The sequence below is a fragment of the Gopherus flavomarginatus genome (assembly GCF_025201925.1).
Source record: "Gopherus flavomarginatus isolate rGopFla2 chromosome 13 unlocalized genomic scaffold, rGopFla2.mat.asm SUPER_13_unloc_3, whole genome shotgun sequence".
In the NCBI taxonomy this organism is placed as follows: domain Eukaryota; kingdom Metazoa; phylum Chordata; order Testudines; family Testudinidae; genus Gopherus; species Gopherus flavomarginatus.
The window spans coordinates 3,216,880-3,343,800 of NW_026114611.1; the positions used below are offsets into that span (position 1 = coordinate 3,216,880).

Sequence of the window (126,921 nt, forward strand, 5' to 3'; positions counted from 1 at the left end):
GCCCACCCCCCTATTCTGACTTCCAACCCCGTACCCTGGGCAGCTGGTTCTGCTTTGCTTATCTTGCATCAGCCTCAAGTCAGCTTCACTGGGTCACCACTTCCACCATGGCCAGACATCAGAGAGAGGAAGTTTCCTCTCAGCTGTAAAAGCAGCAAGGGCTTCATGAGGGGTCAGTGCTGCTGGAGAAATTATTGACACTTTCTCTAGTCTCCTTTTCAGATTATGCCCCATTTTCTCTTTAATTCTCCAATATTAATTTAACAATCTCAGATTTGGGATATTTTCACACCTGTTTGACCTGCAGCAAATTTTCTTCCTTTCTTTGGGAAATTGTCCTGAATCATTCCCCAAAGGAGAAGGGGCTTAATGGGTGCAGTTTGCAGAGCCCTGAGACACAGCTGCCTCTGGGGTGGGCTGGGGTGGCCTGTCTCTGCTGGCGAGGAAGGGGACAGGAGGAAAAAGTCCGCAGTGGAGACTGTCCAGCACAAGGTTACGCAGTCCTGGCTACTGCTACCCCCAACTGCCAGTCACCTACCTGCCCCTGCTTCTGCCTCCTTCCCACTGCCAGGAAGTTTTCCTGCTCCACACTCCCCTCACATACCCTCTTAAAGCACCTCCTCAAAGGGCTCCCTGCTGCCATGTGAATGGTGTGGGTGTGTGTGTGTGTGGGGAATTATTGCTGTCTGTTAATTGAACTTCCACTGTCCAATTACTCTCACTTAATATAAAATATCTTCATATTCGGGTGGTTTTCCCTCATTAGCAAATGTTTCTTTTTAGACCCATTTCTTCCCCAGTTCTCAAAGATAGATATAAAATATCTTGTGTGCCGCGCTGTAGTAGACAGGGTGGTCCCAGGGTACTGGAGGCTTCCCCCTTGGTTTGTATACAAATGTTCGGTGTTATTCTCCAGCCCATTCCTTATGAATACTAACTTGATGTTAACATTTTTGCTGGCAGCTGTGAATTGAGGGGAGCTTTTCACTGATCTGTCTACAGCAACATGCAGATCCCGTTCTTGGGTTGTGTATCTGATAATCTGTTCTGCTGCCGTCGCTAGGTGTAATGCATGTTCAGTAGGGGTTTCTCCCCTCTTCCCTTTTTGTATTTCCTCTCCCTACTAGTGTTGGAGTGTCCTTCTCCTCAGGTTAGTGTATTAATGATCTCATCTTGGGGTCATATGTGTCAATTTGTTGCTGCGTCTTCAGAGAACTTTCCATGATGACTCCAAGATCTCTTTCCTGATTAGTTGTAGCTAAATTAGCCCCCATCATATTGTATGTATAGTTGGGGTTATGTTTTCCCAACGTGACATTTATCTACCTTAAATTTCATTTGCCATTTTGTTGCCCAATCACTTAGTTTTGTGAGATCTTTTTGAAGTTCTTCACAGTTTGCTTTGGTCTTAACTATCTTGAGCAGTTTAGTATTGTCTGTGAACTTTGCCACCTCACTCTTTACCCCTTTCTCCAAATCATTTATGAATAAGTTGAATAGGATTGGTCCTAGGGCTGACCTAGGAAAATGACAGCAGCAAGATGGAGTCTGGAGTCACATGGGCAGGTCACATGTCCATGCATGATTCAATTTGCAGGCCTACGCCATTGTTTACATGTTACTTTGAATGTTCCCAGGAAAGCTCAGATGTGGATTGGCATTTTCCAAAGTCCATTGTCAGTGAAACGTTTCTTGATTGGGCACTTACTGAGAATAGTCCTTTCTCAAGAAGCTGACCAAATGCATCACTGAGGCTACTTGAAATCAAATACATTTGAGATACAAGTACATAGCCCATATTCATAATTTCAAATACAAAAATGGTACACACATACAGCTAGTATAATTATAACCAGCAAATCATAACCTTTGCATAGACACCTCACACTACAACCTTTGCACAATATTTGTTACAAATATATAATAGTGGTGGCAGCAATGATCTATATGGTCCCAGTTGATATTAATAATGTCACAGCCTATAGAGAAGTGAGAGGGAGGCATCTTCTAGCCAGCGTTTTTCCTACATTTCTCCATTGCCGCTCGGGCGGAGGTGAGAATGGAGCAAAACACGCCTGGCTGAAGGTTTTGCGTTCAACTTTGAGGATTAAGCCTGAGCCTCTGGCATGGGTGCTGGGAGATGGATTTCTGAGTTGCATCCAGCACAGTCTTCGGGCCTGAGCTGAAACCACTTGGGCCAAGAGAGATGGGTTTAAGGTAGCCTTTGAGGCTCCCAGCAGGTCTTGAGGAGCAAGGGGTTACCGCCATCCCTGGGGGAGCTCAAACTACCATCCTTTCGATTAACAGCAAAACACAAAGACCCATTGCGCCACAGAGACACATGTCTGCTGTTACCAAGGCTGCTGCCTAGCAGCGTGCGCATCTGCCTGCCAGCGCTAGAGCTCGCAAGGCAAGTGTGGGTGCTGGAGGTAAAGAGCCAGTAGAGTGACACAGCAGCTCTAAAGGGGGGTGAAGGCCAGGAGTGAGGGGTTCAGGGCATGGGAAAGGGCTCTGGGCTGGGGCAGGGGGGTAAGGATGCGGGAGGGGGTGAGACCTCTAACAGGGGATGAAGGGCAGAAATGAGGGGTTCAGGGTACGGGAAGGGGCTCCGGGCTGGGCAGGGGATTGGGGTGCAGGAAGGGGTGAGGGCTCTGGCTGGGGATGTGTGTAACCTTCCCCTTTCCCTAGCTATGTGTCTGAGCCACCAGGGCCAGCACGTACAAGGCCTCGCTGCCGAAGCACTGACAGTGTCCAGTGATGCTACACCTGGCCCTCTACTGACATCTCAGGGGTTTGGCGTCCTCTGGCACTGAGACTCCACAATAATTACAGGGTTATTTCTAATGGGTTAAAGCAGAACTTGTGCTGAGATTAACACATCCCTCCTGGGTCTGGGGGTTTTACAGCATGAACTGGCTCTGTGTGTGGGTACTGTGCATGTGTTTGAGTGATACTAACATGGCTGAAACACACAGCTCCCCATCCTGGGTTTCCATTCCCCCTGATTCCTTCCACGGGGGGCGCTGACCCGGCTCCTCTACGGCCAGATGCCCTGATGGGCAGCGGTCGGGGATGTTGGGAGAGGTTCTGTTTTCTGTGCAGCCCCAAAGTGACTCCCACCAGCCCCCATTGCCTTGTGCTGCAGCTGCCAGACTCTAAAATCGCTTTGGAGGGAAATTCTAACCCCATTCAACCCCGACCTGTTCCTGGGATGTGTCGGTATTGACCCAGGCTGCCGAGCACCATGGAGTGAAGAGACCAATTTTATCAGTAAGTCAGACCCCCGGGCTGCCCACTGCCTGGATCACCTCCCCCCAGGTGACACGAGTTGCCCTCCAGAGCCATTGCTGGCCTAATGGATAAGGCATCTGGTTTCAGATCAGGAGTTGAGAGTTCAAGTTACTTCATGGTTGTGTTGCTGCAGTTTTACCTTCGTGCTGAAAGTCCTGCTCCTGCTCCCTTCAGGGCTGGAACCTCTTCTTGGCAGCTCAGGCCAATGCTCTGGCTTCAGCTAGAGCCCCGGGAAGGAGTTGGGGGTTGGGTGTCACAAAGGCTGGGGCAGGAGCCCCAGGTGCTTCCAGTCTAGCCTTTGCCCTTCCTGACTTGCCAAAGAAAATGGGCGGCTGCCTGGGCTAGTGTGTAGAGCAGTTTCCCTCTTCCAAGCGCACACCTGTCCCTGTGCTTGAGGGGGTTGCTACATAGCGCCTTGGGAGCCTGGGTGTTTCTCTGCTTCTCGCCAGCTGGGGAAAAGCCTCTTGGGGTAAAATCTCCTGCCCCACGGCAAAAGCGAGCACTGTGAGTGGGAACAGACAGAGGCCACACCAGGGGGCTGGCCCTGCTTTCCTATCTTCTTCTGATGTTGGCCACAGAGCATCAGCAGCTGCCCTGCATGCTGGTCTGCGGGTCGCTTTCAGTGGGTGTTTGGCATGGCAGGAAGCAGCCTGGCTGGGGGTCTTTGTGGCTGTCTGCTGGCCATGCATAGGCATGGTCCTCCCCTCCTCTTGCCCCACCTTCAGTTGCTCTGTGGCTTATAAACCTTCCCTTGAAGCTGTCAGCACCAGCCGCCTCTGCTCTAGGTGTCCGGAGGAGGGAAGGTGTGAGGGGCTCCAGGCTGGGCTCCACCTCCCTCCTGCCAAGCCCTGACTATTAATCCCGGCCCTGGCACTCCTTTCTTCAAGCATCGTGTGGGCCAAAGGAAAAGTGTGGCAGTAAGCACAAGGGCCAAACTTGTGGGCATCAGGTGAAGCAGCAAGAATCCCAACCACCAGGTCAAACCACAGGACTACAGGCAGCCACAGCCACTTCTACACCCCAATCCATTGCAGCCATCTCAACTAAAGACCTGGCTCCAGTGGGTGTGAGTCACCCAGCAGGAGGGAAAAGACTCACTCTTAAACAACTGGTGTCATAAACAGATAGTTAAGGGTTAATGGCTCCCTTACCTGTAAAGGGTTAACAAACAGGGACCCGAAACACCTGACCAGAGGACCAATCAGAAGACAAGATACTTTCAAATCTCATGGGAGGGAAGCCTTTGTTTGTGGGTTTGGGGTTTGGCTTTGTTCTCTCTGGGTCCTGGATGGGACTAGGGGTGCAACCAGGTTTCTGCCAATCTCCCTGCTACAGTCTCTTATCTATTCAGAATTGTGAGTAAGAAAAGGCGGTCATAGACTTTTAATTTTTTTTTTCATTTACATATGTGTACTTGCTGGAAGTAGCTTAAATTGTGTTTCTGCTGGAGAAAGTTTCTTTCTATTGTTTATAAGTTGAAAGACCCTGTAACTGTTTACCATCTAAAGCGCAGAAATAAACCTTTTACTTTTTTCTTTCTTTTTTATTAAAAGTTTTGCTTTTAAGACCTGTTTAATTTTTTTCTCCTAGTTAAGGTTCAAGGGAATTGGTGGGGAGAAGGGAAGGATAAATTTTCTCTTTGTGTTATATTCACGCAGCTTGTATTGCCTCTGGGTGAGGGGGAAGGTAACACTCCTCTCGGTGTGGTGATTCAAAAAGTTGAATCAGGCGATCTCCTAAAAGTGTTCCCAGGGCGGGACGGAGCTGGGAGAGAGGGGGGAGGGAATGGCTTATTTCCCTTTGTTGTGAGACTCAAGGAATCTGGGTCTTGGGGTCCCCTGGGAAGGTTTTGGGGGGACCAGAGGGTATCAGGCCCTAAAAATTCCTGATTGGTGGCAGCCTATCAGATCTAAGCTGGTAATTAAGCTTAGGGAAATTCATGCTAGTACCCATATTTTGGACACTAAGGTCCGGAACTGGGAATTATACTTGACAACTAGAAACAGGGAAATTGAGCACTCTGAGCTCCAGGGCTTTACCACAAACCAGCACAAGGTCCCACTGACATTTGAACTCAGACTCTAGGATTCAAAGTCCTGAGTGCTGCCTATTACACCATGGGATCAGCTTGTGCTGCCTTCTCTGGCCATCGGTGACCCTCATGGGGCTGGCTCGTGTAAGGGACTGTTGGCCCTTTACTAAAACTTAGTGGGGTTTTTAGTTGGCTAGTTCCCAGTCCCAATAAAAGGTTGAAGGGTCAATGGGAAATCAGAACCTTGAGACTGACATGCCCCCGGGGCAAAGGTCACGAACTGGTAGGGAACACGTGAGAATTTGTTAATGGAGAAAAATTCCTGGTGAAAATTGGCAAAGCTGTGGAGATTCTGAAAAGTTCCTGTGAATATACACATGAAGATACAAACAGAGAGACAAACACACACAGAGAGAAAAAGAAAATCACACACTGCACAGGCCCACACAGACATAAACACAAACCAAACCCACACAGCACACAGAGCCATATACACATAAGGGAAAGCCACACAAAATATAGAAAGAACAAATCCACACCAAAAAATACAGCAAAAGCCCACAACAAGAAAGCACAAAAACCACATACCAAAAGAATACTAAGCAAAAAAACCAATCTGTATGCAAAAATCATACACACACACACCCAAAACTATGCCAGGCATCCACCAAAATCGCACAGGACCCATGTGCAGATCAGCACGACAGATGAAAACCACATAAACATATAGAAAGCCAGGCAGGGTTGGAGTCTCACAGCGAAGAGGGTGAGCACACAGGTGGTTTGGGGAGCAAAGACTGAGAAGGTGTCAGGGGCAGTACTCTGCGCTCTGCCTGACCCCTCCTGACACAGGTGGCTGGTGGAGAGCAGAGTCTGGGAGATCCGTGGAATCTGCCCTGCTCTCTGTAAAGCAAGGGGACCTCGGTGTCTTCTGAGCTGGAATTGTATTTTCTGCAGGACAAAATGATTGGCAGAAGCCATTTGCTTAAAGAAAACTAGTGCTTTAGGTGAGGTTTAAGCTCACAACTTCAGCATCATTCCCCTCAGCACTGCTACTATAAGTCCTGTCACTAACCCATTGCACCTCTGCTGCCCAACTGAGGGTCTTGTCTCCTTGATTCATGGCTGGATTAGGGGCTGAGGGGGTTGCATTAGGAATGGTCAGAGGCCCCACCTGCTTTCCAACCACCTTGTGATGCCAGCCGCAGAACGAATGCTGGTCTGTGGGTGGCCTTCAGTGGGGGTTTGGCATGGCATGGAGCAGGCTGGCCGGGTGTCTTTGTGGCTGTCTGTTGGCCACGCATAGGCATGGTTATCTCCTCCTCTTGCCCTGCCCTCGGTTGCTCTGTGCCTTATAAACCTTCCCTTGGAGCTGTCAGCCCCAGCCGCCTCTGCTCTAGGTGCCCAGAGCAGGAAAGATGTTGGGCTCCAGCCTGGGACTCTTCCTCCTTCTTGCCTAGCCCTGACTATGAAGACTGGCCCTGGCCCTCCTTCCTTTGAATATCATGTGGGCAAGAGGAAGAGTGTGGCAGCTGCAGGGACCAAAGTTGTGAACATCAAGTGAAGCAGTGAGAAACAACCAGATGGTCAACCGCAGGGCTCTCCAGCCAGAGTGTTAAGTTCAAGGACCCCAACCTATAGCAGCCAGCCCATTGAACCGGCCGGACCAAAGACCTGTCTCCAGTGGGCATCAGTCACCCAGCAGGAGGGAAAAAACTCACTCCAGTTCACCCTGAGAGAGGGGAGCCAAGCACATTGAGCTCCATGGCTTTGCAGGAAACCAGCATTGCTCCAGGAGGTCCTACTGAGATTTAAACCCAGGATCCAAAGTCCTGAGTGCTGCCCATTACACCATGGGACCTGCTGCCATTTCATTTTCTAGACCCCTGTGACTCTCAGCTGGCTGGTTTGTACTCTGCACTTATTGCTTCCCACTAGCAGCTTCCTCTTGCGGGACTCTCTCTCCTCCTCCATCGACTGTGGTCCTGCACTATCAGATCCACAGGTCCTGCCCTGAGTCCCCGCATCCCCCTGCTTTGTCTGCATTCCCTGCAGGCCACAAAAATGTTAGGGGAGCTGCCTCTCCCTTCACTCAGTGCTCCCGCTCATATCGGCCAGCTGCAGCCTCATCTCCTGGAACTCGGCCAGTTGTCATTTGATCCGGTCATATAGTCACATGCTGACTGGCTCCTCAGCATGGATGCTCTTGTGGAAACCCCACAGGTGACGCTGCAGGTCTTGGTACCGTTGGTTTCTTTAATGTTGTGGTGTTTCCCCAGCCGCTGGAACAAAACTGCCAACAAAGCAGGGGGGGGCGGTGGCGGGCTCCAGGATGGAGTTTGGGTGTGGATGGGGTGCGGAATCTGGGCTGGGGCAGGGGGTTGGGGTGCAAGGGGGGCAGTGGCAGGCTCTGGGAGGGATTTTGGGTGCATGAGGTGCAGGTTCTGGGCTGGAGCAGGGGGTTGGGATGTGGCACTTATCTCAGGCAGCTCCTGAAAGTGACCCACACCCCCCTCTGGCACAAATCCTATATGTAGGAGGCTGGGGGAGTCCCCTGGCACCACTGCCCACAGGCACCACCCCTGCAGCTCCCATTGTCGCAGTTCCAATGGCAGAGTTGGCACTTGGGGCAGGGGCAGCATGCAAGAGACACACCCCACAGGGGCCGCAGGGACGTGCCAGATGCTTCTGGTAGTGGTGCGCCATTTGAAGCGAGGGTGGGCAGGAATCTGCTTTAGCCCCACTGTGCTGCCGGTAGTGGTGGCAAGAACCCCCGGGCCCTTTCAAATCACCCGGGGCCAGCTGCTCAGGCTTTCTGATGGGGAAACAAAGGGAAGCCACAAGAGTGGTCATGCACCCCTCATGAGCAGTTCTGGGGAGTCTTTTGGGAGCTCCTGGAGTAGGCAGCAGAGAAGTGCAGCCTCACCACAGAGGCTGTTTCCCTGGAAGGGAGAGGGGGTTGCAGGGTGATATCCCACCTCTGGGCATCCAAGAGCCTCTGCTTCCCCACTGCCATGCTGGAGCCTCCACATTTATTTATTGGCAAATAAAATTTGCATAATTGTAAACTATTGTGCACAGAATTTTTATTGTGCAGAATCTCCTGAGGAGTGAAACCGACTCAGGGAACCTCCTTGAATTGTCACTGCTTGGTTAACCACTCAGCCACCACACCAATGCACAGAGAGAGTGCCAAGCCCTACTGCTATGTGGGGGTGGAGGCTGGGGTCAGGTCATACACATTCAGACTGTACGCTCCCCCAGCTACAAACCCCTGCTGATTTCCCATTTAGGACATTAGCCCTTACTGACAAGGTTTGTCTGTGTTCTCTTTTTATCTCATGCTGTTAGTTAGAAGGATATTATTATTTTTTTTTCAAAAATACACAACTCCCTAAACCTGCTTTTAGCAATCAGAATAATTTAGTGTCACCTTATTTTTGCCTGCCCCAGTACAAAAGAAGAGGCTTTTGTGGTTTTCCTGACTCAGAGGATGAAAACAAACATGTGTCGGTCCCAGGGGTGGCTCTAGGCACCAGCAAAGCAAGCAGGTACTTGGGGCAGCCCATTTGCAGGGGCAGCAGCTAAGAAGGATCCAGCCTGGGAGCAGTGACCTAGAATCCTACTTTCGTCATCTCTGACTCAAAGAATACTTCCAATACACCTCTGAACAACATACTAACCCACAGAATCCTTCCTACCAACGCTATAATAAAAAAGGATTCTGCATGGACTCCTCCTGAGGGTCGAAACAACAGACTGGACTTCTACATAGATTGCTTCCATCAACGTGCACAGGCTGAAATTGTGGGAAAGCAGCATCACTTGCTCTATAAGCTAAGCCGTACTGCACACAATGCCATCCACAGCCTCAAGAACAACTCCAACATCATAATAAAAAAGGCTGACAAAGGAGGTGCTGTCGTCACCATGAATAGGTTGGAATACGAACAAGAGGCTGCTAGGCAGCTCTCTAACTCCACATTCTACAGGCCATTACCCCCTGATCCCACTGATGATTATCAAAAGAAACTACACCATCTGCTCAAAAAACTCCCTGAAAAAGCACAGGAACAGATCTGTACAGACACATGGCTAAAACCCTGACCAGGTGTATTCTATTTGCTACCCAAGATCCATAAACCTGGAAATCCTGGATGCCCCATCATCTCAAGCCTTGGCACCTTAACAGCAGGATTGTCTGGCTATGTGGACTCTCTCCTCAGGCCCTATGCTACCAGCAGTCCCAGCTATCTTCAAGACACCACTGACTTCCTGAGGAAACTACAATCCATCGATGATCTTCCAGAAAACACCATCCTGGCCACTATGGAGGTAGAAGCCCTATACACCAACATTCCACACAAAGATGGACTACAAGCCGTCAGGAACAGTATCCTCGATAATATCACGGCTATCCTGGTGGCTGAACTTTGTGACTTTGTCCTCCCCAAAACTATTTCACATTTGGGGACAATATATACCTTCAAGTCAGCGGCACTGCTATGGGTACCCGCATGGCCCCACAGTACGCCAACATCTTTATGACTGACTTAGAACAATGCTTCCTTAGCTCTCGTTCCCTAACGCCCCTACTCTACTTGCCCTCAAGGAATTGCACCGTGATTTTAACAATTTCCTTCCAACCTCAACCTCAGCCTAGACCAATCCACACAAGCGGTCCATTTCCTAGACACTACTGTGCTAATAAGCGATGGTCACATAAACACCACCCTATAGCGGAAACCCACTGACTGCTATACTTACCTACATGCCTCCAGCTTCCATCCAGGACACACCACATGATCCATTGTCTACGGCCAAGCTCTAAGATACAACCGTATATGCTCCAATCCCTCAGACAGAGAGAAACACCTACAAGATCTCTATCAAGCATTCTTGAAACTACAATACCCACCACTGAAGTGAGAAAACAGATTGAAAGAGACAGAAGAGTACCCAGAAGCCACCTACTACAGGACAGGCCCAACAAAGAAAATAACAGAACACCACCAGTCATCACCTACAGCCCCCAACTAAAACCTCTCCAGCACATCATCAAAGATCTACAACCTATCCTGAAAGATGACCCCTCATGCTCACAGATCTTAGGAGATAGGCCAGTCCTCGCTTATAGACAGCTTCCCAACCTGAAGCAAATACTCACCAGCAACCGCACACCATACACCATACACACTAACCTAGAAACCTATCCTTGCAACAAAGCCCGATGCCAGCTCTATTCACATATCTATACAAGTGACACTATCATAGGATCTAATCACATCAACCACGCCATCAGGGGCTCGTTCACCTGCACATCTACCAACATGATATATGCCATCATGTGCCAGCAATGCCCCTCTGCCATGTACATTGGCCAAACCGGACAGTCTCTACGCAAAAGAATAAATGGACACAAATCTGACATCAGGAATCATAACATTCAAAAACCAGTGGGAGAACACTTCAACCTCTCTAACCACTCAATGATAGACTTGAAGGTGGCAATTTTGCAACAAAAAAACTTCAAAAACAGACTCCAAAGAGAGACTGCTGAACTCGAATTAATATGCAAATTAGATACAATTAACTCAGGCTTAAACAGAGACTGGGAACGGTTGGGTCATTACATTAATTGAATCTATTTCCTTATGTTAAGTTCTCCTCAAACCTTCTATAGGTCATCTTAATTATCACTTCAAAAGGTTTTTTTTTCTCTCCTGCTGACGATAGCTCATCTCAATTGATTAGACTCTTCCTGTTGGTATGCATACTTCCACCTTTTCATGTTCCCTGTATGTATAAATATCTCCTGTCTGTGTGTTCCATTCTGTGCATCCGAAGAAGTGAGCTGTAGCTCATGAAAGCTCATGCTAAAATAAATTTGTTAGGCTCTAAGGTGCCACAAGTACTGCTGTTCTTTGCGGATACAGACTAACACAGCTGCTACTCTGAAGCCTGGGAGCTGAGAACCAACAGGGAGTCTTGGGAACTATAGTTCCTTGGTTAGCTCCCTGCCTATAGAGCCAGCCCTGGAGCCGGGAAAGAACTACATTTCCCAGCATTGCATTGGCTGCTATCAACAGGGAAGGGAGGAGAAGGGAGTATGGTAGGTGAAACCTCATGCTGCAGCTTGCTGTGAATGGAGAGCTCACTGCTAGAGCGGGGTGGCACTGTGAATGGAGAACAAATGTGCCCAATAAGTAGAAGGCTTTGGCCCAGATACCCCCTTCAGAAGACATCCCCAGACTGGCCTAGGGACACTGGTGTGACCTCACCTTGCAGCCCCCAAAGAAGGAATTGGGTGGACTAACTGGACAGTGCCCCTCTCTATCTGAAGCCTAGCAAGGGACGTATGTGGGTCCCACTAGAATTTAAAATGAAAAGTAAGGGAGGGGAGGCTCTACTGGACCTGGGCAGCTTTAGATACAGTACCAGGCACGTAGGAGGATTTCCACTTCTGAGCCATGGAAGCAGAAATTGACTTTTCCTTTCCAGATTGAGCTAATATTCAGAAAGGGAATCTAGCACCTGCCTTCCAGATCTGAACACCTCAAAATTCAGGAGTGCTCAAGCTCAGTTTGGGCAGCTGGTACTTCATTTCTCCCAAAACAAATATACTGATCCACTGTAATTTCCTGTAGAAAAAGTAGGATAAAATTGAGCAAGTAATGCTTCCCAGAGGTTTTTAGGACTGGAATTGCTATTTTCAACAGTCATTGCCTTTTTGTTTGTTTAAAAGGAAGACAGTGATATTGCACTGGCAAATTCCCCATACAAACGAAGAGTGGAAGAAAGAATAATAAAGGCACCTCAACTTTTCTTCATTTATGGAGGACAGTCTTACAATATGCATCCAGATATCTTCCAATCGCACAAGCTGAAAATTGTTCCACTTTACTGCAGCTCTATAACCATGTGGGAACCAATCCTGTCTGTGTTCTGTGCACATCCGAAATTCCTGCTGAATGACCCGCCCTGGGAGCAAGTTAACAGTGACCCAGGGCTGGGGCAGAAGGAGGGTGCAGGTGGGGGGAGGAGCCCAGGGCTGGGGCAGCAGGGGGTGCAGGTGGAGGGGGCAGAGCCCAGGACTGGGGCGGCATTGGGTGTGTGGGTGGGGGAGCACTGGTGGGGGGAGATCCCAGAGCTGGGGCAGCATGGGGTGTATGTGTGCAAGAGCCCAGGGCTGGCTTGGCAGGGGGTGCAGGTGTGGGGAGGAGAGCCCAGTGCTGGGATGGCAGGGGGATGAGGGTCAGGGGTTAGAGCCCAAGGCTGGGGCAGCAGGGGGGTTGAGGGTCAGGGGGTAGAGCCCAGGGGTGGGTCAGCAGAGGGGTGGAGGGAGGCCCAGAGCTGGGGAGGCAGGGGGTGCGGGGTTGGGAGAGTGCCCAGGGCTCGGGCAGCAGGGGGATGGGGGGACAGACAAATTTTTTTTTGCTTGGGGCAGCAAAAAACCTAGAGCCAGTCCTGCCTCCACATACTGTAAGGTAGGTAGGAGCGGATCATTATTATCCCTACTTGAAAGAGGGAGAAGCTAAGGCTGAGAAAGGAGAATTGACTTGTCTTAGGTCACACAGACAGTCAGTGGCAAAGTTGGGAGTAGGACCCAAGAGCGCCAATTTTCAAACTAACCATCGAATATTGAATTTCAGACATTGAATGACCTGAGTAAAGTGCTCTCAGATGAGCTCCAGATCAACAACAGTGCACAGTAATTATTCAGCAAGTATTTGAGGAGAACTGCAATGTTAGAGAGAATCATGAACTGCTCAGAGACCATTAATGCAGAGAAGCAGCAAAATTCATCAAACATATAAGTGGTTATGACTTATTTACTTGGTTTTCAAAGAGAACAACAAGGACCTGAGTCTCCTCCCTGTCAATAAGCCCCTGCTCAGCCAATCAGGGTAGAGACTGAGGATGAGAGGCTGAGGGTTCTCACCAGAGAGCCCAAAGGATGGCCAGGTCACTGGTGGGGATCACTGCCCAAACACTATTTCATCCCCGTATTTTTGGGTGGACCTCCCATAGTGGGAGCTGCCGAGCACTCCCCCGCAACACACACACACACACACACACACACACACACACACACACACACACACACACACACACACACACACGAGACACCAGAAGCAAGAGAAGAAGAGAAAGGAGGGAGAGAGGGATGGAGGAAAAGGTGAAACAAAAAGGACAAACCTTAATGTCCCCTGTGATTCTGAGGGACAAAATCCCAGGTGCAGAATAAAATTCTGCCACCTTAAGCTCGTGTTTTCCATGCCTAGAATTCATCTGTCACCAGATGGATCAGACTGAACAGGTTTCAAACCTCGAGGAGGCTCTTACCTTCTAAACAGGGATGGCTGTTTTCTAGTAAAATCAGGAAAAGGGAAGGAGAAAACTCAAAAGAGATTCCTCCTGGTGCTCACGTACCTGAACCGAAATACTCTCTCAGTCCTCAAAGAGAGACCTGGAGATGGAGACTTGCTGAAGCAAAGCCACAGGGGTCTCTGAGGTTTCCCTGGCCCCTCGCCCCTCTCCTGCCTGGCTGATGTCAGCATCTCTCTATGAGGTCACCACCTCCCTACCACCTTTGACCAATAATCTGAGGTCCTGCAAAAGGCCTTTGTGATGTCACTGCCACACCCCTCCCTTGCTGTGCTAATGTCCTGCCCCTGGCCAGGCACTTTGGAGATTTGAGCTACTCCCTGTGGATCACCAAACTCAAGGAGCAAGCCGGCTAGACAGTAAAACATCAGACGCTGCTCCCAATGCTACACTCAGTTTTTCAGAAATTAGTCGACTTTATGGCCAGAAGAGACCATTAGAGCATCTAATCTGACCCCCTGCATATCACAGGCCTCCTGTATGACACAAGAGCTACTTTTGGGGCAAACACATTTCAGAAAGGCATCTAGTCTTCATTGAATGACATCAGGAGATGGCGAATCCACCACTTTCCTTGGTAGCTTGTTCCTGTGGTGAAACATCCTCGCTGTTGATTATTTGTGCCTTAAGTGTAATATGAATTTGTCTCTTTTCACCTTCCAGCCATCGGGTCTTGTTATGCTTTTCTCTGCTAGATCAAAGAGCCCTTTAATAGCCAATCTTTTCTCTCCATTAAGGCACTTCAATGAAGTCACCTTTCTATCTTCTTTTGATAAGCTAAACAGGTCGAGCTCTTTCAATAGCTCACTAGAAGGCATTTTTCTCCAGCCCTCAGAACATTTGGTGGCTCTTTGCTTCCCCAGCTCCAATTTCACAACATCTTTTTCAAATGAGGACACCAAAACTGGAGGCAGTATTCCAATATCAGTCTCACTGATGTCGTGTCACCTCCTGTGATGTTATTGACATAATGTGTAACTCTGTAGATCACCGTTGCGACCACTGTTCTATATTTGCAGCCAATATTGTAGAAAGGTTGTCATGTAAGGGGTGTATGGAGAGGTTCTGATTGGCTGATTAGAATTATGCTATCTCTATATGTGTATCATTTTTGTAGTTGACGTTATGAATATTGGCTCTATGCTGTGTGTTTTTCAAACTTGTGCTATGCTTCTGGGGAACACCCCAGCCGGACAAGTTGATGTCAGTTCTGCCTAACTTGCTTGATGGCTCATTAAGGACCATGAGCTGTACAACTGACCCATTGAAAGAAGGCAGATATCCCTTGTGACTTAGCAAGATATGCAGGGACTTGCCTCTGGACAGAAATCTAAGGTTTTTCTATGCCACATGCTGGATAGAGTGTCCTTGGGACAAAGAAAGCAAAGATCACATGGCAAGAGATTATAAAAGGCTGATGCTTTGTCTCCAATCGTGCTTCATACCTCTGGAGGGACTTTGCTACAAACTGAAGCTCTCTACAAAGGACTGAATGACCCATCCCAGCTGTGGATGGACTTCAGAGACTTGATTTGAACCTGTAGAGTTTGCAGAGGAAGCTGTGCGGCTCTGTCCACAATGGCTGAGAAACGTCAGGTAATTGTTGCCTTCTGTAACTTCCACGGGAGCCCAGCACAGACAATCTGGAGAATGCGGCGGAAGCTATGCAGCTCTGTTCGCCCCAGAGCCCCACGGGGAGAATCTAGAGAAAGGGGAGTCATTCTTCACCTGCGCTCCCAGAAGAGCTGCTAGGACTCCTTCCTTTTCTACCCTCCGCCTCCCAGCAAGAAATGTTATCAAGGACCAGCGTTAGGGGAACTGGTGCCCTGGGCAAAACATGTACTTAGGCACTTCCCCATCACCCCTGGATGATCCCCCTCCCCCTTTACCGCTAGCTCCTGCACTCCCAACCCTTGTGCCTCCTTCACCCCAACTCCTGCCCCCTCCTGTGCCCTAACCACTACGCTGTGTCCCCTTTGCCCTTAACTCCCACACTCCCCTCCTGTGCCACCAGCCATTGCCCCTCTCCTGCACCCCCTTCACCCCTAAACCTTGCACCCCCTTCTGCACCCACGTGAGGACACCGACCTGTGTGCATGGAGCAGCTGGCATTGCTGCCCGCACCTCCATGGAACTCTGCTCCTCTGGCCACCCCTAGGGGCTGTGGAGGCGAGAAGCGACATCATCCGAGCTCCCTGCATCCAGGTCACATTCCTCAGCCAGGCTGCATAAGGGGAGGGCAGAGAGCAGCGCTTCTGATGCTCCCCTCACAGCACAGCCCAGGTGGGGAAAGTGACCAGGACGTATGGAGCACATAGTGTTGCTCCTCGCTCCCCACAACCCTCTATGGGGCCACAGAGGAGCATTGCAGCAGGGGAGAGCAGGGAGCACCTTCGCACTGGCACATGGTGCCCTTTGACACCCTGGAGCCCTGGGCGGCTGCCAGGGGGCCCCATCCCTAAGGCTGGCCAGGCTCCCCAGCACGAACAGCAGAGAGCACAGGGAGACTGGCCACACACTGAACAGTAGTAGCCTGGGCGGCTCGTAATGGAGGCTCGGGGGGTGGGACTCAGCCTCTAGAAACCTTGCATCGCCAAGGGGGCAGTGGGGCCCATGACTAGGTGCCCTGGCCAAATTGGGCCCCCCTGGAAAAGTCTGCCCCATGTCAGCCCCAGGGCTGGGGGAGCTCCCACTCCCTGCTACGGCCTGGGAGCTGCAGCAGGGGCACAGAGCTTCTCTGGTCTCGGGGCCAAAGTGGTGCAGGAGTAAAGGAGTGACAGGGTGGGGCCAGTGGGGGAAGGGGTGGAACAGAGGTGACATAGTGGATGGGGCCATGAATGGAAGGTGCAGAAGGGGGCAGATCCACAGACAGAAGTGTGGGGGGGCATGGTTCTGGTGCTGGGGCCCCTGCACTTGTTCTCCCTTTGCCTGGGCTTTGTCATCACTAACCCCTGATTAGCGAGTAGGCTTCAGTGCTCCCCAAAATGTGGGGTGTGACTCCTAGGGGGACACAGAGGAACATTCATGGGGGCACCTCAGGGCCCGAGCCAGCCCCCATGAAGGAAGCAGCACTGCGCCCTACTCTGTCCCAGTATTTCCTCAACCCACCCTCAGCCTGGGCCTCTGGCTCGCAGCTCAGCCTTGACCCCCTTCACCCTTGTCTGCACCCCTCTCCACAGCAAGCAACAGCCCCACTCCCAGCCTCGGTTTTCGACTGTGGCTTCTGAGGGGCCACAGACATGGATAAGAGGGCTCAGTGTGTAATGTCTGGGGACCACTGGTTTAGGATGATGTCCTCAATCACTTCTATACAGTCCAATAAAAGCTATTCCTCACCCACCTACCCCTCCATCAGGACCGACTAAGTATGTTCTGCTGCCCTTCACTCATGCAGGAAGGATAATAACATTTCATACCACTCAGTGCTAAAGTGATTTGTAACCTGCAACCAGCCAAAACTGGTCATTTTGGGGAAGCGGCCCCATCATGCTGCATAGCTAGGTAGAGTAGGTGTGTCTATGCAAACAGAATCTGTTCCTGAAGTCTTTCCCACAGCTGCTCACTAGATGTGATGGGGGAGCTCATTCAGCACCTGCTTCTGCTTAGTATTTAAAAACTCCATATTGTCCCTATCACTGCCGGCCTTAGATTTCTCCTACTGTTTTTTTTATAACAGGTCAATTGAGGTGCCTGAGTGGTTAAGGTGATGGATTGCTAATCCATTGCTCTCTGCCTGCATGGGTTCTAATCCCATCCTCCTCAGATGCTTTTAGTCTTCACCCCTCCTTTATAGACAACCATCTCCCCTTTGGTACAATGACAGATCAAACAATAATGCTTCTTGCAAACAAAAACCTCAGAAACTCAGACAACCCTCTCTCCTCCCCCTCCCCAGCTTTAAATAAAATGTCTAAATCTCAGATTTCTCAAAAAAGAAATTCTCTAGTTCTGTATTTATTAGTTTTTATCTCAAAAGGTAGCATCCTCATAATCTCCCCCAAACACCCTGGGACCTCCTCAAATTATAAAAATACCCCATTTCTCAGCAAGGCCATGACAGTGACCCACAGCTAGAATGTCTAGGGCAAGCTGTCCTGAAGAAGGCAACTCAAACATTTTCTCCCTGCTTCCCTTGGCAAAGTCTGACTGGGAAAAGAAAATTCCCCAAACTGAAAATTTTCTGCTGAAAAACCAATACCAGTCTGTTTGAGGACTTTGATTTGAATGTAGTATTGTTATTCTCTTCTGATTTATCTCATTTCAGTCTTTGTCCTCCAGATGTGTTTCCAGCTGTTGAGTTGTGGGGGAGAGAGGCCAATTCATAATGTCTCTACTTCCCTTTCATAGTTTCTTCCAACTTGCTAGAAAGTACCTTTGCTACGACATGAGTCAAGCACTGTCCATTGTCTCTGTGCTATCTCAGAGAAGTCTGCATTTTACACGGTTCCTGGAATAGTCCTTGGGAGTGTGGATACCTTCAATGGGCCAGCAGAGAGTCTGGCTCCTCCATTTTTCACCTGAAAGGCAGGCGGTGGGCATTTCCCAACCTCATAACATATTTCTGTAATGCACACAGAGCAAACTTCATAACTTCTGAAACCAATGTGAGCCCATAGAATGCAAGAAGACATTAATGTTCAACAGATGAACACTTCAAGATTTTTAAAATGATCCCTCACCAGGCAGACTTTGTTCAAAACGTATCATCACTATATGAGGGTGGTGAATATGGGGCTGGCAGGGGGCTGCTTTTAGCACAGCTTGTCATTCCTGGGCTTACATTGCAATGGGAGCGTACCCTTAGAGTCCATCTCTCCCGGGATAAAGATGGCAGGATGGCTGGCCTGGGTCATCTGACTTGGGCTCATTATGCTAAGGCTGAGAGGATAAAAACTGTGGTGCAGATATTTGTGTTCACACTGAAGCCTGGGTTCAGAAACCCTCACCCCTCGTGGGGTCTCAGAGGTTGGGCTCAAGTCCATATGTCTGCACTGTCATTTTATAGTCTTGCAGTCCCAGCCGCATAAGCCTGAGTCAGCTGACCTGGGCTTTGAGAGAACTGCCCTGGGTGTGTTAATCAGAGTGTAGACAAAATGTTAGGGTACGTCTCCAGTGCAATGAAACACCCAGGGTAGGCCTGTGTTGGAGTAATCAGGGTAATGTGGCTTGGGCTGTAAAGTTGCAGTGTACGTGTCTGGGCTCAGGCTCAGTACCCTGCTCTAGGAACCCAGAAGGTTGGGAGGGAGTTTAGCAAGTGGAAATGGTAAAACCGCAGGGAAGTATTACCCTGGAGTCATGGCAGTTCTCCATTGGTCTGTCTGCTTTTGGGGCAGGGATAATAACTCTCAGTGGTGCCTTGTTGAGTGTCTTTTGGGGCACCTGCTCTTGGCTGCTGTCAGAAGGCAAGATTCAGAGCTAGATGGTCCTTTGGTCTAGCCCAGTGTAGTTTTTCTTATGGTTTAAATTACACTCCAGGCACTGATAATAGAGTTACTGAAAGTTTAGGAGTTAGCAGCTGGTAGGTCGTGGATGACCCTCCGCGGCTGGGGCTGGGGCTGGGGCAGGTCTGGGCTCTCACACCAAATGCTCTTTGTGGCTGCCAGAATCTGTGGGCTGCTCATTTAGGTTACACTGAGTGTTAAGTCCTGCTTTGTGCACAGTGTATGAGAATGAAAATCCTAAACCGCCCTTTGAAATAACGAATGCAGCAGGACGTGTTATTGTCCCTGCCCCAAAGCAGACAGACCAATGGAGAAATGCCATTGAGTCATTGCGGTTTTACCTTTTTTGCTTGCTAAACTCCCTTGCAACTTTGAGGGGGCCCAGAGCCCAGTATTGGAAGCACCTGACCTTTCTTTCTTCTCTTGCTCTTTGTCAGCAAGGGGAAGAAAAAGAAGCTCTCCTTCAAGCTGGAGTCAGAAGGGCGACGTCAGGATGACTTCCTGAGTGCTGGCTCCAGTCATTTGCTCTACCAGCTGACCTATCGAAGGGATGCCACCTCTCTCTCCAGGTTCGCCCATTGGTGTGTTCAGAATGGAGAGGGGTAACTAGTGGTGTTCCCCAATGGTCAGTCCTAGGACCAATCTTATGCAATTTATTCATAAATGATCTGGAGAAAGGGGTAAACAGTGAGGTGGCAAAGTTTGCAGATGATACTAAACTGCTCAAGATAGTTAAGACCAAAGCAGACAGTGAAGAACTTCAGAAACGTATCTCAAAACTGTGATTGGGCAACAAAATGGCAAATGAAATTTAATGTGGATAAATGTTAAGTAATGCACACTGGAAAAAATACCCTCAACTATACATACAATATGATGGAGGCTAATTTAGCTACAAATAATCAGGAAAGAGATCTTGGAGTCATCATGGATAGTTCTCTGAAGACTACCATGCAGAGTGCAGCAGCAGTCAAAAGAGCAAACAGGATGTTAGGAATCATTAAAAAAAGGAGACTAAGATAGAGAATATCTTACTGCCTTTATATAAATCCATGGTACACCCACATCTTGAATACTGTGTACGGATGTGGTCTCCTCTTTTCAAAAAAGATATACTGGCATTAGAAAAGGTTCAGAGAAGGGGAACTAAATGATTAGGGGTTTGGAATGGGTCCCATATGAGGAGAGATTAAAGAGACTAGAAATTTTCAGCTTGGAAAAGAGAAGACTAAGAGGGAATATGATAGAGGTATATAAAATCACGAATGGTGTGGAGAAAGTGAATAAGGAAAAGTTATTTACTTGATCCCATAATATGAGACCTAAGGGCCACCAAATTAAATTAATAGGTAGCAGGTTTAAAACAAATAAAAGGAAGTTCTTCTTCACACAGTGCACAGTCAACTTGTGGAACTCCTTACCTGAGGAGGTTGTGAAGGCTGGGACTATAACAATGTTTAAAAGGGAACTGGATAAATTCATGGTAGCTAGGTCCATAAATGGCTATTAGCCAGGAAGGGCAAAAAATGGTGTCCCTAGCCTCTGTTCATCAGAGGATGGAGATGGATGGCAGTAGAGAGATCACTTGATCACTGCCTATTAGCTTCACTCCCTCTGGGGCACCCAGCATTGACCACTGTTGGTAAATAGATACTGGGCTAGATGGACCTTTGGTCTGACCCGGTATGGCCGTTCTTATGTTCTTATAGGGCACCTTCTACACGGCGATTGGGCAGTTGACTGACTTTAAATCTAGCTAGCTCTGTTGGTAGAGCATGATGCTCTTAATCCCACCATCATAAATTCAAGCCCCATGGTGGGTGGTAGCAACAGCCCTTAGGTGTCACTCTTCTGCTAATAGTCACAGATCAAAATGAAACAAACTCTCTATGCTCTTTGGCAGGTCATGTTTCTTCTTCTCTCTGAGCTTCACTAGAACATGAAGAGAGAACAAACTGACATTTGCATCCTCTGTTAAGAGAGTATTTTCTCCTCTTCCATTGTACCCCAGGCAAGAAGAGGGGATAATAACCAGTTAACGGATGATTGCAGAAGGAAAAGTTTGGTCTTTATAAATAGGACAATGATCATTTGGTCTCCATGTCCACTGATGGTAGGACAAGAAGTAATTGGCTTTATCTGCAGCCAGAGAGATTCACGTTAGATATTTGGAACAGCTTTCTAATTCTGAGGGTAGTTAAGCTCTGGAATAGGCTCCCAAGGGTGTCTGTGGAGTCTCTATCCTAGGAGGCTTTTAAGAACAGGTTGAACAAACCTCTGTCAAGGATACTCTGCATATACTTGGTCCCATAGACAACCTGCTCTGGCTCTGGTTCCCTCCTTCTGCTCCCTGCCTGGACCGACTGCTGTGGGCACTTGATCCCACATGCCCCCAATGCATCGTCTCTGCTTGGCTCTGCTTCAGAAGTGAGGGCTGGATTTCCTGATCTCTCCAGGGCCCTTGCAGCCCTACAACTCTGTAATTCGATGCCATCGCAATACAATATAAACAACAACAAAAGTGGAACCCCCCCAATCTAACATCTAACAATTCAGCGTGAACTGACATTCCACAGCACAAAGTGACAACACGTAGGAGTGCAAAGCCCGACAATTCAGCACCATGCAAATGAACGCCTCACGGGGCAAAATGACGCACTGTAAAAGAGCTCAGCTCAAACCAGTGCAACACAAGCCAGTGCAAAATCATACAACACGAAACAATGCATCAGAGTGCAAAGTGACACTGTGCAAAACAGCTCAGCGTGGAACAACGACACAGCGCAAACCCACACAACAGAATCATATAGAAAGGTAGGGCAGGGAGGGACTCTGAGAATCAGGACCAAGTCTCCCTAGGCTGTCCCTGGCAGGTGTTTGAAAAACAAAGAAACAAAGGGCACCACAAACTTATGTTTTTTGGATGAGCAAAGAAAAGGGAGTAGCATTGTCCCCCTCAGGTAGCCCCTGTTCAATTCCAGGTCAGAAAACAAAACTCTTCTGCAAGAATATCCAAAAAATATTGTGTTTCACTTTACTTCATCAGTACAGTTGTGTGGCAATTAAATGATGACTCTAAAGTTTCATAAAAGTGTTGGAAATATGGATGTATCTGAGGAAATGTCTTGGAATGAAGGAAGACAAAAACTGATGGGTCGAGAGAACAGGCCCTGTTTCCCCCTGGTTTGGAGCTTCTCTCACAACTATTGGAATAAAAAAGCTAAGCAAATGGTGTTCTATTGTTGCAAAGGAGATTAAAGTGAGGCCATTTTCTGCAGATAGAATTAAATGGTCATGTCAGGAGTGGGATTTGAAACCACGTCTCCATGCAGAGGCCAGAACACCCAATGGATTGGAAAAAAAGAAACATAACTAGCACTTTAGACCAGTCCACCATCCTGATACTACAAAGAAGGTGACTTATCAACCCTAGTTTTCATTAATAGTTGATGAACTCTTTAGGGAGGTCACAATGGCACATCTCTTTCAACTCCTAGAGACCTTCTACAGCACAGCTGATTTTTAGATACACTCACCCGGACCTAAAGTTACATGTTTCCTGGAGCTCCATGAGTTCTGCGGTGTTGGAATCTCCCTGTTCGCTTTTTAAGTGAACAAAAGATGGGTGCTGGCATTCTGAGAGAGTAATGATGAACCTCACAATCCTGCCCTGTGCGCCAGACAGGTAAGCAACCAGCACCCACATCCTCTACTATGATAGCATCCTGTCTGGGAACAACTCACTTACCAACAGCTGGGGTGTGAAATCCTCATTTTTTTGTTGTTCTGTCACGGTAGTTCCCACTTTCCTATTACGTGTCTGTATAATCTCTGTCTGGTTCTGTAACTGTTTCTGTCTGCTGTATAATTAATTTGTTTTGCGTAAACCAATTAATGTGGTGGGTTATAATTGGTTAGAGAATTATGTTACAATATGTTAGGATTGGTCAGTAAAATGATTGATTAAGATAGAGCTAAGCAGAACTCAAGTTTTACTATATAGTCTGCGGTCAATCAGGAAGTAAGGGGGGGAATGCGAATGGGAATTGGGGTAGGGGAATTGGAATTATGTTTTGCTAAGGGGAGGGAATAGGAACAGGGAAGGGGAACAGGGACACAGGCAAGCCTCTGTGGTGTCAGAGCTGGGAAGGGGGATCCTGAGGAAGGAAACTGGAATCATTGCTTGCTGGAAGTTTACCCCAATAAGCATTGAATTGTTTGCACCTTTGAGCTTCGTGCATTGCTGCTCTCTGGTTACGTGAGAAGGACCAGGGAATGGGAGGGTGATGGGACAAACCCTGTAACAAGTACGTCTTTCAGGGTGTGAAACCCCCCAGAACCAGTATAATTAAGCTGACCTAAGCCATGGTTAGATAGTGCTAAATGAAAGGAAAGATTGTTTTGCCAATGCAGCTATTACAGGGATGGAAAACCCCTCCCCTCACTGTAGCAGCTGTCTACTCCACAATGCTACAGCAGTATTTTAAGCACAGCCAGCCTCAAAGGGAGACCAGATCTGGCTCCATGGATGGTCAGGCACTAAGACAGCAGCAATGACAACACACTAATGTTTCCGTAGTTGGCAGGATTCGAACCTGCGTGAGGAGACCCCAATGGATTTCTAGTCCATCGCCTTAACCACTCGGCCACAACTACTTGACGAACAGCTGCTGCCCTATATGATAATTCTGTTCTCACAGAATTGTCACTTCAAATGGCTCAGACCAGCTTCCCCAGCACACTCACGGCTGTGCATTAGTGTAAGTGTGTCCATGGTGAACAGCAAGAGTTCCTGCCCATTTCCCTTCCAGCTGGAGCATGATTAGTGTGTTTGTGGCTAACAACATTGTTATAGATTGTTGTTCATTCCCCACACTGACAATTCAGACAGTCCCTTTCCAATTCGAATCTCCACCATATCATTCCAATAGCCGGGGGCAGGATTTCTCTGGGGCACTGAAATGTTTCAGGGGATCGGTGTGTGAGCTCAGCCTTGCATTGCATCCCTGATGTTTCATGGACTAACAACAGCAGCAGAAGGAAAGAGCCGAGCCAATATCTCCCTGGCAGGGATGCAGGTGACCACGTCCCCTCAGTCTGACCATCGCCATTGCAGGACAGAAGGGTTCACTGGAATCAAATGCCCTGGCTCAGACAAGAGACACAGGGAGGTTTTACTGTTATTGGATCTGTGAAAAGGAAATTGTGCCTCTGTGTGAAATTGAGGAGGGAAATGAAACGTCCACATGGTGGCCCAGTGCCTTAAGGAATGTGGGCGATGGACTCTGTCTGAGAAATGATTTAACAGGAATTTGTATCAATGTATTGCCCTGATTAAAAGCTATGGCTGTAAGGTGCCACTGTTGTTAATACTTGAACCTGCGTGGAGACACCCGAGTGGGTGTCAAGTCCACTACCTTAACGAGAGGTAGCTGATTATTTTGTCAAGATCCAGATTTCTTGGTCAAGGTCTAGTCAATGTCTAGATGACAGAGAAAATAATACACTGATGATAATAAGAAGAATTTAGAAATATTTACAGTTGCTATGGGCATAACTATGATGATTGTTTTATGTTTCACTCTTTATATCTGACACCACCATCATCTTTCCCTTTAGCCTTGTAGGTTACCAAGGGTAAAACTAAACATCTCTTCAGATACAAGGGAGTGTTTGTGTTCATTCCTGTTAGCTACACAGAGGCTTGATGTAGCTGCTTTCAATCCTCCGGCTTTGCCCTGATAAGTAACATTTCAGAGTGTCACTGAACTGAAGGAGGGAGATCATTTTTTGACAGATTACACTTCCTCTTAAAGGTGTTTGTCTGGCTGGCAGCCCTGGTTCCCAGGTCTCTCCTGAGGGAAGAAAGTTTCTGTGCAAAATACTAAAACTTTTAACAGAGAGGAGGAAAAGGCGATGGCCACATGATGGGGCCAGTATGTACCACAACATGATTCTTTTATGTGGGATGACTGTGAAGATTGACTGATCTCCACTTCCTTGGATTTAAAGAGATGTTTAGTTTTGTACTTGAGAACCTGTAAGGCTGAAGCAATTTTATGGATGATGACACTACAATTGAAGGGTTATTTAATGTTGTAGAAATCATTAAAAACACTTAGTTTCAAGTTGAGCTGCCTGTTATTAAAGGCTGGTTTCCCCACGTCAGTTCCATAAGCTCTGCTAGAAAGGCCCTAGGTTCTCTCCTACCTTGGTGGGAACGAAAGGCAATCGTCCCCTGCTGCCCTTGGCTTCAGGCTGATTTTTCTGGGGAGGGGATGTGGAATTGGTTTGTTTGCTATTGAGAGGGAGCCGGGCCAGTTCTCAGGGAGCGAGAACTCCTAGCATCTTCCCAGCCCAACCCAGGCTGCTGCCCTGTCCCAGCCTCTGTTCCCCTGGGAGCCCTGCTTGTTTGACTCTAGAGCAGGCTGGGAGCAGCAGCTGGGGCAGAGGACAGCCTGGGCTGGGCAGATGCTAGGAGCAGAGCACCAGAGGCCTCTACTGGCTCCCTCCTCAGCAGCAAAAAATCAGTCCCCACACACACCCTGGGACAGCAGCCTGGAGCCAAGGACAGTGTCCAGTGCGGGGTTCTCTTTTTCCTCTTCCTGGGGTGAGCAGGGACCTGGGGGTGTTTCTTGCAGGGCAGTTGGAACTGAATTGGGGATCAGGCTTTTAATAACAGGCTGCTCAAGTTCAGACTAATTTTGTTACAATTTTCTTTATAATGTAAAATAATTCAAAAGTAAATGGGCAGGAATGATTGGAACTCTTTTCTCCCTGTCGTACAAAGAAATGGCTTTTTGGCTTTTCATGATACAGGAGTCAGGTTCGTTCAATGTGCAGAATCAATGTGCACAGAAGCCTGTTGTGTTTCATTTCTTTAGTTCTGCTGCCAACATGTGGCCATTTCCTTCCCCTCCTTTCTGTCCAAAGTGAAGAACCCAGTTCCTGCAGGAAGAGAAGGATATCTTTCTTCTTTCCTTCCTCAAAAGCCCCCTTCCTTGGAAAGCCCTTTGCTGGGTCTGGGTGGGGAACAGCCATTCCTGAGGATTAATTTCACACCATATTTGGGTTTGTGTATATAGATTTTACAGCCAGACTAGATCACTAGGTACCTCTGCTCTGACCTGATTCAGAACAGAGTCCAGAGAATTTTACCCAGTGACTCCTACACCCACCCCAAGATCTTCTGGCTGAGCGAGGAGGGCTCATTCAGAAAGTCATCATGTTTGGATGTAAAGGTTTGAAATGATGGGGAAATTGGTCCCTCTTTCAAGTTTCAATGTTGTAACTTCTACATCTAGACCGCGGTGGCCAACCTGAGCCTGAGAAGGAGCCAGAATTTCCCAATGTAACTGCCAAACATGCACCTTTGTATGCAACTACTGAGTCAATTGTGAACCTTCCCATCATTATCCCTCTGAAATAATGATGTGATGGATACTTGGCTGTATATCCCAGTGTGCCCTGCACGTCTACAAGCTGCATTAGCCAATCCAAACATTCGGCACTTGCAGATGGGCACCTCTGTACTGTGCCTGAGTCTTGTACAGCTATGAAAGGCTGGTAGATGCCAATATTTCCCTGTCTTTTTAACCTGCACTAATACCAGGCCAGGCCAGGACTGGGAAGAGAGACAGAGCAGCAGGTTTCCCATATTGTATCCAGTTCCCTTTTTCTTGACCAGTTTCTCCTCTGCATAACTTGTACTTTTTTTACTGTGAGCCTGGCTAACTCAGCTGGTAGAGTGTCAGACTTTTAATCTGATGGTCCAGGGTTCAAGTCCCTGGTCAGGTAATAAACTACTCACTATATCTTTAAACATTGTTCTTCTGATGTCCTCTTTGGTGTTACTTTTTCTCTTCAAGACTGTGCCTTTCCTAAGAAGGGCCTTTGTCTGTGTGGGTTTGAAGGGGCAACTTCCTGACATCCTCACTGTCCTTGCAGCCTGGAGGAATAAAGGCCTCTGGGCACACAGCATGTTCCTCCCCTGCATGCACATGCACACACAGAAAACAAAACAGAATATCTCTAAGGAATTAGAATCACCTGCGGCCTTCCTCTATCCTGCTGGATCCCCAAATGATGATGCTCTTCAGCCTAAACCCATGTCCCCTCTACTCCCAGTGATCCTCAGTCCCAATCCACTGCCCCTCATATGCACACTGCTCCTCACTCCCAACCAGAGCCTACTCCTCTTCACCCTTCTCCTCTATCCCAACCCACAGCCCCCTTCTATTTCCAGTGCCCCTCAATCCCAACGCACAGGCCCCTCCTATTCCCAGTGCCCCTCAATCCCAAACCACGGCTCCCTCCTTCCCTCCAGCAGCAGGTGCTTCAGACTCCCTCAGGAAGATTTTCTTGCAAGGTTTCGTGTATGAATCTGCATGTGGATTTTACAGTGTGTTGGAAATATGTTGCATTGCTTGCCAAAATGATCACTTTTGGCTCGTGTTGGATTCCCAGTCTCCTTGTTATTGGGACAGGAGAAAGAAAGAGTTGTTATCCTTGTTGTGTGAATCAAGGGCAGCACAACTGTGCTTGGCAGACCCCGATTGAAGGACTCACCCTCAATTCAATAGCACTTGGTAGGCAGGGGACAAGGGTTCCAGGACCAAGTGGGCTGGGGTCCCAATACTAAAATTTAGGTGTTAAATCAACTTTAGGACAGGGTGGCAGTGGAGGGATGAGTGAGTTCCTAGACAAGACAGCGATGTACAGTGCCTTCTTATTTTCCCTCTTTTCCACTCAGGATGGCAGGTGAACTCTACAGAGACACCTCTGGGCTTGCACTGACTAAGGACAACAGCTGTGAGTGGAGTAACGGGGGAGCTCATATTTAAGGACTTTTGGTTGCTGGACTTACAAACCGTAGGGATAAGGACACTGCCCGGCTTATTTGTGGGTGGGTCTTTTCCTCGTGGTTTATGTTTATGTGTTGGGGCTGCTCACATGACTTCTGCTAACCCTAGGCTTACATTGCAATGTAGACATATCCTAAGAGGGCATCTATACTGTGATAAAATCCCGCTTACCTGGATGATCTCATTTGGGCTCCTGGGGCTCAGACTGGAGCCCAGGCTTGGAAACCCTCACTCCTTGTGGGGTCTCAGAGGCTGGGCTGAAGCTCAAGTGTCTACACTGTAATTTTACAACCCTGCAGCACAAGCCCCACAAGCCTGAATCAACTGACTCAGGGTTTGAGAATAGTGACTTGGGTGTGTTAATGGCAGTGTAGACATAATGCTCGGTTATGTCCACACTGCAATGAAACACCCACGGCTGTCCTGTGCTAGCTCAGGCTCCTGAGGGTTTTGGCCGTGGGGTGGTAAATTTGCACTGTAGACATCTCAGCTCAAGCTCAATATCGGGCTCTGGGAGCCCTCAAGGTTGGGAGGGAGTTTAGCAAGCAAAAAAGGTAAAATGGCAGTGGAGTAATACGCTGCACTCAGTGGCATTTCTCCATTGTCTATCTGCTTTGGGGCAGTGACAATAACACGTCCTGCTGCATTCGTTATTTCAAAGGGTGGTTTAGGATTTTCATTCTCACACACGGTGCATGAAGCATTGCTCAACCCTTGGTGCAAACTAAATGAGCTGCTCACAGATTCTGACAGCCACAATGAGCAATTGGTGTGAGAGCCCAGACCTGCCCCTGTCCCAGAGGCAGGGGCTCATCTGTGACAGGCTGGACCACTGACCTATCAGCTCTTAACTCCCAAACTTTCAGTAATTCTGTTATCAGTGCCTGTGAGTATAATTTAAACTGCCATACTGGGCTGGACCAAAAGCCCATCAAGCTCTGTGTTTTGGGCATTGGCAGTAGCAAATACCAGGTGCCCCAAGAGTTAATCAACAAGGCACCACTGGGAGTTGAACCCAGGATCTCCTGCTTACAAAACAGGGGTTTTAACCAGCTAAGCCATGGTGCCCACCTGTAATTGAAGCACAGTGTCTGCCCACACCTGTCTCCCTGCCATCCCCACTGGGGCCTGACAAGCTTTGCTTGTGTTTGGATTCTCCAAAGCAGAGAAGCAGGTGAGCTTTTCCTTGCAAGCTCTGTGTGTGTGTGTGTGATTCTTTGGCCAGGTCTGCACTACAAAGTTATTTCAGCATCATTGTATTGCTCAGGTGTGTGAAAAACACACAACACTCCCTTGGTCAGCAGCTTTTGGCTGGTGCACACACCGCAATGCCATGTCTGGCAACAAAACTGCCCTGTTTTGGTGACAAAATAAAACCACCTCGATGAGAGGCCTAGAGCTTTGTGCAGCAAACTTAAAGTGACAAATTGTCAGTGTAAATGCTGCTGTTCATTATATCACCACAACTGGCCTCCACCAGTATCCCATAATGCCCACTGTGAACTCACCCGCCCTGCATTCCTGCTACAGAGGCTGGGCCCCTCCCCTTTCATAGTTCCAGAAAGTTCTGACAGCTGAGCCGCTATCTGCACTGGGATTAGATTGATATACTGCATTGCCAGCCTAAGTAACGTAATTACACCAACCTAATTTTGTAGTGTAGATCTGTCCAAAGAATCACACACACACCTTGGGAGCAAAACTTCACCTGCTCTTCTGCTTTACAGAAGCCAAACACGAGCAACATTTGTCAGGGCCCAGTGGGGATTGCCAGACAGTCAGGTGTGGGCAGACACGGTGCTTTAAGTAACAGCAGGTACCATAGCTTAAGTGGTTAAAGTACCTGTTTTGTAAAGAGGAGATCCTGGATTCAACTCCCAGTGGTGCCTTGGGGAGTGGCTTTTGGGGCACCTGGCATTGGCTACTGATAGAAGACAAGATTCAGATGGACCTATGGTTTAAATTACACGCACAGGCACTGATAATAGAGTTACTAAAAGTTTGGGTGTTAAGAGCTGATAGGTCAGTGGTCCACTCCCCTCAATGCAGTTTTACTATTTCCACTTGCTAAACTCCCTCCAAACTTCTATGAAATTGCAGGGCAGACATATGGGCTTGAGCCCAACCTCTGAGGCCCCACAAGGGGTGAGGGTTTTTGAACCCAGGCTTCAGTGTGAACACAAATATCTGCACCACAGTTTTTAGCCCCTCAGCTTTACGTCTATGAGCCCAAGTCAGATGAGCCAGGCCAGCCCTGCTGCCATCTTTATCCCAGGAGAGATGGACTCTAAGGGTACATCTCCATTGCAATGGAAGCCCAGGTGTGGCATGCTGTGCTCAAAGCAGCACCCTGGAAGCCCCATATTCACCACTCTCATATAATGATCATATGGTTTGTACAAGTCTGCCTTGTGAGGATGGACACTGCTTGATTCACATCCTAGCAAAGGAGCTTCCTAACAAGCTGGAAGAAACGATGAAAGAAGGGTAGAGACACCATGACTTGGCCTCTCTCCTCCATAACTCAACAGCTGGAAACACACCTGGAGGACAAAGACTGAGCTGAACTGATTCAGAAATCAGAAGAGAATCCTAATAATACATTCAAACCAAATTCCCCAACCAGACTAGTATTGGTTTTTCAGCAGGATTCCTGGGCCCAGCCTTGTTGCGGTTACGAGGACTCTGCCACACATGAGAGTAGAAAGAACGTCCTTGGGGTCAGGCAGGCCTCTGGTAAGGGGGTGGGGACTGAGATCCTTTCTCTTGCCAATTGCACCAGGGTCATGTATAAACCAGGGAAGTTCCCCACAATAGCCAGACCAGAACCCCCTGTACACTTGCCCTCTGTACTCATTGCTTCTCTGTCTCTCCTCCCCTCAGCTCTGCTGCTCTCCCTCTGAGCTTTCTCAGCACCTGGCCCCACAGCGCTTCCTGCCAGCCAGAGACTGCATGTCCTAGACCTGTTCCTGTGGATGTGGCCTCTCTCCTGATTCCTGAGGAAAGGAACCTTTCCAGGAAATGGCCATGGCTTCTGGGAATCAGCATGTGGCTGGTGGACAGCACCAGGAATCATTTGGTTCCTGACACACAAGGCAACTAAAAAGCTGAGTACCCAGACAAGGACTTGAAACCTGGCCCTTCAGAGTAAAAGCCTGATGTTTTACCAACTGAGCTACCTGGGCTTGTTTAGACCATTTTCACCATTCACCACAAGAGCAAGCAGGTAGGCAAAAGAGAGGCAAAAAAAGTCCTAGGAACCCTTCATGTGGCCTAATGGATAAGGTATCTGAGTGTGGATCAAAAGATTGAGGGTTTGAGTCCCTTGGTGGTGGTTTTTCTGCAGTTTTACCTTTGTGCTGAAAGTCCTGCTCCCTGCAGGGTTGGAACCTCTTCTTGGCTGCTCAGGCCAATGCTCTGGCTTCAGCTAGAGCCCCGGGAAGGAGTTGGGAGTTGGGTGTCACAAAGGCGGGGGCATGAGCCCCAAGTGCTTCCAGTCTAGCCTTTGCCATTCCTGGCTTGCCAAAGAAAGTGGGCGACTGCCCGGGCCGGCGTGTGCGCCTGTCCCTGTGCTGGAGGGTATTTGCTACATAGCATTTTCGGAGCCTGGGTGTTTCTCTGCTTCTCGCCAGCTCAGGAAAAGCCTCTTGGGATAAAATCTCCTGCCCCACTGCAAAAGTGAGCACCGTGAGTGGGACCAGTCAGAGGCCCCAATATAAGGGCTGGCCCTGCTTTCTTACCATCTTGTGATGTTGGCCACAGAACATCAGCAGCTGCCCCGCATGCTGGTGACCTTCAGTGGGTGTTTGGCATGGCAGGGAGCAGCCTGGCTGGGTGTTTTTGTGCCTGTCTGAAGGCCACACATAGGCATGGTCCTGCCCTCCTCTAGGCCTGACCTCAGTTGCTCTGTGGCTTTTAAGACTTCCCTTGGAGCTGTCAGCACCAGCTGCCTCTGCTCTAGTTGCCCAGAGGAGGAGAGGTGTGTTGGGTCACTTTTACAGATGCCCCTTCCCTGGTACTGCCCTTGCTCAGCTGCACAGAGGAGCTTCCATCCCCAGTCCCTGCCCAGCAGCCCTCTGGCACCATTCCTGAGGGCTGCCCTGCCTCACTTTCTTCCTACCATATTGGGAAAGACAGCTCTCATCATTAAAGGTGAGGTGGGCCAACTAGGGGCAGAAGCTCATTCTGTGTTTTCCTACTGCAGAGCCCAAGCTCAGGAACTCATCTTGGGTGCAGACATTGCTGTGCTCCCAGAAAACAAGCCTTCCCTGCACACACAGGGCCTGTCAAAGCCTGGGAGTGAACCAAGGACCTTCAGATTTTCAGTCTAGTGCTTGCCCGACTGAGCTACTTTAACAGTTCCATGATAGCACTTGGGCCTGTTGCTTCTCTGTCTGGGATGTTTTTGTCAGCAGTTGCACACAGAAAGGACAGGAAAACGAATGGCTGCTTCACACCCCCACCGGAGGAACCCGGCACCCTTAGCTGTGGTGAGTAAGAAGTGTCTGTTGGCTGGCAGGGTCTGTCCCCCAGGAACTGGAACAGCAGCTGACACCTCCCCCTCAGCTCCAGGCTGTAGGAAATGCTCATTGCCTGGCTGCATGGGTGGATGCTGCTCCGTGCTCTGGAGAGCATCTGTATTGGTTTGTCAACCCCGCATCTTCACTGAGCCAGTCTGGTAAGGTCCCAAGTGCCCCCTCCGGCCTGGCAGCTGAGAGTCTGTGCAGACATCAACCCCCCTGCCAGTCCCACAGGCAGCAGCAGCGCCAGCTCCCCCAGCACCACAGGGGCACTCAATGAACTTCCTGTGGGGAAATGGCTCCTTTTTGTCCAGCTGCTAGAGTGAGAGCCAGGAGAGAGCAGTGTCTGGCTCACCATGCAGGAGAGAAGAGACCTGATGAGTGTGGATCTCCCTCAGTCTCCCCTGGAATGCTGGTCAGTTTTATTGTTACTGTGATAGTCAGCGTTTCCCTTCAGGGCCGGCCCTAGAGGGGTCTGGGGTCCGGGACAAATCCCTCCTTTTGTCCCCAGGCCCTGCCCTACCCCCCCGCACCCCTTTCCCATCTCTTCCCATCCTGCACCTTTCTGCCCCATTCCTCTCCCACCCCCACCTCTTCCCGTCCCTGCTCCTTCCCCTCCCCACCCAGCGGCTCCTGCACCCCACTGAACAGCTGATCACTGGCAAGTGGAAGGTGCTGAAGGGGAAGAGGAGGAGCTTGTCAGCAAGGCCTGTAGTGGGCGGGCGGGGAAGCTGGCTGCCAGTGGGCGCTGAGCATCTATTTTTTCTTTGTTGATTCTGCAGCCCCACAGCTCCCATGGAGTCGCTGACTTGGCTTCTTTCGCACTGTAGAGAGAGGAGCAGAACCAGGGCTATGGCTGATATATGGGGCACCAGGTGAGTGGCAGAGGCTTCAGGTGCTGAGAGTTTCCCTGACACCTCAGGGACACAGTGTGAGATGGTGTCCCAGGGATCTCTATGAAAGGAGCAGAACAGGATTTACTTGGGGTGGGGAGAGAACTGAGAGTGTCTGAGTGGGTTGCAGAGAGGTATTGCCCAGGTGAGATACTGGCTAAAACACAGGCCTTGCTGTGAGCAAGATTGGAACCTGCACAGGGGAACCCTATTGGAGTTGGTGCTGGGAACTAGCCAACCAACCCCCCCGCATACGCACTAAGTTTTAGTAAAGGGCCAAGAGCCCCCTTACACAAGCAGCCCCATGAGGGTCACCGATGTGCAGAGAAGGCAGCCTAAGCTGGTCCCATGGTGTAATGGGCAGCACTCAGGACTCTGAATCTTGTAATCTGAGTTCAAATCTCAGTGAGACCTTATGGTAAAGCCCCACTGCTCAACTTCCCTGTTTCTAGGTGTGTAAGAATGAATCTTTCCCCTCCTGTTGGGGTGACTCACACCTCCAAGAGCCACATCTTTGGCTAGGGTGTCCACAATGGATTAGGGCTCTAGAACTTGCTATGCTGATGGTCAGGGCTGGCTTTAGGAAGTGCAGGGCCCAATTCAAACACTTTCTGCAGGGCCCTGGCAGGGATAACTTAAAAAGAAAAAAGTGTAAAAAAAAAGCCTTCCATGTACTATTTACTTTCCATAACTATATAAATAATAAAATTGTTTATTATGTACATTGCATCATATATGCTGTTGATTGGTTATTAACGACTGCTGTTTCACATGTGTGGGTCCCCGCCACTCCCTGGGGGTGTGCACATGTGTGGGTCCCCGCTGCTTCCTGCCCCCCTCATTGAAGCAAGTGTGCAGGTTAATGGCCTGGGAATTGCAGAGTGGCAGTGGACATGGGGCTGGTTAAAAGCAGAGCAGGGGCTGACTGGAGGTAGGGTCTGGCTGCAGGCAGGGCAAGGGGTGCAGGGCTGGCTGGAGACAGGGGAGTGTGGGGCGGGCTGGCTTCAGGCAGGGCCTCAGGGTGGTGCAGCAGGGGTTGGCAGGGCTGGAGACAGGAGTATGGGACTGGCTGGCGTCAGGTAGGGGGGTGCAGCAGGGGTTGGCTGGAGACAGGGCAGGGCGGACAGTGCAGGGCTGGTGCGGGCAGGGGTGTATGGCAAGGGTTGGCTGGAGAGAAGGCAGGGGGTTTGGTGGGGCTGGCTGTGGGCAGGGGGTGCAGAGCTGGCTGCAGGCAGCGGGGGGTGGGGCTGGTGCGGGCAGGGCAGGGGGTGCAGCAGAGGCAGCAGGAGCCCTGGCCCTTTAAATAGCTGTCAAGCCCCCCGCTATCCCAGGGCTCTGGGGGCTATTTAAAGGGCCTGGGGCTCTCCTGCTTCTACCCCGCCCCAGACCTTTTAAATAGCTGTGGGAGCCCTGGGGAATGCATGGGGGCGGCGGAGCTCCGGCAGCTATTTAAAGGATGGGGTGGCAGAGGCAGCTGGAGCCCTAGCCCTTTAAATAGCTCCCAGAGCCCCCTGCTACCCCAGGGCTCTGGGGGCTATTTAAAGGGCCTGGAGCTCCAACCGGGGGCACGGGACTTGTCGCGCTCTGGCCGGAGGTCCAGATGGGGCCACGGGGCTTGAGGTGCTCGGGCCAGAGCTCCAGCTGGGGCCGCGGAGCTTTCAGTGCTCCGGCCAGAGCTCCAGCTGAGAGAGCAGGGCTGTGGGGCAGCCACGCTCCCGCCGGCGCTTTGGTCAGGGGAACGGGGCCATGGAAACCCCAGAGCAGACTGCAGCCGGGGTAAGTAAAAAAAAATTTAAAAGGCGCCTAAAGCGTGGGGCCCTCTTAGGCGCGGGGCCCGATTCCCAGGAATCAGGCAAATCGGCCTAAAGCCGGCCCTGCTGATGGTTAGGATTCTTGCTCCTTCACCTGCTGTCCACAGGCTTGGCTCTTGTGCTTCCTACCATACGTTTCCTCTGGCCCACATGGCGCTTGAAGAAAGGAGTGCCAGGGCTGGGATTAATAGTCAGGGCTTGGCAGGAGGGAGGAAGAGTCCCAGGCTGGAGCCCCACACACCTTCCCTCCTCTGGGCACCTAGAGCAGAGGCAGCCCAGCTCTGTCTGCTGGATACCTCAGCAGAGTAGGTGAGTTCATGTAAATACAGTCTGGTCCCAAAGCCTCCTCCCAACCCTGGTCATCAGTAGCTGCCAGGGGAGAGCTCGTTCACACCTCGCTTACAAATCATCATTTGAAATTCTAAGGTTGGCCAACACTGCCGAAGCCAATACACCGACATTGTCAGCAAACGCAACAGCTGGGTGAGGAAACCCGGCTTTGTCCAGACTTTCCAAACCTATTTTACTTTCTCAGGTACAAGTACTTTTCATACGTTGTATCTGCTTTTAAAGTGTGTGTTAACATTTCAATTTCCATTCAAATTTGCAACCAATGACAACATTGGCAACGTTGCATGTAACTAGCTGACCACTGAGGGAAGGGGTGTTGGGGAAATTCAGGGAAGGGGATGCACAACCCCCTGACTAGGGGGCGTATAGGGAATGCCCAGTTTCACTGAATTGAGTCTCCTACTGCAGCACCTGAGTAGGTTACATCAGAGAGGAGCTGCAATGTCTAGGCAGTGGGATGCCTGTGCCTTTAAGAGCCCAGCCCTGGGAAGCCCATGCTGAGAGGTGCTGCCTGTGAGAGGGGAAGTAAAAAAGCCCTCTGCTCCCCCCACTCATGTTTGCAAACACTGGAGTCTCAGCCCCCCGGGTAACTGTTACCCCTCTGCCCCTGCCTGTGCCAGGGTTTAACCCTCTGGTAGTGCCTCCCTCTGGGCTTAACTCCGGCTCCTCCCCCCCTCCCTGACTTTGCCCTTCAGTCCCTCTCCTAACTCTGCCTCCAGCTGCTTGACCCCCTGACCAGTCAATTTTCACCCCCTGCTCAGACCCTGGCCACCCCCTCCTCTGATTTGCCCCCCTTTGCCCCTTTTTAATCCCTGTAAAAAGTAGGGGGTGCTGGGTCCCGTTCTCTGCCTGCCCAGTGCTTAAAGTGCCCCATGATCTTGTGGATCCTCCACTCCCCTCCCACATGTGAGGGGAGAACCCAGGAGTCCTGGTCCCCAGCCTTGCCCACCCCGGGGGGGCGGGGGCAGCGAAGCCTCGGGGCGAGGGAACCAGGCCCGCACCCCACGCGCCGAGTCTCTGGCCCGCGCTCTCTCCGCCAATCAGGGAGCGGGGAGGGGCGCGGCGAACTGACGAGCTACGGCCCCTCCTCCAATATAGGCCGCGCTTGAGAGGGAGAACTACGCTTCCCAGTGTGCTCCGGGAGGGGGCGCGTTGCCTAGCAACCGTTCGTCACTTCCGCTCTGAGACGAGCCAGGAACTACAACTCCCAGCCTGCCCCGGGGCGCTTCCGTCCTCTCGAGCCCAGGAGAGGGCGGGTCCCTGGGTCAATCGGACACCTCCCGCCCCGCCCTCCCCAAGCTCCGGCTCCTGACGCGAACTCTCGTGTCCCGGGGTCTCGGCCTGGCCCCGCCCCCCGCAGCGCGGCGCCCCCCAGTGCGGTGGGGGCTGCCGGGCGCCTGCTCCTCCCCTGGGCTCGTCTGTGCCGCCCGGATGTGCCCCGCGGGGCTGCCCCACTCGGGGGGGGGGGGGGGGCGTTGGGTGGAGCCCTATGGAAACACGGGGGTGGGCAGGGCTGGGAGCCAGGACTCCTGGGTTCTCCCCCAGCTCGGGGAAGGGGGGGGCTAGGGGTTAGAGTGGGGGAGGGGCAGGGCTGGGAGCCAGGACTCCTGGGTTCTCCCCCAGCTCGAGGAAGGGGGGGGCTAGGGGTTAGAGTGGGGGAGGGGCAGGGCTGGGAGCCAGGACTCCTGGGTTCTCCCTCCAGCTCGGGGAAGGGGGGGCTAGGGGTTAAGAGTGGGGGAGACGCAGGGCTGTGAGCCAAGACTCCTGGGTTCTCCCCCAGGTCGAGGGCGGGGGGCTAGGGGTTAGAGTGGGGCTGGGGCAGGGGCAGGGCTGGGAGCCAGGACTCCTGGGTTCTCCCCCAGCTCGGGGAGGGGGGGCTAGGGTTAGAGTGGGGGAGGGGCAGGGCTGGGAGCCAGGACTCCTGGGTTCTCCCCCAGCTCGGGGAAGCGGGGCTAGGGGTTAGAGTGGGGGAGGGGCAGGGCTGGGAGCCAGGACTCCTGGGTTCTCCCCCAGCTCGGGGAGGGGGGGCTAGGGGTTAGAGTGGGGAAGGGGCAGGGCTGGGAGCCAAGACTCCTGGGTTCTCTGCCAGCTCGGAGAGGGGAGTGGAGGTTAGGGGGTAGAGTGGGGGAGGGGCTGGGAGGTCTCCTGCCCAACAGGCAAATCCAGGAGCTGGTGTCGGGCAGCAGGTCACTTGTGGGCCCCGAGTGTCTGATCTGGAAACAGCTGCCTGTCCCAACACCCGGGGACTGCAGGGGGCTGGCAACCGTCTCCTTGTACCTGAGAATTATCCATACACCCCAGGGGTGTGAGCCCTGCGCTCCCCTGTCAGTGCCTGGGGCACAGAGCCATGTATACGAGTCACTCTCTGTGTGGGGATGTCAGTTCATACAGCCTTTGCTGGTGCTTTTTCTGTAGCCTGTTGTCATAAACAGATAGCTAAGGGTTAATTATTCTTATTAATGGTTATTGGTTATTGGTTATTATTAATTAATGGTTTCTTTTCTTTGGTATTTGCATGAATATAAGTGCTGAAGTGCTTTGATTTGTATTCTTTTTGAATAAGGCTGTTTATTCAATATTCTTTTAAGCAATTGACCCTGTATTGTATCATCTTAATACAGAGAGAGACATTTGTACTTATTTTTCTTTCTTTTTATATAAAGCTTTCTTTTAAGACCTGTTGAAGTTTTTCTTTACTTCAGGGAAATTGAGTCTGTACTCACCAGGGAATTGGTGGGAGGAAGAAATCGGGGAGATCTGTGTGTTGGATTGCTAGCCTGACTTTGCATTCCCTCTGGGGGAATAGGAAAGTACTTTTTGTTTCCAGGATTGGGAACAGAGAGGGGGAGTCTCTCTGTGTAGTTTCACAGAGCTTGTGTCTGTGTATCTCTCCAGGAGCAACTGGAGGGGGGAAGGGAAAAAGGATTATTTCCCTTTGTTGTGAGACTCAAGGGATTTGGGTCTTGGGGTCCCCAGGGAAGGTTTTTCAGGGGGACCAGAGTGCCCCAAAACACTCTAATTTTTTGGGTGGTGGCAGCAGGTACCAGGTCCAAGCTGGTAACTAAGCTTGGAGGTTTTCATGCTAACCCCCATATTTTGGATGCTAAGGTCCAAATCTGGGACTAAGGTTATGTCATGGTGGCAGCGGTGGGATATAGACAGAATCCAGAAGCCAGTGGAAATATTTTATTTTTCTTTTCTCTGCTAAGGGCTTTTTAGCAGAGAGAGAAACAGTTGGTTTTAAAAGGGAACCAGAGAGAATTTTTTTTTCTGCTCTCTCTGGCAGTTTGTGGCTTGCATAATAAGCAAGAAGCCATTACCAAACTGTTAAGGGTCTTTTGTCATGCAATAGCCCTCCCATTAGGAGGCAAGTACCAGCACTTATATGCATGCAAATAAAGTGGTTTTTCTGGTTTCCCTTCATTGAACATTAGCTAGAGAGAGAAAGGGAAAAAAGGCACTGTTGCTAGGCAGACTCCAGGAGGCAACAGAGAACCTGCAGTTCAGAAGATAAACACCGGAGGGCACCCCAACACAAGAAAACAGGAACCATGACTTCTAAGGCAAAAATCGAGGCCGAAGAACAAATCAAAGAAGCTGAACACAGGCGAGAGATGGAAAAACACAAACAGGAACTGGAAATAAAACAAAAAGAGATGGAGATGAAAGAAAAGGAAGAAAGCATCAAACTGGCAGCCTTCCAAAGAGAACAGGCAGCCCAAGAGGCAGCACACAAAAGAAAACTAGAAGAAGAAGAGTTCGCCCACCGAAAGAAACAAGAAGAAGAAGAGTTGGCCCACCGCCGAGAAATGGAAAAGCACCAAAAAGAAATGGAAAAACAACAAAAAGAGAATGAAGAGAAGGAAAAACAGAGAAAACATGAACTGGAGTTGGCAAAAGCTGGGCTGCATGTGCCAGCCAACCCTAACAACCCGGCGCCCATTATTGCTCCACAGCACAGGAAATTTCCCACCTACAAGGCAGGTGATGACACCGAGGCCTTCTTGGAAAATTTTGAAAGAGCCTGTCTTGGGTACAACATCCCCGAAGACCAGTACATGGTAGAATTGAGGTCACAGCTCAGTGGACCTTTAGCAGAGGTGGCAGCTGAAATGCCTAAGCTGCAAATGAATGACTATAAACTTTTTCAAACCAAGGCCAGATACCGAATGGGGATAACTCCAGATCATGCCCGTCGGCGCTTCAGAACCCAAAAGTGGAAACCCGAGGTGTCATTTCCCAAACACGCCTACTGCATTGCAAAAAACTATGAGGCCTGGATAACAGGAAACAACATTCAAACCTTGGAAGAACTGAACCTCCTCATACAAATGGAGCAGTTCTTGGATGGTGTTCCTGAAGACATCACACAGTACATACAAGATGGAAATCCCAAAGATATCGCTGAGGCGGGGGAGATTGGAGCCAAATGGATGGAACTGGCAGAAAGCAAGAAAGCTACTGTCAAGGGGAACGATTACCCCAGGGGGCACACAGACCATAAACCCTACAACCGAGGACAGCCAAAGACCCCACATACCACCCAAGTAAAGCCACAGATACCCTACCCTTCAACCTCACCAGTCTCCAGTAACTCACCTCGGCCCAGTGACCCATCAGATGGAAGATGCTTTAAGTGTAATGAACTGGGACATATCAAGGCCACGTGTCCCAAGAACACCATGCGAGTGCAATTCATTACACCACCATCACACCAAAGATCCCCAGGCCCGGATGCCTCTCAAATACCCTTGGAGCGAAGGGAAAATTTGAGAGTGGGCGGAAAGAAGGTTACTGCGTGGAGAGACACGGGGGCACAAGTGTCAGCTATCCACCAATCCTTCGTTGACCCCAAATTCATCAACCCAAAGGCCAAAGTTACAATTTACCGCTTCATGTCACAAGCTGTAGACTTGCCTACAGCTCAACTGCCTGTCCAGTACAAAGGCTGGTCAGGAATGTGGACTTTTGCAGTCTATGACAATTATCCTATCCCCATGCTACTGGGGGAAGACTTGGCCAACCAGGTGAGGCGGGCCAAGAGAGTGGGAATGGTTACACGTAGCCAAACCAGGCAAGCTTCCAGACCCATTCCTGTTCCTGAGCCGTCCACAGAGGCCCCGTCTGTGTTACCAGAGACCCAGACAGAGGTAGTGGACCCGGATTCCATGCCAACCACTGAAACAGCCACAGCACCTCCAGTCCCAGGCCCGGAACTGGAACAGCAACCAGCACCAGCGATTGCAACCCCATCTTCAAACTCAACGCCAGTGGGCGCCAGCGAGCCACAACTGGCAGAAGCAACAGACAGCCATACCCAAAAGGCTCAGCCAGAGCCTGAAATACCCTCAGGTGCACCAGCGGAGAGCGGTTCACCAGCAATGGAAACAACCCCATCACCTACATCGCTTCCAGAGGGACCAAGCCCAAGTCCACAGTCTGAGGAAGAACTGGTGACCCCAGCCTCAAGGGAACAGTTCCAGACTGAGCAGGAAGCAGATGACAGCCTTCAGAAAGCTTGGGCGGCGGCACGGAGCACCCCACCGCCTCTCAGCTCTTCTAATCGATCCCGGTTTGTTATAGACCAAGGACTTTTATACAAGGAAATTCTTTCTGGTGGACACCGGGAAGAATGGCAGCCGCAAAAACAGTTGGTGGTTCCAACTAAGTACCGGGGGAAGCTCTTAAGCTTAGCCCATGATCATCCCAGTGGCCATGCTGGGGTGAACAGAACCAAGGACCGGTTGGGGAAGTCCTTCCACTGGGAGGGGATGGGCAAGGACGTTGCCAAGTATGTCCGGTCTTGTGAGGTATGCCAAAGAGTGGGAAAGCCTCAAGACCAGGTCAAGGCCCCCCTCCAGCCACTCCCCATAATTGAGGTCCCATTTCAGCGAGTAGCTGTGGATATTCTGGGTCCTTTCCCAAAAAAGACACCCAGAGGAAAGCAGTACGTACTAACTTTAGTGGACTTTGCTACCCGATGGCCAGAAGCAGTAGCTCTAGGCAACACCAGGGCTAACACTGTGTGCCTGGCCCTAACAGACATCTTTGCCAGGGTAGGTTGGCCCTCTGACATCCTTACAGATTCAGGGTCTAATTTCCTGGCAGGGACCATGGAAAAACTGTGGGAAACTCATGGGGTGAATCACTTGGTTGCCACCCCGTACCACCCTCAAACCAATGGCCTGGTGGAAAGGTTCAATGGAACTTTGGGGGCCATGATACGTAAATTCATCAACGAATTCTCCAATAATTGGGACCTAGTGTTGCAGCAGTTGCTGTTTGCCTACAGGGCTGTACCACATCCCAGTTTAGGGTTTTCACCATTTGAACTTGTGTATGGTCACGAGGTTAAGGGGCCATTACAGTTGGTGAAGCAGCAATGGGAGGGGTTTACGCCTTCTCCGGGAACTAACATTCTGGACTTTGTAAGCAACCTACAAAGCACCCTCCGACACTCTTTAGCCCTTGCTAGAGAGAACCTAAAGGATGCTCAAGAAGAGCAAAAGGCCTGGTATGACAGACATGCCAGAGAACGTTCCTTCAAGGTAGGAGACCAGGTTATGGTCTTGAAGGCGCAACAGGCCCATAAGATGGAAGCATCATGGGAAGGGCCATTCACGGTCCAAGAGCGCCTGGGAGCTGTAAACTACCTCATAGCATTTCCCAATTCCTCACTAAAGCCTAAAGTGTACCATGTTAATTCTCTCAAGCCTTTCTATTCCAGAGATTTACAGGTTTGTCAGTTTACAGTCCAGGGAGATGATGCTGAGTGGCCTGACGGTGTCTACTACGACGGGAAAAAAGACGGTGGCGTGGAAGAGGTGAACCTCTCAACCACCCTGGAACGTCTGCAGCGGCAACAAATCAAGGAGCTGTGCACTAGCTTCGCCCCATTGTTCTCAGCCACCCCAGGACGGACTGAACGGGCATACCACTCCATTGATACAGGTAATGCTCACCCAATCAGAACCCCACCCTACCGAGTGTCTCCTCATGCCCAAGCTGCTATAGAACGGGAGATCCAGAACATGCTACAGATGGGTATAATCCGCTCATCTACCAGTGCCTGGGCATCTCCAGTGGTTCTGGTACCCAAACCAGATGGGGAAATACGCTTTTGCGTGGACTACCGTAAGCTAAATGCTGTAACTCGTCCGGACAACTATCCAATGCCACGTACCGATGAGCTATTGGAGAAGTTGGGACGTGCCCAGTTCATCTCTACAATAGACTTAACCAAGGGGTACTGGCAAGTACCGCTTGATGAACCTGCCAAGGAGAGGTCAGCATTCGTCACCCATGCGGGGGTGTATGAATTCAATGTCCTTCCTTTCGGCCTTCGAAATGCACCCGCCACCTTCCAGAGGCTGGTAGATGGTCTACTAGCTGGACTGGGAGAATTTGCAGTTGCCTACCTCGATGATGTGGCCATTTTTTCAGACTCCTGGCCCGAACACCTACTACACCTGGAAAATGTCTTTGAGCGCATCAGACAGGCAGGACTAACTGTGAAGGCCAAAAAGTGTCAAATAGGCCAAAACAGAGTGACTTACCTGGGGCACCAGGTGGGTCGAGGAACCATAAACCCCCTACAGGCCAAGGTGGATGCTATCCAAAAGTGGCCTGTCCCAAGGTCAAAAAAACAGGTCCAATCCTTCTTAGGCTTGGCCGGATACTACAGGCGATTTGTACCACACTACAGCCAAATCGCTGCCCCACTGACCGACCTGACCAAAAAGACCCAGCCAAATGCAGTTAAGTGGACTGATGAGTGTCAAAAGGCCTTTACCCAACTTAAGGCAGCGCTCATGTCTGACCCTGTGCTCAGGGCCCCGGACTTTGACAAGCCATTCCTAGTAACCACAGATGCATCTGAGCGTGGTATAGGAGCAGTGCTCATGCAGGAAGCAACAGATCACAACTTCCATCCTGTCGTGTTTCTCAGCAAGAAACTGTCTGAGAGGGAAAGTCACTGGTCAGTCAGTGAAAAGGAATGCTATGCCATTGTGTACGCCCTGGAAAAGCTACGCCCATATGTTTGGGGACGGCGGTTCCAACTACAAACTGACCATGCTGCACTAAAGTGGCTTCATACTGCCAAGGGGAACAACAAGAAACTTCTTCGTTGGAGTTTAGCTCTCCAAGATTTTGATTTTGAAATTCAACACATCACAGGAGCTTCTAACAAAGTAGCTGATGCACTCTCCCGTGAGAGTTTCCCAGAATTCAGTAGTTAAAAAGTGTTCTTAAACTGTAGAAGTCTGTTAGTTATATACTTAGGAGTATATGTAAAGCTGTATGTATTGTATTAATCTGTTTATTTTCAAGTTCTAGAAGGAAATCGCCGCCAGTGAGCTTCCCCACTGTCTGCAATTTGGGGGGCGTGTCATAAACAGATAGCTAAGGGTTAATGTCTCTTTCACCTGAAGCACCTGACCAGAGGACCAATCAGGAAACCGGATTTTTTCAACTTTGGGTGGAGGGAAGTTTGTGTCTGAGTCTTTTGTCTTTTGTCTGCCTGCCTGCTTTCTCTGAGCTTTGGAGAAGTAGTTTCTATTTTCTAGTCTTCTGTTTCTAAGTGTAAGGACAAAGAGATCAGATAGTAAGTTATATGGTTTCTTTTCTTTGGTATTTGCATGAATATAAGTGCTGAAGTGCTTTGATTTGTATTCTTTTTGAATAAGGCTGTTTATTCAATATTCTTTTAAGCAATTGACCCTGTATTGTATCATCTTAATACAGAGAGAGACATTTGTACTTATTTTTCTTTCTTTTTATATAAAGCTTTCTTTTAAGACCTGTTGAAGTTTTTCTTTACTTCAGGGAAATTGAGTCTGTACTCACCAGGGAATTGGTGGGAGGAAGAAATCGGGGAGATCTGTGTGTTGGATTGCTAGCCTGACTTTGCATTCCCTCTGGGGGAATAGGAAAGTACTTTTTGTTTCCAGGATTGGGAACAGAGAGGGGGAGTCTCTCTGTGTAGTTTCACAGAGCTTGTGTCTGTGTATCTCTCCAGGAGCACCTGGAGGGGGGAAGGGAAAAAGGATTATTTCCCTTTGTTGTGAGACTCAAGGGATTTGGGTCTTGGGGTCCCCAGGGAAGGTTTTTCAGGGGGACCAGAGTGCCCCAAAACACTCTAATTTTTTGGGTGGTGGCAGCAGGTACCAGGTCCAAGCTGGTAACTAAGCTTGGAGGTTTTCATGCTAACCCCCATATTTTGGACGCTAAGGTCCAAATCTGGGACTAAGGTTATGTCACCTGTGGTAAAATGAGGCAATTAACTAGATGCGTTGATGGAAGTTCTCTCTGTACCCTCAGGGGTACCCCTGGTCGAGAACCACTGATGTAGGGGAACCCAGGCCCACCCCCCCATTCTGACTTCCAACCCCGTACCCTTGACAGCTGGTTCAGCTTTGCTTACCTTGCATCAGCCTCAGGTCAGCTTCACTGGGTCACCAGTTCCAGCATGGCCAGACATCAGAGAGAGGAAGTCTCCTCTCAGCTGCAAAAGCAGCAAGGGCTCCACGAGGGGTCGGTGCTGGTGGAGCAATTATTGACAGTTTCTCTAGTCTCCTTTTCAGATTTTGCCCCATTTTCTCTTTAATTCTCCAATGTTAATTTAACAATCTCAGATTTGGGATATTTTCACACCCGTTTGACCTGCAGCAAATTTTCTTACTTTCTTTGGGAAATTGTCCTGAATCATTCCCCAAAGGAGAAGGGGCTTAATGGATGCAGTTTGCAGAGCCCTGAGACACAGCTGCCTCTGGGGTGGGGTGGGGTGGCCTTTCTCTGCTGGCGAGGAAGGGGACAGGAGGAAAAAGTCCCCTGTGGAGACTGTCCAGCACAAGGTTATGCAGTCCTGGCTACTGCTACCCCAACTGCCAGTCACCTGCCTGCCCCTGCTTCTGCCTCCTCCCCACTGCCAGGGAGTTTTCCTGCTCCACACTCCCCTCATGTACCCTCTTAAAGCACCTCCCCAAAGGGCTCCCTGCTGCCATGTGAATGGTGTGTGTGTGTGTGGGGGGGGATTATTAGTGTCTGTTAATTGAACTTCCACTGTCCAATTACTCTCACTTAATATAAAATATCTTCATATTCGGGTGGTTTTCTCTCATTAGCAAATGTTTCTTTTTAGACCCGTTTCTTCCCCAGTTCTCAAAGATAGATATAAAATATCCTGTGTGCAGCGCTGTAGTAGGCAGGGTGGACCCAGGGTTTTGGAGGCTTCCCCTTTGGTTTGTATACAAATGTTTGGTGTTATTCTCCAGCCCATTCCTTATGAATACTAACTTGATGTTAACTTTTTTGCTGGCAGCTGTGAATTGAGGGGAGCTTTTCATTGATCTGTCTACAGGAACATGCAGATCCCGTTCTTGGGTTGTGTAGCCAATAATCTGTTCTGCTGCCGTCGCTAGGTGTGATGCATGTTCAGTAGGGGTTTCTCCCCTCTTCCCTTTTTGTATTTCTTCTCCCTACTAGTTTTGGGGTGTCCTTCTTCTCAGGTTACTGTATTAATGATCTCATCTTGGGGTCATATGTGTCAATTCATTGCTACGTCTGCAGAGAACTATCCATGATGACTCCAAGATCTCTTTCCTGATTAGTTGTAGCTAAATTAACCCCCATTGTATTGTATGTATAGTTGGGGTTATGTTTTTCCAATGTGACATTTATCCACACTAAATTTCATTTGTCATTCTGTTGCCCAATCGCTTAGTTTTATGAGATCTTTTTAAAGTTCTTCGCAGTCTGCTTTGGTCTTAACTATCTTGAGCAGTTTAGTATCATCTGTGAACTTTGCCACCTCACTGTTTACCCCTTTCTCCAAATCATTTATGAATAAGTTGAATAGGATTGGTCCTAGGGCTGACCTAGGAAAATCACAGCAGCAAGATGGAGTCTGGGGTCACATGGGCAGGTCATATGTCCATGCAGGATTCCATTTGCTTGGCTAGAGATTGGAGTGGAGAGGTCACCCCAGGCTTTAGGCCTGAAGTAGGGTTACCAACTTTCCGCACAAAAGCAAACAGCCTAACCCTGCCCCTTCCCCAAGGCCCCACCTCTTCCCTGAGGCCCTTCCCCGATTCACTACATTCCCCCTCCCTCGGTGGCTCGCTCTTCCCCAACCTCACCCACTGTCACTTGGCTGGGCAGGGAGTTGGGGTGCGGGAGGGAGTGAGGGTCCTAATGGGGGCTGAGGGCCAGAAATGAGGGGTTCAGGGTACGGGAAGGGGCTCCGGGCTGGGCAGGAATTTGGGACGCAGGAGGGAGTGAGGGCTATAAAGGGGGGGAAGAGCAGGAATGAGGGGGTCAGGGTACAGGAAGGGGCTCCAGACGGGGCTGAGAACCCATGAGTCCTGGTCCCCAGCCTTACCCACCCCCATATTTCGATATGGCTCCATCCAACAGCTGCCCACACAATTGCAGGGCATTGCCGTGGGGCACACCAGGGCCTGCCTGTTTGCACAGGATGGGCAATGCCAGTGCTCCAGGATGGGGAGAGATGATGCTAAGGGAGAAGCAGGCAGCAGACAGCTCCCATGACAGAGAAAGAAACGCTAGGGGGTGCTGTGCTGTGCTGCAAGGAGTGAAGGGGGTTGGCAGGGAATGGGAGGATCTTCCCTCACAGCAGGTGCATCTGTCTCCTTCCCAATTCCTCCCCAGCCCTACCCCAGCCCAGGCTAATCCCGGCCCAGCTACTAGGGTCAAATTTGGCCTGGATTCCCCAGTTGCTGGGGGTGGGGTGTGGGGCTGGGAAGCATGAGCCTCTACTCCCCCTTCCCCAGACACAGTTGCATGAGCACAGACCAAGGGAGCCTGCAGTACTGCTGCCTAGAGGAAACGGAGGCACCAGCCACTGACAGACACATCATGGCTCTCCTCATCCTCATCCTCTTTTCCATATACAACCTGACCAGGGGAGGGGAGGTAAACTCAGGGAGGTTGCATAGTTAACCTGTGGAACTCCTTGCAAGAGCATGTTGTGAAGGCCAAGACTATAACAGGGTTCAAAAAAGAACTAGATAAGTTTATGGTGGATAGATCCATCAAGGGCTATTAGCCAGGGTGGGCAGGGATGGTGCCTGTAGCCTCTGTTTGCCAGAAGCTGGGAATGGGCGGCAGGAGATGGATCACTTGATGATTCCCTGCTCTGTTCATTCCCTCTGGGGCACCTGGCACTGGCCACTGTCAGAAGACAGGAGGATACTGGGCTAGATGGACTTTGCGTCTGAACCAGTCTGGCCGTTCTTATGTCTCCCTTGGCGCAGCAGTGACACCCAGTGGGCAGTCAGAGTAATGCACAGAAGGTGTTTTCCTTGGCACAGCAGTGACACCCAATGGCCAATCAGGGTAACACACAGAGTATGTATCCCTTGGAGCAGCAGTGACACCTCGTGGTCATTCAAGGTAATGCACAGAAGGTGTTTCCCTTGATACAGCAGTGACACCCACTGGTCAGGTGGCGTAATGCACAGCGTGTGTCTGCCCTCTACGAGCAGTGACACCCACGGACCAGTCACGGTAAGGCATAGAGAGTGTTTCCCACCAATCTGGGTAAGGCACAGAGCATGTTTCCCATGGAGCAGCAGTGACACCCAGTGACCAGCAGGGGTGGCATCAGACTCTTCTCCTTTAGTGGGGAACTGAGATGGGCTAGACAAAAAAAACTGGGGGGTTGTGCCCCCCATCACCTGTCCCCACCCTTCACGGGGGCCATGCCTCTGTTCCTTCTCAGTTAAAGGTGAGGCTCATCTCCTCTCCCCTCTGGTACGGTTTACAGCAATACAAACTTTATTAAAATAAAATAGTAAACAGGATTTACTTTAAATATTCTAAATCTGTCCAAATTTTAGTACTGAATCCAAAGTTCTCTTAAAGATCTCATCAGTAACCAAAACCTAAATGAAAAATTGAAACCAAAAACAAGGCTTAATTTAAAATCCAAACATTAAGAAAAACTTTGTTTGTAAAAAATAAAAACTAACAAATCCTGTAAATTAATAATTTCAACATTTTATCAAAAAAGTGTGTTACAGCAGAATGATAAAATAACATCAAATAAATAAGCATGACCACTAAAACCTCCTTTAAAGGAATTGAATCCTTGAATACTGGCCAAATCTGTATAAAATATGCAGAACTATGTCAAAACTGGTGTTGCAGGTCAGCCATTCAAATCCAGCAAATGTCAATTAAAAGCTCCATTCCAACTAAAAACACCAAAACAACCCAATAAACCAAAATGGTCACAGCCTGAAACAAACCTACACAGAAGGAAAATTAAACCTGTACCAACATTGGAACAAAGGATGTAAATTTCTAATTCTAACTTCTTGTTTCTCCCAGGAGGAAAGTGTTTTCCACCCCAGTAACCAGGCTGTCACTGCAGCTTTCCTTTCACTAAATAAGATTTTTACGAAACATAAATTGCCCTCCAATTTCTCTAAGAGAAATTGAAATTGTATCTTTGCACTAATATCCCAAATGTGCAAGTCCATCCCCTCAGAGCAGCCCCACACCCTGAGGCCAGGGGAGAATTCCAACTGGTTTGTGCATTTGTAACCCTGGGGCCTGAAGCTGATGAGAGAAAGGGAAGTGAGCCATCTTGGAGCTTTCCGATACCACCTGCGGGGAGCACAGGGAATTGACTGAGTGACATCCTGGCTAATTTTCACCTTGTTCTCTGCCAGCAGGCTCCGCTGGAGAGCTCGAGAGTGACTTGACCATGGCAGCACCCTATTTACCTATTAAAAGCCGGCATTTTGGGGCCAATGGGGTGAAATGTGAGTGCTTTTGGAGTTGGGACCCACATGAGAAGGCATGTGGACAAATTAGAGAGAGTCCAGAAGAGGGCAATAAAAATGATTAGGGGACTGAGACACATGATTTACGAGAACCTACAGGCCATATCCTGTATGTTAAGCTAAGGCAAAGTTAGCATACCTATATTGTGACCTTTTACTCAGAGAGGACAATCGACCTTTATCATGTTACTTAAATAGATAAGTACCCACGCCTGTCTAAGACCTTTACCAAGACCAATCGACAATGGAGAATGGCATAAGGGTTTTTTCAGTGTTGTACCCACAGATTTAACAGGTACGCTACAAGGTAACTTATGTGCATATGTACATGTCGTCAGCAAGCACAAACATACTAGCCTATGAAGTAAACGTACCCTAATGTTTTGTGGGTGAGGAATGAAATTTGGGCATAGGAGGAAGGATTTCCGGCCTTTGTGCCCTATAAAAGAGGTAACCCACCTCGCTAGAGCACTTTGCTCTATCATTCTGACTTACTTCCTCCACTCTCTCTCTATGTACTATCAGCAGGCTGTACTTGTTCTTAAACTTTAAGTTTCAAGGGAACTTGGCTAAGTTCGGTTTCCCTAAGTTTTTATTCTTTGTTTATTAGGTTTTGATTTTAAGTTTAACATATTCAAGTAAACCCTAAGTAACACCAGCTTTTTCTAAGCACTGCATCTTTCACTTAAGAAGTGAGAAACCTGAACTGCAAGGCTGGTCCTGTCTCTCTTACCACCAGGTTATCAAGGAAGGCTGTGAATATATTAACCAAAACTTTATTGCATATAATGCCATAGGTACCTTTTGAATAGCAGTAATGCAAATGTAACTTTGTAAGTCAATTAAATTAAATAACATGTAAGCTAATCAATTAAATTTTCATCAAATTATCCAAATTAATATTATTAGTACACCCTACATCAGGCTACGTGGGACAGAGAGTTGGAGTGCAGAGGGATGAAGGCAGTGGCTCTGGGGGTGCAGACTCTGAGGTGGGGTTAGAATGAGGCATTCAGGATGCAGTAGAGGACTCAGGGTTAGGATAGAGAATTGGGCTGTGAATGCTCTGGAATGAGGCCAAGAAAGAGCCCTCGTCCAGACTAACCCGCGGCATCGGCGGGTTAAAATCGATTGCTCGGGGATCGATATATCGCGTCTAGTCTGGACGCGGTGTATCGATCCCCGAGCGCGCTTACATCGATTCCGGAACTCCATCAATCCGAACGGAGTTCCGGAATCGACACGGAGAGCCGCGGACATCGATGCCGCGCCGTCCAGACTGGTGAGTACCTCGATTTTAGAAATTCGACTTCAGCTACATTATTCCCGTAGCTGAAGTTGCGTATCTAAAATCGATTTTAATTCCTAGTCTGGACGTGGCCAGAGAAAACTGAGATGCAAGAGAGAAATCAAGCTAGAGCAAAAACCAGAGAAGAAATGTGCGATTTGAGCTGCAGAGAGAAAAAAAAACCTCTGCCTGTCCCCTCTCACCAAAGCATCTAAGAACCAGATGAGAGACATCTCTCCCCCACTGTAACAACAATTCCAGTTGACCTGAATTGAGAAAAGAAATCTTCTCCTTTGTAGCACTAGCAGACCTGGACTGAATCATAAACACCTCATCCCCTCCCGCCCGCCCACCTCCAATCTAGTGTTCCTGGCGTGGGGCACGGGAGGGGCTCCTCTCTTCTCCATTTGGGACATGGCGGGATGAGAGAAGTAACAGGGCTTTATGGGAAATAATTATTTGCCTGATTCATGTGCAAGTCCTAGTCTCTGCTGACCCAAACAAACAGTTTATCCTGCATGCTGATGCCAGTTTGGAGGGTCTGGGAGCAGTCCCGTACCAGGAAGTGGAAGGAAATGTAAATCTGTAGGCTTTGCCAGCTGAGGACAGTCTGATAGCGAAACTCGCTATCCCATCCACCAGCTGCAGTTCTTGGCCTTGATATGGGCCATCACTGAGAAATTTCGAGACTACTTGTGTGGCGCTCAGTTTCAGGTGTGGACAGAGAACAATCCACTGACTTAAGTGTTAACAAGGGCTAAGCTGGATGCTACAAGGCAGAAATGGCTGGCTACTTTTGCTAGCCATAACTTCGCATTCAATACCAATGAGTTGGTATAATAGGGAATGTGATTTATCAGGACCATCAATTCTTGGCTGGGGGGAGGATGTAAGCAGGGTCACTATGAACTCTACCCTGCCATCTTTTGGTGATCTGTTGTAAAGGCCTTTTGAGGCTGATGTCATTTGCATGGTTCCACCCACCCCGGATTGTATGATGGGGGTGCTTGTCCAAAGGGTCTATCGCACACCTCCCACCCCGCTCCCCAAAGATCCCCAGCCCCACCTTCGCCAAGCTCTGGCTCCAGGCGCGAACTCTCGTGTCCCGGAGTCTTGGCCTGGCCCCGCCCCTCCCGATGCGCGGAGCCCCCCAGTGTGGTGGGGGCTGCCAGGTGCCTGCTTCTCCCCTGGCCTCGTCTCTGCCCGTGCCGATGTGCCCCACTGTGAGACCAACTCGGGGGGTGGGAGTGCGTTGGGTGGAGCCCTATGGAAATACAGGGATGGGCAGGGCTGGGAGCCAGGACTCGTCGGTTCTCCCCCCAGCTCGGGGAAGGGGGGGCTAGGGGTTAGAGTGGGGGAGGGGCAGGGCTGGGAGCCAGGACTCCTGGGTTCTCCTGCCAGCTCGGCGAGGGGCAGGGCTGGGAGCCAGGACTCCTGGGTTCTCCTCCAGCTCGGGGAGGGGAGTGGAGATTAGGGGGTAGAGTGGGGGAGGGGCTGGGAGGTCTCCTGCCCAAGAGGCAAGTCCAGGAGCTGGTGTCGGGCAGTAGGTCACTTGTGGGCCCCGAGTGTCCGATCTGGAAACAGCTGCCTGTCCCCACGCCCGGGGACTGCGCGTGGCTGGCAACCGTCTGCTTGTACCTGAGAATTATCCACACACCCCAGGGGTGTGAGCCCTGCGCTCCCCTGTCAGTGCCAGGGGCACAGAGCCATGTGTACGAGTCACTCTCTGTGCGGGGATGTCAGTTCGTACAGACTTTGCTGGTGCTTTTTCTGTAGCCTGTGGCAAAATAAGGTAATTAACTAGATGGGTTGATGGAAGTTCTCTGCGTACCCTCGGGGTACATGTATCCCTGGTTGAGAACCACTGATGTAGGGGAACCCAGGCCCACCCCCCTATTCTGACTTCCAAACCCGTACCCTGGGCAGCTGGTTCAGCTTTGCTTATTGTGAAAGTAGAATGAATTATATTGTGAAAATAGAAAGGATTAAAGAAATGCTGTCTGTACCTTTAAGAAAAACTGTTGGAATGCTGCAATCCAGGTGTCAGGAATACAGACATTCACATAGAACAATTGCACCATTTAAGGGCAATTGGTGAAGTATTAGCCTCAGATCCATAAAGAGTTAGTAAGGAAGTAGGATATTCATGCTGTGCCCCAGGTGAATTTTACAGTTTTGCTTTCTTTGTTCCTTTGTCTGATTCCCGCTCTTTTATCTGTATAAATAAGACTGTTTTGGCCTTGCATGGCCACTCACATATTCTGAATGTTATTGGCGAAGCGCTGCACTAATAAACAGAGCGGTCTGACAAATTGTGAGTCCTGATTCTAACTTTGACAATTTGGAGGTTCCACCGAGATGGCAACCGTCTTCACTGGGGCTGTGTGATTCCTGACTGTTTTTGTGGGATGACCGTGGCAGCCGGCACCTGGGCATTTGGCCCAAGCGGTCCCCCACTAGAGCGGAAACGCGCACAGCCACAGTGAGGTCTACGCCATCGAACCTGTTGGTTCCCACTCTGTTCTGGTAGGGATCCCGGGATCTGACATCAGGAATCTGGTCAGGTAATTATTTCTGTGTTTTGTCCGGACTGAGGACTGTCCTGTCTCTGTGTCTATCTGTCCTCTTGTGGAGTGTTTGAGTCTGGGTGCCGTCTCTGTCTGGGGATCGGCCGACCAAGGGGTTCCTGTCCCCGCGGTCTGAGTGAGTGAAATCTGCACAATTGCAGCCGCACCACACCTTGGGTAAAACCCTTAGTGTGAAAGCAAGGGCAATTGAGGCAGTAGCCTGTGGGCTCCTTTTGTGTGTTGCAGCAGGCATCGCTCTGACGAACCTGAATTTCCTTCTTGTGTGATTGGTGTGTGAAAGTCCTCCTGTACTGGTAACCAGACGTCTAAGTCGGGACAGTTCCCTAAATGAACGCCGGCTCATTTTATGTATTTAGGATGGGTCCAGACTCCTGTAAAAAGGGTCCAGACTCCTGTAAATTTCTGGGAAAATGGTCTAGGCTAACTCAGGGGGATCCCAAAACTCAGTGGCCACTGTTAAAATCTTGGAACAAAGACTGAATGGACGTCTTAAAGGACAAACTCGGCCAACCTAAAACTAAATTGGCTAAAGGAGAGGTTAATTGTTTCATGCAGTGGTGGGAAGAGGCAAATCATAGGTGGACAAAATCAAACCTGGCCTCTCTCAATTATTCAAATAATAAGTTAAAAGCTTTATTAAAAGCCTCCTCTCCCACCACTAGACCGAGCGCTCCCCTTTACCCCGTTCTCCAAACCCCGGATCGATCCAACCCGCTTCATACTCCCATCTCATTGTAAAAAGGACAAAAAGCCCCTTGTTCTGTTCCCCTTTGTTGTCTGCCTCAAAAACTGATTCTTTAGTGTTCCACTACCAATTCAGCAAGGAGGGTGGGCTCCTCAACTAGCCCCCACCCTTCCTGGTCCCTTTCCTTGAACACTTCTTTCAAAATTGTGAAGTGACCACAATAGCACTCACAAACGGTTCATTGGAGGGGAAAAAAAAAAAAAAAAAAAAAAAAAAAACAGGATCGGGCCCAGAAAAGCAGGCAAGCAACAGATAAAGAAACTGAAAAACAGGTTGAAAGCCCTAAGGGAATAGTGTTAGAAGTAAGAAAAGCAGTAAGTGCAGGCATGAACCCCTGGAACAATCCCTAAAATGGTGAAATCTGAGGTGATAAAGGTGTCATTTTGGGACATAAACAAGTGATTTAAGTAAAGAAAGTGAAAAGTTAACTCTACAGAGGCTGGAGAGAATTAAGCAGTTAAACTTTGTGAAAATGTTAAAAAAGGACCATGTTAAAGAGAGAGAATTCTTGGTTTCTTTGCAGCCATTCTGAAGGGAAATGGGCCCTTTTCCAGAAGAATGCCTGTAAATAATCCATATATATATACAGCTATGTAAGAACAAAACAGTGTAAAGGAATGTTAAGGAAAAGAAAATGTGTATGTATCTATGTCTGTGAAAATATGTAAAGTTCTAAGAATCTAAACCAGCACATCTGGTTTGTAAAACTCCTGTTTTGTAGATATGATAAATTGATTTTGTTTTTTTTTGTTTTTAATGCCACTACAAATTCATTTGACTCTAATTCAAAGTTGCAAAACTGACAGACCTTTTTGCAAGACACAGGTAATTAGTGTTGTTTGGCTTTGGGATATAGCATTTAACCCTTAAGGGGTAACTTGATTCTTTACAAAAATTAAAATGTTTTTAAATAAAGACCAAGTCATGGCTGCAATAGGGCAGTCAAAATCAGGAGAATAGGTAGAGATTCTGGAGTCTTTTTGTTTGTTTGGGTTTTTTTTTGTAACAATAGTAGATAAGAGCTGTAATGACAGAATAAGAAATTAACAGTGACCCTCTGAAGCAACAGCAGAGGTGAGGTGCACAAAAAAAAAAAAAAAAAAGAAGCAATGTTAAAAACACTGAGCCTTAAAATGGCTCTGTGTAATCAGACTGTCACTTTGATAAGGATACATGAAAACTCTGTAAGAACAAAAGAAACAGTTACACCTTATGTAAAAATTGATATGGCTAATGTTTTTGAAAAGTTATAGTATAGAAAGAATGTGCATTTTCCCTAGGACATGTGCAGTGTATATTGTAGAAAGGGATGTAAAAAAAAATGCAAATGAAACGTGCTGCTGAATTAAAATCCTATTAGGGCTCCAAAAAGAGCCACAGTAGGCTGTGTTTTCTTTTTCAGATCCCTGTGTGTTAAGACAGAGTCTCTGAGCTCTGCTGATGGCTTTGAATCCAAAAGCCAAGCCTGTGTTGATGCAAATTACCTAACTGATAAACAAAGGTGAGAACTGCCAGCACAAAAGCAGCTGCAAATAAAGAACATACCTGGTCAGCAAACAAATTGCCTACATAAAAGTCATGGTATAACAAGATACCTTTAATAGATTGGATGCTAATGTTATTGTTAATATTAAACATTAAAATAACTTTAATGTTAGTAAGTACCCCTGTAACAACTTGTAGTGTGTATGATTTTTGGAAAGATCCTTTAAAGTAATATGGTAATGATGCTTCTCAGCTATTACCTGTGAATAAACTTAAAGCTTAACACAGCAGGAAAAACATTAAAAACTTGGTCTGCTATATAAGAGGAAAAACTTGAGGTACACCACCTCATGAATTTAATAACTAAACAGTGGAATAACTTCCGCATAACCCTTAAAAAGTAGAACCCATTACAACCTGGCCTGCCTATAGAACAAAAAAAACCACAAGAAAATAAGGGGGTAATTCCTCTGTTTTGCCTGCAGTCAGGAAGGGTATTTGTAAAAGAATGGAATCTTTAAGCAATAATCAATGCCACCCCAAAAGGGGTAGAAAAATGTTCTTTTTGTCTTTCAGATAATCCAAAGTACTGTATAATGGACTATGTGTATGTGTTAATTCTTGGGGAAAAGTGTTTACAAAGTGTTAGCAACTTACCAGAAGACAAATGTAAATGTAATGTAAGTACTGTGTTTACCAATAATCACATTTACTATTTGCCACAACAACAACAACACCAAAAGAATCTCAGCTTACTGTAAGCACTGATTTAGTTGAGTTCTCTATCAATCTTAGCATTGAATGGCAAACAGTTACCAATCATCTGTTAAAAGGTAAAAAGGTAACATAGTTCCTAGTAAAAAAAATGTGGAAAACTGGACCATTCATATTATACACGCAAATGGGGACATGTTAAGAATTGCCACTACAGAAAAACATCATAGCTTACCATTGGTATAACATATTTTCTGGATGGTTTCCCACAACTACTGGCATACTAATGTTACTACTCCTAATTGTGTTTTTGGTTTTAAATTGTATGTGTGTAATTGAAATGTTTACAATGTGCTGGTGGATAAAACAAATGTGTGCAAAGCTAAAGCCACAGGCCCAAATCACCTCCCAGTATTTTTTATTACGTGGACTAAATAAGAAGTGACACTGGCGATTAATAATCTTAGTGTCAAAAGGGGGATATGTAGGAGCAGGATTTTATAATATCTCATAAGAATTAAAGTATAATTTGATTTCATCCTGCTAGTCACTATTTTTAAATAGCAGAAAGAAATGACCCCCTGGGACTATAAGATTCTGTTTTCCCATATGCATTACAAATTGAGCCCTCTCTAACTCTTTGTTTTAAGATTTAGGTAGTAAGAGACAGGATTCTCTATTGTGTCTGTGTTAAGTAAATTAGAGAAACATTGAAGGCCTGGGTCTCAATGTAAATTGTCTTAGTTATCAATTGTAAAACTTAGCAAGGTTTAATTTGCAATGTTTTTTTTTTGTTCAATATAAAATACTACTGTTTGTGTTGGGTCTAAACTTTTGGTGAACTTTGGGGAGCCAAAACACACCCAGACTGGCCGTCTCTGCATAATCCTTTCTGAACCCTTTATCGAACAAAGCACTGACCTGCAAACTACTCATGACACCCCCTTTATTAAGTAGCCATTAGCCTTTATCTCTATGCATTTACTTGTTAAACTTGCTTTTCCTGTAAAATATTGATTGATTATGCATGACCATTATCTTTTGTTAATCACTTTGTTTACTTCTGTGTATAAATATTGATGCTCACCCCTAATAAAGGGGCCACACTTAATCTAAAGCTTTGAGAGCTAAGGATAGTGTGAGCCCGTTGATCAACGCATTGGTGTCTGGTCTCTGACAGAATTGTGTGCCCCATACCAACTCCGCACGAACTCGGGTGCTGGAGAGGTGAGTGAGGACTTGCTTTATTACCTAACAATTTGGGGGCTCGTCCGGGATTCCTTCTGGTGCGGTACCTCTGTCCAGTGGTCAGACCACTCATATATGAATTGGCAAGGCGCCACAGGAGATTTCTCCCAGCCAATTCAATATTGAGGGGTCGTGTACTGGACAGCAGGGTAAACGCCAGTTGGAGGGCTCCTGTCAGACACCATGGGTCAAGGGACTAGCGTGCCTCTTGAGAGTCCGTTGGGGATTGTAAATAAGTTATGGAACGAAGGGAAACTCCCAGTACAGACAGGAATGTCTAGGAAGAAGTTGTACACACTATGTGTAAGGAATTGGACTGGGTATACCGCGGTATTGGCCGACCCGGAGATGAGGTGGCCTTCGTATGTCTCTTTCGAACAGGCTGCCTTAAGAGGAGTAAAGAGCCAGATCGAAAAAGACCATCCGGGACAGTTATGTTACTGGTTTTGTTGGGACACAGCAGCAGAGCTGTGGAAATCTTTAAAAATTATGGCAGTCAGGTACTCTCCCGAGAGTGAACCCCCTCCAGGTTATTTCGATGAAGGGTGTAGACCACGGCGTGTTTTGACTCGTCAGCTGGTCCCCTCTGCACCTGCCCCTATTCCTCCGCAGGGGAACTCTCTCCTTGTAGCAGAGGGGAATCTGCAGGATACCAGATTGGAATTTCTGCAGAAGGATGAGGAGGAAATGGAGGGGCAAACCTCGGGAGGAGTGGTTACTAGGCTAATGTCCAAGCAGGTACGGCAGGGTGCATGCCCCCCCCCTGAGGATAGCCCAGAGGATGTCCCCGTCAAATCTCTTGTGAGTAATAAAAGTATAGTTAGAGAGATGCCTTTACAGGTGCACGATCAACCTTATATGGGCAATGATGGACGGTTACAACATGCTAATATTGTGGAATATAAAGGATGGCTAGAATGGGACTTGAAAGAGTGGGGACAGTTGTCAGGGTCTTTTGGGGAAAATCCCCGAAAGATCATAGAACTTCTAGAAAGATTGTTTTTAAGTTATAATCCTACTTATACGGATGTGGATCAGTTGTTAAGTAGAGTTTTGACCGGAGAGGAACGTAGTAGATTGTGGATGGCAGAAAGGACATGGGGAGATAGCAATGCAGCTAATCATACTTGGATGGATAGGCGGGATCTGGCCGCTGGCTGGAATCCCCTAGACTGGACTCAGCCAAGGCTGACTCAGCTGCGAACAGATCGAGAGCGATTGTTAGAGAGACTCAAGGAAATGGCTCGCCGCTCGCCTAATCAGGCTAAGTTCATGCAGATTCGGCAGGAATCTGATGAGCCGCCCAGAAAGTTCTGGTCGAGGCTATTGGAGGGGGCCCGAATGTTCACTCAGATGGATAATAATGCTTTTATTAGATATTCCCACGAGGTTAAAACTCGTATTTTAGGAAATAGAAGTGATTGCTGGGTATGTACTCAATTTCCAGTAAATGCAGCACAGGGACTCCCCTTCACACCCATTCCCCTAACCACTGCTAATATGACTTGGATGCCACCGACTAGAATAAAAGATCCAGTCCAACCCACTCTTACATGGGACAAAACAGGAGTGCCAATTAACAAATATCTCAGGGTAACCAATCAAACAGGATCACTGTGTTTTGTTAAAGAAAAAGGGTCAACTTTTGTGGGAACAAGTAAATGCAACATATATTTTAATGGCACCGCCTTTAGTAAAAATCTTGGCTTCAAGCCTTGCGCATCCCACTTATCCCATATGTGGATCCCTCACCCCGATCCAACCTTTTCAACTTTTTCATGGAGGGGCAGGTTTTCAGAGTCAGTTTTTAAAAAGCCCTGCTCAGATCTCGAGGGTGTCCAACTAATTGTTAAAGGATACACAATTGCCTTCTACAACTGCTCAAGCAGTACTACACTGCCCTTTGAGGACAACACTACCAAATTGTGCCTCTGCAGTTCACACAACGACCCCTCTGCGTTACCAGGGGAACAGTGGTACAACGGGTGGTGGGTTACCTCCTACTTTGAGAAATGGAATACCCAAAACGCATTATATGGAACATACTGGGTGTGCGGGCCCAAGGCTTATTATTTTCTCTCCCCTGATTGGGCAGGGTCATGTTATTTGGCATGGCTAGCACCGCCTTCTCGCATCTCCCTCACTCCCCCTCATTTCCCCACGTTCGTAACATCCGTGAAACTGACAGAGATATTAATCTCCGTGATGGTTTGTCCTGGCAGCGGTGGGCTGGTCACACTAGCTTGAAGGGTGCTATCATCCGCCTACAGGGACTATTAGAATCTTTAACAAATGAAACTGCAACCCTATTTGAAAATCAGGCCGGGGAAATGTCCCAGCTGCGCCAGTTAGCTTTGCAAAACAGAATGGCTTTAGATATGATGTTAGCAGCCCAGGGAGGAACTTGCGCCCTCATAAATGAAGAATGCTGTGTTTTTGTAAATGACACCTACTCTGACACTTTTCAACGTACCAAACACCTAAGGGAAATGGCTAAAAACTACTCCTCTGGCCAGCCACCTTATGATTGGTGGGGAGCCTTATGGAATTGGCTGCCCGGACTTGGGTGGGTTAAAAACCTCTTGGTGGGTGTTGTTGGGGCCATAGTAGTCCTTATAATACTGTGTTGCTGTATTCAGTGTGTCCCCTCCCTCATAAACTCATGTAAGTCAGTTTATTCTTTTCCCACTTCAGCTAAAAGCCTTACTCTCTTCGAATTGGCCCAGGCTGAAATTGCCAAGCGGCCCTTGAGATCTTGAAATAGGGTGTAGCTTTTTGATTAATAGTTATCTCAAAGCTACAAATGGAGGAATGTTGGGTCTAAACTTTTGGTGAACTTTGGGGAGCCAAAACACACCCAGACTGGCCGTCTCTGCATAATCCTTTCTGAACCCTTTATCGAACAAAGCACTGACCTGCAAACTACTCATGACACCCCCTTTATTAAGTAGCCATTAGCCTTTATCTCTATGCATTTACTTGTTAAACTTGCTTTTCCTGTAAAATATTGATTGATTATGCATGACCATTATCTTTTGTTAATCACTTTGTTTACTTCTGTGTATAAATATTGATGCTCACCCCTAATAAAGGGGCCACACTTAATCTAAAGCTTTGAGAGCTAAGGATAGTGTGAGCCCGTTGATCAACGCATTGGTGTCTGGTCTCTGACAGAATTGTGTGCCCCATACCAACTCCGCACGAACTCGGGTGCTGGAGAGGTGAGTGAGGACTTGCTTTATTACCTAACATTTGTATTCTCAAATCTATTTGTGTGAATGAGGAATGTATGCATCAGGAAAAGATAAGGTGTGAAGGCCATTGTTACAGCCAGAGTCAAGGGACGGCTGTTAAACTGTCTGGCATCTCAGAGTGGATACATGCTTCACAGTGTAAGAATGCACAGACCCCAGTGAACCAATCATCACCTCAGGACCACGCAGAGTCAATTTTTTGACTCCAGAAGAAGATGTACAGGAACAGCCTGCAATACCTTACAATCTACGCTCTCGTAAGGGTTGCCAGAAGCAGATGACTACATAAAGCAAGGCCCAAGAAGAAGCAGTAGTGAGCCTAGCGCCTGCTGCCTGGTGGACATAAAACTGTGACTGCAGTTCCCTCAGTTGAGGTTGTCAGAACCAGAAGGGCCCTGCCTCCAACATGCACCTCTGGTGGTGCCTGTTCTTCGGCTGCTGGTATCTTAAGGTCTGGGGTGCACACAATGACAATTCTTTTATCCAGCAGCAAGTGTGGATAGCTCAGACCCTTATTATTTCTAAATGCTGGGTCTGCAGCCACATCCCAGCCCACTCTCAAACTGGTGTTCCTGTCCTGGCTATCCCACTCAATTCCCCAGACCTCACTGGAGGACCTTGTCTGTTTAACACAATATGGAACAGTAATGACACCTGGGAAGAGGCTATTGGCAGTTCCTTTACCCCACTTGGGGGAGCAATACACCAGGCAAAAAGGCTCCTAAGTAGCTAAATAATGGCAGATAAAACCAGAGAAAGTTTAAGAGCCCTGGCCAAAGAAACAGGGGCGATCGGACAGGTGGCCCTCCAGAACTGTCAGGCATTGGACATAGTGCCGGCGGCCAAAGGAGGGACCTGTGCTCTCACTGGAAAACAATGTTGTGTGTTTATACAATACCAATGAGGTAATAGATCGCTATAGCCACTTAGAACAAATCGCATATCTTCCCCATGAAGAGCTGAGTTCTTTATGAAAGTGGTTAAGTAACCTGTTCAATTTCTCTGGCATAGGAAACTGGTTGTTTCAGGGAGCCCTAACTATCCTGTTTGGAATCTTGGTGATTTTTGTATGCTTTCAGTTAATCTCCTGTTGTATTCACAATTGTGTCACCCAGATGACTGCCCCAAAACAGAGTGCTAATATGATGATTTTGAATATCGCTGATGAACTAAAAGATAAGGAACAGTTAATTTGTGGAACTAAGTAATTGTTGGTCATGGCGTGCGCTTGACCAAAAGGAGGGATTGTGAAAGTAGAATGAATTATATTGTGAAAATAGAAAGGATTAAAGAAATGCTGTCTGTACCTTTAAGAAAAACTGTTGGAATGCTGCAATCCAGGTGTCAGGAATACAGACATTCACATAGAACAATTGCACCATTTAAGGGCAATTGGTGAAGTATTAGCCTCAGATCCATAAAGAGTTAGTAAGGAAATAGGATATTCATGCTGTGCCCCAGGTGAATTTTACAGTTTTGCTTTCTTTGTTCCTTTGTCTGATTCCCGCTCTTTTATCTGTATAAATAAGACTGTTTTGGCCTTGCATGGCCACTCACATATTCTGAATGTTATTGGCGAAGCGCTGCGCTAATAAACAGAGTGGTCTGACAAATTGTGAGTCTTGATTCTAACTTTGACGCTTATCTTGCATCAGCCTCAAGTCAGCTTCACTGGGTCACCACGTTCCAGCATGGCCAGACATCAGAGAGAGGAAGTCTCCTCTCAGCTGTAAAAGCAGCAAGGGCTCCATGAGGGGTCGGTGCTGGTGGAGCAATTATTGACACTTTCTCTAGTCTCCTTTTCAGATTTTGCCCCATTTTCTCTTTAATTCTCCAATGTTAATTTAACAATCTCAGATTTGGGATATTTTCACACCCGTTTGACCTGCAGAAAATTTTCTTCCTTTCTTTGGGAAATTGTTTTGTATCATTCCCCAAATGAGAAGGGACTTAATGGATGCAGTTTGCAGAGCCCTGAGACACAGCTGCCTCTGGGGTGGGCTGGGGTGGCCATTCTCTGCTGGCAAGGAAGGAGACAGGATGAAAAAGTCCCCAGTGGAGACTGTCCAGCACAAGGTTACGCAGTCCTGGCTACTGCTACCCCCAAGTGCCAGTCACCTGCCTGCCCCTGCTTCTGCCTCCTCCCCACTGCCAGGAAGTTTTCCTGCTCCACACTCCCCTCACATACCCTCTTAAAGCACCTCCTCAAAGGGCTCCCTGCTGCCATGTGAATGGTGTGTGTGTGTGGGGAGGGGGGGGGGAATTATTGCTGTCTGTTAATTGAACTTCCACTGTCCAATTACTCTCACTTAATATAAAATCTCTTCATATTCGGGTGGTTTTCTCTCATTAGCAAATGTTTCTTTTTAGACCCATTTCTTCCCCAGTTCTCAAAGATAGATATAAAATATCCTGTGTGCAGCGCTGTAGTAGGCAGGGTGGTCCCAGGGTATTGGAGGCTTCCCCCTTGGTTTGTATACAAATGTTTGGTGTTATTCTCCAGCTCATTCCTTATAAATACTAACATGATGTTAACTTTTTTGCTGGCGGCTGTGAATTGAGTGGAGCTTTTCACTGATCTGTCTACAGCAACATGCAGATCCCGTTCTTGGGTTGAGTAGCCGATAATCTGTTCTGCCGCCGTCGCTAGGTGTAATGCATGTTCAGTAGGGGTTTCTCCCCTCTTCCCTTTTTGTATTTCCTCTCCCTACTAGTGTTGGGGTGTCCTTCTCCTCAGGTTAGTGTATTAATGATCTCATCTTGGGGTCATATGTGTCAATTCGTTGCTGCGTCTTCAGAGAACTATCCATGATGACTCCAAGATCTCTTTCCTGATTAGTTGTAGCTAAATTAGCCCCCATCATATTGTATGTATAGTTGGGGTTATGTTTTTCCAACGTGACATTTATCCACATTAAATTTCATTTGCCATTTTGTTGCCCAATCACTTAGTTTTGTGAGATCTTTTTGAAGTTCTTCGCAGTCTGCTTTGGTCTTAACTATCTTGAGCAGTTTAGTATCGTCTGTGAACTTTGCCACCTCACTCTTTACCCCTTTCTCCAAATCATTTATGAATAAGTTGAATAGGATTGGTCCTAGGGCTGACCTAGGAAAATGATAGCAGCAAGATGGAGTCTGGAGTCACATGGGCAGGTCACATGTCCATGCATGATTCAATTTGCAGGCCTACGCCATTGTTTACATGTTAGTTTGAATGTCCCCAGGAAAGCTCAGATGTTGATTGGCATTTTCCAAAGTGCATTGTCAGTGAAGCGTTTCTTGATTAGGCACTTACTGAGAATAGTCCTTTTTCAAGAAGCTGACCAAATACATCACTGAGGGTACTTGAAATCAAATACATTTGAGATACAAGTACATAGCCCATATTCATAACTTCAGATACAAAAATGGTACACACATACAGCTAGTATAATTATAACCAGCAAATCATAACCTTTTCATAGACACCTCACATGACAACTTTTGCACAATATTTGCTGCAAACATATAACAGTGGTGGCAGCAATGATCTATATGGTCCCAGTTGATATTAATAATGTCACAGCCTACAGAGAAGTGAGAGGGAGGCATCTTCTAGCCAGTGTTTCTCCTATATTTCTCCACTGCCGCTTGTGCGGAGGCGGGAATGGAGCAAAATGCACCTGGCTGAAGGTTTTGTGTTCGGCCTTGAGGATTAAGCCTGAGCCTCCGGCATGAGTGTTGGGAGATGGATTTCTGAGTCGCATCCAGCACAGTCTTCGGGCCTGAGCTGAAACCACTGAGGCCAAGAGAGATGGGTTTGAGGTGGCCTTTGAGGGAGCCCAGCAGGTCTTGAGGAGCAAGGGGTTATCACCATCCCTGGGTGGGCTCAAACCACCATCCTTTCGATTAACAGCAAAACACACTGACCCATTGCAGCACAGAGACATGTCTGCTGTTACCAAGGCTGCTGCCTAGCAGCCTGTGCATCTGCCTGCCAGCGCTAGAGCTCGCAAGGCAAGTGTGGGTGCTGGAGGCTGTAGGTAAAGAGCCAGCAGAGTGACACAGCAGAAGTGTGCTGGGTCCATAACCCAAAGGTCAATGAATCAAAACCGTCTTCTGCTAGGCATGTGCTTGTTTCTTTTTGCTGGGGGCCTTCAAGGGAGGAGGCAACCAGCAGAGCATTGAGAGCCTAGGCCATGAGGCAAGAGGTGGCTGAGGTCTCGGCCTGCCAGGGAGCCCGGCACCTCGGGCTGCCTGGGCTGAAGGATTTTTTTAATTTCTCAAGAAACCTTTGTGGTTTTCAATGGAAATCTAAACCCAAAGCTAAAACATTGAGGATTTTTTTTCATTTCATTTCACTGTCCATCCCTTTTCTTTTCCTCAACTCGGGTCTACAGAGTGTCAGTCCTACTGAGCCTCAGGCCATGGTCTCCAAGGTTTTGGAAATGTACCGACCTGTCCTGGACATGGTCCCTGCCAGCTCATGTGACGCTGGCTTTGCTGAGCCTGCTGCTGGGGAAGAGGAAAACTTTGTCTCTCAGCTGGATGTTCCCTTCAGGTGCCCAGTCTTTAGTGTGGCTCGAATGTCCATGGATCAGGGTTCACTGACCCAAGAGATGGCTTTAAAAAATATGAACATTTTCACAAACATACTGACTTTCTCAATTTTCTATTTCTTGGTAACATTTCATGGATCTTTTGGAGTTGAATCGGTAAAAAAATACAGGAAATCAGGGTGTTACCAAAAGGATATAATATAAAGTTTGCAGTTAAAGGTATAGAAAGGAGCTGAAAAGGCAGCTGCAGACTTTAAGACTGTTTCTTTAAGCAAGAGGGGGCAATCAATGTGACCCCAGAAACCTTGGGACTCATAATCTGATAGGGCAGAGAGGAACTTTGTCTGTTTGCAGCGTCTTTAAGCCTATGTTTGGGACTGTGATAAATCTGCTAAGAATGGGACTACAATCCCCACCATTTCCTTCCCCGCTGCAATTCTCTTTCCTCTGGCCAGGTCACGGGAACGGTCCTGAAGCAGGAAAGGGCCGGGCTGTTGTGGGAAGTGGTGGCCACGTGGCAGGAGAGGAGCTACAGAGAGCTGGATGCGGAGAGAAATCCCCAGGAACGGATGCAGAGCCACATGTGGAACAGGCTGTGACTCCCAGAGCTTACAGCTGGCTGCAGGTCTGGGTGGGGTTCTGGGGGAGCAGCAGCGGCTGGGCAGGGAGCCAGTACAGAGCAGCTCCAATGAGAGACACAAAGTGAACCTGGCCTGGAAACCTGCAGGCTCCAATTTGCTTGGCTAGAGATTGGAGTGGAGAGGTCACCCCAGGCTTTAGGCCTGAAGTAGGGTTACCAACTTTCCGCACAAAACCAAACAGCCTAACCCCGCCCCTTCCCCAAGGCCCCACCTCTGCCCGAGGTCCCACCCCTGATTCACTACATTCCCCCTCCCTCGGTGGCTCGCTCTTCCCCACCCTCACTCACTGTCACTGGGCTGGGCAGGGGGTTGGGGTGCGGGAGGGGGTGAGGGTCCTAATGGGGGGTGTGGTCCAGAAATGAGGGGTTCAGGGTACAGGAAGGGGCTCTGGGCTGGGCAGGGGTTTGGGGTGTAGGAGGGGGGTGAGGGCTGTAACGGGGAGTGAAGGCCAGGAGTGAGGGGTTCAGTGTACTGGAAGGGGCTCCGGGCTGGGCAGGAAGTTGGGATGCAGGAGGGGGTGAAGGCTGTAAAGGGGGGTGAAGAGCAGGAATGAGGGGTTCAGGGTATGGGAAGGGGCTCTGGGCTGCAACGGGGGGTGGGGGGTGGGACTGGGTGAGGGCTGTAAAGGGGCGTGAAGGGCAGGAATGGGGGGGTCAGGGTACAGGAAGGGGCTCCAGGCTGAGTAGGGGGTTGGGGTGCAGGAAGGGGTGAGGGCTGCGGCTGAGGGTGTGTGTAACCTTCCCCTTTCCCTAGCCATGTGTCTGAGCCACCAGGGCCAGCAAGTACAAGGCCTCGCTGCCGAAGCACTGACAGTGTCCAGTGACGCTACACCTGGCCCTCCACTGACAGCTCAGGGGTTTGGCGTCCTCTGGCACTGAGATGCCACAATAATTACAGGGTTATTTCTAATGGGTTAAAGCAGAACTTGTGCTGAGATTAACACATCCCTTGTGGGTCTGGGGGTTTTACAGCACGAACTGGCTCTGCGTGTGGGCAAAGTGCATGTGTTTGAGTGATACCAACACGGCTGAAACACACAACTCCCCATCCTGGGGGTTTCCATCCCGCCTGATTCCTTCCATGGGGGGCACTGGCCTGACTCCTCTACGGCCAGATGTCCTGATGGGCAGCAGTCGGGATGCTGGGAGAGGTTCTGTTTTCTGTGACTAGTGACAGCCCCAAAGTGACTCCCACCAGCCCCCATTGCCTTGCCCTGCAGCTGCCAGTCTCTGAATCCTGGCCTGGGATTCGATTGGAACGAGACCCCTGGGAGCTGGAGAGACCACGGGTCAGACACTGCAACATTGTAGCCAGAACATCCATGTCTAGATTTTAAGGCCAATCAAGACAACTAAATAATCCTGTCTAACCCCCATACACGTGACAGGCAACAAAGTCACCCCCGCACTGAGCCCAACAACTAGGATTAAACCAAAATATTCCAGCCCTTAGGAGAATATCCCGTAGTGTGCCACAGGCACAGCATAGGAGAGGCAGAGGGGAACCAAAACGGGAGGCCCCTGCACTGGAATTGATTTGGTGAGATGTACCCAGCTGATCCAGGCAAGTGACTTGTGCCCCATGCCACAGAGGATGACAAAAACTCCAACATCCCTGCCAGTGTGAGCTGGGGGAAATTCCTTCCTGACCCCAGCAATGGAGATCAGGGAGACCCTGAGCATGAGAGCAAGGCCACCAGCCAAGCACCGGAGAGAAATGGTTTTCTATCTCACCCGAGAGCACTTTCTTCAGCCCCTCCCCCCGTCCCCTCTTGCCACCCCCATGTGGGGTGGAGAATCCATCATTGCCCTGGGTACTTTGTTCCAATGTTTAATCACCCGATTGCAAATATATCCCTTATTTATCATTTTACTTTCTCTGCCATTAACTTCCAGCCACTGGTCCTTGTTCTGCCTTTTGCTGCTGGGTTAAAGAGCCCTTCAGTACCCAGAATTTTCTCTTTGGGAGGGGATTTACACACTGTCATCAAGTGACCTCTTGGTCTTCTCTGTGATAGACTGAGCAGACTGAGCTCTTGTCTCGCAATGGAAGGCAACTTTTCAACGCTTTTTTCCTCTTTTCTGCCCCCCGTCCAATTTTTCATTCTTAATCTTAAAATGTGGCAGGGACGACTGTGTGTAAGAGTCCAGTGTTGGTCTGACCAATGTTGTACAGAGATAACACTAGTGCCCGATATCTAGTCACTGTTCTTCTGTCTGTATATCCAAGGACGACCACAGCATCACACGGGGATTTCATGCTGAGTTGTTTGTCCATTATGACACCTGAACTGTTCTCCGAGTCACAGCAGTCTGGCCTTGCTCGTTAGTAAAACTCAGTGTGTTTGAATGGCCACAGCTTCCCAAGTGCTCCGTAACATGCACAAGGGATTCCCCTCCTCAGTCACCTTCACCTGCTGCTGGTCTCTTGTCTCTTTCTTCTTCTCCAGGATCTGCATGTGTCATTGTGGGGGGAGTTCTCCTCCTCTCTTTGCCTGGGAGCGATGTGACCCCCTGGATGGACTGACCAAACCCAGGATTCCTTCAGCCTGAAAGCAGAGAGGAGCCTTCACCCACTCCCTCTTTAAGGCTCCAGTCCCAGGTCCTAAATTTCCTGCCAAAGCACAAAAATCCACACTGAGCCCAACTCCTCTCTCGGTGGTGATTTCCTTTCTCCCACAAATCTGTCTTGAGGACACAGCCCTGGGAACAGGTGAACACAACCCCTGAGATTTCCCTTCGCAGCCTGCAAGGGGCAGTTTGCCCTATTAAACAGCCCGGGAATGTCGTCTTTTTCTTTTCTCCTTTCAAAAGTAACTTCTTGTATTTCTAGTCTCTTTATAGGACCCCTCTATTTGCCGCTTCCAATTCTCTGCTGTACACGCCAGCACTGGAGCGGGTGAGGTGCCTGGACCCATCCTGTACTAGGTACATGGGGAACTTGCAGGATCAGACCCTAAAATCGCTTTGGAGGGAAATTCTAACCCCATTCAACCCCGACCTGTTCCTGGGAGGTGTCGGTATTGACCCAGGCCGCCGAGCACCATGGAGTGAAGATACCAATTTTATCAGTAAGTCAGACCCCCCGGCTGCCCACTGCCTGGATCACCTCCCCCCAGGTGATGCGAGTCGCCCTCCAGAGCCATTGCTGGGACCCGGGGGGCAGCCACACAAGCCATGGGGATTGGCAGCTCCCAGGAATCTCAGCAACGAATCTCCAGGCCGGAGGGTTTCTCCTAGTGCCAGATCCACCCTCAGGGTCCAGCGAGCCAGCAGCGTCCACCCCAGGCTAGTGCGCTAACAGCAGCAGCGTGGCTGGGGGGCTCGGCCGGTAACTGGGGCCAGTCGCCTGAGCATGAACCCAACCGACCCCAGGAGATGGACCCAGGTCACCAGCCCAACCCACCACGCAGCTGCTGCCGCTACCCCATTAGTGCGTGAGCTCCCATGGACCACGCTGGGGAAATCCCCCAGCTGCAGGGTAGATGCCCCTGAGCGCCTGGCAGGGCACAGCTCCTGGCTGCCCTGCCCTGCTGAGTTCTCTACTAGGCTGAGTGGATCCGGGGCCAAGGGTGCTGGGTGACAGGGGGGCGTTGGCTCTGGGCTGGGACTGTCACTTCCCCCCCTCCCTATCCAACAGGATCACAGCAAACGAAACCAGCTCAGCCTGCAGGGGAAGAGTTCAGCCCAGGGCCTGGTGCATTCTGGGAGCAGGGACAGTGCAGAGAAAGGGCAGATACAAGGCACCTCTGAACACTCTGCGCAGAACTGCTTGTCCTGACCCACGGCCCCTGTTATCCCAGCCCTGGGCTCCCCTCTCACTGCTCTGCCAGTGCCCCTCACTTCCGATCCACAGACCTCCCCCGCTGTATCTGTGACTTCTGCTACCGAACCACCAATGCGCTGACTCCTCTTGTGAGACATTTCTCTGCACAATACTGCTGCTATTCCAGTTACTGACTCCAGGAAACATTTTCCTTAGCCTGGTTCTGTGTGTCACTGGTTTCTATAGCAAAGGTCAGTCCCTGGCCCTGTGGCCCAGACATCCTCATTCACATCAAGTTTCAAGTTGAAAATCATTTCCCATTCCCACTCTGTGGGAGGGGAGACTTTTAAACGTGCTCTTTGTGCGACTGCACATGGCTAAGCAAAGAGAACAAACCCCAAATCCCCCCTGTGCTTTGGGAGCCAGGTTTGCTGTGGGAATTCTGTAGTTCAGACGACTTCACGCCTGGGCATTGTGATTCTTTACCAGTTTCTCTGGCATTGGGGTAGTTTTGTGCTCACAGCTGTGATAGCTGAGTGGTTAAGGCGTTGGAGTCGAAATCCAATAGGGTTCCCCTGCACAGGTTCAAATCCTGCTCACAGCGAGGCCTGTGTTTTAGCCAGTCTCTAACTCTGGCAATACCTTTCCACAACCCCCAAGACACTCTCAATTCTCTCCCCACCCCAAGTAAATCCTGTTCTGCTCCTTTCATAGAGATGCCTGGGACACCACTTCTCAGCACCTGAAGCCTCTGGCACTCACCTTGTGCCCCATAGATCAGCCATAGCCCTGGTTCTGCTCCTCCCTCTAGCGTGCGAAAGGAGCCAAGTCAGCGATTCCATGGGTGCTACAGGGCTGCAGAAAAAAAAAGGTGCCCAGCAGCCGCCCCTGCACCTCCCACCTAGCAGGCCTGGCGGACAAGCTTCTCCTTCTGCGCCTCCTGCTGGCCATTGATGGGGTGTGCTGGAGGAGTGAGGAGAGAAAGAAGTGGGGCAGGGTCGAATAGGAAGAGATTTGATGGTTTGGGGGCAGGGCCTGAGGTGGAGCAGGCATTGAGCTCCGCCCGGGAACTCTCAAAGTCAGCGGCTCTGAGTGCAGAAGCCTTCCCTGAGTCTGAGCTGCCAGGATCCCTGCCGCAGAGCAAGTGCCACAAGTCTCAGCCTCTGTCCCACACATGGCTCTGGGCACCACCAGGAATCAATCGGCTGCTGGCACACAAGGCAACTTAAAAGCTGAGTCCCTGAACAGCAGCTCAAACCCTGGCCCCTCCCATTAAGAGCCTGATGCTCTACTGACTGAGCTAGCAAGGCTTGCTAAGAACCTCCACCCCTCCTCTTCTTCTCCACGGCCACTGCCAATTCTTCCTCTTTCCTGCACCTGAGGATCACTACATCTCCTCACCTAGACAGCCAGCCCGTCCACTGCACCCCAATCCCCTATCTCTGAGCCTCCCTGCCAAAGTCCTGCATCTGGCTCCATAGAATTAATTCTCACGTGTTGCTGGAAACTCTACTTCTTGTGCCCAGAGAGTCTCAGCCCCCCTCAGTAGAAGACCCGAGAAACACAGTGTCTGCCTTTTCTAAAGAAGTGCTTGGAGGGGCTTTTCTCATGTGGCCTAATGGGTAAGGCATCTGACTTCAGAGCAGGAGTTGAGAGGTCAAGTTACTTCATGGTTGTGTTGCTGCAGTTTTACCTTCGTGCTGAAATTCCTGCTCCCTTCAGGGCTGGAACCTCTTCTTGGCCGCTCAGGCCAGTGCTCTGGCTTCAGCTAGAGTCCTGGGAAGAAATTCAGGGGTGAGTGTCACAAAGACTGGGGCATGAGCCCCAGGTGCTTCCAGTCTAGCCTCTGCCCTTCCTGACTTGCCAAAGAAAATGGGCAGCTGCCCGGGCTGGCGTGTAGAGCAGTTTCCCTCTTCCAAGAGTGCGCCTGTCCCTGTGCTTGAGGGGGTTGCTACATAGCGCCTTGGGAGCATGCATGTTTCTCTGCTTCTCGCCAGCTGGGGAAAAGCCTCTTGGGGTAAAGTCTCCTGCCCCACGGCAAAAGTGAGCACTGTGAGTGGGAACAGACAGGGGCCACACCAGGGGGCTGGCCCTGCTTTCCTACCTTCTTCTGATGTTGGCGACAGAGCATCAGCAGCTGCCCTGCATGCTGGTCTGTGGGTCGCTTTCAGTGGGTATTTGGCATGGCAGGAAGCAGCCTGGCTGGGGGTCTTTGTGGCTGTCTGCTGGCCATGCATAAGCATGGTCCTCCCCTCCTCTTGCCCTGCCTTCAGTTGCTCTGTGGCTTATAAACCTTCCCTTGAAGCTGTCAGCACCAGCAGCCTCTGCTCTAGGTGTCCAGAGGAGGGAAGGTGTGAGGGGCTCCAGGCTGGGCTCCACCTCCCTCCTGCCAAGCCCTGACTATTAATCCCGGCCCTGGCACTCCTTTCTTCAAGCACCGTGTGGGCCAAAGGAAAAGTGTGGCAGCAAGCACAAGGGTCAAACTTGTGGGAATCAGGTGAAGCAGCAAGAATCCCAACCACCAGGTCAAACCACAGGACTACAGGCAGCCATAGCCACTTCTACACCCCAATCAATTGCAGCCATCTCAACCAAAGACCTGGCTCCAGTGGGTGTGAATCACCCAGCAGGAGGGAAAAGACTCACTCTTAAACAACTGGAGACAGGGAAATTGAGCACTTTGAGCTCCAGGGCTTTACCACAAACCAGCACAAGGTCCCACTGACATTTGAACTCAGACTCTAGGATTCAGAGTCCCAAGTGCTGCCTATTACACCATGGGACCAGCTAGTGCTGCCTTCTCTGGCCATCGGTGACCCTCATGGGGCTGGCTCGTGTAAAGGACTGTTGGCCCTTTACTAAAACTTAGTGGGGTTTTTGGTTGGCTAGTTACCAGTCCCAATAGAAGGGAGAAGGGTCAATGGGAAATCAGAACCTTGAGACTGACATGCCCCTGGGGCAATGGTCACAAACTGGTAGGGAACACGTGACAAATTGTTAATGGAGAAAAATTCCTGGTGAAAATTGGCAAAGCTGTGTAGATTCTGAAAAGTTCCTGTGAATTTACACATGAAGATACAAACAGAGAGACAAACACACACAGGGAGAAAGAGAAAATCACACACTGCACAGGCCCACACAGACATAACAAAAACCAAACCCACACAGCACACAGAGCCATATACACATAAGGGAAAGCCACACAAAATATAGAAAGAACAAATCCACACCAAAAAATACAACAAAAGCCCACAACAAGAAAGCACAACAACCACATACCAAAAGAATACTAAGCAAAAAAACAATCTGTATGCAAAAATCATACACACACACACACCTAAAACTATGCCAGTCATCCACCAAAATCACACAGGACCCACATGCAGATCAACACGACAGATGAAAAACACATCAAAATATAGAAGGCCAGGCAGGGTTGGAGTCTCACAGCGAAGAGGGTGAGCACACAGGTGGTTTGGGGATCAAAGAATGAGGGGGAGTCAGGGGCAGTGCTCTGTCTGACCCCTCCTGACACAGGTGGCTGGTAGAGAGCAGAGCCTGGTAGATCTGTGGAATCTGCCCTGCTCTCTGTAAAGCAAGGGGACCTCGGTGTCTTCTGAGCTGGAATTGTATTTTCTGCAGGACAAAATGATTGGCAGAAGCCATTTGCTTAAAGAAAACTAGTGCTTTAGGTGAGGTTTAAACTCACAGCTTCAGCATCATTCCCCTCAGCACTGCTACTATAAGTCCTGTGCACTAACCCATTGCACCTCTGCTGCCTAACTGAGGGTCTTGTCTCCTTGATTCATGGATGGATTAGGGGTTGAGGGGGTTGCATTAGGAATGGTCAGAGGCCCCACCTGCTTTCCAACCACCTTGTTATGCTGGCCGCAGAACGAATGCTGGTCTGTGTGTGGCCTTCAGTGGGGGTTTGGCATGGCAGAGAGCAGGCTGGCCGGGTGTCTTTGTGGCTGTCTGCTGGCCACACATAGGCATGGTTATCTCCTCCTCTTGCCCTGCCCTTGGTTGCTCTGTGGCTTATAAACCTTCCCTTGGAGCTGTCAGCACCAGCAGCCTCTGCTCTAGGTGCCCAGAGCAGGAAAGATGTTGGGCTCCAGCCTGGGACTCTTCCTCCTTCTTGCCTAGCCCTGACTATGAAGCCTGGCCCTGGCACTCCTTCCTTTGAATGTCATGTGGGCAAGAGGAAGAGTGTGGCAGCTGCAGGGACCAAAGTTGTGAACATGAAGTGAAGCAGTGAGAAACAACCATATGGTCAACCGCAGGGCTCTCCAGCCAGAGTGTTAAGTTCAAGGACCCCAACCTATAGCAGCCAGCCCATTGAACCGGCTGGACCAAAGATCTATCTCCAGTGGGCATCAGTCACCCAGCAGGAGGGAAAAAACTCACTCTATTTCACCCTGAGGGAGGGGAGCCAACACATTGAGCTCCATGCCTTTGCAGGAAACCAGCATTGCTCCAGGAGGTCCCACTGAGATTTAATCCCAGGATCCAAAGTCCTGAGTGCTGCCCATTACACCATGGGACCTGCTGCCATTTCATTTTCTAGACCCCTGTGACTCTCAGCTGGCTGGTTTGTACCCTGCACTTATTGCTTCCCACTAGCAGCTTCCTCTTGCGGGACTCTCTCTCCTCCTCCAGCGACTGTGGTCCTGCACTATCAGATCCGCAGGTCCTGCGCTGAGTCCCCGCATCCCCCTGCTTTGTCTCCATTCCCTGCAGGCTGCAAAAATGTTAGGGGAGCTGCCCCTCCCTTCACTCAGTGCTCCCGCTCATATCGGCCAGCTGCAGCCTCATCTCCTGGAAATCGGCCAGCTGTCGCTTGATCCGGTCGTACAGTCACATGCTGACTGGCTCCTCAGCATGGATGCTCTTGTGGAAACCCCACAGGTGACGCTGCAGGACTTGGTACCGTTGGTTTCTTTAATGTTGTGGTGTTTCCCCAGCCGCTGGAACAGAGCCGCCAACAAAGCAGGGGGGGCGGTGGCAGGCTCCGGGATGGAGTTTGGGTGTGGATGGGGTGCGGAATCTGGGCTGGGGCAGGGGCTTGGGGTGCAAGGGGGGCAGTGGCAGGCTCTGGGAGGGATTTTGGGTGCATGAGGTGCAGGTTCTGGGCTGGAGCAGGGAGTTGGGATGTGGCACATATCTCAGGCAGCTCCTGAAAGTGACCCACAACCCCATCTGGCACAAATCCTACATGGAGGAGGCTGGAGGAGTCCCCTGGCACCACTGCCCACAGGAACCACCCCTGCAGCTCCCATTGCCGCAGTTCCAATGGCAGAGTTGGCACTTGGGGCGGGGGCAGCATGCAAGAGAAACACCCCACAGGGGCCGCAGGGACGTGCCAGATGCTTCTGGGAGTGGTGTGCCGTGTGAAGCGAGGGTGGGCAGGAATCTGCTTTAGCCCCACTGTGCTGCCGGTAGTGGTGGCAGGAACCCCCGGGTCCTTTCAAATCACCCGGGGCCAGCTGCTCAGACTTTCTGACGGGGAAGCAAAGGGAAGCCACAAGAGTGGTCATGCACCCCTCGTGAGCAGTTCTGGGGAGTCTTTTGGGAGCTCCTGGAGTAAGCAGCAGAGAGGTGCAGCCTCACCACAGAGTCTGTTTCCCTGGAAGGGAGAGGGGGCTGCAGGGTGATATCCCACCTCTGAGCATCCAAGAGCCTCTGCTCCCCTCCACATTTATTTATTAGCAAATAAAATTTGCAGAATTTTAAACTATTGTGCACAGAATTTTTGTTGTACAGAATCTCCTGAGGAGTGAAACCGACTCAGGGAACCTCCTTGAATTGTTACTGCTTGGTTAACCACTCAGCCACCACACCAATGCACAGAGAGAGTGCCAAGCCCTACTGCTATATGGGGGTGGGGGCTGGGGTCAGGTCGTACACATTCAGACTGCACGCTCCCCCAGCTACAAACCACTGCTGGTTTCCCATTTAGGACATTAGCCCTTACTGACAAGGTTTGTCTGTGTTCTTTTTTTATCTCATGCTGCTAGTTAGAAGGATATTATTTTTTATTTTTTTTTCAAAAATACACAACTCCCTAAATCTGCTTTTAGCAATCAGAATAATTTAGTGCCACCTTATTTTTGCCTGCCCCAGTACAAAAGAAGAGGCTTTTGTGGGTTTCCTGACTCAGAGGATGAAAACAAACATGTGTCGGTCCCAGGGGTGGCTCTAGGCACCAGCAAAGCAAGCAGGTACTTGGGGCAGCCCATTTGCAGGGGCAGCAGCTAAGAGGGATCCAGCCTGGGAGCGGTGACCTAGAATCCTACTTTTATCGTCTCCAATTCAAAGAATACTTCCAACACACCTCTGAACAACATCCTAACCCACAGAATCCTTCCTACCAACGTTATAATAAAAAGGATTCTGCATGGACTCCTCCTGAGGGTCGAAACAACAGACTGGACTTCTACATAGATTGCGTCCATCAACGTGCACAGGCTGAAATTGTGGAAAAGCAGCATCACTTGCCCCATAACCTAAGCCGTACTGAACACAATGCCATCAACAGCCTCAAGAACAACTCCAACATAATAAAAAAGGCTGACAAAGGAGGTGCTGTCGTCACCATGAATAGGTCGGAATATGAACAAGAGGCTGCTAGGCAGCTCTCTAACTCCACATTCTACAGGCCATTACCCTCTGATCCCACTGATGATTATCAAAAGAAATGACACCATCTGCTCAAAAAACTCCCTGAAAAAGCACAGGAACAGATCTGTACAGACACATGGCTAGAACTCCGACTAGGTGTATTCTATTTGCTACCCAAGATCCATAAACCAGGAAATTCTGGATGCCCCATCATCTCAGGCCTTGGCACCTTAACAGCAGGATTGTCTGGCTATGTGGACTCTCTCCTCAGGCCCAATGCTACCAGCACTCCCAGCTATCTTCAAGACACCACTGACTTCCTGAGGAAACTACAATCCATCGGTGATCTTCCAGAAAACACCATCCTGGCCACTATGGATGTGGAAGCCCTCTACACCAACATTCCACACAAAGATGGACTACAAGCCATCAGGAACAGTATCCCCGATAATATCACGGCAAACCTGGTGGCTGAACTTTGTGACTTTGTCCTCACCCACAACTATTTCACATTTGGGGACAATATATACCTTCAAGTCAGCGGCACTGCTATGGGTACCTGCATGGCCCCACAGTATGCCAACATCTTTATGACTGACTTAGAACAACGCTTCCTTAGCTCTCATTCCCTAACGCCCCTACTCTACTTGTGCTACATTGATGACATCTTCATCATCTGGACTAATGGAAAAGAAGCCCTTGAGGAATTGCACCGTGATTTTAACAATTTCCATCCCACCATCAACCTCAACCTAGACCAATCCACACGAGTGGTCCATTTCCTAGTCACTACTGTGATGAATAAGCGATGGTCACATAAACACCACCCTATACCTGAAACCCAGTAACCACTATACTTGCCTACATGCCTCCCGCTTCCATCCAGGACACATCACATGATCCATTGTCTACAGCCGAGCTCTAAGATACAATCGTATTTGCTCCAATCCCTCAGACAGAGAGAAACACCTACAAGATCTCTATCAAGCATTCTTAAAACTACAATACCCACCTGCTGAAGTGAAAAAACAGATTGACAGAGCCAGAAGAGTGCCCAGAAGCCACCTACTACAGGACAGGCCCAACAAAGAAAATAATAGAATGCCATTAGCCATCACCTACAGCCTCCAACTAAAACCTCCCCAGCACATCAAAGATCTACAACCTATCCTGAAAGATGATCCCTCACTCTCACAGATCTTGGGAGACAGGCCAGTCCTCGCTTATAGACAGCCTCCCAACCCGAAGCAAATACTCACCAGCAACCGCACACCATGCAACATAAACATTAACCCAGGAACCTAACCTTGCAACAAAGCCCAATGCCAGCTCTGTTCACATATCTATTCAAGTGACACCATCATAGGATCTAATCACATCAGCCACGCCATCAGGGGCTCGTTCACTGCACATCTACCAACGTGATATATGCCATCATGTGCCAGCAATGCCCCTCTGCCATGTACATTGGCCAAACCAGACAGTCTCTATGCAAAAGAATAAATGGACACAAATCTGACATCAGGAATCATAACATTCAAAAACCAGTGGGACAACACTTCAACCTCTCTAACCACTCACTGACAGACTTGAAGGTGGCAATTTTGCAACAAAAAAACTTCAAAAACAGACTCCAAAGAGAGACTGCTGAACTTGAATTAATATGCAAATTAGATACAATTAACTCAGGCTTAAACAGAGACTGGGAATGGTTAGATCATTACACTAATTGAATCTATTTCCCTATCTTAAGTTCTCCTCACACCTTCTATGGGTCATCTTAATTATCACTTCAAAAGGTTTTTTTTTTCTCCTGCTGATGATAGCTCATCTCAATTGATTAGACTCTTCCTGTTGGTATGCATACTTCCATCTTTCCATGTTCTCTGTATGTATAAATATCTCCTGTCTGTGTGTTCCATTCTGTGCATCCGAAGAAGTGAGCTGTAGCTCATGAAAGCTCATGCTGAAATAAATTTGTTAGTCTCTAAGGTGCCACAAGTACTCCTGTTCTTTGCGGATACAGACTAACACAGCTGCTACTCTGAAGCCTGGGAGCTGAGAACCAACAGGGGGCCCTGGGAGCTGTAGTTCCTTGGTTAGCTCCCTGCCTATAGAGCCAGCCCTGGAGCAGGGAAAGAACTATATTTCCCAGCATTCCCTTGGGTGCTATCAACAGGGAAGGGAGAGGGAGGGAGTATGGTAGCTGAAAGCTCATGCTGCAGCTTGCTGTGAATGGAGAGCTCACTGCTAGAGCGGGGTGGCACTGTGAATGGGGAACAAATGTGCCCAATAAGTAGAAGGCTTTGGCCCAGATACCCCCTTCAGAAGACATCCCCAGACTGGCTTAGGGACACTGGTGTGACCTCACCTTGCAGCCTCCAAAGAAGGAAGTGGGGGGACTAAATGGACAGTGCCCCTCTCTATCTGAAGCCTAGCAAGGGAGGTATTTAAAACTAGAATTTAAAATGAAAAGTAAGGGAGGGGAGGCTCTACTGGACCTGGGCAGCTTTAGATACAGTACCAGGCACGTAGGAGGATTTCCACTTCTGAGCCATGGAAGCAGAAATTGACTTTTCCTTTCCAGATTTAGCAAATATTCAGAAAGGGAATCTAGCACCTGCCTTCCAGATCTGAACACCTCAAAATTCAGGAGTGCTCAGGCTCAGTTTGGGCAGCTGGTACTTCATTTCTCCCAAATCAAATATACTGATCCACTGTAATTTCCTGTAGAAAAAGTAGGATAAAATTGAGCAAGAAATGCTTCCCATAGGTTTTTAGGACTGGAATTGCTATTTTCAACAGCCATTGCCTTTTTGTTTGTTTAAAAGGAAGACCGTGATATTGCATTGGCAAATTCCCCATAGAAACGAAGAGTGGAACAAAAAAATAATAATAAAGGCACCTTAACTTTTCCTCATTTATGGAGGACAGTCTTACAATATGCATCCAGATATCTTCCAATCACACAAGCTGAAAATTGTTCCACTTTACTGCAGCTCTGTAACCATGTGGGAATCAATCCTATGTGTGTTCTGTACACATCCAAAATTCCTGCTGAATGACCCACCCTAGGAGCAAGTTACCAGTGACCCAGAGCTGGGGCGGAAGGAGGGTGCAGATGGGGGGAGCAGAGCCCAGGGCTGGGGCGGCAGGAGGTGCAGGTGGAGGGAGCAGAGCCTAAGGCTGGGGCGGCAGGGGGTGTGTGGGTGGGGGAGCACTGGTGGGGGGTGAAGGGGAGAGCCCAGAGCTTGGGAAGCATGGGGTGCGTGTGTGCGAGAGCCCAGGACTGGCTTGGCAGGAGGTGCGGGTGTAGGGAGGAGAGCCCAGGGCTGGGACGGCAGGAGGGTGAGGATCAGGTGGTAGAGCCAAGGCCTGGGGTGGCAGAGGGGTGGGAGTGGGGATGGGGGTAGGGGGTGGTCCAGAGCTGGGGAGGCAGGGGGTGCAGGGGCAGGGGAGAACCCAGGGCTCGGGCAGCGGGTGGGGCAGACAAATTATTTTTTCTTATGGCAGCAAAAAATCAAGAGCCAGCCCTGTCTCCACATACTGTAAGGTAGGTAGGAGCCAATCGTTATTATCCCTACTTGAAAGAGGGAGAAGCTAAGGCTGAGACAGGAGAATTGACTTGTCTCAGATCACACAGCCAGCCAGTGGCAGAGTTGAGAATAGGACCCAAGAGCCCTGATTTCCAGACTAACCATCAGATCTTGAATTTTAAACTTTGACTAACTTGAGTAAAGTGTTCTCAAATGAGCTGCAGACCAACACTGCACAGTAATTATTCAGCAAGTATTTGAGGAGAACTGCAATGTTAGAGAGAATCATGAACTGCTCAGAGACCATTAATGCACCGAAGCAGCAGAATTCATCAAACATATAATTGGTTCTGACTTATTTCCTTGGACTTCAAAGAGAACAACAAGGACCTGAGTCTCCTCCCTGTCAATAACCCCCTGCTCAGCCAATCAGGGTGGAGACTGACGACAGGAGGCCGAGGGTTTTCACCAGAGAGCCCAAAGGATGGCCCAGGTCACCGGTGGAGATCACTGCCCGAGCACTATTTCATTTCCACATTTCTGGGTGGACCTCCCACAGTGTGTGCTGCCGAACACTCCCCCGCAACACACACACAGACACACACACCGCTCCTGGTGTTGGGAGGGGAACAGGTGAAAGGACAAAAGAAGAAAGAGACAAAGAGAAAGGAGGGAGGGATGGATGGAGGAAAAGGTGAAACACAAAGGACAAACTCTAATGTCCCCCGTGATTCTAAGGGACAAAATCCCAGATGCAGAATAAAATTCTGCGTCCTTAAACTTGTATTTTCCATGCCTAGATTTCAACTGTCAACAGATGGATCAGACTGAACAGGTTTCAAACCTCGAGGAGGCTCTTACCTTCTAATCAGGGACTGCAGTTTTCTAGTAAAATCAGGAAAAGGGAAGGAGAAAACTCAAAAGAGGTTCCTCCTGGCGCTCACGTCCGTGAACACAAATACTTTCTCAGTCCTCAAAGAGAGACCTGGAGAAGGAGACTTGCTGAAGCAAAGCCACAGGGGTCTCTGAGGTTTCCTTGGTCCCTCGCCCCTGTCCTGCCTGGCTGATGTCAGCATCTCTCTGTGAGGTCACCACCTCCCCACCACCTTTGACCAATAGTCTGAGGTCCTGCAAAAGGCCTTTGTGATGTCACTGCCACATCCCTCCCTTGCTGTGCTAATGTCCTGCCCCTGGCCAGGAACTTTGGAGGTTTGAGCTACTCCTGTGGTCACCCCACTCAAGGAGCATTCATTCTAGGAAGCAAGATGGCTAGACAGTAAAACTTCAGACTCTGATCCCAATGCTACACTCTGTTTTTCAGAAATTAGTCGACTTTATGGCCAGAAGAGACCATTAGAGCTACTCCCTGTGGATCACCCCACTCAAAGACCGTTCATTCTAGGAAGCAAGCCAGTAGTTTTGGATCATCTGCAAAGTTTGTCATCTCACTGTTCAGCATATCATTGATTAATATGTTGACTAGTCCTGGTCCCAGTACAGACACCACTAGATACTTGTTTCCATCTTGAAAGCTGACCATTTAGTCCTACTCTTTGTTTCCTATCTTTTAACTAGCTTTTGATCCATGTGAGGACCTTCCAGAGGTGAAAGTAAGCCGGTATGTTACCGTATGGGGTACTGGCAAGAGCCAGTACGCTGTGCCAGCCCGGCCCGTCTTCCCCAGGCTGGTGATTTAAAGGGTCCATGGCTCCCTGCTGCGGTCGGAGCCCTGGGCCCTTTAAATCACCTCCCAAGCCCCTTTGCCAGAGCCCCGGGGAGCAAATCACTACCGTGGATGCTGCTCTCTCCCGCTCTGCGAACACAGAGCAGGGGTGGCAGAAGCTTCCTTACAGTGAGGGGGCACTGTTATCCGAACTGTGGCACCCCCATGTCACTCCTTCCTTAAGGACCCCCACTCACAGCACCTCTCCCCTCGAGGCCACACCCACAGAACGCCTCTTCCCCAAGACTGTACCCTTTCCCCTCCCCTCCATCATTTGTCCTAACAGCCAATAAAGAGTGGTGGGGCCATGGCCCTCTAACCCCCCTGTTCCAGCACCCCAACACAGAGCTAAGCAGGCAGCAGTGTGTACGTGTATGTGTGTGTGTGTGACAGAGAGTGCTGGGCTGTGCTGAGCTGAGCCAGTGAGAGAAGGGGGGCTGATGTCGGGGCTGTCCCCTGCCTCAGGACTGGTTGCTTCCAGCAGCTGTCTAAACTTAGAGACAGTGTGCCGACACACTCACTCTTCTGCAACACACACACTGTCTCTCCTCCCCACACACACATGCTCTCTACCCCACCACGCACATTGCAGTTGAAAAGCAGCTGGCAATCTAGTAGGATGCCCACGGAACAATGGGATAGAAAACTGTATCATGTGATGCTGTACCAGCCTGTGAGGCATTGCAAACCCTTCCCAAAGCACCCTGCAGCCAATTGCACAGTGGGATAGCTACCACAATGCACTGCTCTCTGTGGCCATCCAAGAGATGCTAGCATGGATGTGCTCTGGTGACACAGGATGGACATGCAACAGCTGTTCAATTAAAACACTTTAACTAAAGCCACATCACCTATTAGTGTAGGCCTAGCATGAGAGTGAGACAAGACCTAGCTCCATTGAAATTAAAGGGCCGCAACTTCCTCTGTACTTAGCAGGAATTGAACCTGTGCAGGGAAACCACAATGGATTTCTAGCCTATCACCTGGGCCACTTGGCCACAACTACTTGCTTGACATGTGGCTCTCACTCTTGTTCTGTTCTTCCTGAGTGATGCATTCCAGTTTCCTCAGACTAGCTTCCACAACGCACACACTGCTGTGCCATTATAGACTCATAGACTCTAGGACTGGAAGGGACCTCGAGAGGTCATCGAGTCCAGTCCCCTGCCCTCATGGCAGGACCAAATACTGTCTAGACCATCCCTAATAGATATTTATCTAACCTACTCTTAAATACCTCCAGAGATGGAGATTCCACAACTTCCCTATGCAATCTATTCCAGTGTTTAACTACCCTGACAGTTAGGAACTTTTTCCTAATGTCCAACCTAAATCTCCCTTGCTGCAGTTTAAGCCCATTGCTTCTTGTTCTATCATTGGAGGCTAAGGCGAACAAGTTTTCTCCCTCCTCCTGATGACACCCTTTTAGATACCTGAAAACAGCTATCATGTCTCCTCTCAGTCTTCTCTTTTCCAAACTAAACAAACCCAATTCCTTCAGCCTTCCTTCATAGGTCATGTTCTCAAGACCTTTAATCATTCTTGTTGCTCTTCTCTGGACCCTCTCCAATTTCTCCACATCTTTCTTGAAATGTGGTGCCCAGAACTGGACACAATACTCCAGCTGAGGCCTAACCAGCACACAGTAAAGCAGAAGAATGACTTCTCGTGTCTTGTTTACAACACACCTGTTAATGCATCCCAGAATCACGTTTGCTTTTTTTGCAACAGTATCACACTGTTGACTCATATTAAGCTTGTGGTCCACTATGACCCCTAGATCTCTTTCTGCCATACTCCTTCCTAGACAGTCTCTTCCCATTCTGTATGTATGAAACTGATTGTTCCTTCCTAAGTGGAGCACTTTGCATTTATCTTTATTGAACTTCATCCTGTTTACCTCAGACCATTTCTCCAATTTGTCCAGATCATTTTGAATTTTGACCTTGTCCTCCAAAGCAGTTGCAATCCCTCCCAGTTTGGTATCATCCGCAAACGTAATAAGCGTACTTTCTATGCCAATATCTAAATCGTTGATGAAGATATTGAACAGAGCTGGTCCCAAAACAAACCCCTGCAGAACCCCACTTGTTATACCTTTCCAGCAGGATTGGGAGCCATTAATAACTACTCTCTGAGTATGGTTATCGAGCCAGTTATGCACCCACCTTATAGTAGCCCCATCTAAACTGTACTTTCTCAGTTTATCTATAAGAATATCATGCGAGACCGTATCAAATGCCTTACTAAAGTCTAGGTATATCACATCCACCGCTTCTCCCTTATCCACAAGACATCATGACTTGGCCTCTCTCCTCCACAACTCAGCAGCTGGAAACGCACCTGGAGGAGAAAGACTGAACTGATTCAGAAATCAGAAGAGAATAATAACAATAATACTTTCAAATCAAAGTCTCCAAACAAAGTAGTATTGGTTTTTCAGCAGAAAATTTTCAGTTTGGGGAATTTAGTTTTCTCAGTCAGACCTTGCCAAGAGAAGCAGGGAGAAAATGTTTGAGTTGCCTCCTTCAGAACAGCTTGGCCTAGACAGTAGCTCTGGTTCACTGCTCTGGCCTTGCTCGGGTTGAGGGTATTTTAATAATTTGGGCAGGTCCCAGGGTGTTTGGGGGAGATGATGAGGATGTTACCTTTTGAGATAAAAACTAAGAAATACACCACTAGAGAATTTTTTTTTAAAGGAAACTGGGATTTAGACATTTTATTTAAAGGAAGGGAGTTCTGAGTAGGTTTTGTTTGCAAGAAGCAACATTGTTTGATCTGTCATTGTACCAAAGGGGGAAGATGGTTTTCTACAAAGGAAAGGTGAAGACTAAACACATCTGGTAAGGATGGGATTCAAACCCATGCATGCAGACAACAATGGATTAGCAGTCCACCACCTTAACCATTTGGCCACCTCATCTGAGCTGTCAAGAAAGAGACAGGAGGAGAAATCTAAGGCTAGGAGAGATAGGGACAATAAGGAGTTTTTAAATACTAAGCGGAAGCGGGGGCTGAATGAGCTCCCCCCCTCACATCTAGTGAGGAGCTGGGGGAAAGACTTCAGGAACAGACCATGTTTGCACAGATACACCTACTCTGCCTAGGTATGCAGCATCATGGGGCTGCTTTCCCAAAATGACCAGTTTTGGCTGGTGGTGGGTTACAAATCACTTTAGGATTGAATGGAATGAAATGTTATTATCCTTCCTGAATGAGTGAAGGGCAGCAGAACATACCTAGTCCGTCCTGATGGAGGGGTGGGTGGGTGGGTGAGGAATAGCTTTTATTGGACTTTGTAGAAGTGATTGAGGACATCACCCTAAACCAGTGGTCCCCAAACATTTCACACTGTGCCCTCTTTTCCATGGCTGTGGACCCTTGGAAGCCGTGGTCAAGAACCGAGGCTGGGAGTGGGGCTGTTGCTTGCTGGAGAGAGAGGTGCAGACGGGTAAGGGGGTCAAGGCCAAGCTGGAAGCCAAAGCCCCAAGATAAGGGTGGGGTTGGGGAAGAGCTGGGACAGAGTGAGGCTGAATGGTGCTCCTCCATGGGGGCTGGCTCAGGCCCTGAGGTGCCCCCAAGAATCTTCCTCTGTGTCCCCCTAGGAGTCATGCCCCACATTTTGGGAACCACTGAACCCTACTTGCTAAGCAGGGCTAGTGATGCCAAAGCCCAGGGAAAAGGAGAACAAGTGCAGGTCCCCCAGCACTGGAACCATGTGAAGGGGCTGCAGAAGAGGGGCAGTGGCTGGTGGCACAGGGAGTTAAGGACAAAGGGGGCACAGGAGGGGGCAAGATTAGGGGTGAAGGAGGTGCAAGGGTTGGGCGTGCAGGAGCTAGCAGTAAAGGGGGAGTGGGAATCATTCAGGGGCAATGGGGAAGTGCCAAAGTACAAGTTTTGCCCAGGGCACCATTTTCCCTAATGCTGGTCCTAGCAAACAATTGGAAATGACCCTTCAGTGAGACCAGAACCATAGTGTAGAAAAGCCCCTTTGTTAAGTGGTTGTGGCTGAGTGCTTAGGGAGCTGGGTTAAAAAACAACAGGCATCTCTCTGTGGAGGTTTGATTCTTGCCTGCTAGGCAAGGTTGGTGTGTGGTGTCTGCATGGCTGTATTTTCAGTGTCTGATTGCCCATGGTGCCACAGGGAGCCAAGTCTAGACATATTCAGAGGCTCTTTGCCAGGGTTTCTCAAACTTCCTTTCACTACAACCCCCTTCTGCTGAAAAACACCTTACTACATGGCCCTGGAAAGAGGGACCAAGCCCCTCCACACTGAGCAGAGGCAGAGGAGACAAAGTCTGAGCCCTGCCCCAGTTGGGGGAGGGCGAAAAGCAGAGCTTTAGAGATTCAGCCCTGGGTGGTGGGACTCAGACTTTTGGCTTCAGCCCCAGGCACCAACAAGTCTAATGCCAGGCCTGGCAACCCCATTAAACAGGGTCACATCCCACTTTGGGGTCCTGACATAGTTTGAGAATCACTGCTCTATGCTGAGGGGAGGGAGTTTTCCTGTGCGTGTAGTTGATTCACTTCCCCAAGAGGTGGCAGCTATGTCAGTAGGAGAAGCTATATCGGTGGGTGTGCAAGTTGTGGTGTTTACCACATTTAAGAAGTTTAATCAAACCCCATTTTTAAAACCATCTGTGGTCTGGGAATGGTAAAGGACGTCGATGCAGCAGGGTTTGTCCTTCAAAGTCCTGGAGATCACGATTCCATGCACCTGTTGTCATGGGGGTATAGCTCAGTGGTAGAGTGTTTGTTTGCAGCTCATGTGGTCTTCACTTCAAACCCCAGTGTTCTTCTATAACTTTCTTTCTTTTTTTTAAAAAAAGGAAAACATTTTCATTTCCATTCTCCATTATGTTCAGGAGCTCCACTATACGGGGGGGAGGGGGCTAGATATGAATGTAAACATTCAACATTTCACTGTCCAAATGCATAAAAAGCTAGCGAAGCTGTCCATCAGCTGAAATCAGTTCCAATCCTCTTAGTGTCTAGTTTATGTTTTCATCAATTAAACAAAGGTATCATATGAATGTGCATTTGCAGATCCCTCTTCTCTAGGAGCTATGTTGTGCAGAAGAACAAGAACCACATCCAGTTGGGGTTCAGGATTCTGATGAGCAAAGAGCCAACAAATGTTCTGAGGGCTGGAGAAAAATGCCTTCTAGTGAGCTATTGAACGAGCTCAACCTGTTTAGCTTATCAAAAGAAGATTGAAAGGTGACTTCACTGAAGTGTTGAAGGGCCTTAATGAAGAGAAAGGATTGGGTATGAAAGGGCTCTTTAGTCTAGCAGAGAAAGTCATAACAAGACCCAATGGCTGGAAGGTGAAAAGAGACAAATTCATATTACAAATAAGACACAAATATGCAACAGCGAGGATGATTCACCACAGGAACAAGCTACCAAGGAAAGTGGTGGATTTGCCATCTCCTGATGTCTTTTAATGAAAACTAGATGCCTTTGTGGAATGTGTTTGCCCCCAAAGTAGCTATTGTGTCATACAGGAGGCCTGCGATATGCAGGGGGTCAGGTTAGATGCTCTAATGGTCTCTTCTGGCCATAAAGTTGACTAATTTCTGAAAAACTGAGTGTAGCGCTGGGAGCAGCGTCTGATGTATTACTGTCTAGCCGGCTTGCTTCCTAGAACGAATGCTTCTTGAGTGGGGTGATCCACAGGGAGTAGCTCAAACCTCCAAAGTGCCTTGCCAGGGGCAGGACATTAGCACAGAAAGGGAGGGGTGTGGCAGTGACATCACAAAGGCCTTTTGCAGGACCTCACACTATTGGTCAAAGGTGGTGGGGAGGTGGTGACCTCACAGAGAGATGCAACATCAGCCAGGCAGGACAGGGGCGAAGGGCCGGGGAAACCTCAGAGACCCCTGCGGCTTTGCATCAGCAAGTCTCCTTCTCCAAGTCTCTCTTTGAGGACTGAGAGAGTATTCATGTTCACGGACGTGAGCGCCAGGAGGAACCTCTTTTGAGTTTTCTCCTTCCCTTTTTGTGATTTTACTAGAAAACAGATGTCCCTGTTTAGAAGGTAAGAGCCTCCTCGAGGTTTAAAACCTGTTCAGTCTGATCTCTCTGTTGACAGTTGAAATCTAGGCATGGAAAATACAAGTTTAAGGACGCAGAATTTTATTCTGCACCTGGTATTTTGTCCTTTAGAATCACTGAGGACATTAGAGTTTGTACTTTTTATTTCACCTTTTCCTCCATCCATCCCTCCCTCCTTTCTCTTTGTCTCTTTCTTCTTTTGTCCTTTCAGCTGTTCCCCTCCCAACACCAGGAGTGGGGTGTGTGTGTGTGTGTGTTGCGAGGGAGTGCTCGGCAGCACACACTGTGGGAGGTCCACCCAGAAATGTGGAGCTGAAATAGTGCTCGGGCAGTGATCCCCACCGGTGACTTGGGCCATCCTTTGGGCTCTCTGGTGAAAACCCTCGGCCTCCTGTTCTCAGTCTCTACCCTGATTGGCTGAGCAGGGGATTGTTGACAGGGAGGAGACTCAGGTCCTTGTTGCTCTCTTTGAAGAGCAAGGAAATAAGTCAGAACCAGTTATATGTTTGATGAATTCTGCTGCTTCGATGCATTAATAGTCTCTGAGCAGTTCATGATTCTCTCTAACATTGCAGTTCTCCTCAGATACTTGCTGAATAATTACTGTGCACTGTTGTTGGACTTGAGCTCATGTGAGAGCACTTTACTCAGGTCATTCCATGTATGAAATTCAAGATCTGATGGTTAGTTTGAAAATCAGGGCTCTTGGGTCCTATTCCCAACTCTGCCACTGGCTGGCTGTGTAACCTAAGACAAGTCAATTCTCCTTTCTCAGCCTTAGCTTCTCCCTCTTTCAAGTAGGGATAATAATGATCTGCTTCTACCTACCTCACGGTGGGTGGAGGATGGGGATCCGTTGGAGAGTGTCACTAGGGGTAGTGCATAATATGAGGTGTCCTATCACCTTTACTCAGAGCAAATTATAACATAATAGACTAGCTGAAATAGTCTCTTTTATTTGTATTTTTTTATTTTGAAATTGTTAAGAGCAGCAACTACTTAGCTCAGAGTGAAGCATCTTATCTCATGTTTGTAATCTAAGTGTCTCCTCTTTGTGTGCAACGAGGCAATTTAACACACTGACAAACAGGAGTTGCTTTTGTTTTGCAACAAAATATTTTTGCAAAGAACTTTCATCCCATTTATTTTGATTTCAAGAAAGAAAGTGGTTTAGTCTGAATGGAATTTTCTGATAGAAATGGTTTCAATTAAATTTCTCCACCATCTCAATTCCTGAGCTCTATCCCTGCCTCTGGGGAGTGGGGATTTCCTGGTTGTAAGAACAAGGGTCAGGACCATTGGCTTCTCTTTCTGGCTCTGCCACCGCCTTGCTGTCTAGGCCCTTGGGTAGGTCACTTCCCTTCTCTGGAACTCAGGCTCCTCCCCAACTGTCCAATGGGAACAGGGACAGTTCTCGAACTCTGGGCAGTCGTGAGCCTGGGTGATATAAGGGGCGTTAAAACCCTGTGTGAAGGAGAAAGGGGAGTTTCACGGTGTTTAGCACCAAGGAATTCTAAAGTTTGCTAAAATGTCTAGTCTGTGGAAACAAGAAATGGTTGGGGCAAAACTTTTTAACCACTGTCTTTTTTAAAGCCCATTCATGGGTGTGTGTCCCTATCTCTCAGGTACCTGGGGTTCTTTGCCAGGAGGAGAGAAGAGGTTCCTGCCTCTGTTTTTGTGGCCTTAACAAACCAGGTGTTGTGCTCCAGTTCTCGTCTGAGATCCCTGAAGAAGAACATCTTCCCACCCTTGAACAAGACAGGACCTATCTTTAAAAGGGAACAAAGAGAACTCTGAGACTTACTAGCTCGCCTCACTTCCATAGCTGGAGAGATACTGGAGTACATTCTTAAACAATCAGTTTGTCAGCAGCACCAACAGGATAGTTTGGTTCTTAGGACTAGTGAGCATGGATTTGTCAAGAACAAATCATTCCAAACCAATCCTCTTTCCTTCTTCGGCAGGGTTCCGGGCCTAGTGGAGGTGGGTAAACAGTAGATGGGATCTAGCTCGGTGTTACTAAGGCTTTTGACACAGTCCCGTAGGACAGTCTCACAAGCAAACAAGGGAAATGTGGTCTAGATGCAATCAGTGTGATGTGGGTGCAGAGCTGGTTGAAAGCCCAGACTCCAAGAGCCCTTCTCCATGTCTGGCTTCCCAACAGAGAGGGTGTACCTGTTGGGTCTGGCAGGGATCAGTCCGGAGTCTGGTACTATTCAATATTTTCATTACTGATTTGGAAAATGGAGTGGAGAGCATGCTTCTAAAATTTGCAAATGACACCAAGCACTTTGGATCACAGAACTGGAATTCAAAATGCCCTTAACAAACTGGAGAATTGGTCTTCTTGAGCCAAACTCCATGGCTGGGCCCCTCTCTCTAGACAGGGATGAAGTGAAACCCCAGAGCCAAACACTCCTCCTCCCTCTGGCCGGTGCGGTCCACCCTTGAATGGTCAGATGCTGCTTAGCACTGTCAGAGCGGCTTTGTCTGGGAGATTCTCCCAGCACTTTTCAGTAGCGGGAAAGTATTAAATCCCATCAATGGAACTCAGGAGTCCTGACTCTCAATTCCCTGGTCCAGTGACTCCAGTGGAGCACACTCCCTCTCAAAGGCAAGGGGAGCGGCCATGAGGGCCTGCTTGTAATTACCAGCTGTGGGAGGGAGTGTGCAGCAGTGGTTAGCAAAGGGGCCTGGAAAGAAGGACTGCTGGGTCCCATCCATACTTCTGACACTTGGTGTGACCCTGAGCCAGTAGCTTCCCCTCCCCAGGCTTGTTTCTCATCAGTAGGGTTGGGGGCGCAGTCCTGACAGCCCAGGGGGATTGGGAGGCTGCAGGAAGGTGTGTAAAGTTCTGGGATTTCAGGATCCCGGAGGCACTGTCACCCCCGCACTAGGGTGATGTTCTGCACCCCCTGATGCTGGCCAAGTTTCTCCTTTCCCTGGCAATAAGACAGACTCTTGTTTTCACAGCCAGCTGATCGCCCAGTGTCATCACCCTGCCTGCTGGCTGGGCAGGGTAGCTCCTCAGGTCACCACCCCCCTCTCCAGCCTGTCTTGGTCTTGGAAAGTGAGGAGAAGGGCGAGGGATGACATTGAACATCCTCCATCCATCGCTTCATCACCAGAGCAAGTGAGTGGCATTAGGGTTCCTCGGTGGCATCCCCTGTCTGTCTGGGGAGAGACAGAAAGAGGGGGAGAGAATCTCTTCCAAAGGCCATTGGATTTTCAAACAGCCCCCAGGAGCCCCTCACTCTCAGACCGGGGAGGGGCTTCTCCAGAGCCGTCTCCAGTGTGTTTGGCAAGGTCCCAGCAATGGGGCTCACAGCCCTTCCCTTGTGGGAGACTGTTCCCCAGGCTGAGACTCTCTGAGCTGGGCCAGACCCGGTGAGCTGCTGAGCATGGAAATCAATGGGAAACGAAGGGGCCCTGGCCTTGCTATGTCTAGGGACTTTGAAGTGGGGAATGGTTTCCCAGGAGAAGTCTAGACTTCTGGGTTCTGTTCCTTCTCTAGCTTGGGCAGGAGATGGGTGGGAGGAAGTGTGAGAGTGTCCTCGGCTGGCAGGAGGGAGCTGCTTGTCCAAAGTGACCAGTGGTCTTTGTGACTGACCCCAGTGCTCAAAAAGGATGGGACTCCCCGGTTCTTGCAGCCCCAGGGATGACGAGGGAGAAGGTTGAGGGGGAGCAGACCATGCAATGAACTCCTGCCAGTGTGTGTAGCTTGCACTCCCTGCACCCCGTGGGGGAGGGGGAGGAGCTGCTCTGTCTGGGGCAGGGATGGGGAGAGACCAAACAAGTTGGTTAGTGAGAGGCTGCCTTGACCCCAGACTCACATCTGCTCGCCGCTCAGTTCCAAGATGGCCAGGCGCCTGAGGATGTTCAGGAAGAAGGCTTTGCAGGTGGCCCCAGCGCCTGTGGGAAGCAGCTGCCATCTTCCCCAGGAGCGAAGCAGCCCCAGTGTCCCCAATGGCGGGGAAGGAGCTCTCGGCTGGGCCAGGAGGTGGAAGTGCCCAGCCTTCTGGAAGAGGAAACCTGCTCCCGGTGCAGGCGCCAAGGTGGGAGAGGCACCGTCAAGGCCAAAATGGAGCTGGGCCTGGATGCAGCTGGGCAGGCAGGACCCAGCCCTAGTGCAGAACCGGGCAGGGTGGTTCTGGGGCTTGTTGTGTGGGCAGCAGTGGCCCCAGGAGCCCAGCCCTGATTTCCAGCAGGAGGCATCGCCCTGCCCGGTCAGTGAGGACCCTCCAGCCTTCCCAGGGCAGGAGGTGGAGAATCCCTATCCCAGCCCCAGCAGCTCGGCCCGCTTCCTGTGGGACAACAGCAGCGCCTGGAACTTGGACAGCAGCGAGGCCGACGGGAGCTTCTGCTTTATTCCAGGTGAGGAGCCAGGCTGGGCTCGGAGGGGTGAGGAGGCGGCTGTGAACACTCCGGGCCCAGGCCCTCGAGCAGTGCTATGGGGGTGGGTCCCCAGTTCAGGTATCTGGCCTGAGCCACTGAACCCCACTGACACTAGATGATGCCACTTTAATCCTTGATGCTCCATTGGGTTGGGGTGTGTGTGTGGGAGGCACCTCCCAGGGAGTCCAGGATTGTGGGTGGAGGGGTCTCTTTGCTATGGACTCCTGAAGGAGTTGGGGGCTGATGACACTGAGGCTACTTGGAATCAAATACATTTGAGATACAAGTACATAGCCCATATTCATAACTTCAAATACAAAAATGGTACAAGCATACAGCCAGCATAATTATAACCAGCAAATCATAATCTTGTCATAGACACCTCACACGACAACCTTTACACAATATTTGCTGCACATATATAACAGTGGTGGCAACAATGATCTCTGCGGTCCCAGTTCATATTAATAACATCACAGAAGGCTATAGAGAAGTGGGAGGGAGGCATCTTCCAGCCAGCGTGTCTTGTCCGTTTCTCCCTTGCTGCTGGGGGCGAGGTGGGAAGGGAGTGAAAAGTGCCCGGCTGAAGGTTTTGTGCTCAGCCTTGAAGATTAAGCCCAAACCCTCAGCATGGCTAGGTTGGGGTTGTCCTGGGCTCTGGTGGGGGATGAGGAGAGGGCTCAGCTGGGAGAAGAGGCAGACGAGGGGATTTTTGTCTCTGATAGATAAGGGCTTTGTCAGCGGGAAGCTGTAGGTCACATGCTGGGGGTGACAGTGGGGTTTGAGCTGGGGCAGCAGCAGGGGAGCAACGTGTGTGTGTGGGGGGGGAGTCACTTGGTAAAAATGAAACTGCCAAGTTGCCCCTTCTGCTGCAGCAAAAGCCTCTCATTTATCTCCTCATCTCCCCTCCATGAAAATCTCCATCCCTCCCCTGGCGCTGAGAGACCCCCTCACTCCCATGCAGATTTAAAATTGTTCTGACTCTTCCTCGGAGCTGTCCAAACAGTTTTCACAGAAAAATGATCAAGGACATTTCAAATGAGAAAATCAAAACAAACCAGAGAAACCCCACCACACACAGTTTGGGTCTGAATTTTTCTACTGAAATTTGGAGACAATAAAACTCATCCCTCTGTTGGCCAGAAACCAAAGCTAGACCTCCTCCGCTGTAGCTGTGATTTCTGCTACCAAACCACTAATGCGCTGACTCCTCTTGTGAGATATTTCTCTGAACAATACTGCTGCTATTCCAGTTACTGACTCCAGGAAACATTTTCCTTAGCCTGGTTCCGTGTGTCACTGGTTTCTATAGCAAAGCTCAGTCCCTGGCCCTGTTGCCCAGACATCCTCATTCACATCAAGCTTCAAGTTGAGAATCATTTCCCATTCCCACTCTGTGGGAGGGGAGACTTTTAAACGCGCTCTCTGTGCGACTGCACATGGCTAAGTAGAGAGAATAAACCCAAATCCCCCCTGTGCTTTGGGAGCCAGGTTTGCGGTGGGAATTCTGTAGTTCAGATGACTTCAAGCCTGGACATTGTGATTCTTTACCAGTTTCTCTGGCATTGGGGCATTTTTGTGCTGATGGCTGTGTGGTTAAGGCATTGGAGTTGAAATCCAATAGGGTTCCCCTGCACAGGTCTGAATCCTGCTCACAGCGAGGCCTATGTTTTAGCCTGTCTCTCACTCGGGCAATACCTCTGTACGCCCCTCTGTGACACTCTCAATTCTCTCCCCACCCCAAGTAAATCCTGTTCTGCTCCTTTCATAGAGATCCCTGGGACACCACCTCACACTGTGTCCCTAAGGGGTCAGGGAAACTCTCAGCACCTGACGCCTCTGCCACTAACCTAGTGCTCCATATATCAGCCATAGCCCTGGTTCTGCTCCTCTCTCTAGAGTGCGAAAGAAGCCAAGTCAGCGACTCCATGGGAGCTATGGGGCTGCAGAACCAACAGGGAAAAAATAGGTGCTCAGCACCCACTGGCAGCCAGCTATCCCCCGCCACTACCGGCCTTGCTGACAAGCTCCTCCTCTTCCCCTTCAGCACCTCCCACTTGCCAGTCATCAGCTGTTCAGTGGGGTGCAGGAGGCGCTGGATGGGGAGGGGGAGGAGCAGGGATGGGAAGAGGAGGGGGAGGGAGAGGAATGGTGCAAGCCGGGAAAAGATGGGACAGGGGTGGGGGCTTGGGGGAAGAGGTGGGGACAGGGCCTGAGGAGGATTGGGGATTTGTCCCAGACCCTGGATCCCTCTAGGGCCAGCCCTGAAGGGAAGCACTGACTATCACAGTGACAATAGAACTGACCAGCATTGTGGGGGAGACCGAGGGAGATCCGCACTCATCAGGTCTCTTCTCTCTCCCAAGGTGAGCCAGACACTGCTCTCTCCTGGCTCTCACTCTATCAGCTGGACGCCAAGGAGCCATTTGCCCACAGGAAGTGCATTGAGTGCCCTTGTGGTGCTGGGGGGGCTGGTGCTGCTGCTGCCTGTGGGGCTGGCAGGGGGGCTGATGTCTGCACAGACTCTCATCTGTCGAGCCAGAGGGGGCACTTGGGACCTTACCAGACTGGCACAGTGAAGATGGGGGGTTGACAGAGCAATACAGACACTCTCCAGAGCACGGAGCAGCATCCACCCATGCAGCCAGGCAATGAGCATTTCACACAGCCTGGAGCCAATGGGGAGGTGGCAGCTGCTGTTCCAGCTGCTCGGGGACAGGCCCTGTCAGCCAACAGCCACTTCTTACTCACCACAGCTAAGGGCATCGAGTTCCTCTGGTGGGGGTGTGGAACAGCCGTTCGTTTTCCTGTTCGCACTACTCTGCTCTGTGAAAATCAGGGAGGGGAGGCAGAAGCCCCACTTCCCTCCCGAAATGACGTCCAGTGAGGGAAGCCAGGACAAGAGGGTGGGGTGGCAAGTAGTGGCCAGACTCTCACCGCCAGGGTCTAGTCTAGCTCAGGGTCCAGCTCAACTTCCTCCCCGTGCTACTGGCCCCCAGTACCTTTCCACCACCAGGTCAACCCAGGCACTAGGGCAGGAACAGGGTGAGGAAGCAAGTCAAGCCGAGCAAGGCAGGCAAAAGCGAGTCTTGTCTTCATGGGCCGCTCACAATGACGTCCTTTTTGTGTGCAACTGCTGCAAAAATATCCTAGACAGAGAAGTAACAGGCCAAAATAAGCCCATATAGTTGCCAAAGTAGCTCAGTTGTGAGAGCATTTGATGGAAGCTCTAAAGGTCCCTGCTTCAATCCCAGGCTTTGGCAGATTTTTTTCATCCTCTTTGTGCAGGGGCAGCTTGTTCTCTGGCAGCACAGTGGTGCCTGCACCCAAGGTGAACAGGGCTGACCTGGGGCAAAGCAATTTTGGAGACCCCTTCCATTTAAAAAAAAGTTGTAATACTGTATTCTCATGTGGTCCCTGCGGGGCCTAGGGCAAATTGCCCCACTTGCCTCCCCTCTGGGTGGCACTAAAGGTGAGTCTCTGATCTTGGGCTCTGCAGTAGGAAAACATAGAATGGGCTTCTGCCCCTAGTTGGCCCAGCTGACCTTTAACGATGAGAGCTGTCTTTCCCAACATGGCAGGAAGAGAGCAAGGCAGGGTGACCCTCAGGTATGGTGCCAGAGGGCTGCTGGGCAGTGACAGGCAGGGACTAGGGATGAAAACTCCTCTGCACAGCTGAGCAAGGGCAGTACCAGGGAAGGGGCATCTGTGAAAATGGCCATGTGGAAGGTGGAAGGGATTTGGGGGCCCAGGAGGAGGTGCTTGATGTTCAGTGCCTTGGAGCAACTGGAGTTGGACATGGTGGGTGTCCAGGAATTTCACATTAAGCACTCTAGGGTAGCTCAATAGGCAGAGGGTGATTGGAGGAAGGGCCCCCTGTCCAGGGAAGAATGATGGGCCTGCAGTCTTGTTTTTCACATTCGCGGTGCGAGTACAGAAGGTGGTGGAGCTCCGATCAGGGAGGGCATTACTGGTAGACTTTGTGCTCTGTGGCCGTGGTTACTGCTATATTAGTGTGTATGGTCTCCAGTTAAGCCATGAGAGAGAAGATCAAAGGCCCTCTTCCTCCAGACTGCATGATATTTGTTGTTGGGGGGAGGATTTTAATTGTGTCAGCCGGCCTGAGGACCGCTGGTCCCGTTTTCCCGAACATCAGAGGACACACTTTTACAATGAGCACTACCTGACACAGGTCTGTAGTGAGGTCAGCTTAGAGGAGCTCACTCCAGCCACAGAGGAGGTTCACCTTTCTGCGGGGACAGACCAGGACTCGCATTGACCGGATTTATGCTTAGCTTTTGTGTCTTTAGCATGTTGCTTCTCAGATTCTTTCTTGGCCTGACTTGTTACACTTTGACACTTAACAGGCCAGAGTTTGTGCACATTCCTATTATCCTCACTAGGATCTGATTTCCAAATTTTGAGGAATGACTTTTTGCCTCTAACAGCCTCCATTCCTCGGCCGTTTACCTAGAGTGGCGTTCTGCTGGTCCTCCTATTGTTGTTTCTGATTTAGGGCAAACATTTCATCTGAGCCTCTAATTGTGACATTTTAAATGGTCTGCATGCTGCTTGCAGGCACCTAACACTTGTGACAACAGCTCCTTTTAATTCCCATCTAACCATCTGTACTTATGCCGATAGGTCAGCTTTAGGTCTTTAACTTTGAGCGGTAGCTGAGAAGATGGTAAATTGGACAGAAACCCGTCCGACAAACCTCTTCATTTCCTTGTTATTTCCTGACTTCTTTATTCATCACCTTTTCCTTATTTCCTGGCTGAGGCGGCAGCCTGCCAGGGAGCTCCCCGGCACCCAGGACCGGCGCTAGTGTTTTTAGCACCCTAGGCGGACTGCCATTTCGCCACCCCACGCGTTGGTCCCGTGGCTCTGGTGGACCTGCCGCAGTCATGCCTGAGGATAGAGTCCGCTGGTCCGCGGCTCCGGTGGAGCTGCCGCAACTGTGCCTGCAGGAGGTCCACCAGAGCCGTGGGAGCAGCGGACCGTCCGCAGGAATGCCTGCGGCAGCTCCACTAGAGCTGTGGAACCAGGGGACCCTCCACAGGCACGACTGCGGCAGGTCCACTGGAGCTGCCTGCTGCCTCCCCTGGCAAAATGCCACCCCCCAATAATCCTGGTGCCCTAGGCGATTGTCTAGGCCACCTAAATGGAAGCGCCGGCCCTGCTGGCACCTCTGACTGCCTGGGCTGAAGGCAAGAGACAGGCCTGGGCAGGGTGAGGGCCTCCTGTCCCGGAATGAGGCAGCAGTGCTTCCTCGTCCCCTCTTCCCACCCACACCGGCAGTGGCTGCTGCGGGAGAACACGAGGGAGGCTCTCAGGGCGCTAGGCAGCACTGTGTGGTTGTCAGGGGAAAGAGCTGAGGCTCCCGACTCGACCTGCCATTGACTCGCATGGCTCTGCGCGCCATCAGCCAGGGGGGGGCCAGGCTGGGCACGTGACTCAGGCTTGGGCAGCTTAGCCGCTCTTTCCTGACGAGGCATGAGGCAGGCCAAGGGCTTTGCACAGCGTACAGGGAAGTGGGAAGGAGGCATCTTTGAGCTGGCGTGTCTCATCCGCTTCTCCCTTGCCACTTGGGCAGAGGCAGGAAGGAAGTGAAATGTTCCCGGCTGAAGGTTTTGCGCTCGGCCTTCAGGATTAAGCCCGAGCCTCCGGCATGGCTGCTCAGAGATGGGCTATTGCAGCGTGGCTCCCACACTCTTCCAGCCAGCAGGTGAACCCACTGTGTCCAAGACGGAGCCTTCAAGGCGGTAAAGGGGAACATCACGGCTCCCAGCAGACCTTGAGGAGCCCACAAGGAGCCTTCAGTGGCATCCCTGGGGGAGCATAAACCCCCCTCCTTTCGATTAACAGCTGAACTCACTGATCCATGATACCACAGAGACACCTACCAGCAGCTGATTTGCCAGGGCCGCTGCCCAGCACCCTGCAGCGCTTCCTGCCAGTGCCAGAGCTCACAAGGCACTAGCCTGGAGCCAGGGCCGCTAGCGCTGCTGAAGAAAAGCCAGCAGAGGGACACAGTGGAAGCGTCCTGTGCCCATAACATAGAGGTGGATTAATCAAAACCCTTTTCTGCCAGCACCAGGCCTCCTTCTTCCTACACTGGGCCTGCAAGCGAGGGGGCGGCTGGCACAGCACCAAGAGTCTAACCTGTGAGGCAGGAGGTGGCTGACACCCGCAGCCTGCTGGGGAGCTCCCAGAAGTTATTAATGGACAGAGACTCCTCAATGCCCTTAGTAACAAGGATTTGGGGTTCATCGAGGCCAGTAAGGGGTTCACTATGTCAGCCCTGTAACCCTGGGTGTCAGGTCACCGTGCAGCTTAGATCTAGAGCTCAGATCCCAACAACTGACCAGCAGCACTCAGCCTTCCCCTCGGTCTGCCCCACCTGGTTACTCCTTACAGGCTGACCTTATCCCGCTTCCAGCCCCAGATTCGTCCCCTAATCATCCTACTGCCACTCAGATGTGGAGGTGCTGAAGGAGGGAGGGGTGACTCTAGGATGGGGTTCTTCTCTAAAGATGGCTGGCAGAAAGGTGGTGCTCAGCTCTGTCAGTCACCTGCCTAGTTGCCTCGCTGCCAGGGGATGCAGACATTTCTGTAAGGTACAGAAAGTGGGTATTTGGTTTCCAAGCGAATGTGAGGAAAGTGCATTTATGAGAGGGAATTTCTGCCCTTCCAGGTGCACATCAGTGGCCTAAGGCATGGGTCTTCTACTGTAGAGATTGTGGGTTCAAGCCCTACCTGGGGTGAAAGCCTGCTTTATTCTTGTATACTGCAAAGAAACCTTGGTCTTATTTTCACCAAGGAAGCTGGGAGATGTTTGAACACAAAGTGCTGAATCTTGGAAACAATCCCCCAGAAATGTCATCTTTCACACAATAAATGCTTCTAAACCCCTCAGTAGCAAACAGTTAATACCAGTGTTTGTCTGAAAATAGAGTGAAGAGGAGTGTTTACTCCGACACGTCCATGAGTGAAACAGACAGGAAGAGCAAGGCCGGTCTGAAAGAGAATGGATCTGTCTGGAGACAAAGCAGACCCTGAGAATGAGCAACAGTGTGAAAAGAAGAGGTTCAAATGTGTGTTAGGTTGGTCTGCCAAATTTAAATAAAAACCCAATGCCCGTAGCATGATGCAGACACTGGCGTTTTCTGATCTTTTACTGAGAATTCATTGAGAAATATTTTCCTTAATTATATTATGGAATATTGGGTGGGCTAGGAAGGCACCATTCTTCCTGCTTTCAGCCTTCCAGATCTCATGGCTACATGGCCTGGGGCCAATGCGCCCCTTCCAGTCAGCTGCTAGAGCAGACAACAGCAACACAGACAGGGGTGGCAGCAGGGCAGACTGGAGCTCTAGGAAGACGTCGGACCAGGTCTCATCAATGGGGAGGTGGCCACCCCAGCATGCACAAGGCTGAGCCAGCAGGTGTGGTGTGCGCTGCAGCCTGCCCCTACTCACTTTTGCAACTGTGTTGCCCTGAGGACACTCATATGTCTGGGTGGTATCAGCTCCCTGGATGGGCTCACAGAGCAGCTGAGCCTCGCTTGGCAGATCCTGGCCAGACCCCCAGGAAGGGGAGGACATGCACTCAGGCCCTGTAATGGGTGATGCCAGGGTGGCACCTCCTGCTGTTTATCTCAGGGATTAGCTCGCTCAGCTAGTGTTCCCTCTCCTGGTGGTGCCTCATCCATCGCTGTCACTGCTTGCAGACCTGCCTCAGTCCAAGTACTGCAGCATCCTCTTTATGACTCGGCCATCTGGCCGTGCCATGATCTGTGCTCCTCCCTTCCAGGGTGACGTAGGCGGGTGTGCGGAGAAGTGTCTCCCAATCCAGCCATTTCCCCAGTGGTGAGTGGCTGGTATCCAGGCGCACACTACTCTGGGTCCCAGCCCAGGGATCCTGTAGATAACAGCTTCTGCTTCCTCTCCTTAACTTCATCCCCCAGTGCTGCTTCAATTCCTGGGGCTGCTTCCCTGCAGCCCCAGCACGTTCTTCGCCCTCTTCTCAGGGTCTCAAGCCTGCAAGTCCCAGCAACCAGCCAGGAGCTCTCTCTAGCTTCCTCTGGTCCCTGCCAGTCACTGCCCTGCCAGAGGAGCTGTGACCCTACACCCCATATTCTTCATAGATATATTGTTATGATATGGATATGGCACAGCTAAGATGTGTTTTATGCAAGATGGGCCATGTGAGATATCACTGGAAAGGTTGGACTGTCCTTGAACTCAAGATTTAGGTGCACTAAGTCCAGAGTCAACATGGCTGTCCTTGGGTTCAGGATTGCGTGAGTGAGTCAATATGGCCACTCTTTGGTTCAGGTCTGCAAGGCCTAATGGCCAGATCAGGGGGCCGCTTCAAAACAGGGATAGTGGCTGGATTAAGGGGAACTGGGCCCACCTGACTCCACCGGGTCCCAGCCCAAGGCCCTCTCAAGTTGAGTGCGTTCATTACGCAGCCAGCCAGGATCCTACCGCAACATGCTGACCTTACACGGGTACGAGATACCACTCACTCTGCCTCCCTGGGCCACTTCCTACCTTGTTTTCTGAAGCTGTCATCCATCAATCATCAGGGTCTCTGGGTTCCCTGGCACTGGCAGCTCCATAGAACTTTGACTCATACCAATTGACTGTAGGTAGCAAGTCTCCAATCTGGTACCTGGGATCTCTGGTCCCGCAGTCAGGGGCTGTAGCGGCTCCTGGCCTGGAGCCTCCACCAAGCGTGCATCTTCCTCAGTGGCCAGCCCAGACTGAGCTGAGCTGTTCTCCTTTATACTGACACAGCAGCTGGAGCATGCCCAGCAGGTTCTGAGGGGCAGGACTTGCTCCAGCCATAGTGTGGAATTAACCCGTTCTTGCCTAGTGGGGGGTATGCACACCCCATCATGGACTGTAATATTTGATCTGATTATTTGACCCCTCCCATGCATTGCTGAAGTGCAGGAGGCACAGATGCTTCTTCTGGGTCTCCTTTCTCCTGGCACTGAAATGGAAATGGTTCTTTCACGTGCATAGTGGGCAAGAAGTAGGACTTTCTGCAAGGGTCATTAACAGCCAGTCAGACTGAATTGTTTTTTTTTAATTTCAGCAAAAAAGTTTCAGCCTTTTTCAGAAAGGGCCTTACGCTTGTTTTCCCAGGGCGCCATTTTTTTCACTACCATTAAAGCTACAGCGTCTCCGTGCTTTAGAGCAGAGAGAGGCCATTTTGCAGGCGGTGTCAGAGACTGGTCTTTTGCTCCGTCCCCACAGAACTCACTGAGCATTTTCCAGCCTGAGATTGAGAAGCTGTCAGAAGATGCTCTGTGGCTGACACTCCACAGTGCTACATTCACTCCGAGGACAAGTCAAATGCTGCGCCAAGGGTGGTGAGTTCCCCGTGAATTCCTGTGTGAGCACACACTGCCCCTGTCCTCCACACACACTTCTCATACACACACTCGCACACAGTGCCACTGCCCACCACACACACTGCACATACACACTCTCACACACACACGCAGTGCCACTGCTCACCACACATACTGCACACACACACACACACACACAATGCCACTGTCCACCACACATAGTGCACACACACAGAGAGCGCCACTTTCCACACACACACACACACACACAGAGTGCCACTGTCCAACACACACACACACACACACACACACACACACACACAGTGCCACTGTCCACCACACATACTGCACATACACACACACAGCGCCACTGTCCAGCACACACACACAGGGTTGGTGCTACCATTAAGGCGAACTAGGCAGTTGCCTAGGGCGCCAAGATTTGGGGGTGCCAAAAAGGGGTGCTCCCAATTTTTTTTTATAGCAGTTCCTCCCTGAGTGCACAGTCGCTGCTCCACTTCTCCCACTTCCCAGGCTTGCAGCGCCAATCAGCTGTTTGGCGCCGCAAGCCTGGGAGGAGAATTAGAGCGGGGGCGGCGTGCTCGGGGAAGATGCGGAGCAGAGGTGAGCTGGGGTAGGGAGGTACTGCACAGCTCCCAAGCGGAGGAGCTGCTGTGGGGGGGGGCGCCTGAGGCTGGAGGAGGGGGAGCTGATGCAGGGCTGGGGGTGGGGGGCGCAAGGTGGAAGTTTTGCCTAGGGCTTGAAAGTTCCTTGCACCGGCCCTGCACACACACACACACACACACACACACACACACACACACACACAGTGCCACACTCCACCACACACACTGCACATAAACACACACACCATGCCCCTGTCCACTGCTCACATACACACACACACACCGTGCATGCTGCACACACATCAACTGCAACAAAAGAAACACAAACTACACACTCTGAAGACAGTTGGTTTCTTTCCAGGTTGCTTTTACTTACAAAGGTGCTGAAGTGTGATCTCTCTTCTTTTTCCTTGGGCAGAAACGCAATGGAGGGGAATCCACATCCCTGAACTGCCAGGTGACAGTGGCAGGAGAAAAATGCAGAGCACTGAAATTTTAAAACACTCATAAATAATTTCACACTGTGGGTTGGGGTGCTCAGGAGGACCCAAGGGAAGGGACTAGGGGGATTAGGGGGAGAGGAGGGTGGTATTACCAGGGTGCACTGTGGGACTGGGGGATTTAGAGACCCCAGCAAGGACAGACAGGAGCGGGTTGCAAGGCCCCACGGTGGCTGAAAAGGGGAACCCGGCAGGTTGAGGGTTAGCAGAGATTGGAGATGAGGAACCTCACACCCTGGGGATGGACTGGGAGAGTAGGGGGTTGGGAAAGTGGGGCTCAGCAATGGAGAAATGGGTTGGAGGCAATTGGGGGCGGGGCGCTGAGGACGAGGGTAGGAGGAGGGAGTTGGGGGAGGGCCCATGGGACAGGGAGGTGGGATGGGTGGGGGAAGGGGCCCCACAAACAGAGGGAGGCACTAGGGGGAGGATGGGGAAATGGGGAGCCCAGGGACGAGTCTGAAGTGGATGTTAGTGAGGGAGCCTCACTGCTAGCGCAGACTCGGCAGTTTCTTGCATGAGAGACACTGTCCCAAAGCAGGACTAATGCTTAGAGCTGGTGATCAGTGGTTTCAGCTCTGTTGGTCTGCAGCAAGACTCTACAGTGAGTCTCAGTCAGCTCTGTTATTACACAGAGAAGAACAAAAGGGTCAAATGGTGCCTGGAACCCTTAAGAAAAATCCACTCCACCACGTACCAACACTTGTCGCTACCTGCTCTCAACCCCACTGAGAATGTTTTGAGGGCACTCCTTGCCTTTATCATCCTAAGAGTCTCAGAGCATCATAATTGGCAGGTGCTCCAGTGGCACAATTGGTTCGCACACAGTATTTATAGCGCAGTGCTGAAAGCTGCTAGTTAAGGGGTGCTCTAGTAACACAGTTGGTTAATACACAGTACTTCTAGGGCAGTGATGAGAGAAGCTATGCTGAGGTTGTTAGTTCAAGCCTCACCTGGAGCATTGGTTTTCATTAGCCAAATAGCTTCACCCCTTCATTTGGCCTTGTGGAATGTAGAATTCCAGTCCTGGGACACTGAGAAAGGGGGGAGGAGTCAAAAATGCCCCTTTCAATTACCTCCTCCTCTCCAGAGTGCAGGTCAGAATCTACAATCCTTTCTCTAACTAACACCACAGTGTGAAATAGGAACAGAGACAGGTTTGCTGTGGGAATTCTGTAGTTCAGATGACTTTTTGCCTGGGCATTGTGATTCTTTTCCAGTTTCTCTGGCAGTGGGGGAGTTTCATGCTCACAGCTGTGATGGCCGAGTGGTTAAGGCATTGGAGTTGAAATCCAATAGGCTTCCCTTGCACAGGTTCAAATCCTGCTCTCAGTACAGCCTGTGTTTTAGCCAGTCTCTCACCCAGGCAATATCTCTGTACAACCCCCTGAGACACTCTCAATTCTTCCTCCACCCCAAGTAAATTCTGTTCTGCTCCTTTCATAGAGATCCCTGGGACACTACTTCACACTGTGTCCCTGAGGGGTCAGGCAAACTCTCAGCACCTGATGCCTCTGGCACTCACCTAGTGCCCCATAGATCAGCCATAGCCCTGGTCCTGCTCCTCTCTCTAGCCTGCGAAAGGAGCCAAGTCAGTGACTCCATGGCTGCTACAGGGCTGCAGAACTAACAGAGAAAAAAAAAAGGTGCCCAACCTCTGCCCCTGCACCTCCCACCTGCTAGCAGGCCTGGCTGACAAGCTCCTCCTCTTCTTCAGTGCCTCCTGCTGGCCACTGATGGGGTGTGCTGGAAGAGTGAGGAGAGAAAGAAGTGGGGCAGGAAGAGAATTGATGGTTTGGGCCTGAGGTGGAGCAGGCATTGAGCTCCACCCGGGAACTCTCAAAGTCAGCGCCTCTGAGTGCAGAAGCCTTCCCTGAGTCTGAGCTGCCAGGATCCCTGCCGCAGAGCAGATACCACAAGTCTCAGCCTCTCTGTCCCACACATGGCTCTGGGCACCACCAGGAATCATTTGGCTCCTGGTACACAAGGCAAATTAAAAGCTGAGTCCCTGGACAGCAGCTCAAATCCTGGTCCCTCCCATTAAGAGCCTGATGCTCTACTGACTGAGCTAGCCAAGCTTGCTAAGAGCCTCCACCCCTCCTCTTCTTCTCCACGGCCACTGCCAATTCCTCCTCCTCTTCCTCACCTGAGGGTCACTAAATCTCCTCACCTAGACAGCCAGCCCGTCCACTGCACCCCAATCCCCCATACCTGAGCCTCCCTGCCAAAGTCCTGCACCTGGCTCCATAGAATTAATTCTCACGTGTTGCTGGGAACTCTACTTCTTGTGCCCAGAGAGTCTCGGCCCCCCTCAGTAGAAGACCCGAGAAACACAGTGTCTGCCTTTTCTAAAGAAGTGCTTGGAGGGGCTTTTTCTCCTCTGACCATGTGGCCTAATGGCTAAGGCATCTGGCTTTGGATGAGGAGTTGAGCATTCAAGTTGCTTTGTAGTTGTATTCCTGCATTTTTACCTTCGTGCTGAAAGTCCTGCTCCCATCAGGGCTGGAACCTTTTCTTGGCCACTCAGGCCAATGCTCTGGCTTCAGCTAGAGCCCTGGGAAGGAGTTGGGGGGTGGGCATCACAAAGGCTGGGACATGAGCCCCAGGTGCTTCCAGTCTAGCCTTTTCCCTTCCTGACTTGCCAAAGAAAATGGGCGGCTGCCCAGGCTAGTGTGTAGAGCAGTTTCCCTCTTCCAAGTGCGCACCTGTCCCTGTGTTTGATGGGGTTGCTACATAGCACCTTGGGAGCCTGGGTGTTTCTCTGCTTCTTGCCAGCTGGGGAAAAGCCTCTTGGGGTAAAATCTCCTGCCCCATGGCAAAAGTGAGCACTGTGAGTGGGAACAGACAGAGGCCACACCAGGTGGTGGCCCTGCTTTCCTACCTTCTTCTGATATTGGCCACAGAGCATCAGCAGCTGCCCTACATGCTGGTCTACTGGTCGCTTTCAGTGGGTGTTTGGCATGGCAAGGAGCAGCCTGGCCTGGAGTCTTTGTGGCTGTCTGCTGGCCATGCAGAGGCATGGTCCTCCCCTCCTCTTGCCCCGCCTTCAGTTGCTCTGTGGCTTATAAACCTTCCCTTGGAGCTGTCAGCACCAGCTGCCTCTGCTCTAGGTGTCCGGAGGAGGGAAGGTGTGAGGGGCTCCAGGCTGGGCTCCACCTCACTCCTACCAAGCCCTGACTATTAATCTCGGCCCTGGCACTCCTTTCTTCAAGCGCCGTGTGGACCAAAGGAAAACTGTGGCAGGAAGCACAAGGGCCAAACTTGTGGGCATCAGGTGAAGCAGCAAGAATCCCAACCACCAGGTCAAACCACAGGACTACAGGCAGCTGTAGCCACTTCTATACCCCAATCCATTGCAGCCATCTCAACCAAAGACCTGGCTCCAGTGGGTGTGAGTCACCCAGCAGGAGGGAAAAGACTCACTCTTAAACAACTGGAGACAGGGAAATTGAGCACCAGGGCTTTACCACAAACTAACACAAGGTCCCACTGACATTTGAACTCAGACTGCAGGATTCAGAGCCCTGAGTGCTGCCCATTACACCATGGGACCAGCTAGTGCTGCCTTTTCTGGCCATCGGTGACCCTCATGGGGCTGGCTCGTGTAAGGGACTGTTGGCCCTTTATTAAAACTTAGTGGGGTTTTTAGTTGGCTAGTTCCCAGTCCCAATAAAAGGAGGAAGGGTCAAAGGGAAATCAGGCCCCTGAGACTGACATGCCCCTGGGGCAATGGTCACCAACTGGTAGGGTAGGGAACAGTTAGAATTTGTTAATGGAGAAAAATTCCCGGTGAAAGTTGGCAAAGCTGTGAAGATTTTGAAAAATTCCAGTGAATTTGCACATGAAGATACAAACAGAGAGACAAACACACAGAGAGAAAGAGAAAATCACACACTGCACAGGCCCACACAGACATAAACAAAAACCAAACCCACACAAACCCACACAGCACACAGAGCCATATACACGTAAGGGAAAGCCACACAAACCATAGAAAGAACAAATCCACACCCAAAAATCCAGCAAAAGCCCACAACAAGTTTTGTGAAAACATAAAAACCACATACCAAAAGAATACTAAGCAAAAAACCAATCTGCATGCAAAAATCATACACACACACACCCAAAACTATGCCAGGCATCCACCAAAATCACACAGGACCCACATGCACATCAACACGACAGACGAAAACCACATCAACATACAGAAAGCCAGGCAGGGTTTGAGTCTCACAGCGAAGAGGGTGAGCACACATGTGGTTTGGGGAGCAAAGACTGAGGGGGAGTCAGGGGCAGTGCTCTGGGCTCTGCCTGACCCCTTCTGACACAGGCGGCTGGTGGAGAGCAGAGCCTGGTAGATCTGTGGAATCTGCCCTGCTCTCTGTAAAGCAAGGGGACCTCGGTGTCTTCTGAGCTGGAATTGTATTTTCTGCAGGACAAAATGATTGGCAGAAGCCATTTGCTTAAAGAAAACTAGTGCTTCAGGTGAGGTTTGAACTCATAATTTCAGTATCATTCCACTCAGCACTAGCTACTATAAAACCTGTGCACTCACCCACTGCACCTTTGGTGCCTAGCTGAGGATCTTGTCTCCTTGATTCATGGATGGATTAGGGATTGAGGGAGTTGCATTAGCTAAACCAAATCCATATTAATGGCTGCAGAATGGCAATAGCAGAGGTGGGGAGTCTCCTTCTGAGTGATAGAGCTGGTTCCCCCTTCCATTGCTGAGGGGAAGGTTGGTGCTTTGAGCCCACTAGGTGCTGGAACGTCCCATGGGTGAGATTAACAGAACTCAAGAGGAGAGAAGGAAAGGGAAGGGAAGTCTTTTCTAGTCCTGCCTAGCTCCATTGGTCTCCTGTGGCCCTTTCGGCTCTCTGCTCCCCTGTTGGGGAGATGCAGAGACAAGCCCCCATCTGGGTGAGTCACCGAGAGGCTGTGTCCCATGGAGTGTGTGTGGGAGAGAGGGAGGGTTGGATTGGGCTCAAGGGGAGAAGGTTGTGTGTGACAGTGTGTGGGGTAGGGGGTTATAAATGATGGAAAACACAGGGGCAGTGACAGTGAAGCCCCGTGTCTCAGTGTTAGGACCCTGTGTGGTGCTGCCATTCACTTTCCCTCCTATGGTCTCATCTTTCATTGAATCCAGCATTTTTTCACCTGTCATCATCCCAGAGGTGTCCCACATGCCTCAGATACAGAGTGTCCCTCTTAGAGACGCCGAGGCCTGGAACTGATTTCAGCTGCTGGACAGCTCTGCTAGGTTTTTATACATTTGCACAGGAAAATGCTGAGTGTTTCAATTCATTTCAAGCCACCCCCCACCCACTCCCAATTCAGCAAACTCCTGAATGTACTGGAGATGGGTCTGGAAATCGATTTTCATTTGAAAAAGTTTTTAAAGGGAATCACTTGGATTGGAACTAGGAAGCCATTACCCTGCAGGGAAATATTCAACCACTGATCTTTACTCTCAACAAAGAGTGTTATGTACAGCTTACAGTAGGAACAGCTTCGAACCTGGGGGTTAGTAACTTTATCTCTATACAAACACCACAGCTTACAAATTCCCCACTCCTGCTCTGTGTCACCAGAGCACAACAACAACTCTCCTTGGAGCACACACATCTCCCCAGCTCCATGCCCATCAGTCTCTCCAGCATTGCTCCAATCCCTTAAAGCAGGGTCTCAACCACAATTTACCTTAGGGCCAGTGCCCGTCCTCCAGTTCTCCCAGTGGGCCAATAATGTCACTTATACCTCCCAGAATCTGCCCTTCAAAACTCCACCTCACACCTGCCTAAGGCTCTGGGAGGGAGTTTGGGTGGGGGGAAGGAGGTCTAGGGTTCAGGCCCTGGGCTGGGGCTGGGGACTGGGTTGCAGGAGGGGTGCAGGCTCTGGGGGGAGTTTGGGTGCAGAAGGGGTGAGAGGCTGGTCTCTGCGAGGGAGTTTGGGTGGGGGAGGAGTTCTGGGGTGCAGGCTCTGGGATGGAATTTGGGTGCAGAAGGGGTGAGAGGCTGGTCTCTGGGAAGGAGTTTGGGTGGGGGAGGAGTTCTGGGGTGCAGGCTCTGGGATGGAGTTTGCAGCGCCTTAGCAAGGGAGAGGCGAGTGAGGTACTTGCCTCGGGTGCACAAAGTGGAGGGGCGCAGCTCTACCACGGTCAGTGGCACTTCGGGGGCAGCTCTACCGCTACTGCTTCTTCGGCAGCAATTTGGCAGTGGGTCCTTCTCTCCAAGAGGGACTCAGGGACCCGCTGCCAAATTGCCGCTGAAGGATGAATGAAGCGGTGGAGGCAATTAGGCAGCAGGTCCTTCCCTCCGACAGGGACTCAGGGACCTGCCGCCAAAGAGCCTGGAGCCGGCCCTTGCCTCGGGCACAAAAATTCCTTGTTATGGCTCTGGGAGTTTGGGTGCTGGGTGCAGGCTCTGGGCTGGGGCAGGGGGTAGGGGGAACAGGAGGAGTGGTGGGGGTGCAGGCTCTGGGAGGGAGTTTGGGGGCAGGCAGAAGGGGGTGTGTGGAGGGAGGAGGTGCAGGCTGTGGGAAGGAGTCGGGGGCAGGCATGTGTGGAGGGGCTTGCAGGCTGTGGGAGGGAGTTTTGGGGCTGAGGGGGTGTAGAAGGAGGGCATGCAGACTCTGGGAGGGGCCGGCAGCCACTGGAGCGAGCAAGCAGACACTGCTCAGCTCCGCTGCACTGCCAGGGCCCCTTAGGGGGAAAGCCTGGGGGTGGCAGGTGGGGCCAAGGGAGTGACTCAGTCCCAAAACTGCTGGAGCCCCACAGGCAAGACCTGGGAACCAGGACTACCAGCCAGACAAACACCTTTAAGAGGAGGCGTCCCTCTCCCTGTCAAAAACTGATCTTCCTCCTTCAGTTCAGTGACAGCCTGAATTGTTCCTTATCCTGGCAGAGCCAGAGGACTGAAAGCAGCAACATCAAACCCTTGTGTAGCTCGCAGGGATGGACATAAACACTCCCTGGTATCTGAGGAGATGTTCAGCTTTGACCTTGGTCAACTACAAGGCTAAAGGGAAAGGGAGGTGACGCCAGATATAAAGAGTGAAACACGACACATCATAGTTATGCCCATGGTGGCTGCAAAATATTTTTATATACTTCTTCTTATCAGCAGTGTATTGTTTTCTCTGGAGTCTAGGCCTTGACCAAGAAATTTGTATCTTGATAAAATAATTGACTGCCCCTGGTGAAGGCAATGGACTTGACACCCACTGGGGTGTCCTTACATGGATACAAGTACTAACAACAATGGCTGCCTTTTAGCCATGGATTTTAGCCATAGATTTTAATCAGGGCAATACATTGAAACAAACCCCTGTTAAATCACTTCTCAGCCCGAGTCCTTTACCCACATTCCCTAGAGCATTGGGCCACCATGTGGACGTTTCATTTCCCTCCTCAGTTTCACACAGAAACACAATTTCCTTTGCACAAATCCGTGAACAGCAAAACCTCCCTGTGTCTCTTGTCTGAGTCAGGGCATTCAATTCCAGTGAACCCTTCTCTCCTGCAATGACGATGGTCAGACAGAGGGAACGTGGCACCTGCATCCCTGACAGGGAAATATTGGCTCAGCTCTTTCTTTCTGCTGCTGTTGTTAATCCAGGAAACATCAAGGGTGTAGTGCAAGGCTGAGTTCACACACCAACTCCCTGAAATATTTCAGTGCCCCAGAGAAATCCTGCCCCTGGCTATTGGAGTGATGTGCTGGAGATCTGAATAGAAAAATGACTGTCTGAATTGTCAGAGTGGGGAATGAACAACAATCTACAGCAATGTCTTTAACACAAACACACTCTAATCCTGCTCCAGCCAAAAGGGAAATGGGCAGGAACTCTCGCTGTTCAGCCAAGGACACATTTACACTGATGTGCAACCATAAGTGTGCTGGGGAAGCTGGTCTGAGCAAACAATTTGAAGTGACAATTCAGTGAGAACAGAATTATCGTGTTGTGAAACAATTGCACATCAAGTAGTTGTGGCCGAGTGGTTAAGGCAATGGACTTGAAATCCAGTTCAGAATGTGAGTAGTGACCTCATCTCCTTCCTGCACCTGTTCTACATTGCTCCACAGTAGCTTCTCACCCTGCAGAGTCACCCCAGCACGGCAGCCGCCCAGGTTCAGAAGGGGTCCCTGGCAAGGACAGTGGGTGCAGCTAACAGCCCAGTGTGCCTGGAAGTGAGTCAGCTGTAAAAAAGAAACACTCCCTCCAGAAGTACAGAGACTGAATTCCCCAACTTTAACATCATGACCCCCTGTAGAAAGCCACATGTGTCAGTTGTATTTTCACAGGGGGATGCAAAAATCAAGTGACACCAATTTTTAAGTTGAGTAAATAAAGTTGAGGAGATAGTTATTAACCTCACAAAAATATACTAAAGATCCCTCAACATAACACCTGAAGGTGTCATATGAACAGAGACAAACCTTGTCAGCACAGGCTCATTTCCCAAATGATCCTCAAACATTATTAATTCCCACCCCTCCTCCACAGGAGCTCTGTGCAGTGTAACTGTTCTGCAGGCAGTTTCCCATTAAATGCTGTTGTGGGACATTCCCAGACCTGGAAATGCACCAACGACAGAATTTGAAGCGCAAACCTGGCTCCCCGCACCAGGTGGGATTTGAGTGTTTTGTCCCTAACACTTAGTCTTAGTCAATAGTACAGATGCCATGGTGGACTCCAGGCTCTGCTAGAGAGATCCTGGCACAGGGGCTGGTGGGGGAGAAAGGATTGTAGATTCTGACCCGCACTCTGGAGAAGAGGTAATAATTGAAGGGGGCATTATTGATTCCTCCCCTTCTCAGGCTCCCCTGGGCTGGAATTCTACATTCCACAGAGCCAAATGAGGGGGTGATGCCATGTGGTTAACAAAAACCAGTGCTCTAGATGAGGTTTGAACTCACAACCTCAGCATAGCTCCTCTCAGTACTGTTCTAGAAACACTAGGCACTAACCAATTGCACCACTAGAGTACCTTTTAATTAACACTTTCCAAGACCCCTAGGTTGATAAAGGTGAGGAGTGACCCCAAAACATTCTCAGCAGAGTTGAGAGCAGGTAACGACAAGTGTTGTACTCGGTGGGGTGGATTTTTCTGAAGGGTTCCAGGCACCATTTGACCCTTTTGTTCGTCCCTGTGTAATAACAGAGCTGACTGAGACTCAGTGTAGAGTCTTGCTGCAGATCAAAAGATCTGAAATCACTGATCACCAGGTCTAAGCATTAGTCCTGCTTTGGGACAGTGTCTCTCATGCAACAAACTAGCCAGTTTTCACTAGCAGTGAGGCTCCCTCACTAACAGCTGAAATCAGGGAGAGCTGTGTGAAGTGCAGGGCCCCAGGGGTGCCTGAACAGGGGAGGAACAACACCCCAGGACTTTTCAAAATGGGAGGGCTCTGCCTTGCCACTTTGTAATGACCATAAGGGCGAATGACGGGGAGAGGGGACGGAGAGCAGTGAGCTGGAGGAGGGGTCTTGGGGAATGAGGCAGCATAGGAGGGGGGCCTTGGGGACAAGGGGGGGCAGGGGCATGGCCTTGAGTGGAAGGGGTGGGGCTACTGTTTGGGCTCTGGTGACAACCACTTTTAGGCAGGGTCACTCTGCGGGGGCAAGTGGGGCAATTTGCCCCTGGCCCCACAGGGGCCCCGCAAGCCCTGGCCGAGAATTCCTTCCTTGGCTAGAGGCGCCTTTTTAAATTTTACTCACCCGGCAGCGGTCCGGGTCTTTGGATGCACTTCCGCGGCGGGTCCTTCAGTGCTGCCAAAGATGAGGAGCGAGTGAAGGACCTGCTGCCACTGAAGACTTGGATGCCGCCCAGTGAGTACAAGCATCGCAGCAAGTGGCTTCTTTTTTTATGTCCACTCCCCTGCTTTGCCCCAGGCCTCCGAATCCTCTGGGTGGCCCTGCTTTTAGGGAGCCTGTTCCGCTCCTGGTGGGACCACAAGACATCCCTGAGGAGAGAGGATGGAGAGCAGAGCGGTGACAGGGTGAAACGGCAAGTGGCCAGCAATGTGGCCAGACAGCAGAGGGAGAAAGGGACTTTCCAGCCAGGAGGTGAGAGGTGAACTCTGGGTTTTCATTAACCCAGGACAGCAGCTGTGGGTGAGGTGCAGTGAAAAGAGGGGCACATCCACAGAGCTTTTGGTGTCTGGATTTAAGTTCCCGGGCCAAAAGGGCACTGCCCAGCGGGCTGTGGGTGGGTGTTTTGCTCATAGTGTTGTGTTATGAATCCTCATTGTGGTGTTTTCCCAAGTTATTACAAGGTGAGTTTCCTCCTTTTTCTTAAAGTTTCTTTTCGACACTCAGTGCGTGTGAGTGGGGAAAGTATCGCCTCTTAGAGGCACCCAGTGGCCAGGGCTAGTTTCCCCAGGTTACTGGGTGGGGGCTTAGGCAGATTGTGTGTTGTATTGTTGAAGAGGAGCCCCAAGCACCCAGACAGGGAATTGTAATTTCAACCTTCAGAGTAAGAGCCAGAGGTGCTGCCAGCTGAGCTAGCCAGGCCACCTAAATGTATTAACCCCTTTCACCGCAAGAGCAAACACCGGGTACTTCTGTACTTCTCAGCAGCTGGGAAAGAGCCTCTTGGGGGAAATATCTCCTGCCCCACCACCAAAAGGAGCCCTTTGAGTAGGAACGGTCAGAGGCCCCACCTGCTTTCCAACCACCTTGTGATGCTGGCCACAGAATGAATGCTGGTCTGTGGGTGGCCTTCAGTGGGGGTTTGGCATGGCATGGAGCAGGCTGGTCGGGTGCCTTTGTGGCTGTCTGCTGGCCACACATAGGCATGGTTATCTCCTCCTCTTGCCCTGCCCTTGGTTGGTCTGTGGCTTATAAACCTTCCCTTGGAGCTGTCAGCACCAGCCGCCTCTGCTCTAGGTGCCCAGAGCAGGAAAGATGTGTTGGGCTCCAGCCTGGGACTCTTCCTCCTTCCTGCCTAGCCCTGACTATGAAGACTGGCCCTGGCACTCCTTCCTTTGAATGTCATGTGGGCAAGAGGAAGAATGTGGCAGCTGCAGGGACCAAAGTTGTGGACATCAGGTGAAGCAGTGAGAAACAACCATATGGTCAACCCACAGGGCTCTCCAGCCAGAGTGTTAAGTTCAAGGATCCCCACCTATAGCAGCCAGCCCATTGAACTGGCCAGACCAAAGACCTATCTTCAGTGGGCATCAGTCATCCAGCAGGAGGGAAAAAACTCACTCTATTTCACCCTGAGGGAGGGGAGCCAACACATTGAGCTCCATGGCTTTGCAGGAAACCAGCATTGCTCCAGGAGGTCCTACTGAGATTTAAACCCAGAATCCAAAGTCCTGAGTGCTGCCCATTACACCATGGGACCTGCTGCCATTTCATTTTCTAGACCCCTGTGACTCTCAGCTGGATGGTTTGTACCCTGCACTTATTGCTTCCCACTAGCAGCTTCCTCTTGCGGGACTCTCTCTCCTCCTCCAGCGACTGTGGTCCTGCACTATCAGATCCGCAGGTCCTGCCCTGAGTCTCCGCATCCTCCTGCTTTGTCTCCATTCCCTGCAGGCCACAAAAATGTTAGGGGAGCTGCCCCTCCCTTCAATCAGTGCTCCCGCTCATAACGGCCAGCTGCAGCCTCATCTCCTGGAACTCGGCCAGCTGTCGTTTGATCCGGTCATACAGTCACATGCTGACTGGCTCCTCAGCATGGATGCTCTTGGGGAAACCCCACAGGTGATGCTGCAGGGCTTGGTACCGTTGGTTTCTTTAATGTTGTGGTGTTTCCCCAGCCAATGGAACAAAACTGCCAACAAAGCGGGGGAGGGGGGGTGGCAGGCTCCAGGATGGAGTTTGGGTGTGGATGGGGTGCGGAATCTGGGCTGGGGCAGGGGGTTGGGGTGCAAGGGGGGCAGTGGCAGGCTCTGGGAGGGATTTTGGGTGCATGAGGTGCAGGTTCTGGGCTGGAGCAGGGGGTTGGAAAGTGGCACCTATCTCAGGCAGCTCCTGAAAGTGACCCACACCCCCCTCTGGCACAAATCCTACACGGAGGAGGCTGGGGGAGTTCCCTGGCACCACTACCCACAGGCACCACCCCTGCAGCTCCCATTGCCGCAGTTCCAATGCCAGAGTTGGCACTTGGGGCAGAGGCAGCGTGCAAGAGACACACCCCACAGGGGCCGCAGGGACATGCCAGATGCTTCTGGGAGTGGTGCGCCGTGTGAAGCGAGCGTGGGCAGGAATCTGCTTTAGCCCCACTGTGCTGCCGGTAGTGGTGGCAAGAACCCCCGGGCCCTTTCAAATCACCCGGGGCCAGCTGCTCAGGCTTTCTGATGAGGAAACAAAGGGAAGCCACAAGAATGGTCATGCACCCCTCGTGAGCAGTTCTGGGGAGTCTTTTGGGAGCTCCTGGAGTAGGCAGCAGAGAGGTGCAGCCTCACCACAGAGGCTGTTTCCCTGGAAGGGAGAGGGGGCTGCAGGGTGATATCCCACCTCTGGGCATCCAAGAGGCTCTGCTTCCCCACTGCCATGCTGGAGCCTCCACATTTATTTATTGGCAAATAAAATTTGCATAATTGTAAACTATTGTGCACAGAATTTTTATTGTGCAGGATCTCCTGAGGAGTGAAACCGACTCAGGGAACCTCCTTGAATTGTCACTGCTTGGTTAACCACTCAGCCACCACACCAATGCACAGAGAGAGTGTCAAGCCCTACTGCTATGTGGGGGTGGGGGCTGGGGTCAGGTCATACACATTCAGACTGTACGCTCCCCCAGCTACAAACCCCTGCTGATTTCCCATTTAGGACATTAGCCCTTACTGACAAGGTTTGTCTGTTCTTTTTTTATCTCATGCTGTTAGTTAGAAGGATATTATTTTTTTTTTCAAAAATACACAACTCCCTAAACCTGCTTTTAGCAATCAGAATAATTTAGTGTCACCTTATTTTTGCCTGCCCCAGGACAAAAGAAGAGGCTTTTGTGGTTTTCCTGACTCAGAGGATGAAAACAAACATGTGTCGGTCCCAGGGGTGGCTCTAGGCACCAGCAAAGCAAGCAGGTACTTGGGGCAGCCCATTTGCAGGGGCAGCAGCTAAGAAGGATCCAGCCTGGGAGCAGTGACCTAGAATCCTACTTTTGTCATCTCCGACTCAAAGAATACTTCCAACACACCTCTGAACAACATCCTAACCCACAGAATCCTTCCTACCAACGTTATAATAAAAAGGATTCTGCATGGACTCCTCTGGAGGGTCGAAACAACAGACTGGACTTCTACATAGATTGCTTCCATCAACGTGCACAGGCTGAAATTGTGGAAAAGTAGCATCACTTGCCCCATAACCTAAGCCGTACTGAACACAATGCCATCCACATCCTCAAGAACAACTCCGACATCATAATAAAAAAGGCTGACAAAGGAGGTGCTGTTGTCACCATGAATAGGTCGGAATATGAACAAGAGGCTGCTAGGCAGCTCTCTAACTCCACATTCTACAGGCCATTACCCTCTGATCCCACTGATGATTATCAAAAGAAACTACACCATCTGCTCAAAAAACTCCCTGAAAGAGCACAGGAACAGATCTGTACAGACACATGGCTAGAACCCTGACCAGGTGTATTCTATTTGCTACCCAAGATCCATAAACCTGGAAATCCTGTATGCCCCATCATCTCAAGCCTTGGCACCTTAACAGCAGGATTGTCTGGCTATGTGGACTCTCTCCTCAGGCCCTATGCTACCAGCACTCCTAGCTATCTTCGAGACACCACTGACTTCCTGAGGAAACTACAATCCATCGATGATCTTCCAGAAAACACCATCCTGGCCACTATGGAGGTAGAAGCCCTATACACCAACATTCCACACAAAGATGGACTACAAGCCGTCAGGAACAGTATCCTCGATAATATCACGGCTATCCTGGTGGCTGAACTTTGTGACTTTGTCCTCACCCACAACTATTTCACATTTGGGGACAATATATACCTTCAAGTCAGCGGCACTGCTATGGGTACCCGCATGGCCCCACAGTATGCCAACATCTTTATGACTGACTTAGAACGCTTCCTTAGCTCTCGTTCCCTAACGCCCCTACTCTACTTGGGCTACATTGATGACATCTTCATCATCTGGACCCATGGAAAAGAAGCCCCCAAGGAATTGAACCGTGATTTTAACAATTTCCTTCCAACCTCAACCTCAGCCTAGACCAATCCACACAAGCGGTCCATTTCCTAGACACTACTGTGCTAATAAGCGATGGTCACATAAACACCACCGTATAGCGGAAACCCACTGACCGCTATACTTACCTACATGCCTCCAGCTTCCATCCAGGACACACCACATGATCCATTGTCTACGGCCAAGCTCTAAGATACAACCGTATATGCTCCAATCCCTCAGACAGAGAGAAACACCTACAAGATTTCTATCAAGCATTCTTAAAACTACAATACCCACCACTGAAGTGAGAAAACAGATTGAAAGAGACAGAAGAGTACCCAGAAGCCACCTACTACAGGACAGGCCCAACAAAGAAAATAACAGAACACCACCAGCCATCACCTACAGCCCCCAACTAAAACCTCTCCAGCACATCATCAAAGATCTACAACCTATCCTGAAAGATGATTCCTCACTCTCACAGATATTAGGAGATAGGCCAGTCCTCGCTTATAGACAGCTTCCCAACCTGAAGCAAATACTCACCAGCAACCGCACACCATACACTATACACACTAACCTAGAAACCTATCCTTGCAACAAAGCCCGATGCCAGCTCTATTCACATATCTATACAAGTGACACTATCATAGGATCTAATCACATCAACCACGCCATCAGGGGCTCGTTCACCTGCACATCTACCAACGTGATATATGCCATCATGTGCCAGCAATGCCCCTCTGCCATGTACATTGGCCAAACCGGACAGTCTCTACGCAAAAGAATAAATGGACACAAATCTGACATCAGGAATCATAACATTCAAAAACCAGTGGGAGAACACTTCAACCTCTCTAACCACTCAATGATAGACTTGAAGGTGGCAATTTTGCAACAAAAAAACTTCAAAAACAGACTCCAAAGAGAGACTGCTGAACTCGAATTAATATGCAAATTAGATACAATTAACTCAGGCTTAAACAGAGACTGGGAACAGTTGGGTCATTACATTAATTGAATCTATTTCCTTATGTTAAGTTCTCCTCAAACCTTCTATAGGTCATCTTAATTATCACTTCAAAAGGTTTTTTTTCTCTCCTGCTGACGATAGCTCATCTCAATTGATAAGACTCTTCCTGTTGGTATGCATACTTCCACCTTTTCATGTTCTCTGTATGTATAAATATCTCCTGTCTGTGTGTTCCATTCTGTGCATCCGAAGAAGTGAGCTGTAGCTCATGAAAGCTCATGCTAAAATAAATTTGTTAGGCTCTAAGGTGCCACAAGTACTGCTGTTCTTTGCGGATACAGACTAACACAGCTGCTACTCTGAAGCCTGGGAGCTGAGAACCAACAGGGAGCCTTGGGAGCTGTAGTTCCTTGGTTAGCTCCCTGCCTATAGAGCCAGCCCTGGAGCAGGGAAAGAACTACATTTCCCAGCATTCCCTTGGCTGCTATCAACAGAGAAGGGAGGAGAAGGGAGTATGGTAGGTGAAACCTCATGCTGCAGCTTGCTGTGAATGGAGAGCTCACTGCTAGAGCGGGGTAGCACTGTGAATGGGGAACAAATGTGCCCAATAAGTAGAATGCTTTGGCCCAGATACCCCCTTCAGAAGACATCCCCAGACTGGCCTAGGGACACTGGTGTGACCTCACCTTGCAGCCCCCAAAGAAGGAATTGGGTGGACTAACTGGACAGTGCCCCTCTCTATCTGAAGCCTAGCAAGGGACGTATGTGGGTCCCACTAGAATTTAAAATGAAAAGTAAGGGAGGGGAGGCTCTACTGGACTTGGGCAGCTTTAGATACAGTCCCAGACACGTAGGAGGATTTCCACTTCTGAGCCATGGAAGCAGAAATTAACTTTTCCTTTCCAGATTTCGCTAATATTCAGAAAGGGAATCTAGCACCTGCCTTCCAGATCTGAACACCTCAAATTCAGGAGTGCTCAAGCTCAGTTTGGGCAGCTGGTACTTCATTTCTCCCAAAACAAATATACTGATCCACTGTAATTTCCTGTAGAAAAATAGGATAAAATTGAGCAAGAAATGCTTCCCAGAGGTTTTTAGGACTGGAATTGCTATTTTCAACAGCCATTGCCTTTTTGTTTGTTTAAAAGGAAGACAGTGATATTGCACTGGCAAATTCCCCATACAAACGAAGAGTGGAAGAAAGAATAATAAAGGCACCTCAACTTTTCTTCATTTATGGAGGACAGTCTTACAATATGCATCCAGATATCTTCCAATCGCACAAGCTGAAACTTGTTCCACTTTACTGCAGCTCTGTAACCATGTGGGAACCAATCCTGTCTGTGTTCTGTGCACATCCGAAATTCCTGCTGAATGACCCGCCCTGGGAGCAAGTTACCAGTGACCCAGGGCTGGGGCAGAAGGAGGGTGCAGGTGGGGGGAGGAGCCCAGGGCTGGGGCAGCAGGGGGTGCAGGTGGAGGGGGCAGAGCCCAGGACTGGGGCGGCAGGGGGTGTGTGGGTGGGGGAGCACTGGTGGGGGGAGATCCCAGAGCTGGGACAGCATGGGGTGTATTTGTGCAAGAGCCCAGGGCTGGCTTGGCAGGGGGTGCAGGTGTGGGGAGGAGAGCCCAGTGCTGGGATGGCAGGAGGGTGAGGATCAGGGGTTAGAGCCCAGGGCTGGGGAAGCAGGGGGGTTGAGGGTCAGGGGGTAGAGGCCAGGGGTGGGTCAGCAGAGGGGTGGGGGGAGGCCCAGAGCTGGGGAGGCAGGGGGTGCGGGGTTGGGGGAGTGCCCAGGGCTCGGGCAGCAGGGGGATGGGGGGAAAGACAAATTTTTTTTTGCTTGGGGCAGCAAAAAACCTAGAGCCAGTCCTGCCTCCACATACCGTAAGGTAGGTAGGAGCGGATCATTATTATCCCTACTTGAAAGAGGGAGAAGCTAAGGCTGAGAAAGGAGAATTGACTTGTCTTAGGTCACACAGCCAGTCAGTGGCAAAGTTGGGAGTAGGACCCAAGAGCCCCAATTTTCAAACTAACCATCGAATCTTGAATTTCAGACATTGAATGACCTGAGTAAAGTGCTCTCAGATGAGCTCCAGATCAACAACAGTGCACAGTAATTATTCAGCAAGTATTTGAGGAGAACTGCAATGTTAGAGAGAATCATGAACTGCTCAGAGACCATTAATGCAGAGAAGCAGCAAAATTCATCAAACATATAAGTGGTTATGACTTATTTACTTGGTTTTCAAAGAGAACAACAAGGACCTGAGTCTCCTCCCTGTCAATAAGCCCCTGCTCAGCCAGTCAGGGTAGAGACTGAGGATGAGAGGCTGAGGGTTCTCACCAGAGAGCCCAAAGGATGGCCAGGTCACTGGTGGGGATCACTGCCCAAACACTATTTCAGCCCCGTATTTTTGGGTGGACCTCCCATAGTGGGAGCTGCCGAGCACTCCCCCGCAACACACACACACACACACACCCCCCCACACACACACACACGAGACACCAGAAGCAAGAGAAGAAGAGAAAGGAGGGAGGGAGGGATGGAGGAAAAAGTGAAACAAAAAGGACAAACCCTAATGTCCCCTGTGGTTCTGAGGGACAAAATTCCAGGTGCAGAATAAAATTCTGCCACCTTAAGCTCGTGTTTTCCATGCCTAGAATTCATCTGTCACCAGATGGATCAGACTGAACAGGTTTCAAACCTCGAGGAGGCTCTTACCTTCTAAACAGGGATGGCTGTTTTCTAGTAAAATCAGGAAAAGGGAAGGAGAAAACTCAAAAGAGATTCCTCCTGGTGCTCACGTACCTGAACCGAAATACTCTCTCAGTCCTCAAAGAGAGACCTGGAGATGGAGACTTGCTGAAGCAAAGCCACAGGGGTCTCTGAGGTTTCCCTGGCCCCTCGCCCCTCTCCTGCCTGACTGATGTCAGCATCTCTCTATGAGGTCACCACCTCCCTACCACCTTTGACCAATAATCTGAGGTCCTGCAAAAGGCCTTTGTGATGTCACTGCCACACCCCTCCCTTGCTGTGCTAATGTCCTGCCCCTGGCCAGGCACTTTGGAGTTTTGAGCTACTCCCTGTGGATCACCCCACTCAAAGAACGTTCGTTCTAGGCAGCAAGCCGGCTAGACAGTAAAACATCAGACGCTGCTCCCAATGCTACACTCAGTTTTTCAGAAATTAGTCGACTTTATGGCCAGAAGAGACCATTAGAGCATCTAATCTGACCCCCTGCATATCACAGGCCTCCTGTATGACACAAGAGCTACTTTTGGGGCAAACACATTTCAGAAAGGCATCTAGTCTTCACTGAATTACATCAGGAGATGGCGAATCCACCACTTTCCTTGGTAGCTTGTTCCTGTGGTGAAACATCCTCGCTGTTGATTATTTGTGCCTTAAGTGTAATATGAATTTGTCTCTTTTCACCTTCCAGCCATCGGGTCTTGTTATGCTTTTCTCTGCTAGATTAAAGAGCCCTTTAATAGCCAATCTTTTCTCTCCATTAAGGCACTTCAATGAAGTCACCTTTCAATCTTCTTTTGATAAGCTAAACAGGTCGAGCTCTTTCAATAGCTCACTAGAAAGCATTTTTCTCCAGCCCTCAGAACATTTGGTGGGTCTTTGCTTCCCCAGCTCCAATTTCACAACATCTTTTTCAAATGAGGACACCAAAACTGGAGGCAGTATTCCAATATCAGTCTCACTGATGTCGTGTCACCTCCTGTGACGTTATTGACATAATCTGTAACACTGTAGATCACCGTTGCAACCACTGTTCTATATTTGCAGCCAATATTGTAGAAAGGTTGTCATGTAAGGGGTGTATGGAGAGGTTCTGATTGGCTGATTAGAATTATGCTATCTCTATATGTGTATCATTTTTGTAGTTGACCTTATGAATATTGGCTCTATGCTGTGTGTTTTTGAAACTTGTGCTATGCTTCTGGGGAACACCCCAGCCAGACAAGTTGATGTCAGTTCTGCCTAACTTGCTTGATGGCTCATTAAGGACCATGAGCTGTACAACTGACCCATTGAAAGAAGGCAGATATCCCTTGTGACTTAGCAAGGTATGCAGGGACTTGCCTCTGGACAGAAATCTAAGGTTTTTCTATGCCACATGCTGGATAGAGTGTCCTTGGGACAAAGAAAGCAAAGATCACATGGCAAGAGATTATAAAAGGCTGATGCTTTGTCTCCAATCGTGCTTCATACTTCTGGAAGGACTTTGCTACAAACTGAAGCTCTCTACAAAGGACTGAATGACCAGTCCCAGCTGTGGATGGACTTCAGAGACTTGATTTGAACCTGTAGAGTTTGCAGAGGAAGCTGTGCGGCTCTGTCCACAATGGCTGAGAAACGTCAGGTAATTGTTGCCTTCTGTAACTTCCATGGGAGCCCAGCACAGACAATCTGGAGAAAGTGGCAGAAGCTATGCGGCTCTGTTCGCCCCAGAGCCCCACGGGGAGAATCTAGTGAAAGGGGAGTCATTCTTCACCTGCGCTCCCAGAAGAGCTGCTAGGACTCCTTCCTTTTCTACCCTCCGCCTCCCAGCAAGAAATGTTATCAAGGACCAGCGTTAGGGGAACTGGTGCCCTGGGCAAAACGTGTACTTAGGCACTTCCCCATCACCCCTGGATGATCCCCCTCCCCCTTTACCGCTAGCTCCTGCACTCCCAACCCTTGTGCCTCCTTCACCCCAACTCCTGCCCCCTCCTGTGCCCTAACCACTACGCTGTGTCCCCTTTGCCCTTAACTCCCACACTTCCCTCCTGTGCCACCAGCCATTGCCCCTCTCCTGCATCCCCTTCACCCCTAACCTCTGCACCCCCTTCTGCACCCACGTGAGGACACCGACCTGTGTGCATGGAGCAGCTGGCATTGCTGCCCGCACCTCCATGGAACGCTGCTCCTCTGGCCACCTCTAGGGGCTGTGGAGGCGAGAAGCGACATCATCCGAGCTCCCTGCATCCAGGTCACATTCCTCAGCCAGGCTGCATAAGGGGAGGGCAGAGAGCCGCGCTTCTGATGCTCCCCTCACAGCACAGCCCAGGTGGGGAAAGTGACCAGGACGCATGGAGCACATAGTGTTGCTCCTCGCTCCCCACAACCCTCTATGGGGCCATGGAGGAGCATTGCAGGAGGGGAGAGCAGTGAGCAGCTTCGCACTGGCACATGGTGCCCTTTGACACCCTGGAGCCCTGGGCGGCTGCCAGGGGGCCCCATCCCTAAGGCCGGCCAGGCTCCCCAGCACAAACAGCAGACAACACAGGGAGACTGGACAGTAGTAGCCTGGGCGGCTCATAACCTCTCGAAACCTTGCGTCGCCAAGGGGGCAGTGGGGCCCATGACTAGGTGCCCTGGCCAAATTGGGCCCCCCTGGAAAATTCTGCCCCATGTCAGCCCCAGGGCTGGGGGAGCTCCCACTCCCTGCTATGGCCCAGGAGCTGCAGCAGTGGCACAGAGCTTCTCTGGTCTCAGTGCCACAGTGGTGCAGTGGTAAAGGAGTGCTAGGGTGGGGCCAGTGGGGGAAGGGGTGGAACAGAGGTGACATAGTGGATGGGGCCATGAGTGGAAGGTGTAGAACGGGGACAGATCCACAGACAATAGTAGGGGGTATGATTCTGGTGCTGGAGTCACTGCACTTGTTCTCCCTTTCCCTGGGCTTTGGCATCACTAACCCCTGATTAGCGAGTAGGCTTCAGTGCTCCCCAAAATGCGGGGTGGGACTCCTAGGAGGACACAGATGAACATTCATGGGGGCACCTCAGGGCCCGAGCCAGTCCCCATGGAGGGAGCTGCACTGAGCCCCACTCTGTCCCAGCTTTTCCTCAGCCTGGGCCTCTGGCTCGCAGCTCAGCCTTGACCCCCTTCACCCTTGTCTGCACCCCTCTCCACAGCAAGCAACAGCCCCACTCCCAGCCCCGGTTTTCGATTGTGGCTTCTGAGGGGCCACAGACATGGATAAGAGGGCACAGTGTGTAATGTTTGGGGACCACTGGTTTAGGATGATGTCCTCAATCACTTCTATACAGTCCAATAAAAGCTATTCCTCGCCCACCTACCCCTCCATCAGGACCCACTAGGTATGTTCTGCTGCCCTTCACTCATACAGGAAGGATAATAACATTTCATACCACTCAGTGCTAAAGTGATTTGTAACCCGCCACCAGCCAAAACTGGTCATTTTGGGGAAGCGGCCCCATGATGCTGCATACCTAGGCAGAATAGGTGTGTCTATGCAAACACAATCTGTTCCTGAAGCCTTTCCCACAGCTCCTCACTAGATGTCAGGGGGAAGCTTATTCAGCCCCTGCTTCTGCTTAGTATTTAAAACTCCATATTTTCCCTATCACTGCTGGCCTTAGATTTCTCCTACTGTCTGTTTTTTAGCAGGTCAGATGAGGTGGCCGAGAGGTTAAGGTGATGGGCTGCTAATCCATTGTGCTTTGCATGCATGGGTTCAAATCCCATTGTCGTCAGATGTGTTTAGTCTTCATCCCTCCTTTATAGACAACCATCTCCCCTTTGGTGTAATGACAGATCAAACAAAAACTTTCTCAGAAACTCAGACAACCTTCCCCCTCCCCTGCTTTAAATAAAATGTCTAAATTTCATATTTCTAAAAATAAAATTCTCTAGTTCTGTATTTCTTAGTTTTTATCTCAAAAGGTAACATCCTCATAATCTCCCCCAAACACCCTGGGACCTCCTCAAATTATAAATATACTCCATTCTCAGCAAGCCACGACAGTGACCACAGCTAGAATGTCTAGGGCAAACTGTCCTGAAGAAGGCAACTCAAACATTTTCTCCTGCTTCCCTTGGCAAGGTCTGACTGGGAAAAGAAAATTCCCCAAACTGAAAATTTTCTGCTGAAAAACCAATACTAGTATGTTTGAGAACTTTGATTTGAATGTATTATTGTTATTCTCTTCTGATTTATCTCATTTCAGTCTTTGTCAACCAGATGTGTTTCCAGCTGTTGAGTTGTGGTGAAGAGAGGCCAATTCATAATGTCTCTACTTCCCTTTCATAGTTTCTTCCAACTTGCTAGGAAGTACCTTTGCTACAACATGAGTCAAGCACTGTCCATTGTCTCTGTGCTATCTCGGAGAAGTCTGCATTGTACATGGTTCCTGGGATAGTCCTTGGGACTGTAGCCACCTTTAATGGGCCAGCAGGGAGTCTGGCTCCTCCATTTTTGCACCTGAAAGGCTGGTGGGGGGCATTTCCCAACCTCATAACATATTTCTGTAATGCACACAGAGCAAACTTCATCACTTCTGAAATCAATGTGAGCACATAGAATGCAAGAAGACATTAATGTTCAATAGATGAACAGTTCAAGATTTTTAAAATGATACCTCACCAGGCAGACTTTGATCAAACGTATCATCACTATATGAGAGTTGTGAATATGTGGGCTTGCAGGGTGCTGCTTTTAGCACAGCTTTGTCATTTCTGGGCTTACATTGCAATGGAGCGTACCCTTAGAGTCCATCTCTCCCGGATAAAGATGGCAGGATGGCTGGCCTGGGTCATCTGACTTGGGCTCATTATGCTAAGGCTGAGAGGCTAAAACTGTGGTGCAGATATTTGTGTTCACACTGAACCCTGGGTTCAGAAACCCTTACCCCTCGTGGGGTCTCAGAGGTTGGGCTCAAGTCCATATGTCTGCACTGTCATTTTATAGTCTTGCAGTCCCAGCCCCATAAGCCTGAGTCAGCTGACCTGAGCTTTGAGAGAACTGCCTGGGTGTGTTAATCAGAGTGTAGACATAATGTTAGGGTACGTCTCCAGTGCAATGAAACAACCCAGGGCAGGCCTGTGTTGGAGTAATCAGGGTAATGTGGCTTGGGCTGTAAAGTTGCAGTGTACGTGTCTGGGCTCAGCTCAGTACCCTGCTCTAGGAACCCAGAAGGTTGGGAGGGAGTTTAGCAAGTGGAAATGGTAAACCGCAGGGAAGTATTACCCTGGAGTCATGGCAGTTCTCCATTGGTCTGTCTGCTTTTGGGGCAGGGATAATAACTCTCAGTGTGCCTTGTTGAGTGGCTTTTGGGGCACCTGCTCTTGGCTGCTGTCAGAAGACAAGATTCAGAGCTAGATGGTCCTTTGGTCTAGCCCAGTGTAGTTTTTTCTTATGGTTTAAATTACACTCCAGGCACTGATAATAGAGTTACTGAAAGTTTAGGAGTTAGCAGCTGGTAGGTCATGGATGACCCTCCGCCCTGAGCTGGGCTGGGCTGGGGCGGGGAGGTCTGGGCTCTCACACCAAATGCTCTTTGTGGCTGCCAGAATCTGTGCTGCTCATTTAGGTTACATGAGTGTTAAGTCTGCTTTGGCACGTGTATGAGAATGAAAATCCTAAACCGCCTTTGAAATAACGAATGTAGCAGGACGTGTATTGTCCCGCCCAAAGCAGACAGACCAATGGAAAATGCCATGAGTCCAGGTAATACTTCACTGCGGTTTTACCTTTTGCTTGCTAAACTCCCTTGCAACTTTGAGGGGGCCCAGAGACCAGTATTGGAAGCACCTGACCTTTCTTTCTTCTCTTGCTCTTGTTAGCAAGGGGAAGAAAAAGAAGCTCTCCTTCAAGCTGGAGTCAGAAGGGCGACGTCAGGTGACTTCTTGAGTGGGCTCCAGTCACTTGCTCTACCAGCTGACTATCGAAGGGCTGCCACCTCTCTCCCAGGTTTGCCCATTGGTGTGTTCAGGAATGGAGAGGGGTAACTAGTGGGTTCCCCCAATGGTCAGCCTAGGACAAATCTATGCAATTATTCATAAATGATCTGGAGAAAGGGTAAAACAGGGAGGTGGAAATTTTGCAGATGATACTAAACTGCTCAAGATAGTGAAGACCAAAGCAGACAGTGAGAACTTCAGAGAGGTCTCACAAAACGTGAGGGCAACAAGTGGCAAATTAAAGTAATGAGGATAAATGTTAAGTAATGCACACTGGAAAAATACCCTCAACTATACATACAATATGATGGAGGCTAATTAGCTACAAATAATCAGGAAAGAGATCTTGGAGTCATCATGGATATTCACTGAAGATACCATGAGAGGCAGCAGCAGTCAAAAGAGCAACAGGATGTAGGAATCATTAAAAAAAGGAGACTAAGATAGAGATATCTTACTGCCTTATATAAATCCATGGTACACCCACATCTTGAAACTGGTACAGATGTGGTCCCTCTTTCCAAAAAAGATATACTGCATTAGAAAAGGTTCAGAGAAGGGCAACAAATGATTAGGGGTTTGGAATGGGTTCCATATGAGGAGAG

General features: G+C 49.8%; 2 long non-coding RNA genes and 5 other non-coding genes across 7 annotated transcripts; 5 read left to right on the forward strand and 2 right to left on the reverse strand.

The window, feature by feature from the left end:
- Positions 1-3,464: 3,464 nt before the first annotated feature.
- LOC127041584 (uncharacterized) lies at positions 3,465-106,033 on the forward strand. Its single transcript, XR_007771678.1, has 3 exons — positions 3,465-4,240; positions 72,166-72,383; positions 105,975-106,033. It is a non-coding gene; the product is annotated as an uncharacterized LOC127041584 (long non-coding RNA).
- On the forward strand, positions 11,520-60,581 carry LOC127041590 (uncharacterized). Its single transcript, XR_007771684.1, has 2 exons — positions 11,520-11,630; positions 60,280-60,581. It is a non-coding gene; the product is annotated as an uncharacterized LOC127041590 (long non-coding RNA).
- TRNAS-AGA (transfer RNA serine (anticodon AGA)) lies at positions 23,727-23,808 on the reverse strand. The gene has a single exon. It is a non-coding gene; the product is annotated as a tRNA-Ser (tRNA).
- TRNAK-UUU (transfer RNA lysine (anticodon UUU)) lies at positions 26,877-26,949 on the forward strand. Its single transcript has one exon. It is a non-coding gene; the product is annotated as a tRNA-Lys (tRNA).
- TRNAT-UGU (transfer RNA threonine (anticodon UGU)) lies at positions 29,011-29,084 on the reverse strand. The gene has a single exon. It is a non-coding gene; the product is annotated as a tRNA-Thr (tRNA).
- On the forward strand, positions 70,191-70,272 carry TRNAS-CGA (transfer RNA serine (anticodon CGA)). Its single transcript has one exon. It is a non-coding gene; the product is annotated as a tRNA-Ser (tRNA).
- TRNAS-UGA (transfer RNA serine (anticodon UGA)) lies at positions 103,745-103,826 on the forward strand. Its single transcript has one exon. It is a non-coding gene; the product is annotated as a tRNA-Ser (tRNA).
- Positions 106,034-126,921: the final 20,888 nt, after the last annotated feature.